At 39.1% G+C, this 108,054-nt stretch overlaps 5 protein-coding genes across 5 annotated transcripts; 2 read left to right on the top strand and 3 right to left on the bottom strand.

Moving 5' to 3' along the window:
* Positions 1-18,117: 18,117 nt before the first annotated feature.
* On the top strand, positions 18,118-71,172 carry esamb (endothelial cell adhesion molecule b). The gene is made up of 7 exons (XM_072392285.1): positions 18,118-18,422; positions 59,314-59,459; positions 60,793-60,994; positions 61,447-61,602; positions 68,667-68,789; positions 68,867-68,996; positions 69,635-71,172. The coding sequence occupies exons 1-7, from the start codon at positions 18,368-18,370 to the stop codon at positions 70,104-70,106; spliced, it is 1,284 nt and encodes a 427-aa protein (XP_072248386.1). The 5' UTR covers positions 18,118-18,367; the 3' UTR covers positions 70,107-71,172.
* On the bottom strand, positions 71,145-77,548 carry acad8 (acyl-CoA dehydrogenase family, member 8). Its single transcript, XM_072392282.1, has 11 exons — positions 77,384-77,548; positions 76,719-76,819; positions 75,988-76,157; positions 75,230-75,339; positions 74,991-75,067; positions 74,767-74,904; positions 74,533-74,668; positions 73,549-73,646; positions 73,291-73,443; positions 72,649-72,751; positions 71,145-72,517 (listed from the first exon to the last, which is right to left on the bottom strand). The coding sequence occupies exons 1-11, from the start codon at positions 77,499-77,501 to the stop codon at positions 72,462-72,464; spliced, it is 1,260 nt and encodes a 419-aa protein (XP_072248383.1). The 5' UTR covers positions 77,502-77,548; the 3' UTR covers positions 71,145-72,461.
* Positions 77,549-78,729: 1,181 nt separating this feature from the next.
* Positions 78,730-80,287, top strand: thyn1 (thymocyte nuclear protein 1). Its single transcript, XM_072392284.1, is given in 8 exon segments — positions 78,730-78,994; positions 79,064-79,233; positions 79,310-79,378; positions 79,525-79,548; positions 79,550-79,618; positions 79,690-79,785; positions 79,872-80,022; positions 80,095-80,287. Coding segments are annotated over 8 exon segments (675 nt in total). The 5' UTR covers positions 78,730-78,945; the 3' UTR covers positions 80,142-80,287.
* A 2,453-nt stretch (positions 80,288-82,740) lies between these two features.
* Positions 82,741-90,324, bottom strand: LOC140314185 (vacuolar protein sorting-associated protein 26B-like). Its single transcript, XM_072392283.1, has 6 exons — positions 89,559-90,324; positions 87,491-87,647; positions 87,142-87,306; positions 85,541-85,716; positions 85,277-85,419; positions 82,741-83,496 (listed from the first exon to the last, which is right to left on the bottom strand). Exons 1-6 carry the CDS (start codon positions 89,779-89,781, stop codon positions 83,359-83,361), a joined length of 1,002 nt encoding a protein of 333 aa, XP_072248384.1. The 5' UTR covers positions 89,782-90,324; the 3' UTR covers positions 82,741-83,358.
* Positions 90,325-91,196: 872 nt separating this feature from the next.
* Positions 91,197-102,413, bottom strand: jam3a (junctional adhesion molecule 3a). The gene is made up of 9 exons (XM_072391696.1): positions 102,262-102,413; positions 96,826-96,897; positions 96,605-96,718; positions 96,256-96,408; positions 94,944-95,146; positions 94,275-94,374; positions 92,969-93,095; positions 92,812-92,863; positions 91,197-92,291 (listed from the first exon to the last, which is right to left on the bottom strand). Exons 1-9 carry the CDS (start codon positions 102,323-102,325, stop codon positions 92,256-92,258), a joined length of 921 nt encoding a protein of 306 aa, XP_072247797.1. The 5' UTR covers positions 102,326-102,413; the 3' UTR covers positions 91,197-92,255.
* Between the last annotated feature and the right edge of the window lie 5,641 nt (positions 102,414-108,054).

Genomic DNA, 108,054 nt, shown 5'->3' with positions numbered 1-108,054 from the left:
TAAACAATCATTTGAACTTTCTCTTTTTTGTGTTCAGTTGCTGTTAACCTCCACTTCCAGTCAGTGTTTAGTTAGATTCAGTCAGTAAAGGCTATGTGTTTAGCTTTAGGCCTTTAAAAAATCATTGACTAAGTTTAGGTATTGAAAATTGCTTGAGGTTAGGAAAATGTGTTTAAACTGCATAAATAGGTGTCGATTCAAGCTTTCTTTCTTTTTTTCTACTCCCTCACTGGTTCACCTTTTCGTCATGGCTAGACCTAAGATACACATTATGTTAACGCCAAAATGAGTCAAAAAGATAAACACTGTGTGATGGCAAAAATTCCCTACAAAGATGCAGCTTGTTACAAGTTGTGGGTGAGAATGGGCTCACCGCAGAGAGATGTGTATTTAAAAAAAAAAACAACACTTAAAACCGTCAGGACTTCTGTTGTTCTCAGTCACGCATACAGCATACTGACAGCTCCTCGTGAGTATACTTGACACCAGAAGAGAAGACTGTACTTTCTTCCCAACTGGTGTGCTGGCATAATTTTATTCCCATGTCAGCACATAAGGTACACCAAAAAGTCACAGTGAGATTAAAAGCATACGTTTTACACCTTAAACACCAGATAATGTGTTGGCTTTATCCCCATTGTAGCACTCTTTACTAATGTCCAGCCATAACTGCTCAACTTTCTGCTCCCTTTTCTTAACTGATTATGAAATAACACTGATGTGAATATGACTCAATAACCTTGCCTGTGAGAGCTACTCTTTCTCTTCACATTTATTTACTTTTTTTTTCTCACGATAGAAGTTGTAGAATTTTCTGCTGCATAAATGAACTTGACAAGTTCCATTATTTGTTCATGATAACAGCAACACCTAAACACAACTGCAATCATTTTCACAGTTTCATCATCATTGCTGCTCAGGATGATGCTAATGGAGAGTGTCAACTGTGTGTGCTAACACATTCTCAGCTCTCTGCATTGTAGCAGTCTTGCAGTTTCGCATCAAACCTTAGATTCTGAGGTGATTTATCCAGCAGCTGTTGTTTTACACCCACTTCTTCACAAAGCTGGCCCTTCGGCATCTTCTGGTGACTGGAGTGGGCTTCCTCTCCGGGAGCTGTGGACACAAACAGCTCCCTGGGGGGCAAGAATTCCGTTTCACTTTCTCCCCCTTCTAAAACACTGACCAGATCGGTTCCTCTATGCAGTTGCTTCCTCTCCCTCCTCCTCATTGTGTTCATGTCAAGCTGCAGGGGTTCAACATGATGGAGAGTGACTTTTGGATGGTCAGACGCCTGCTCTTTGTCTCTTTGAATAGGACTAGAAATTGGGCAACAGAAGAGGAGTCCAGATGTCTCCCGCAAAGCGTGACGCAAAGCGATGTCCTGATGTCTTCAATCTCAGTCTCAGTGGAGTTGTAGACCTTATGAAAGGCCACAACAGCATAACAGGCATGAAATAGAAGCATCTCAACTGGAGAGTGGCTATCTTGGAGGTGTCAGATGTGATTTGTCCTTTTATTTTGAACCATTAACCTCAGAAATTAACCTTTGCTGTGCCTGGCTGCATCCTTCACTGTTGTTTTTTACACAGGTAGAGACAGTAATAAAGGTATTTAAACACACTGTATGTGGTGGTCATCATTTTGCTTTTATTTTCTTTGTTTTTGTATTGTGCCCGACTAGAAGCTGGAAATTGGCCATATTTGGTCAGTGTCTGAGTGCCTCTTATGCATGAAGGATTCTGGGTTCTTTTTTTATGTTTAGTTTTGTTTTAATTTTTTTTGAAGATAAGAAGATAAGACACTGTCCTTTCAGGGCCTTCATTTCTAGTCTTTCTTTTCCAAGTGAGTATTATAACTTGTATTAGTGGCTGGCAGTCGTGGTAACAGGTGCATGTGAAAAGTCCTGTTTGACATGTAACCAGGGAAACCCACAAAGTGGCGTCATGTAACGTGCCATATATTCCGAGGAAGAATGTCTTTTAGCTTAAACACTGATTCCTTCTTAATTCACAGAGTGGTTTTACCCAGAAGTCCAAACTAGACAAAGTTGCATCATGTGCAAACCTCACTCAGGAGAGGACACGTTTCATCCACATAAAAGCTTAAGTGAAAAACATCACATTGCATTTTATGAAGGAGTTTTGTGCAAAACTGTCAAACTTGCACAAATGTTTGGCCAGCAGGTTTCAGTTTGACAGTTGTATTGATTTTTAACTACTCTAACAAGCAAATAAGAAATTTCTCTAAAAAATGTAACAAATGTTTGATAAACAGGATGTCAAGTTGAACTTTTTTCTTAGCTCTACAATTAAAGCCTTTTTGGCACCAGAGCTTCAGAACTCATCTCTGTCTTCTTTTCCTCTCTGCTGTAGGTTGGTTAGTGTGTGTATGTTAGTGGGTGTTCGCAGTACAGGGAGGTACAGATGGTCGGATGTGGCAGTCTGTCTGACAGCAGTAAAGAATGTGAGATTCAGCTGTTGGCCTTTCACCCCCCAGTTCTGACCTCATGTGCCTCTGATCACCGTCTGGCTCCATCTCATTACAACAAACTTTATACTGTTTCACTCTCTTATTGCAGCCACAACAATCACTCAACCCCCCACCCCCACCCCACCCCGCCACACCACCAAAAAAAAAAACCTTCACCCAAGAGGGCTGACATTCCTCCCAGACATTTCGATCATGTTCTGCTGCCTCTAATTGAGCTCCTGTTTTTTTTCCTATTCCTGATTGAGGCTGTTTGTTTTTTGACCTCCCAAGAAATCTTGTCAGCAGATTTTGTTTGTCACAGGAGCAGAGCTGTTGTTTCCCTGCCGTGTGTATATGAGAAAGTGCAAAGGAGCTCCGGATAACCGGGATGACTCTGGAGTGTATTTATAGGTTTAGAGTCAAAGCAGCATGTGGCCAAGAGAGAAAGTAATTTACATTCAATGCACCAGAGTGCAAAGGTAAGCAGCTGCTGCTATTCAAAATGTATTTAGTGTTAAGGCTCATCAGAGGGAGCAACATGCAAACACAAACCCTCTTTTTCATCTTTTTAAACTGCAGTGTTACAAAGACTACACGTTGTTTGTGCTGAGCCATGCAGGTGAAAACTGGAAAACTTCTTATAAACATCAGCTCATCTGGAATTTGATGCCAGTACTTTGCACCACCTCTCTTTTCAATTAACTTGAAAGATTCGGGAAGTGAAGAAATCAGCTGTTCTGAGCCTCCTTTTTTTTCCTGACATGCCAGATGTTTTCAGTAGACAACAAGTCTGGACTGCAGTCAGGACAGTTTGTCATCTCTTACTTCAGAGCCATGCTGCTGTAATACACGCAGAATGTGGCTTTGCATAATGTTGTTGGCATAAATGAGACCTATGAAAGACTTTGTCTGGATGGCAGAATATGTTTACCCCAAACTCGATGCCTTATAAGCACAAGTTGTTCATTTCTCAAGAATTTTTACGCCCTCATACCTTCATGGATGCTAGATTTTTAACCTGTGCACTGATAACAAACAGGATGGTCCCTTACCATTTTAGCTCAGAGGACTCAGCATAAATGATTTCCAAACCTCTGAATTATCTGAATAGGAAATGTATGGTACTTATAGGGCAATTTGCATTTCAGAAGAGTCCCTGAGTCCACGCAATGATTTCAACAGCATCAGGCCTGTTGTTATAAGGACCATTCAGTGCTTGCATTCAGGTTTGTTCTATGTGTACAGAGATTTCTACCAATTCTCTGAATCCATTATTGATTTTATGTACCATAGATAACTTTAATCGATCTCCATGTTTACTTTGACTTAGACATCACATTCAATCCCCCTTTTAGCCAAAGCAAACACATATCCAGACTAGTCTGAATACATGATATGTGATATGTCCTGAGGTATTTAACGGTTTCTGACTTTGGTGAAAATAGTCAGCCTCCCCATAACTAATTAATTTGAGCTCTTCAACCACAAGTTTTTTTCTTTTACTAACTTATGTACTGTTTCATCTCCTCTATTCACTGAGCCTCCCCTAAAACTGTTTGGAGCCCTCTTGAGGAGACCTCTTCCACTTTGAAATCCTTTCCTTTTAGAAATGTACAAATCGCCACAATATACCTGTATTTACATTTTCCACAGCATCAGAGCCTCTCTTTTTAAACATTTATCCATCCAAGTGCTATGTCACACATTGCACTGCTGGGATTGGTTGTAACAACTTTTTTCTGTGTTTGTTAGTAGCACTTCTCGCAGCTTAATTCATCTTTGCGTGGAGATGCCAGGCAACAGTATTTCACTTCTGAGCAAAGAATTTTTATAATTGTATTATTTTTACAAATGTCAAATTGTTGATCACAGTTGTGTCCCATTTGCATTCTCATATTGCATACTATTAGTTTGTTACACCGATCGGCTTCTTGTTTGAAGTTAACAGGCTGTTTTAGCTTGATTAAAATAGTCTTCAATTTAAAACTCAGTCTGATTTATTTGATTTAAAGTTAATAATAAACTGAATTCATTTGTTGGTTGTTTGAACATTAACATTCAATTCAAGTAGATTTTTTTATATACTATAACTATCAATAAAACGTAGCCTTGGGAAAAGCTCAATTAAGAAGATCTGTAATCTCAACTGCTCTTATTAACTGGGGTTTGGGATTCCCACCTTTGTTTTTGTCACCTCCGCTTTCCCACAGTATCAGATTCACCTCATTCTTAATTTGATGTCGCTGCTTTGGCCCATTGATCTTCTTGCATGCTGTTTTTCTTTAATCAGTCAGAAAGCTAATTCCAGACAAACTTTCACGCAACCAACCTTCTCCCCATCTTCACCTCCCTTTGACACCAGGTGTCCTAATAAGAAGTCATTTTTTCCTTTTCTCAGGTCATCTACCACTAGCATCAAGACTAGAACAAATGCTGTTAGAATACGTGCTAAAGTTGCCTGTGAAATGTAGTGAAAGAATGACCAAACTCTTCTAATTGTCATGATACTTTGACGTTTTTTTCACTGAATTAATGAAAAGAAACCAAACTCTATCTACATTATCTTCAAACTGCACAAAGAAAAGTATCTGGAGTGCTTTAACTTTATAACAATGCTTGCTGAGACATATGCTGATGTGCTGGTTTTCTTCCTTTAGGAAAATGACTCAGAGAACTGCATGAATTCTCAACTGCTTGTTCAGTCAACTCACCATTTCAAGGCAAAAAAATGCTTCTCAAATGAAATATTACCTCTGAATACATGCTGGTAACATGGTAACAGCACACAATAATATCCTCATTCTGGCACATATGAGCTTGATTGATAAAAGTCCAAATTGTATGTTTTTGTCTTTTAATTAATCTGTCTTTTAGTTCAATGTATTTTTTATGCTGAAGCAGTAATATCAACCAAAATAAATCATGATTTTACTTATCTACTCATGCATCTATAGCCCCACCTTTAAATGACTGAAATGGTCATTAACTTCACATTTCCATGATGCATACAGTGTAATTAGTGTCACTAATTTGTTGCTTCAGACAGCAGTGTTTACTGGTTTTGAAGTGTTTGGAACTTTAGATTTTGTTTTGGGAAAATCACATTTTACTGAAAAGCAATTAAAGCATAGCTTGCCTTGTTGGACTGAGACACAGAGACTGCACGAGATGAGCTCCACTTAACAACATTATTCACTGATTCTGATATCTCCACAAAAAAATGTATTCTCCGTTTCCACATCTTCAGCTGCTGATTGCTCTGTACAAATAGATCTCTCGTGTAATTGCCACTTATGCTTAAGAGCTCATTTATCTGAACTGCCAGATTGCGTCACAGGCCTCAAGTCTTGCTTCTCCTCACTGTTTCAGTTATGAAAATATGTCAGAAATGCTCTTTATGAGCTAGGGCTTGCACACTGTTCATCTATTATCGGACCTAATGTTTGTTGTTTGTCTTGTTTATACTTGTGTATTCCCTTTTAGTCCAGCTGTTTCTTATGTGCAGCTTCATCGACACGTTGAACGCTTCAACAGCAAGTGAAAGCTTGTAATAACCTTGCTCAACACCACTTACAAAAGGAGCATTGAAAAGAGTGAATAACAAAGAGCGAAAAAAAGAATGATTTAACATTGAAAACTGGTCAAAGTGGCAGCTGATTCTGGCAGAAGCTCACTGGGGCCATCTGCTGGTGTTAAGACATAGCTGCATAACTGTATCATTATGGAGGTGCTGGCGATGAGGCTGGTTTTAAAATTAGCCGTAGCTCTTGGTTTGGCCACTGTAACAAAGTATATCAGCCTTCGTACATTTAAAATGTGCAGTAACTGAAATAGACAGTTTATTCACACTGAAGTTATGTGCAACAGATAGCAGCATGTGTACAGAAAACAACAGGGTACATTTCTGTTATTGATTCAATTTGAAATTTGAAACTTTACTTGAATTTCTGTTATAAATATTAGTTTTTAAAAAAAGAATACCAAACTAAAAGCGGCAAAATGTGTATAAATCCATATTCTTATGTGAAAAAAAATCACTTGGCAGAAAAGGCTAATTGATACTTTTATCAGCTTTATCAGTCTTTCATTTCACTTGATGTCGGTTTTATTTTATGTGTTTCACTATTTTTGGCTATTAAAAGTTGTTCTTTACCCCCACCCATTTTAAATCAGACCTCTTTTTATAAGGCTGAGCAGCACATTCAGTGAACAACACACCATCACTATGTAAAGAGAGTTAAACACTTTTGCTGGTGACTGTACATTTCTGCTGAACGTGTTTAAAAATGTTCTTAATTTTCACCCAACCCACAGAGTCAAAGTTAGTTCAGTTTGGTTTTACAGTTGAAGCGGACTCTGAAACTTTAAAAAGTGGCCATGGGCTGAGGAGGTTATCCTATTCTTTTCTTCTGCTCTTTTATTTTGTCATCATTTTGTGTAAATGATTATGCTTTTGTGTGTTTCTGCAATTCATCAGTAAAACATTAACATAATTTGGTTTGAAAATGTATCTGGGTAAAAACTACAGCTGAAGTGGAAAGCTGGAACAGTCCTAAACCCAGTATGGACAGTTGTATGAAAACGCTTGGTCAATGATGCAGGAAATATTACACATTTTGCTGATATGCAAAGCAACACTTGAGGATTTGAGTAATCTTTTTAGTCTTTGGCTCCCCCTATAGTTTTGGGATGTAACACCACTGTCATAAAAACAAATCTCCATGTGAGCCCATCACATACAAGGCCATACACATGAATTTTATGTCATGTTGAAGAAGCCCAAAATGTGCCATTAATAGCCATCAAAAATGTCAAGCAACCATACAGCAAAACCGTGCGAGGCTGGAAAGCAAAGTCATGGTGCTCTAGGGCAGTTAGGCACGGGAATGTATATAGTAAAAGTTAACATACTTCAAAATGAGTCCGAAGCACATCATTTTGAGGTTCACAAACTTCTAAAGGCAATCCTCATAAAGATAGTAAAAGATGAGCCTTTCTTCAAATGTTACACTGTTCTGTATTTTCTTCTGTTAACTTTCAAACACAAACAGCAGTCATCACATGTGAGTTAGTCTGAGAACTGGTTTGTTTGTGAAATAGGTGTAACGTCATTAGACTTTCACTAATTCACTCATTACAACTTGTAAGGGAGGTCAGGAATTGCTATAAGGACTCTGCTGATGACATTTCTACAACTTGAAAAATCTTTGACTCTTCAAAGCTTGTGGTAACACTCACCACTGCTGAGCAACTGACTGGGGATCTGAAAAGAAAACTAATTGATGCCAACAAATCAGTGAAGGATTTAAAAAGGCGTCAAAGTGCCTTCAACTTGCAGTTTCCACTGTCGGAGAGATGGTAAGAGATGGCAGGCAAGGGGAATTATAGAAGTCAAGATGAGGCCTGAAAGGTCGAGAGAATTTTAAGATGAAACTTCATGTCTGTTGAAAGGCAAATCAAAGGTGCCAAATAACTGCAAAGGAGCCATGGGAAGTGTTACCTGAAACATCAGAGGTGCAGCAATCTTCCACGGTGCAGCGCTGATACATACACAGAATCTACATGGACTAAACATGAGAAGTAAAACTTAACAGCAACTTCATCACATAATGTATTTATGGAAAGAAACATCTGGATGAGACAGACTACTTCTAGAGACAAGATGACAAATTAAGCTAAAATTGAACTTTTTGGTTGGAATCAACAACATTAAGTTTGGAGGGGGAAAAATTTAATTAGTGAAAAGGAAAATTCACTAACCGTTAAGGATGATTTAGGAAATGTTTAGCTTTGGGGCTCTTTTATTGCCATTGGGACATGAAAGTGAAAGTGCTTCAGAGTGGTGATTCCACTCATTATGTTATGCTTGCAGATGAGGTCAGTTGAGAATATGAAACTGAAAACCAGCTGCCTTCAAGGCTGGACAATGATCCAAACTGGATCTTAAGATCTGCTGAGAACACCTGAATATCTTTGTGTGAACAATCAAAAAGTTGTCACCTTGGAATCTGTATCTGGGGTGGACATTTTCCCCATTTCTCGACATTTTGCAATCCAAATAATTAATGGCATACTGGTTTAAATGGAATGACACACAATGAGTATTTTTTACTTGGTTATGGACACAGTCTATCAGTCGCACCACTGCGTTTTCATCAAGGGAAAATGTTATGATCTGGCTAGATTGCTGGAGCGGTGGTTGGGCTGCATCATTGCATCATATAGTTTATATGAATAGGATTATATGAAGACACACAACAAACATCTTTTTGAGCACACACAGTTAATCCTTCATTATCTCTCTCTGCTTGTTGTTAACTTCTTTCAAAAAAGAGTTCAATCTCCGGGTTGCTATTATTACAGAAGTCGCGTTTGGAAAGAAAAGTGATACTAATGAGGCTCATGTCTTTAACACTTTTTCATGCTTCTATTGCTGTGCATTGACCTTAATCCACTTAGACTATATATAAAAGAAAGTATTTGCTCCTACACAGACTTGGATTCAGTAATAGAAAAGTGAGTCTCATGTAAAAGGTTTGCTGTTTTCAGATCTATTTTTTATTGGCATGGCTCTCATATGCAGAATCATTCCAAGAGATGTGACAAACCGTGACACAAATGTTCACGTGAGGTTGTATTCATCCAGTTCTAAATCATGCTAAGGACCAGATAATTTCACACACACACACAAACACATTTTAGAGCAACATAATCTGTCATCCAGAATATGTTGCTCCAAAACATAATATGGATATGTATAAAAGATCTTTTTCAGAGAAAGACTTACTTATTCCAGTCCAAACTTCATTCTGTATGTATTTTAACAGTGTGTCCTTGTAGTAAAAGAGTCCAGGTATAAAACTGGCATGTCTGCTGCTCAGACCTGTCACCTGTTAAAAACATGAAACACAAGGTGAGCAGCTGTTAAAACTAACAGATCAGTGCTTTCTGTTTTACTGACATCTTAAATTATATTCAAACATTCCTGTAAAAAAGATTGTTTTTGTGATAAAAAAACAAAATAATGGGTAGATTCAAACTTACAGAGAAAGGATGCATGAAATAAATGGTATCATCTCCCCCTGAAAAATAATACAATCTTTGTCTCCAGCTTAGATGAGGTCATATTCACATTCTTTATTCTCATCCAAATCTAATATCCCCTGCAATGACAGCGGAGAGTTATAAATGACCAAAGACCAATTACACAGAGGGCTCCTACATCTTAATGTGGATGACATCCAACCGCTCTCTCGCAGACACACACACAGATAATTCATAGACTGTCACTGTGCTGTGTGTCCATCCTGCACAAATGAGCATGTCAGTGTGGCTTCTGAATTTTTAATGGAAATGTAAGAGGAAAGCAGTCAATGTCCAGAGAAAACTAATAGCTCCAATTTCACAGTAAGAATCCTTCAAAGTCCTGTCACCTTCAAACTCTGATGTTTCCAGCACATTGTGTGTGAGAAAAGACAGCTTCTGCGTACCAGAGAGAGGGCTTAAATTAATAGAATTTAGTGACACCAGAGAAAGATACCCAGGTAAAACTCAAAAATAATTCCAATTTCACTCAAGAGAGGAAAAGTGCTTTTATTTGCTTAGCCTTTTTGCAAATGAATATTTCCAATTTAAGTCTTTGGATGCGGCTCCTAACTTCACCAACTTGTATATTTTGATTTTGTGCTCCTGATGGTTTAATGTAAGTGGGTGTGAAAAGTGTTCAGGTGTAATAGAAATTCAAAATGTCATCACCATGATGACTGGTTGCTGTATATTCACAGCAGGATATGATTTACTGAAGAGGTCACTGAACTAAAAAAAGACGACATTTGTAGAAATTTGATGCAGATGGATTTTAAAGCCATTCACCAAAATGTCACCTCGCTTGACGAGCTATTTGATCAGTATCTTTTTCAAAATGACATGGCAGCGTGGTCAAGTGTAGTCGAAAGGCGATGTCCATTGAACCAGAATCATGATGACAGTATCAGAAATGAGGTGTGTTGGAGTTTTAGAAAACGTATGGGACTTAGAAAAATGCTATACACTTAATATGGCCAAGTCACATTAAGCCATTAAAGTGCCATTAAAAGCCATCAAAGTGACAACTTTGTTAATGTCCCACAGCAGTCCTAAAATGTGTCTTATATTGATGATTATAACAGTTAAATGTTATATGCATGCAAAAAGGTTTTTTGAGAAATGCAGTGTGATTTTTTTCTTGCGAGGGAAAAGAGAAAAACTGAGTTTGAAGAGTTTATTCCAGGACACCAAAGCAGAGTGGCCAAGCTATGACCTCCGAGAGATCAGTTAAAACCGGATGAAATTGGACATGCCATCTGCCTGAAACTGCTTACAGCAGGGAAATTTCCAGAGGGTGATACCAATAAACTCTTTGGGACTTTTCACGGTGCGTTTTTAAAATATTGAGATAGGCTCACTGAAGTCTGCGCGTATAAGATGAACAGAATATCTCACAATTCTTTCTTATTCATCCATCTATCCATTTTCTATACAAGCTTAATTGAGTTCAGGGTCGTAGGCATGAGCCTATCCCAGCTATGATTGGGTGAGTGACAGGGTACACCAGCCCATCACAGGACCACACAGAGACAAACAAACAGCTGGGATTCTTCCTGTGAGGTGACGGTGCTAACCACCATATCTTCATGTCACCCCAATTCAAGTCAATAATACATTGCTGCATGATCGGTTCTTATTAAAGATATACTATTGATATACCACTGATTTAAGATTTGAAGGGTCTGTATTTTTGAGCAATATCACCCACTGTGGACGAGTTTTTCTACATTGCACGTATTTAATGTGGCCTCATTAAAGAAGCAGCTTAAGACTTTTTTTTATCTTTCAGATAAGCTTTTAGTTGAAAAGGGCTTTCATGGCATTATGTTTAAATGTTCTTACGTCTCTTTAAAAGTCTTTTGCATCTTTTTGATGCTTTTATGATTGTTTCAAATTCTAGCAGTTTATCATGATTATCTACCACATAAATAAGCTCTCCTTACTGACATTACTTATCACAAATCAGTATTTAGAACTCATGCTCAGACAGAGTCCTAATGGGTTGAACTCTGATGATCTCTTTATCTCTAATCTTAAAGTGTCTAGCATCGACATATAAATGTCACGTGAGACCTTAGGGAGCTCCTCAGTCCCTGTGTTCTCTGTATTTTTAAGTCTGTCTCTGTTTTAACATGAACCAAGAAATGATGAAGAAGCATGAATCAGACTTTTGACTCACAGTTTTCACATGTCCATTTGTTATGTGCATTGAATAGTTAAAACATGCATATATGAGTTCACAAAATGTGTCTCTGCACTCCAGAAGTGCATTGTTCTGATTAGATACATTCTCTGTTTGGTTCTCGTTATAAAAACACACTGACATGGAAAAACACTGTACCTGTTAGCATTTATCTCACAGGCACTGTGGTAGAGTCATTACAGTATGTTTGGAAGAGTCAGACCTGACTATTGCTTTGTACCACAATGAGATGATCTAATGCTGAAATAAATGATAGTTTCCTTATTCATGTGTTCATATATGTAAGTCACACTCCAGAAAGTCTAAGAGAACTTTAAAAAGAACCATATATCAAAAAACAGAACCTGAAGACAAACATATTGTTCTGCACGTACATCTGGGTATAAAAAGCAACTGGCTTCTTTGTTCTTTATCTTTCATCTTTGCTATGCATGCTGTATGATCCTGTGTACAAAGTTTGAAAGAATATTCTCCACTAAAGATGATTGTCTTCAGTCTCAATGATTCCATCCTATGGTGTTATTTTCTTCTTGGTACTGAAGACATTAGAACATCTGCCCAAAGAAACCCTCCTAATAAGCTACTATCGAGAAAATAAAATTAAAAAAAAGATAACAACATCAATAATTAAGAATAAAATGATAGATAAGAGTGAGCTAAAAATAGACTAAAATAAATCTGCATGAAAACGCTGTTGTGAAATATACAAGAGTTTCTCTGTAGGATAGTTGCGGATTGAGTTAAGATCTCTTTTTTAAATAGTTTAATATGAAGTTTTGAGGGTTTCAGCACTGACTGGCTTCATCAGATTTCTTTGTGATAAAAGTACAATTAGATTGGCCAATTAGACATGAGAAAAGCAACTGTTAGGAAAAAGAATATTCTTTTAGTTTTAATTTAGTTTTAATTTACAGTTTTGAGGATGACGTCATTTTTGTTCTGTTGCTTCAGTCTACACACTCACCACCAGATGTCACTCCTTCCCTGTCACAGTGCCTTTAAAGGAGTCAATCAAGTGGCATTTTCACAATGATTTAAGTTAAGATGACAACTAAAGGCCTACAGATCTAGAATATAAAATATAATATCAGCAATTACATCCTGAACAGTTTTCCATAGAGGCCGAAGAAATTGTGAATTGATATGTGACATAAAAACTGTTTCACTATCATTTCTATAATTTTTCTATTTCACTTTTTTTTTTTTTTAATTGCTTTCTGAGGAAACCGCAGTGCGCGTCTTCAGCAGGATCATATGAGCTTTAGGGTGGGTGACACAGAGAGGTTAGGACGATCGGGGGCATAATGAGAGATGAATTCATGTTTGTCCTTTTCCTGGGATTTATTGGCAATGAACAGATTTTAAATGGGTGGCTGAAATAAAGCCATCAGTTTCTCTTAACAGTATTTCATTGGTAACGAAGGATCTGAAGGATTTGATTATTTGACATCCTTTGTTGTGGGTCACAAGTTAGAGAAGTTAGTTGTGGCCTTTTCTGGGCAGACATTACACGTTCCCACATGAATTTCCTTTGGATTTTTCCTCCGTCTTTCCAATGACGTGCAGGTCAGGAGGTAAGACTAATTACTGACAGGTGCCAGGTGCAATCATGAGCGTAAATGACTGTTTGTCAGTCTTATGAAACACCACTAGGTGGCATAAAAGAATCAACAATGCTTTGCTCTTTGCAGGGTGATGCATGATTCTGCTCTCTTCACTCTCTGTTAAATAGATGCAGACAGAGAGTAGGAAATGGTACAACAATGAAGTACTGTCAAGCTATCCAAGGGTTGACTGTCAAGGGTAGGTTACTTTTAACCATCTGGCATTGAGCTAATGTCTGTGCTTGCTTTAACAATAGATGTATTCAGGAAAACCTGAGGGAGAGTTCCTGCTCATAAAGATAGCCACTGAAAGTAACACAAATCAAAGAGATACTGAAGAAATCCACCTCAGAAACATTTCTAAATGTCATCTAAGATTAGATTCTGTTCTGTCAGTGTCTTTTCTTGCAGCAGTTTATCATGTGCACGCTGCATGGAAGTGCAGGTAGTGGAGTCGTCTGTAACATTGCTGCTGGATTAACCTCTAAAATGCACCTGACCTTGTGAAAATTTAGCTTTCTGAAGGATAACCTGGCTGGAAAGACCTGAATGTGCAAGCCGTGCAGTTTTAGATCAGTGCCTCTTTAAGATTTAGACAATCAGTTATTCACACCTGGCACTGAGATCCATACTTTTCATTCACATGCAGACATGAAAGTTAAAAAAAAGGATCAATTTTGATTTTACACTAAAAGGGGACCTGGAAATGAATAAAGCTACTCTGAATCCAGGACTTAGTATTCAGACTAACGTCTGCTCAAGATCACAACGCATCTTGCACACTGCAGCTATTTTTTCCTCAAAAACTGCTTCAAAAACATGCAAAATAGTTCATTTTTCATCTTTAATGCTACAGTGAGAAATATTCACATAGTTTTTGTGTCCTTTTGGAACATTTATTTTACACCTGGGGTTTCTTCAGAGCTCTGACTGTTAACTGGTTGCACTACCACCTCACAGAAAGCAAACATGTCTTTATTTTCAATATTTTAGTGCAGATAAATCTCCTGCTTTCCTTCACAACTAAAGTTCTCTCTTTATTAAAGTAAAGATGCTCAATCTTTGATGAAACTGGCTCACAGAGGTACAGAAACACATCTCAATGTAATGCAGTTTGGATAGACAACAGGCCAAAGTGAAGCCAAAGGACTCTCAAGGTGAATCAAGAACTTTTTTTAAACAGTGTCAGCAGACACATACTTCTCAGGGGCACTGATTTGTAAATATAGCCAAATCTTATTTTAGAAAAAGAGAGAATGGAATTATACTCTTGAATTTTTGCATACCTTCTGATCCAGTAACAACTGGGGAATTCTACTCAAACACATGTTATGTTTCCCCCCTATTCCCAAAAGTCTTGTCTTATTTCTTATTCTCTCATTTATTTTTCAATAAACCCCTGACTCATGAAGAGTAGAAAACACAATCACATACAAATTATATGTAATTTTATCCCTTTAGAAATGAGTTTTGACACATCTCTTCTCAGTTGTTACCATGTACAGTAGGAGCACTTAATATTGATCTAAATGCAGTAAATAAAGAATAGATCAACTTAATTGCAAGCTGCAGTAATACCAAACAGACAGTCTGCCCTAACATGTGTAGATATTCTGGTATGTCCCAGCTGCAGCATCATTTATACAAGGTGTCATGACTTATTTAGACTGAATAATGTTGGGTCATATTTGAGTTCTGTAAGGATGAGACAGAGCTCAGGCAATATTTTCTCCAAAAATGTCACCAACGTCAGCCTTCAAACCTGACAACAACAGAAGAAAAACAGACCGCACAGTATGGAAACACCATAAATAAATCAGAGAGAACTTCCTGTCTGGTAGCAACTCTGCGGAAGTACAGAAAAAACAGGCTGGGTGGCTTTGGGTGTGTTTAACTGTGAAACTCGGTGTGCGCCAAAATTCAGGGAATGTTCTCGGTAAAGATGCAATGCTTATGCAATATTATGACAGTAATACAACACATTGATCCACCTGCAAATAATATTTGATCGTTTTGTGATCTGTGCCACAATGTCAGATGTATCTTACATATATGATCCCACAGCAGCACCTGTTCTCTTGTATGAGCTGCGCAGTGTGTCACTGTTTGATGTGTGACGCTTTATTCTGCTACGAGTCAAGTCATGTGTGGTACCATTTTTGGGGTTGTTTTGAGGGGAACAGTTCAATGTTTCTGAATACAGTCAACATTTTTGTACTTATAATGCATCAAATAACAGAATCATGTGGAAGTTGTTTAAAATGGTTTAGTAATGATTTAATCCTAATAAGGATTTTATCTAATTAGGCGAGTTTTGTGACCTGTATTTTTACTGTTTTCACTCACTCTCATTGTGGCATCTGGCTATTTTCAGTGAAAAAGCTCTAAAAAAAAAAACCCCATACGCAAGAAAAAAACCTCCTCAGCATGAACAGCAGTCACAGTCAGGAGCTGGTGAAAACAGAGAAATTGTTTTCAGTTGAATAGACAAACATTGCTCCAGAACAAACTCAAAAGAATTGCTGATGCTGTTCCATATCTGTTGGAAGTCTAAACAAGCGACTGTTCTCCACCAAGTAAAGAGTAAAAGTTTAAGAGCCAATTAACTACAGCTGAAAATTATTTATTACAAGCATAAAGCATTTTATTAAAATGTCATGTGGCAATGTTCAGAAAACAGCAGCACTGAGAAAACAAAGAAGTCAAGTTCTTTTCGTGCTCATATGGAGTTTTCTGTGTGCTAATTTGTGAAACACTGAGCTAACATCTGGCTTTTGAGAGCAATGGTGTGTTTAATCTGCATTCAGTGCTGTGTCCAATGAATCTGCAGGAGTCACAGGTTTTTATCTGCTCCGGCTCACCAAAGTACTGATGGGAAAACAGTACACGGCAAGTTTCAGTGAAGATGCTGCAGTTTGAGCTACAGGAATGGGCACAATTCACAGTTTACAAGACATATTGTCTCACATGGAGGCTCTGAAGTTTATAACAACAAATCGCAGACAAAAAGAGATAAGACTGTTGATTTCCAGCCCTTTGGAAAATAGCTGGAAGCTTACTCTCTGTCCCTCTCTGTGGGGTTGACGTCCACAAAATAATAAACTAGCATTCTCATTTCAGAGTTGTACTTATCTGTGGTCTAACTGTGAAGCTGTGGTCCAACACAGCCCGCAGGATACAGGCAGGAGACAGTGTAATGGCATCCCTTCATGTTGTTGTGGGCTTGTCCCCTGGGAGATAATAATACTGGGCAAGGTCTAAATGAGTTGTGGCCCTCAGAGCCATGAAGATAAGCAGTAGTATCAGCAATGGAAAAGGAGTTCATTTCTAATTTTAGTGTTTATACCTGTACAAAAAGGAACTTTTGGTGTAAGAACATAGACTAGCAGAGCCTGGAACCTGAAACTGGAGTGCACCCATGTCAGTCCAATTAAATCAAAACAGTCTTAAAATAACTTAAAGTAAGTTAACTTAAAGTTAACTTTTCAGGGTTGGCAATGTTGAATCAGATTTGATCTAAAATTGGCATCTGGCAGGACAGTATTAGGACAGTCTTGTACTGTCAGAAGTCTCTTTATATCTGCACTCCCATGCATCCCAGTGTGAGGTTCTCTATGGGTGCTTTGCTCCTCTTATTCTGTTTTTTGTGAATTTGTTTGTTTTGTTTTTTTGATAAACTCCTCAGCTGGCAGTGGGTCCCACCTGATGGACCCCACCTTGGTATAAGCCTGCACCAGTGAGGAGAAGTGTGGCTAACTAGTATGTTTACAGGATACTACAGTAAATGGGGCAAAAGTGTGATGCTACAAATATTTAATTTGAAGGCATAAGAGATCATGGAAAGCAAGTGACGAGATACGTATTATTGATGAACAAATTTTAGAGACCATGTTATCGCAAAGCTGATGCACAATCTCACAGTTTTAAAGAAAGCCATTCACCCATCCACTTAATTTTATGAAATTCTGCTGGGGAGTTTTTGGCTTACATTTCAGACACACACAAAAAATCTGCAAGGCCATTACACTTCTTCATGTATGTACTCGTAAACTACTGATAAACACATTGTATATTTATGAATGTTAATTTACTTTTACTTCATATATCAACTGATATGCCACCAATTTAGCTGGCTTCCACAAATACTGATTTCAGAGTGTAAGAAGGAGCTATAACATATGCCTACCCAGCTACCAGAAAATTGACTTACTAGTTCTGATCAGTGGTATAGACGCACTTAAAGATTTGAATATGACAAAAGGTGTAGAACGGCTTCAGTCAGGTGTGCAATGGTTCTGGTCTGCTGTTGTGGCATATTTAAGTATCAGATGTAAAGTTTATTAAGAATGTCTTGAATAATGTTGTGGCTTTCCACACAGACAGTTTTAGTCTGTATTGTTTTGGGCAGCAGGGTGTTTGTATGGACCTCGCTGTGTTTGGGTGGATTAATGAATGTTTCCCACAGAAGCATGCAACAAGGGAGGAAACGTACAGAAATAACTTTGTTTCATTGTACTTTTTGGAGCCCTGATACTTTTTTCTTTCTTCGATGCACAGCACAATTACTGTTTGTTGCCAGGGGGCGACACCGAGCAGCTCAGATGGGTGAATAAGCTCCCACAGTTTACTGTAGATCAGAGCAGTGCAAAAGGCAACAGCACACACACCCGCTGAGGACCCGCAGCAGAAGTACAGGTGTGGGTACCTGAATTCAGAGCCTCGAGAAAGAAAGAAAAGAAAACTTGAACAGTGTGTTTGCCTCCTCCGGTTTGTGCTGTGAAGGAGCGGAACCGCGGGTGCGCACTGCCATGTCAGCCGCTGCTTGCCGGCGGGATGGCAACAGGAGCGGGAGCTTTACTTGCAGACGTCGCCTCGCTGCTTTCTTTAGCGGACAGTTAATTGTTACCTGAAGACAACTAGAAGCAGCAGTTTCAGGGAGTGCGGCGACTGTTTGGTGCCAGCTTTCAAAGAAGCTGCTGGAGCAGCCGGTGGATGTTGCGCCATGGAGATGAGGAGGGGATTTCGGGCCATACTGATGTTGATGTGGATTTTTCCAGGTAGGCTAATTAATCAATTAATTTGACGATCGAAATGCCGCGTGACTCTCCAGCAGCAGTTTGTTAGCACCTTGAAAAGTGTTTTGATTGGATTTATTTTTTAAAGAAAAAATTATGGTTTCTATTGAGTCAAGACTTTCCTTATAAAAGCTTTCTTCAAACTCCACATTTGAGTAGAAAGTGAAAAAAACCCCACCAACTCAGCTTCCCTTTTACCCACCTTATTCCCTACATAACACTAAGTTTTAATGTTTAATTGTGATGAATAAAGTTGATAACTTTACTCTGACCCCATGGCCTGTACACTTGTCTTCTCCAGATTTCGGTGCAAGTTATTTTAAACCCCAAAGGAGTGTAAATGGATTCAAATGCATCACTCACATTAATTCCCGCAAGGCTTTTAAGCATTTAGTTGCCAGCTCAGATCCCAAATAAGTGTCTTGGGGAGCCCCAAGCTCTTCCTCCTTCTTCTTCCTAGAACTTTTTTTGAATATAAATGCAGGAACAAGCTTGCAGACAATTCATGAAATAAGCCCTATGTAATTTTCATTGCCGTGAATTCCACTGTGGCTGTGCCTGCTTGTGCATGTGTATGTGTGTTTTAACAGGGCTCCCCTTTTAAGCTCACAGCAGAGTACTCTTCATCTTAACAGGGCATAATGTTGCTGCACGGTTGAATGCTCCAATGAATTTCAAGCAAGTCAAACATTGTTACTTTTCTGCTTTCTTTTGACTGTTATTGTCCCCTGTGAGGTTAGAAATAGCATAAAAGCATGAGTCCACCTGAAGGAGCAGAATGTCATTAAAAAAGTCCAGCTGAGAAATCCCAACTGTCAAATTAAGAAGGCTTACTTAATGGTATTGGTCATACAGGTTCAAAATCCTGCACAAAGCATTGGCTTTTAACTGGTGTGGCTTGTGGATAGCGACGGTACATAAGAAATTAACTTCATTTTGGAGAAGATCCCTTTTAAAAATGTTTGGCAAAAAGAAGCATTACAGTTTAGATGCTGAGTTTTAGTTACCATTGATTTTCCTCTCCCTTGTGACCACATGCTGTGCATCATCCTCTGCTCCAAAAAATTTCTCTGACTTGGCCATTCTTGTTCCTGTCAACTGTGCTGCCGCATAGTTTCTTAGTTTCTTTCTCGCCAGATGTTGGCGTCCCCTCAGTGTGGAAATCAGACGTTGTTTCAGCTTGTGTTTTTTATGTAAGGATTTGTTTGGTTCCAGCTGAAGATCTGACCTAAAGCAGCATCAGAAAACATAAAAAATCACAGCCCTCTTTGAGCCCTGAAAAATTTAGACATTATTTTCTCTCTTAGCAAAACAGAGGATACCTGGATTAGAATCTGTGGCTTGAATAAGAGGCTTCTGCACTGCAAATTGCTGTCGTGTGTTCATTACATCTGCCTCGGCTTGATTTGTGCTAAGTGGAATGAAACGAATGAACTCAGCTTGCAGCTCACTGAAGAGCAACTCCAGCCACTTCCTGTTATGATGATCAAATGGTTTTCTTAATTTGGACCATGGATTTCGTCTTTCAGTTTAGCAGCATGTCAGGCCGGTCCTTTGCCTCAGTAAAGTGTCTGTCCGAATTGAGTTAAGATGAGAAAAGGCAGCCCAGCATGTACTGATGAATCAACATAACTCATTGGCTTTACATGAAAAGAACCATGACTAATTGGTCTGTAAAATAATTCTGTTAATACTTGGCTGCCTTTGGGATCCTGTTTTGTACCAATTAACTGCAGTGAATCTGGTCCTAGCTGTACCATTATGTAGCTTATGTCTGTACTCAGACACAGACATACTGCTGTCCATCAGATAGCTCAGATTGACTTGAACATAGTGAAAAGGTGACTTGGTGTGCCAAACTCGCCTCCCCCTCTTGGGCCAGGCTGTTAAAATATTGTCGTGTCTTCAGCTGATGTGTTCACTGACTGCTGATTTATAATAAGACTGGAGCCACTTGGCTGTGTTGTAAGCTGATGTTTGTGAGCCAGCTATATCCCCTTTCAGAGAAGAACTCGCGGAGCTTAGGGTAATTCTGATTATGATTAACTAAACAAGAAATTAGTCGGTCATGGTCCTGAGTTGGAACAAACAGCATTCCCAGCAGGCTGCTGCACGAGAATTAACTATCAGTGCAAAGCTTTGGCAGGCCTCAGCAGCTTCCAGTGGATGGAAATAAAGAGCCTTAGTCCAGTTGGGCTGGATGATATTTACAGTTGAATTTATACTGATGCCAGTGCTGATAAATGGCATTTAATACCAGCCTCTATCAGTACCCTTGTCACGGCTTTACTCTCTATGTAATGGAGAAGAGTTTATTTATTGTAATGTGCTGAGGTTGGAGAGTAAAAAAGAGCTCAGAAAGAGCTCAGAGGATGATGTTTGTGTCCAAGTCTGTTCCTTTAATGTTTATGTGCTGCAAGTCACCACAACGAATTAATGTTAAGGAAAGACAGCATTGTCTTGACTGTGTTGGATTTCATCAGCCTGGTGTGTGTGTGTCAGCCAGAGTCATGCCTTTTCTGTCCTTACTTACACATACTCTACTCTGGTGCGAGACTTAAACCAAAGTGACAAACAGGAACTTAGCAGGCATAGTCTGGTACAGCCACAAGGCATATTTGGTGTTCTTAACCCTTGCTGCCTGATGCATTTCCCTGGTTGGTTCAAAGCTGGTGCCTAACATTAGTTTTGACAACCAAAGAGCAGTATTAGACCAACTTTTTGCAAATGTATAACCTGGACCTGCGTGCAAGATTGATGAAAATGCACATTTCTGCCCTGATGAAAGTCAGAAACCTTTTGCACAGAAAGACTGGATCGAAATTGGATTAAAAAAAAAAACTGTCTATGAAAAATCTTATTTCTTTCTTTTGCTACCTTAATTTGACACCATTTGGGCTGCTGCTTATGCTTGAGCTCATAAAGACACATAGGCCACAATATTGAGTGCAGCACAGAGCCCCCAAAGACATTTGGAAGGATTTGTTTTCTTTTTTTTCAGTATAAAATGGATTCTCTTTAGTCAGCCCATCATGTCTGTTTGATTGTAAGGGATATACTGCTAGTTAGTGGGTTTTATAAAATAGGTTTCAACCTCATTACATATTTCAAAATGCTCATGTTTTAGTGACAATTACACAAAACAAGTAAGATGATTTTCCCTGTCTGCATGTCAAGAGCTATAGTCCTTAGAGGCAAGACAAACATTGTGTTTGCCCTGAGTACAGAAACAAACAACTGATAATTTGTTGTTAATATTAGATGAACCTTGTTCTCAGTGGGCTAATTCTCTGATGTATTAATCTTTCAGGTGGTGTTTAATTATGTATCCATCTCTTTAAAATGTTCATTGTCACGCTGTAGGTCCATCGTGGAAATACTCAGCCATGGAGGAGGAGTCTGACAGCATGTAAATAAAAGAAACCTCAGGGCTTGTCAATGAGGTTGAAAACTGGATTTTCATAGGAGGTCCTTAATGATAGCAACAAAAAAAAAAAAGACGTCTTTTTTTTCTGTAAGGGCACCTCAAAAGAGGCTATTCTGTGAGACTATAGTGTGTGAGTATATCTTTATTTATTGATTTGGTGTTTCGTTTTGTTGATTGATTCTGGAATTACCCGTGTTTGTCAGTTTTGTGTCAGTGTTTAAAAAGAATAGACACAAAACTTAAAAGATTCCAAAGGTTTCTCGCTTGCTTTCACTAGCTTTTTTAATACAATACCCTAAAATATTCAGAGCACAGTGATCTCTGATAATAAAAGATATGAATCTAAACATTTAAAAGCCTTGAAGCAGGGAACATCTGGCATTTTATTTCTGCTTTTGTTTTAGAAATGACCTAATTCAATCCCAAAAATAGTTGCTGATTACCTTTCTGCTGACAAACTCGTGGATTTAATGCTGTTCGCCATTCAAAGTGCCTCAGCCTTCTCCCCTCCTGCAGGCTAATAAGCAGAAATAAAACATGTGAGCGTGTTAGTTATCGCTCGTCCTTGTCAGCTGCCAAGAACAAAAACCCTGGTGTTGTACATCTTCCGAGGCCCTTTATTGGGCTGAATTTATCTTTTCTGGTGTAAGTTGTTAAATTGCCACCAGTTTCATGCACTGTTACATCTGGGAGGCTGACACATACCTCAGTGTGGGTGTTTGATGAGGGAGCCTAATTGACCATAGTCCTCTCTGCATGTCATGAACTCACAGAAGACCCCTGCAGAGGGTACAGAAAGACAGGAGTCAGAAAGAGCCAAAGCTACAAAAAGGATTCTATCATGTAAAACTAGGTCAAATTAATTGGCTTACGCTCACCACACAATGAAGAGAACAGTGGCGAATAGAGATATGTTCCCACGCACAACAGCTGCTGTATGTTTGACTCCATATTGACATGGCTGTATGTGAACATCAAGTTAACGGTGTGGACAGTTGCAGCAGCAGAGGTTGACAGGCGTTGATTGAAGCTCTGCATGCCGGCTCACTGAGCTTGTATGTCTCTGAGGCAGACAGTCTGTGATGGAAGTAAAAATGATGTTAACTCTGATGTAGTACATGCAGGCACATACAGGCTAATCCAGTTGCAAAAAAAAGAACATACTTTATATATTTATATATGTGTATATATATTGCATTCTGCCATTGTTTGTTACGATTAACCATATGTGTTTGCTTCTATTATCATATCTGGTCATGCACATTTTAGCTGCACATTTTCTCCCAACAGTGGGAAGAAAAACATGGCACACAATGTGAACTGTTGCACTCACAAGCTATTGTGCATTTTCCTTGTTGAGTGGCTCACTTTGATGTTTGGTACACTGACTGCATTAGTGATTTTCTGTCCACTGCACACAGTCTAGTAACTCTCAACATTGTGCGGCTGTATTCTGTTTAAAAAGGGATCATTTAAAACAGTAACTCAACTACAGAGAAAGTGGCAAAGAGTGATTACTTTATCAGCTTGAGGGAAATTCATTTAAATGAGTTTAATCTTTAAAGGACAGTTCTGGAGTTTTTAAACCTTTGCCCTATGTTCCTGTCTTGTTTCTGTCTTGTCTTGAATGAGCAAAAATGAAGTGGAATTTCTATAACCAGGGGAACTCAAAGTAAATGCCCTGATGAAGTGTCTGTAGAATATATTTGCTGAGTCAGGTGGCAATTGGTTTTGTTCCATCAAAGACAACCGGACTTGATTTCTTGGTTCTTGAATTTGTCCACCTAAAATCAAAAGTGCTTCTTTTCAGGCTTATAAGCTGTAGTTGTTACATTAACACTTTTAACCCTGAAACTCCTCACCAGTCTGACTGAAGAATTAGCCATGTGCTTATTACTTTACATCCATGTTTGTATTGAGGTTCAGGTTGGGTGTTTAAATGCACCCTGACTGTGGGACGTAGCTTTGGTTTAGATGGACTCGTTTGGAAACATCTATTGAGCTTACATGTAAGGTAACCCCAGTGAAGTTACTCTACTGTTGACATCTGCCTGCTGCTTGCGGTGCTAACACGATCTGGTAAGTTCCATGTTTTATGTTTATACTATTTACTCGTCTGTCATCTAACCTGTATATGAAGCCTTGACCACTCACGTTGCCCTCGAACAGGCTTTCTTTCAGATGGTGCAGCGCTTTTCTTCATTTAACAATGAAGATCTGTGTTTTTAGTCACCACCGAAGGGACCATTATTCAGAATGAATATCGGCCTAAAATGATCAGAGCACCCTTAATGTAGCATAACCTTAGTGTCTGACCACATTATGAACCTGACAAATAACTGAAGAGAGGGCAGGGGGTGACTAGTTGCAGGAGGACATAAGTATAAATATATGGACAAAGCTTGCAAGATGGTTGAGTTTGCAATGGACTTTTCTTAAGTGGGATGATTACTGTCAGTCAAATAAGAACAGGAAAGGCACATTTTCATTAAAGTGATAATCGACAATCGTATAAAACCACTGCATGTCACACTTTAGCAGCTGCAAGTCCAAAGCAAACACAGCCAAAACCAAAAGTAAAGCCCAGCGTGCAACCTTTCAAACAGGTCATGCATCTCTCTATGAAGGAAAAAGCAGATGAATAGGGACTCGGATTGTATCCCCTCCTTTTTAAAAGTTTTAATTGGCTTAATTTACTGTGAATTTAATCTGAACAGTCTTGCCCTGCTGTTTTTCTACCTACTGTTTCATGTTTTATTTACTGCTTCCTATGCTTGGCAGTTTTTGTGTTTAATTCTTGAGAGTATATTAACATTGCTTGATTAATCAGTCATGCATTTGTTTTTATTGTGTTTGCACTTCGTAACACTGCTTTTTTGATAAGTGCTTTTCAAAGAAACTTTATTACAGTCATTTTTTACTTTAACAAGGATCGTCAATATATTGTTAAATCTTCACATGACTAGTTGTGCTTTTTTTGCCATATTAAAGTTTAAATTATAATACTTGATATTGTTCTTATTAAAGATAGTTTCAAAACCCAAAAGCTTACTTATCAAATGGCATGAAAATTATTTTAAGATACTAGTAATACAGCCCACCTGGAGGAAACTGACTGCTTGCTGGTATTTGTTGTTCAGACAATTTTCCCTGTAAGAGTCCAACAAAGATTTCAGTTTATTTTAGGAAAAAGGGAATCTGTTGTGTAAGAAACAGTTAAATTAGTGCAGTTGCAATCAAAGTCATGAAGAAGGCACAAAGCCAATCACTCAGACTTTTATCATCATACTATGCAGACGGTAAATATATGCAGGGAAACCATCTTGGTTTTAAATGTGTTGATTTGTCAGTATCATCAGATTCACATGAGAAAAGGGGGATCCTTCCAGCATGAATAATTAGAAAATGTACGCTTGGATACATGTAGCAACATCAACATTTTACCTCAATGACAGAATTTCACCTCATTAACTCCGACTGCTCACAGACATGAATCGATGTCAGGCACGCTTTGTGTCAGACTTTGTTAAAAAGTAATCGCTTTTGGCGCTTTATTTCATTTAGATTCTCCTGCCTACGGGTTGTGACTTTGTTAAATATGGGTTGTGTAAATTAAAGCATACATTTAAAGCAATGAGACACAAAGAAGCCTTGACAGACAGAGTGTGTGGGAAAGCCTAACAGTTGTGCATCGCCATCACACCGCTGTCTGTGGTCACTAATGATGTGGCCACCAGTGACCATTTTGCTTCATCCACCGGGAGAGGACAGAGTCTGCACACATTTTACCAATTACACTCATTTGGCTGTTCGATCTCACTTCAGATATTTTGCCCTCGCAGCTTCTGAATCGCAGCTGTGCGAAGGAAAAAGCATCCAAATGAGGCGAGCTGTGTTAGTACCACCGCTGGTGTCCTTGCTGATCATAGGCGATAAATTATGAATCTTAGCGGAGTGTGTCATTTGCACCCTGGGTGTGGGCGAGGGTCACGATGATACAGACCAGGTGCACTCTGGGAAAATGGCACACACTAATGAGATACGATCCCTCTGTAAATGAGACCTTTGCTCTGGCTAGAGTTGAGAGACCAGGCGTACACACACACACACGCATATGCACAACACAAGACTAGTAACTATCATCTGCAGCAGCAACTGATTTGCCAAAAAGCATTTTGGCAAAGGTTTCAGACAAAGAAGGTCTTTAATGCTGTGTTCATGGCTGTGAAAGCAGCTTTGAATGGAAATTGATTGTGTTTGCAGTTTTTCACAAATGCTTCAAACTGAAAATAGCATAGAAAATGTAATTAAAGAGGCTTTTTGTTTTTTTTTTGTTTTTTTTTTCAAAAATACATTTTAAAATGTTTTATTTTATCCAAAGAGGAAGATTATTTTTCAGGGGTAAAAGGCATGAAAATGCCTGACCTCTTACAGAAATGAAACACCCTTTTTTTTTTTTACTTTGAGGTGCAGGTTTGGAAATTGGTTGTCTGGTGGGCAAATGAGTTTTGCACTAAGACGCTGAAAGATTATAGCTCTGTGAGGCTGTTATAGGGAAGGAGATGGGTTTTTTCTTTGTGGCGTTGGATGGGTTTTCCGCTAAGCTGGATTGGTGATAGGTTAGTTTTACAATGCAAAATGATAGCCCTGTGAAACTGGTGATATTTTCTTGTGTCTTGTGTTTCAAGAAGTTACGGATGCGTTTGGTAGGTTTTAGTCCGAGCACAGATGAGAAATTAGTATTCATTGAGGAGTCAGAGGCATCGCTGTTTCTTTCTGCTGATGCTTGACTGTCTCGGCAGATGGATGGGAGGGTTGTTGTGGCCAGATTAATGCTGTCATTTGGCTGAGGCGTAACCTTTTCAGGCTACGGGTGCAATTGTGTGAAGCTAAATAAGGTTCCTCAGGTCAATCCCTCAGTGAACAGGCAACTTGGATACAGAAGCTGCAGTTTTTCGGTCTCAGATTAAAAAAAACTAAATTATAGTGTGCCTCTGCAGTGTCTTTCCCTTTCACGAAGTGCATTCTGCAGGAAAAGCCTTCCCTTTTTCACTTTACTAAAACTTTAATATTTGACTGGGGAATATGTGTTAGATCGCCTGACTTTACCAGGATTGTGATTCATTGTGAGTTAACCGAACATCTAATGGGTGGAATAAAATTTGCTGCTCTGCTGGATGAATGTTATTGACTTACATTTTCTGCCATCATGAATTTTGGCGTGAAATGAATTGTTAATTTCCCCATACTTTACATCTAGAGCCATTAGTTTGGTTTCCATCAGCTCTTTGGATGTGCACTTTGAAGCCGTGCCTTAGAAAAGGATGATGGAAATGACAATTTTGAAAAAGAAATCTCAGTTTTAACTGAGAAAGGCTTGCGTGAGGTGGTTTTTGCCTTTTCAAAAAAAATATTTCTGATGCATTAGGGTAAATTGAAATGTCAAATGCAGATGCAAATGCATGTTACTCAAATGACCGTCACATTAGCTTTTTTGCTTTGAGAGATAAAAACCTGGTCAGCACAGAACAGAATATGCCCAGTGTAAAAGAATTCTGAACAAACTTACAATTTTTCTCTTTGATATTGTCAAAGTAACTTGTGACTGCTTTTCTTTGCATTATAGCCATTTGCAACATAACCTTTACCATCACCTGATGGTGACAGTTTGTATATCCAAACTGGGTAATGGAAACATATTTTCCATGAAGCATCATTTCAGAGGTTAATCTCAACTTCACTTTGCTTCAAGATGGGAATTGCCTATTATCAAGATCTCAGATTGTGCTCATGGTAAACATTACACCTGCTAAGCATGGCTTTCCAGCTTCTCACTGCAATGTTAGCATGAAGAATGAGTTCTATTCTGCACTTTTAATCTATAACGTTTTATTTTGTAGAGATGCACCAAGAACAGTGATCAGCCACATCACTTAAACCCCTTACAGGTGAAATGAACAGGAATGATGGGGCAGCTATAGTTCAGGAGGAGCAGTCGCCTGTCAACCCCACATTGCTTACTGATGTCTCTATCTGTGTATGAATGTTTGTGATGGACAAAAAAGCACTGTGTAGCCTGTAAAGACTGTATAAACTAAGATATGCTGTATGATTGTTTGAGTGAATGTAGCATATAGTGTAAAAGCGCTTTAAATGGTCAGCTAGACTAGAAAAGCGCCATATGAGTACAGTCTATTTACCATCTGGACGATCATCTCATTGCAATTTTCTTCTTGCAAACCTCGGTTCTTTGTCTTTGTGCGGCTGAATCTCCTCACCTACACATTTCTCCAGCAACCTCCTCCAGCTTCTCCTGAGGGATCCAACGTTGCTTCCAGACCAGCTGGAAGATGTAATCCCTTCAGGAGTCCTGGGTCAACCCCAGAGCCCCAGCTGGCCGGGCCAGTTAAACCTCTAAGAAGGGGCGCCAGGAGGGATCCGCATCAGGTGCCTGAACCACCTCAAATGGATCCTCTTAATGTGGAGGAAGAGCAGCTGGTCTGCTCAGTGCCTGTGACAGATTTCCAGAACTTCTTAATATATCTTGGAAAGTGGAGCCACCATGGGGAGAGAACTCATTTCTGAATGTTCAGCAACATTTCATGATTTTTTTTTTTTTCCAATTTCACTCCAGTTAGAGTCCATCAAAGTGACATAGTTAAGAGGTGGAACTTGATTGCGTGTTTATCCTGCGCACTGATTTTGAATATATAGCAATTTATGCATAAAAGTGAAAAAGACATTGAATCTTTTTCAGAAGAAATCTGCCTTCTGAGTGACACATATTAACAAAAAACTGCCGGTGAAACCTTTTGATTGTAAAGGCACGGTGTCCGGTGGTTTACCTAATCTGCTCACTGTGTATGTCTCCCTGAAGGGGCCTTTGTTGTTCCATAAATCCCCCTTGCCTTTGGTACCTTTCTAGCCCTCAGGTGTTTATTGCAGTTGTAACATCAATTTAGCTTGTGAATCAAACTTCCGCTCCATATGGCCGCTTGGAGCTGGCGAGGCCATTGACATTAGAATTAACACCCCCGGGTGGTGATGGTGAAAATAGAAAGAACCTTGCAAGCAGAATACAAGGCGGTACCCTAGATTGTAATCTCAGTAGTATGTCAAACCGAGGCATATCTGGGTCTTTGGGATGATTGAGGATTGAACTCAGCCAGGGTTAATGACCTTACCATCACCTGAAGTGACACTGCTGTCCGTAAGCCTCTCCAGGTGCTGTTGATTTGAACAGAGACATCTAATGACACAAATTTCTCCTCAGCAACACGAAGAAGGACTGTGCGCATATTCAGAAGAGATTCATATAACTGGACATCAAAAGAAATCTGCCTCTCTGCAAACCAACAAATCCAGGAGAAAATTGCCGTTTTGCAGATTACATTACATTCAATTTCTTTTTGGAACCTGTTCCACACATAAATGAACATCAAAACATCAAAGTCATCTTTAGACTGCTGTGATGTTCCAACAAGAAGCATCTGAACCAAATGAAAAAGAATTGGCATGAAATGACCTTGCTTCAGTTTACGGATGATGTAGAAGGTCAGAAAGGTATTTTGGTACATTGTCACAGATCCTGAAATGTTACCATGTCTGGACTTCCATTCCACTTAGACTCCGTGTTGGTTGAGGAGTATTTTTAACTGAGACCATTTTTGAAATGTCAGTGCTCAGAACATCCATATCAGAGATTTTTTTTGTCCTCTTAATCACTGTTGATGTCGGTGAAGCACAACTGTAATTTCTGAGTCTATTACTTGCTGTTGTTTAGTGGAATTGCAGTGTAATTATCCTATAAGGCTTGTCCTGGGTGAGACACCGTTTCAGCTCATTTACGAATGAAAAGCTCTTTTGCTTCCTGACTGATAAAACACCGTAGGAGAGTCTTAATGAGGCTGCTGCTGGCTCTGTACATCCACACACATTTTGATTGACTAGACTGCCAACAAACAAATTCAACCTTTCAGTCTGTGAGTAAATACATCTTTAATCAGCCTGCATTTAGATATAAAAAATAACATAATATGTGTTGCATGTTTATCTGACGTGTGTTAAATTAAGCATTTTGTGACAACTAAATTCATTAATTTCACTTTTAGATATTGTCACAAATTGACTGAAGATAACTGTCATGTATTTTGTGTTGATATCTGTATAACAGGGGTGTAAAGGTGCACTGACTTCACATTATATTCCTGTTTTTGCTGTCGCACTTAACCAGGTTTTCTAGATCTTTGTGATAGAAACAGCACAAAGAGGAATGATAAAAACAGCCACGTGCCAGAACTCAGAACATGCTTCTAGAATCAGGAGATGAGCCATCAGCTTGGTGAGATTTTAGTACAAAATAAATAGATTCATTTAAGGTGTAGAGTTTTATTTGTAGATCGTATTCATTTGATAAAAATGTGCTTCATTTGCAACACTTCTAAAGAAGGCCAGTTTTAAGGGAAAAACACAACCCCTCGTTTTCATTATGGCAGGAAAAACAAAAAAGCAGAAAAACATTTTGGTAATTTATGATGAAGCGAACACACCTTCTGGAACCTTTGATTAGCCATATTTTATGAGATGATTCCAATTCCAGCATTCTTTCTCTCTGTAAACTTTAATTGTCAGTCAGTACAAGTAAGGGAGCTGTTTTTTGCCTTGAGGTGTTTATCTCACACCAATCCTTTAAACTCTTCCTCAGCACACAAACATTCTTAGTTTAAACTGTTTAACTTGCTGTAATGCTGTCAAGAACTGAAGAGGAAAAAGTGATCCGAGCTGTCACCGATGACCTGAGTTTGTGTTTAACAGGAGCGCTCTGAAAATGAGGTCATGGTGCATCTTGCTTTTGCTCACTCGCTGGGTTACAAAATGAAGAGTTCAGGGTAACGGGGCAGATATTTTAAAAAACAAAGTGGAAATAAAAGGAATTGATTTATCATCCATTTCAAAATGACGGATAGCAGAGTTTGTTTTGCCTTTTCGCCACAGTTAGTGTTGTCACTTTGCAGGTTGTCTCTCAATGTCTAACGCTTGATAAGTTTTACTAATTGACAGCTTTGTGTCTTCCTATCACTGAAGAATTTCTCTTCTGCAATGTGTGTATGGGTGAGGCTGTGATGTTTCTGTTTGTGTTGCTGTGTTGATGATAGGAATCATCCTGTGGTTCATATGTGCAGAAGTGACTGGCACAGAATCACCTGACACCAATCAAGCTCAGAAGAGGCTAATAAGTGTATCTGGGAATAATTAAGAAAATATTGGATGTGTCTTTGGACAGACTTAGTGATGGACTGATGCCGCATCCTGCCTGAGTTGTTTTTATGCTGCAGCTAAAAACAGTGGCTGGACTGTTGGAATATTTCTGATAGAATGAAATACAAAATGTACAGTACTCATGGATATTTAATATGCTTTGAGACCTTTTTCAATACAACCACAACAGTCCTACATGTGTGTGAATTATACTTAAGTCACAAGAAAGAAAAACAGTTATCCATAAAACCCTTTGATCTTTTTCTGGGAAATTCCTTTTTAAAAAAGTATGTGGTTTACGTTTTATAACAGATATTATTCTTAAAACATTTGTCTTTTTCAGGCTGTCTGTTTGGTGAGTTTAACTGAGATCTAAAATCCTAAGAGCAGGTTTAAAGATAAACATATCAGGATTTTAACAAACACAGCTCAGTGTTTCTCCTCTCTCTTTTGCATTCACGGCTGTGTGACTAATACACCTCAAATTGTGTGAACAAAAGTGCTTACACAAGAACAGAGTGGCAAAATCATCAGTTTTTGAAATAGTCAATATGCTTTATTTTCAATAGCCTGAAGTAAAACTAGAAGAACACGACCTGCTTTGTTAGGCTCTCCCCTGTATCACTGTCAGCAAAATGGCAGCAGGCAGTCAAGCATTAAATTACAAATGGTATGATCTATACAGTCTTACCTATATATTTTTTTTTCAGTGGGAAATTTGCTCATTTCCATTTCAAGCCCAGGGGTTGGTTGGTCCTCTAAATTGAACTGGTGAACAGCTGCCTCTCAAAAACCTGCTCAGACCTGATAAGCTCAGTAACCATGACACCCTTACCGGCAAAGCTCAGACATCAAATATGCTTCATTTCAAATGGAAAGGGGAAGTCATGAACTTTCCCAGGTAACAAATCTACCCCACCACCATCATCCGCCCACCAAAAAAATGTAGAAATTAATCTGACACATAGAAATGATTCAGCCTCGAGAACTTCACCTCAGTGTGGACAGTAGCTCCGGCTGTATTCAGTCTGTCACTGCTCTAAATCACACGTGTTGGCCATTATGCGACCCTCACATTTACATTTCCCTACCTGTATTTCCCTCGAACAGAAAACTATCCGACCATATTTGTTTTCGTTATTTACTTTAATACTTTTGACCTAAGCTCCAAACCCTTAAACATCTCCCATGACTAGAGTAATAGAAACTAGATGAAAAATATCTAATCCTAGCTTGATTCATTCTTTTAACATTTTACCTCAGCAGAATATTATCTTTACCTTATCCAATCATCTAGAGGTGCATCAGAAAACAGTTATTACCAAGTGAAATCTTTTGTATAAGAGGTCTCCGACAATTGCTGTCGATGTTTTCACACCAATAGGATTCATAGCAAATTGAGCCCGGAGGTGGACTGATTAATGCCAAATGTCAATGGGGCTCCTGCAGTCCAGGATGTTCTAGTTAGAAGGGCCTGACTTAAAGAAATGTAAAAGTATCTGCAAACAAATTTGTTTTATAATAGGTATGTGATTTAAACTGGAAGGTATATTTTTCAATCAATTTGAGCAAATCCAAGTGCTTGTATTTGTTAAAAAAAAGATTGTTGTGGACTAGTTTCTGGTTTTATTTGTCCCCTTGCTGTGGTGAATATTTGCTCAAAAGCACCCATTTAGCAGGATTTCCCCCATCCCTGGACAGTTTGACATGCTCGAGTAGTGGTTTCTTGGAGCAAATGGCACACAGCTTCATCTAAATTGACTTACGTTTATCATCTGACCTGAACCCAGAATGCTCCCACATAAGTAGTAAAGCAGTAACAAAAGTATAATTGATGTTCCTGTGTGTTGATAGTAGTTTAAACAGTATCTTGCTCAGTTATGATGCAAATAGAGTGTATTTAAACCCCTCTGTAATAGAATTGTGATACTTGATAAATATATATATTTTTTTATTACACTATTTTTTATATTTGACAGTATTTGACAGTCTCCTCTTCTGCATCAAAGTCAAAGTCAAATTTATTTGTATAGCACATTTCATGTACAAAACAATTCAAAGTGCTTTACATAAAATAAAAGCATTGCAGCGGGGAGGTGAAGAAGCATTAAAAATACGTAAAAGAATATAAAGAGAAAACAAATAAAATAATTAAAATGAATAAAAACAAGCAACAATTGATAAGTTAAAAGATAACATGCAGATTTCATGCATAGACACATGAGAAAAGAAATGTTTTTAACCTGGATTTAAAAATGTCTACATTTGGTGACAGTTTAATCTCCACTGGCAGTTTGTTCCACTTGTTTGCAGCATAACAGCTAAATGCTGCTTCTCCATGTTTAGTCTGGACTGTGGACTGGACCAGCTGACCTGAGTCCTTAGATCTAAGAGCTCTGCTGGGTTTATATTCTCTGAACATATCACAGATGTTGTTTGGGTCTAAACCAGTCTGGGATTTGCAAATCATCAGTAGGCTTTTAAAATTTATTCTGTGACTGATTGGAAACCAGAGTTAAGACTTTAAAACTGGTGTGATGTTTGTGTGATTGTTTTAAAAAGTTTGTCCATACTTGTTTTTGTGTTGTGCGCTTGAATATGTCATCATCTATTCGTATACAATTGAACCCTCATTCTTTGTTTTGTTTTTTTGCGTTGTAAATATACGTTTTTGTTGTTGTGCTTTCAGTTTATTAAAATGAAGCCCGCAGACTAAAGAAGATAAAAGTAAATAATTTCCTTCAGCTCCTGTTTTTAGGTCTTCTGCTTTGAGCAATTACAGAGGCGTCATCTTGAAATGTGCACCCTTTATGCGTCGCTTTTATTCTTAGTAACCGTGTTGACTGAAAACAAAGCGAGATTAAAAGCTGCTTAAAAAACGCTACAGATATTTTCATTAAAGGAAGCCTTTCTATTCTGGTGTTGCAACAAAAACTGCAGAGAGTCTCACCGTCTACATTGTTTGATGATAAATAATATTCTAAAAGATTCCTGGTTTTGTGACATTTAAAGGTTGTTTTTTTTTTTTCATCACTTGCCTGTTCTCCTTCACATCAACACTGACCAATCAGCCAAAACAAGAAGCTAGTCAGATTTTTTTTTTTGTCTGAAGTTTTCAGCGCTTCATGCATTTTGATCCTCTAATCAGAGCACTGTGTGTCCTCTCCCTCGAAATGAGAACATTACCGTAACTAATGCAGTCACAGAAACGGAGCTGCTTGTATTAAATGGCGTTTAATTTGAGAGCATTTTCATTTTGAAGTCAAAACCCAAGTTACCTTGAGTTAAATCTCAAAGGAAAAGTCATGGAGTAAAATGTTTAATAGTTATAGTTTAATTTATTTTATTATTTTAATTTATTTTGACATTGTCTGATAAGAACTTACTTTTTGCTCCACATAAGAGAAGCTGCAGACTCAGTCATTTGCTGTTTTTCCAACTCTACTGTATTGCAGATAAAGTCTTTCATTATAATAAGAAAAATGGTTTGTTTCATAGATGAATGTTATTTTCACACAATAGTCAGTAAATCTCAGTGTTTCTTTTTGCATTGGATTAGATTAATTGGCCGACACTAATGAACATTATTGGTGACTCTGATGTGACGTTTGAACTAAAGGAGTTAGGATAAATTCACACAGCCTAAGTTCTTGTATTCTTCTTCTGCTGACACACACATGTGCAACATGTCATGTTTTACATATGTTTGACAATGTAGTCAGCTAAGTCCTCTTATCTTGCATTCTGGTCAGATTTTGGACTGTAGGGGCTCAGGATCGCCTGAATGAGCCTTTCATTTAAAAAAGTACCAATTTTTTAAATGGACAAAAGAAAAAGAGTGTGAGTGACGGACTCACTAAATGGACACAGAGGTGGTTTGGCAGTTAGCCTGCAGTATTGTACTAAAAGATGTTTTTTTTTTTTTTTTTTATAAAATGTATTTAAACTACAGTCATAGGAAAAAAAGCAGAACGAGAGATGAACAGTTTGATTTAGAGGATTGTGTGTGGCATTCCTCTGGCAGATTCAGGACGTCCAACATGTAGTTCTGGATATTTTTTTCTTTAAGATTAACGTGACAGGATAGCCCCAATAAGAAATCATTTTACAATTTTCTTACATATATTCTATTGTGTTATTCCATTTAAATTCTTCCCATTCTAAGATATAAACATTTTTATAATAAAAATATATGTATTTTGCTGTATTCTAAAAGCTGTATTAAAGGTGCAACCTTTGTTTTTTACATTTGGTATGTTAACATGTGCATGTGTCATGTGTAAACAACTATATCAGTGTGTGTCCAGTGACTGCTGCCCTCTCTGTGACATTTGACTGCCAGTCATGTGCAAGCACACGAGTGCTTTGTATGGAGGCTCCTTACATTAAGTCAAGGTGATGCTTTAGTACTGAATAATAAGATTATCATTAACCCTAAATCAGTGTCAGCTGAAACTCATTCATTTGAAGAGAGCTGAGTGAATGTTGCAGTAATGGCTGTTCAAAACAGATTTGAGATCTTTATTGTTAGCTTGTTTCCCTTCCCTTCAAACAAACAACATGGCTATTAAAACATAAAGAGGATAGTGTTGGTTTATACATTTTAAATTGTTCTATACTCAGTGTTCCTTATAAGTTAGCTACTTCCTGCTGCCAAATGCACACTTACCTGGTGGGTCATGGATACAGAATGTCTGTAGAGTCTATTAGTGGTACTGGGACATTGGAAGGGAAATTTATGGGCTGTGCAAGTTGTGGCATCAGGCATGTTCAGGTGAGTCTGCTGATGCTTGATCAGACTGAGATCTGGGGAGTGCCCCAGCTGCTCCTGAACAACTGCAGTTTGGTGTTGCACATTGTCCTGCTGAGGGAGGCCGGTGTCCTCAGGAAGAGCCTTTGCTGTGTGGAGTAAGCTTGCATTGTAACATAATTACAAGTGTTTTTTTTTTAACTCTAATGGTTTTAATGTTGTGGTTGATCAGCTTAGACTGTCTTCCTGACAGTTTAAAGAAACAGCTATTTACAGTTCCAGGTGTATTTATACTTTCTTTGCAATGACTTGATGGGATGAGAGGTCAGCAGCCATTGTCCAACATCTAATTGGTTTAGCTTAAGGACAGAACAATGGTTTGTGCCCTTGGGAGAAGTCTTGCACAAGTCTCTACCTGGTAGGCTGTTATCTTTGAATGGCATGAAAACCAAGTGTACAGCTCCAGTTGTCCTGTACCTGGTTAGTGAGATGACATAAGACAGCACAACGGCAGAAGCTGAATGTCTGATCTAGATCTCATTTCCAGATGTAACGGCTTGTGTTTTCATATTGTGCTAAAGGTGGAGAATTGGATTTTTACTTTAGAAAGACGCAATGACTCAATTCCAGCGTAGACTATCAGAGTCTTTTTGACAGATAAAAGATTAAACCATTGGATGCAGCACTCAGTAATATCATGCATCTCTAAAATATGCTGTTTTCAAAGTCTTAAAGTACAAACAACCTCAACTTTGAAACTGCATACCAGCATAATTTGTATATTTTCAAGTACTATGATATTGCAGTAAGTATTTATTTCATGTTGACTATTTGACTTTTGTCTTTATATCCAGCTTTCTGTAGATTGGACACTTTTAAAGTGAGCATTTTATAGGTTAAACAACACCATCAACTCTGCTTCCTGCTGTAAGGCGATTGTCTCATGACTGAAGTGACAGTGGTCATATTATGATGTCGTCATGTGTGCGACTTTTGTGCATCCCTTCTCCCTCCCTGCTAAAGCCAGCTTGGGCTGATAATAAGATTAGAGCGTGGAGAGGCAGCTTAGTGACCTGGCTGAAGAAACAGTGATCGTTTATCTGCAAAGCTGTGGCAGATAGACATGAGTGAGGTAGGAAGTCTGAGAGCAGACAGTGAGGCTGCAGGGGTGAAAGGGCAACAGGCGCCGCGCTCTCGCAGCACAATACATCTACGAAATCACTTTCAGTTTGTCTCTAACAGTTGAAACGTAACAGTTCTAAGAATAAACATGAGACTGGTACTTATCCTAGATAAAACCTCTCTGCAGCACCTGCATACATGCAGCACTGAGGTTGTACAAAAACAGTACAAATAAACAAAAAAGTTCAAGTTCTTCCCACGACAAATCCTGCTCTTTTTTTTTTTACTCCATTAATGGCCTCATTCATGCAGACTAATCAATGCTCTGTTGAACTTTGGCAGCATTAGAAGCTTACTTTACCCATTTGCTGCCAATGTCCATAAAGAGCTACAGAAGCTATTGCATGTATTAAGCTACCTTTGGCATCTTTAAGATACTACTATTCCAAGGTTTAGACCATTCATTAGTCATGCTCTGGTTTGTTTTGATTTTTAAAAGCCTCTCAGCTGCAGAGGTTTTGTTTACATGTTTCTATTTGGCAGCAGAGAGAATGCTAGGAAAGTCTCTTATCTGCTAATCGCATTAAAACATATCACCCACAGTCAGGTATCATATTGAGATTTAGAGCTAGATAAAACACCCAGAATAGCCTCCAGATGTTGCTGCACTTTGTTAGTTTGTGTATTAACTGCAGATTAAACAAACCAAAAAAAAAAAAAAGCTAAAGAAAAGCTTTGGTGCAATTATTACTGTGACTCTAAAGTCGATGTGCCACAGGAGAGCAGAGAAGGACACTTTCAAAGTCACTTTTCACAACAACAACAGCACAAATGGACATCTGCAGCTGTCATTTATCCCCACATCTGCTCTTAATGTCTTGGGACATTGTTTTTGTCTTCTGTCTTTTAATGTAATCAATTTGCACATGTAAAGAAATATTAGCATCTGTATATCATTTGCAGGCTAAAATATGCCAAATACTTTTCCTACTATATAACACTCCCTGTCTCTTATGTATTGATATATTTACTACATATATCACGAGGGGTTGTCATGTTTTGCTTAAAATTTGAACAATCAAATACATTTAAAAAAATCATGGTATGAAGTGGTGTGGAGAATATATAAAAGTTTAAAAAATGCTTGCAAGTAAAGTATATTATACAGCAACCACAGAAAAAAAACAAAACACTGGCATTAAACATGAGTAACACTTTGATGTTCCTCTGACACTTAATAAGTAAGCCTCTTAACTAATCATTTTTTAAGGTTGGATACCAAAATACTAGTCTGAGGGCATCTACATTCTAATCAATTAGCACAAGCATTTATCCAGAGATACGTACAAGTTAGGAATGAATTGGGGTCAGTGTGGACTTTGGCGTAGTTTCATGTCTCAGTCTGAGAATCAAAGTTAGATGAACTGCTACATCCAGTGGAAACTTTTGGATGGATTTTGTGCAGTGCCACAACGAGCTGAGGATCACTATTTTTCACATGGTAGATTCACAGACTTCCACCATCGCTGCATCGCAGTCGGACAAACCCTATAAGTTGAGACAAACCCTATAAGACTATTAGTTGAACAATTGAATGTTACTAACAGAATCTACATCTTTCTGCTGTGTGCTTTGGTGATTTCACATCCATCCATTTGTTTTCTCTTTACTCCAGTTCATTTGAGCTGATCTGAGAACTGACAGTTAACACCTTTAGTAGCCATGTGTCTAAGCACAAAGCACTGCCTATTTTTCCATAAGTTTGAGACTGATTTGACACATTTGGTAGTTGTTTTAGACATTCATGTTCGACTTGGAGGTTAATAACATTCTTCAGAGTGCATACGTATTTCTGTTTCACTCAGACTTGAAAGACTATTTAAAAGGTGTAAAGATAAAAAATGCAAAAATGCTTTTCTGTCTAAGACTCAGTGTTGGTGGAACATTTTTTTATACTTTTATACTCGACACAAATTCTTATGGCAGTTGCATTTTCAGCGGCACATTTGTGATGAGAAGCCCTTTAAATTGAAGCCTACACTAATTTCACACACTTCACCCATTTCCTCTTGGCTCACTTAGTGGTGTAAATGTCACTTGGCAAACCTGCTACCAATTAAGGAAGCACCTTTTTAGCTGTCAACTTTGCAGACAACATTAAAGTAGCTCAAGTGGATTACACATAAATCTCTTTTATATGTGTTTGACCGTTACACGGAGACACCACACAATCCATCTCATGGGAACAACTGTTCTCCATCTAATCCCAGCACTGGGTAGAGTCCTTTTTACAAAAGCACAGAAAAGCAGTGGACCCTCAAGAGGCCTTAAAAGCCTCTTCTGCTTAATCTGCCCTGTCAGGGTGCAGGGGGGTATCGAATCCTTTCCGCTTTGATATAAACTGTGTTGATTACAGGCCACTCACCTCTACTAGATTACTGCTTCTCTAAATTGTGTTGAGTGTAAGCAGAGATAAACATTGCTCCTTAAGTGTGTCCCATCTTTCTGTCTCTATCTCCCTCTGTGTATTGGAAACTGTTATATTTGATTGTCCTGGAAATAGGAAGGGTGAGTTTATAGCTGCATTATATGTTTCATCATGTTACAACCGCTTTGCTTTGTTGTGTCTTTGTAGATCTATTTGTTACTTAAAGGGAGTCTAACAGTGGTTGGGAGAAAAAAGCCATTTTCATCTCCTTTAACTTAACCACTCAGTCTAGCCTGCCCTCACTCACTAATAATCATCCTGTGTGTGCAGTGTGCACTCTGACTTGCTGGCAATTTAAAGGAAATGTACAAATTTACAGCCTTGAGGAAGGAACCACCTCCAGTCAGCAGCTTATTTGCCTCCTGACAAAGACTCCAGAGCTTTAATTAATGACTATTTTTATTGATATCTAAGCTGTGTTTTTCTTCCCTGAGAAAAAATGTGATGGAAAATGTCCTTCACAATTTTTATTAGACATAAGTAAAGGTTGTTTTTTCTGTGCTTTTCCTCTCTTCCTAACACATTTCTCTGTGCACAAGCAGAGCCTGCACGTCACTCATTAGCTACAAACTCTGAATTGTGCTTCACCAGACAAACTTCTCATGTAAAATCTGAATCTTTTGAGTTTCATTTTGTAAAAGTTGTAGTTTTAGGTGTTTGAGGTCATTTGCCCTGCAATGTGACTTTAGTACAGCCAAACATCACAGCGTCAGTGCTGAAGCAACATGTCACGAGCCCGACTCTAGATTAATCAAGAAATTATTAATGAGAAATTTTAGCCAGTTTTCAGTAAATAGTTGTCTATAATTTAGTTTTTATTTGTCTGTGCTTCATGTTTTCTCACTACTAAAGTAAAGAACATCATCTATCGAACAAGTAAATTAAAACCTACTTAATCTGTCAGTTAGCTTGTGTTGTGTTCTTTTTGCTGTTGAAGCTTCTTGGCTGAACATAAGCATACCAGTCATCATTTATGACTAAACTATGGTAAGTAGAGAGGATCAAAATTCTACCAGGAATCATTTTGAAAAAATGTAATATGTTAGCAGTGGACAAATTTTTATTTGTATTACAGATGACCTGGTTAGATCTACTTGATTTATTTGACTTTTATGGTGTGGTTTATTGTGTCGTTTATGGAAAAAAATTGAATCAATGGAAATTATAGTTTCGATTTAGAAAAAAAGGGTATTAGATAATATAGTTTTATGTCTTATACTTTATTGCATGCAAATGTACTTACTTAATGTGGTAAAAAGAGCTGTATTAGGAAAGTCAAATTATATTAGCTCTACTTTTCCTAACTGGGAAATGTGGTTCAATTGTAACACCGGGCAGATCTTGGCAGCACATTGAGTTTGGTGACTGTCCTTCAACTACTGGGCGACATGTTGGACAGCATCCTTCAACACGACATGAACGTTTACCAGAGGCAGGGCAGTTCTCCTATTACCGACCTTCCACTTAGACCTGACTGCGAGGAGAACATTTCCCTACAGGGATCAATAAAGTGTCACATTAGCACAGTAATGCACAGCAGGGAAGTAAAGCAAGGCGAAAATTACCTACACAAATCACTGTGCCACATCACTCATGCTGTGATTTGCGAGCATGTCAGACAGGTGACTATGAGCCACTTCACTGAGCAGAAGAGCGTTATGTGTGAACTGCAGACTGCAACAGAGAGAAATGCTACTGAGACACAGAGCTGCAGTATACAGTGTGGAGTAAAGCTGTTTTTATGCAGTGAAACAGAATCCTCTGAAAATGTTAAGGCTCATGGGGGGGGGGTGGTAAAGAAGTTCACAATTTGACATATTTCATTGGGTTATAGATACAATGATTGACTGACAGAGTCTGGTTATAACCGTCTGTCAGTCTTAGATATTATTTTCATTTTACTACTGCTTTCCTCATCTTTCTCAGCTGGGAAGGTGTTGGTCGACCAGTAAATCAAGTTTAGCCTGGATTGATAGAGAAGAAAGAGAAAAATAAAAGTATGTATTTTTGATAAGTATAAATAAAGATGTTTGATTGAAATTTGTATTTAAAAAATCGTTTACATCCTGCTCTGTTGCTGGATTGTTTAATTTCCTCATCACCACTATTGAGCTGGACGCGGGTAATTTCCTGTGCTCTCAGCTGCATCGCTCACCTTTGCCGATGCCCCGCTGCTGGATTGTAGGTGGACATGTGGGTGGGTGGGCCAGAGGGTCAGTGTGGTTCATCTGCATCAATCAGACAGCTGGATATAATGAACAGTAGGATGAGAGCCAGCAGAGCCATCGCTGCTGACCATCTGAGCCTGCATCAGAGTCTTCCACATCAGGCTCAGAAGAAAGAAGTTTGAGGATTTGAAAGCTTGCTTTGATGAAATGTATTACTGGCTTTGAAAAGGTAATTTGTTCTCTACAAACATAACACTTCCTGTTTAAAGATGTATTTCTAAATAATAGTAAATAATCCAATTTACCAATACCTACTTTGTTTGGATAAGTGAAGTGATTACCATCTGCTATATTCTGACTACATGTTAATATGACTTACTATTATTAGCATTTCTGTAAAATATTGATTTAGCCTATGTAATGACCAGTGCCCCAGGTGATGTTAATTATTAATCACCTAATTTCTCTTCTTAAGGTAAAGACAGACATTGAGATGTTGGGTGTGATGAGCGCAGACCTCTCTTTAATTTAAATTAAACCTGGGCCAGTTATATTGCAGAGGAACTTGGGTTATAAAATCCTGTACATTGCTTTTGAGTCATGTTACATCAAAAAATGGCTTCTTTGTTAAATCTTATATATTTGTTTTAAAGTAAAAAAAAAAAAAATACAAAATCCACAAATTTGGTATTAGATGCTTTTCAAATTGGTCTGGCTTTCAGAGTGATGAGGACCTAAATGCCTGGAGAACATATACTGAAGGAGATGATCACAAAATAAATGGTGGATGTGGGGCTCAGCAACGGAAACCAGGTGTGACACTGAAGCTGTAAAACGAATGGAAGTGAACAAAAGAAGGGATCCACCAAGATGAAACAGGAAGTAACTGGACATGAAAAGGAAAACACAAAAACCCATGGATCATGACAGGATCTGATGAAGTCATCAGTTTTGAGTTAAATTCTTCTGTCTTAAGTTTTTTATTGTTTTCCTGCTCATTGTTTTGACAAGTAGTCTGGGCATTTGAAAAGGTGAGTTAATCAAAAGGCTGATCACAGAATGAATCACTACACAATCTATAGGTTTTCATTTATTGACAAAAGGCACCTAGAGGTTAAATATTTTACCAAGAACCTGAATGAGTATCTCAGCCCTGGAACATTTCCATTTTCACTGAGGTCTATGGTACATGGTCTTACCCAAATTAAGGCTGCTGATAAGGTGAACATCTCTCCGCCGACGCAGAGTTTAACGAGTAACGCGAGTCAACATTACATGTGTCTGCAAGTTTGTGGGTGATATTATTTGTACCATAGAGCGAACAACTGTAAAACAATCAGAGATTAACATTTTATTTGTCTGATTCACTGCTTTCTGGTCCAGTTGACTGAAGTGGGCATGGATAGCTGGGTCTGAATATTTTGTTCATAGAATAGAAAATACCATTACTGTGGTGCAACGTTAACTTAATGGATTTCAGGATCTGTTGTGGATATTAAAAGGGACATAACTGACACAGAAAGGTGGAATACTTGGCAAATCAAAAATGTTCAGCTCTGTCAGCCCCACCCTGAAAGTTCTGGGTAATCTAAAAGATAAGTCATTCAAAGAACATATTTGGCTCTGTTTAGTCTCTGTTACCTGTATTGGAAATAGAGGGGTTGAGAAGAGGAGCCTCCGAAAGCCCCTAGTCCTGAGAAAAGGTCCCTCCTGTCAAAATGCATTGGGCGGCTTGGTAAAGGTGGGGTGTGGTTATACATAGCTGTGGTGATTGTAGATGGAATGCAGCTGGAGTCCAACACCCACACACCAGGACAACAGCTATAATCAAACACAGGGGCGGTGGAAGGAAATCAGAGTGGACCAGCTTAGAGGAAGCTGAGGCAGGAGATATAACAGCAGGTGAACCATGTTTAAGAGTCAGATAGTTCCTCTAATTAATGTTACTCTGTATGTCCTTCTACTGCCGGCAAATTGTCACTAAATTGGAGAGATTAAATTGTCTTTAGTACATTTTTCTGAAGCAATATAACATCTCTTTGGGGTTTGATGTGATGCGTCTTCTCCACAGAACAAAAGACTCAGTCCATAAAAAGAACCATTTAAATTATATTGATTAGTAACTAAATGGTCACTTATATTGACTGCACCAAAAACATATTTTACTATTTATCATTCTCTCTTCATACTTTTATACAGAAATACTTCTGATGCTAAAGTCTAATGCTCAAGGAATCTACACTATCCTCTTTTGGTAGCTGACACTATAGGAGAATATTTTGTCCAAAACAAAGGTGACTTGGCCCCAAGTGCATTGACTGGCACTGCAAACCTTGAGAGGATCCAGTTGCCTGTCAAGGCAATTATCCACCATGCAACAAGAAATGTTTAAAGACATTGTTTGCCTTTGAATTGGAGACAGGCTAAATCAACCAGGCTGGCATACTGACATCCTAATAAATGATGTGACTTTTTACAGGCCCCAGAATTCAGTCATGATTAGAAGTGTAAAAATGAACCAATACAAACTGGATTTTTATATAGATATAACTGAATGGCATAGTATGAAATGTACCATAAACAAGTCAATGGCCCAAACAAAGTCAGACAAGAAGAAAATCTGTGCAAACCTCTTTTTTTAGCTCCATCACTCCATCATAGCTAAGTATTTCTGGTTTGTATAGAGATATAGGAATCTAAACATTTCCACTCCTCAAATATGTATCAGAATAAAACTGTAAAAAAATCTTAATGAGATTTGATGTCAGGTAGAAGTGGCGTCTCAATACCAAAAAGTTCTGCCTAAGTTATCCCTATAACAGTAAAAAAGTCCTCTTAAAAGTTAAAGATAAGCTGTAAATCTCAGATCTTGATTTTTACCTGACAGTGAAATCAAATTGAAAGAGTTAGCGAATGCACATGTTAAGATAATGCTTATGAAATGTTGGTGTTTCATCGGTCACATTAAATCATAACACTGTGTTGATTCAGTGACACTTCTCATCTGCCAAGGTCAGCAGTTCCTTTTCCTGACCACATGTAAAAGAGTCCTTGGGCAACACATTGAACCCCTCATTGCCTTTGAAGTGTTCATTGGTGTGTGAATGTGTGTAATAGAGAAAAAAATCACTGCATAGCCTGTAATAGTGTGTAGTCTAAAACGTGTTGTATGAGTGTGTTTGAATGTGGGAATGAGGCTTGTAGCATTAAAACAGTTTGAGTGGTCAACAGCACTTTAAAAATGCTGTGTTTACCTTTTAAGCTAGGTTGCTGCTTAATTTACTGCACATAAGAGAGCACTGCCAAAATCTTAACCTATTGTATTAAAAACACACAGAAAAACAACTGTTTTACTCTACAGAAGTCAAAACATGCATCCAAAGGACATTCTCATCCTGCACCTATCATGATGAACTTGGGAGGCATCCGATGTTGTGTACAGATTATGAGCCTCATCCTTTAATTCCTCTCTAGCGAAAGCTTGGTGGAAGTCTGAAATCAGATCACTCAACTTCTTAATTACGGTCTCACAGCATTAAGCCCTCCCCTCGTCCCAGAGGCAGTAAAGTGGCGAGGCAGTCGGGGGCCACATCATTCGACTTGAGCAGGAGCAGCTCCATCAGCCCTCACTCTGTCACTCTTGTCAGCACAGCTTGCCTCGTGCTCAGTAACACATGACAGATCTGGGAGATAAAACGGCCAACCCTCGCCCCGTTGCCACACTAATGGTTTATAAATATCTTCTTCAAAGACCCGAGATGGGCTGAGGGGTGGCATGGTGGTTATGGGCTCTGTTGTGGTGCAACATTGCAGACCCATTTAAGTTCTGAGTTTTCCTTTCATTCCAAGCCAATAAGACTCAAGAGCTGGCTGGAAGAGGGGTTAGAAAGGGCACTGTGGGACTTGTGAAGGACAGCTGGAATGAAAAAGGCTCCTGGCATTCATGAGTTAGAGTCAGACTGACCAACTCATCAGAACTACCAAAAGAGAGCAGCTACTGTGGCCATGTCCCGCTGTTTGTCCAGTTTAGAACTTAAGAAGTTTGGCATTAGCATGTGAATAAAACCTTAAACACAGCACACACTCTTTCTCTGTGTTCCATTTGTGTTGTGCTGCATTCAGCTCAAGCACTTTGGTTTAACATGTCTGATGTCAATGACAGGACGAATAAGTCAATTCTATTTTATTTTTATCACACCAAATCACAACAAATGCCATCTCAAGGCACTTCAAAGATTCAGTATAATTTGAGCTATTCGTTATAATACAATCATAATCCAACCAAATCCAACCTTTCCTCGATTCAATTTCTGGTTCTGAGCGTGCACGAGGCGACAGTGGAAAGAAAAAAAACTCTCTTTTAACAGGAAGTAACCTCTGGCAGAGGGCGGTCATCTGCCTGGACCGGTTGAGGTTTAAGAGGACAGGAAAGAGAGGTAAACACCTCTAAGAAAGAGAGACACAAGTTAATGACAACAATAATGTCACATGGAGAGTAAATAGAGGGGGAGTAAGGAAAGGTGCATAATGGGAGGTCCTCCAGCATTCTAGGCCTAAAGCAGCATAATGAAGGTTCACCTGAGCCATCCCTAACTATAAGCTTTATCAAGAAGGAAAGTTCCTCGAGGTAGAGAGGGTGTCTTAAGGAAAGCTCTTTAATCTCCAACGTAGAGAGGGTGTCTACTTCCCAAACCCAAACGGGCAGCTGGTTCCACAGAGAGGTGCCTGATAACTGAAGGCTCTGCCTCCCATTCTACTTTTAGAAACTCTTGGAACCTCAAGTAGGCCTGCAGTATGAGAGCGAAGGGCTCTGTTTGGAAAATATCACACTGTGAGATCTTTAAGATATGATGGAACTTGGGGCTTTATATATGTGTGGAGAAGAATTTTAAATTCTATTAAATCCAACATTCAGTGATATGAGGTATTCATCATGTAAACACGTCCGCCTCTGTTGCTATAAGTGCATGAACATGCATGTGCTAAAATGTAAGGAGAGTCCAAAGTACAAATGAGTGGCGTGTAAAAAGGCTCAGAAGGTTTCTGATCTCCGGTAAGCTCCTCTAGAGAGGAGGGGAAAGACTGGAAGTACACAAGTCACACATGAACACATTATGCAATAGATTCATGTATGGTCAGAGATGTGACACTTCCTGATGACTATCAGGTTGTATTGTATTGACTATCAGGTTGTATGTGATGTATTTATATAGATAGTTTCAACAGTGAGTAAGTACAGAGATAGTTGTCTATAAATCTGGTAGAATCTCACCTTACATCATGTAGCATTCATCTTAGTCTTTATTATCAGCCGAGCCACATCCCTCTACCGTTGTTCAGGCAGACAACAGCAATGACAGTAGGTGATTTATATTTTTTGTTTGGTGGCTTTTCATTTCCAAAGTGGTTTTGTTATTTCTAATATACTTCTCCTTAGTAAAAGTAAATTAAAGTGTGATAAGTGTTTGTGTATTAAAAAATAAAATGTGAATAATCTTTTACAAAAGCTGTAAGTCAGGGACGAACTGAAAGAAATTGTTGGGATGTGCAGCTACAAACCATTTTTATGAGGTTTAAAAAGAAGACCGATACTGCTTTTGTGACTGTAAAACTCTGTCTGGAGATTAGCTTAGCTCAGCTTAATAACAGGAAGCACTTAGACTGGCTTTGTTTGAAGTTCACATATCTCAAAAGCTTTGTTTCATCCACTTAAAAACAGGAATCTGAAAAGGTCAGTTTGTGGTCTGAGGGCATGTTTTGATATGTTCTTGGCAAACAACAGCTTGTTGAAGTGAATGTTGCCAAGCAACCAATCCTATCGTCAGTTATGGACAGTACTGGGCAGGTGGAAAGTGTTTACTTCCCACAAGTATCCCCATTAAAACCAGAAATTGCTTTGATTTTCCCTGATTTAACACAGAATAAATGAGCATGTTACACATAGCAGTTTATACATCATAAGTCCATAGACTATGTCAGCAGAATATAAAAAAATGTGACGTCTTACGATACTGTTTCAGTCAGAGGCAGTAAATCTCATTCACATGTTACTGAACTACAGCAGAGGAAATCCATTAAGTCATTAAAAAGCTGTAAACAAGTCAATAAAGATACCTATGATAGTTTCACAAAATGATGGTGATTGTGATTCAACGATTAAGTCAATTCGGTTTCATTTTTACAGCGGCAAGTTACCGAAAAAATCATATTGAGGCACTTTAAAGGGACAGTTCAATTCAATTCAATCGACTGCAATTCAATTATAATCTAATGTAATTAGATTAGGCCAATTCTGAGCTAAGGAAAACAACATATCGTATTGAATCTTTTCTTTAATTCAATCCCTGTTGAGCATGCACAAGGCGATATGAATTACAATCGATTTTATATTTATAACAGACCGAACCGCTAACAGTAAAATGCTCACACTAACATTTACAAGCCCATGAATCAGAGCTGGGTAAGGTCATTACCCAGCTCATTAAGATGACCATAAATGAGCAATCAGCCTCACAGTTTCTGTTGGCTGATAAAAAGATGTGTCTTTGTGTGCTATAAAGCAAGACTTTCATCTGTAAACTGGGTGAAAAATACATTCATATTTATTGAGTGAAAACATGATCTCATATTGTTCAGGTGTGGTGCAATTATTGTTCCCACGGTTACCAATTAATTTTTGACGCTGTCCCTGGTGCTGAAGTGGAAGACACACTGGGTTTTGGTTGATTGGCATTTTTCTTGTCTTTGATTGATCTCCATCAAACCAAAACACAAATTAATTGTAAATATGCAAAATGTAAACGAATCTGGACTGGCAGCTTGACACTTAAACTTCAAACAAGCCTGTTAACTACGCAAATTGGTCAATGGTTTGATTTATTCTGCTGCGTCATTTTCTCCTCCGGACCCCTTTTTTAATGTCAAACAGGGTGAAGCCTATATATGCATGTAATAGTTACTGAAATTATCATCTTTCTAGTTTTCTAATATGACGTAATTTATGACTTTATCCAACTAATTTGTCTGCCACTTAATTTAATATCTGATATCTAGCTCATTTAATATTTGAAAAAAACTGCTCCTGTAAGCGTAAAATCATGCGACTTGACAGCAAGAACCAGGGGGAGATGACTGTAGTTCGGATCCATGTGTGCAAGGAAAATCAATTTGAACATAATCTAAAGTTAAGAGAGATTAAAGCCACTGTGATGAGATAGCACTCTCAAAATGGTTTAAAATAGCTACAGCGATTCCACAAATGTAATCCAATTTAAAGGAGCCTCCCCCAAATATTTATTATTGAAGCACCATCTGCTTGACGCCTTCAGGACCAGCCTAATATACAGTCTTACACCAACAAGGCTGTTTTGTTGTCCTACATTCCTGCCTATCCTGTCTGTCAAAAATTCAGGGAGTAAACAAGTCTTTCTCACTCAGTTATAGTCTTTTTTCACATTTGTAATCATGTGACTTCAACAGATCTGAAAGATCATTTAGATAAGTTTGTAACTTAAATTCTTTATTATCAGTAGGTCTTCCAGATTTCACAACCAGCCACACTAATGAAAGATTATAATGAGTTGAAGGAATTTGCTGCTTAAATAATTTATGATCATGTTTTTCTTCCTTGCTAGCCTAGACATTTATGAGGTCACTTTAAGACTTTGTTAACTCCAGACTGAAACACATTTTAGCTCAGCGAACATAAAACCAGCTGTGGAGCCCCAAAAAGTGTTTCATCCATGATCTCAAATATGATAACAGACTATTTTTAATTTTTTTAAATCTGCTTGCTGTGACGAAAGTGTTAATACTGATTGTATTGAGGTACTTGGATCTGTTGAATACTCAGTGGATTTTCTTTAAAAAAAAAGTTTTTTTTCTTTTATAACAGATTTCTCAAGTCATTTTCCGCAAATGTACTTTATCACAAATAAAAATGACGTGTTACGTTAAATGAAAAAAATTCTATTTATTTTCTACCTTTATGCAGCGTCAACTATGAGATCGCAATATGTGCTCCACGATCCAGATGCTCAGTGATGTTTTTTATACCAGGAGAACTTGAGCCGATGGACATAGCCACGTCACAGCTGAGCGCTGTTCTTGGTGGCTTGAGAATCAGGCTGTTTTTTTTCCTTTAAGTTAAAAAATCTGTTCAAACTTTGTACCCCATTTGATTTGAAAAGAATTACGGTCTCGTATCATCTCTGCCTTATTCATGTACTGGTAGTCAAAGAAGCTAATGTCACTAATGTTATGTTGCTACGTTGCTAAGAATATGGAAAAACTTGTCAGCAACACCATCCTTGGATGAAAATCACAACACCAAATAACCTGAGAAATGGTCTTTGAATATTTGGAATATTTCATTGTAGATCGTTTGGTGAAGATAAATACGTAAATGAGTCTATTCAAAGATATGCATGTTTTTTTCAAATTAGATTTTTCTTAGTTTTGGCATCAACATGAACCAAAGTCATGTCCTTGTGACATCTCTGGTTTTATTTTCTATCTAAAGTTTGTACATCTGTTTGAAATGTTGGGAAACTTTGAACCACAGTTTGCCTTTATTTTCCCCTAAGCTGCACCAGAACATGTCACGTTTTAAGTTTTCTTTTGTCATGTTTTCAGGTTTTTGTCATGTTTCCAGGTTAATTTCTTGTCATGTTTTTTCTCCTGTCACTTAGCTTCACTCAAGTCACCTGTTTCTGTTTCACAGCTGCACCTCGTTACCAATCACCTTCCCAGTATTTAGTTTTCAGGTTCACCCACAGTCACTGCTAAATCCTCACTTTACCTTCATGTTCATGCCATGTTTAGTCAGTCTAGTCAGGTCAGGTTTTTGCCCCATAGTCTTGTCTTGTCTTGTCTTGTTTGTTTAATTAATTCATAGTCTTGTTTATTTATCCATGGTCTCGTTTTGTCTGGTCTTGTATAGTTTTTTTTTCACAGTTAAGTTTTGATATCCGGCTCAGCCGGTTCTTGCCTTGTGTCTTTTTTGTGTGTAAATAAATCTGGTCTTTTTTAAGTCCACATCTGGGTCCTCCCTTCTCACACCAAGAACTGTGACAGAACATTTAAAGTAGTTTGCCTTGTGGTCCAGCAGAGAAAACTCTAAAATCAGCTTGACCTTGCCGTGTTGACTTTTTTTGTAAAGTAAGCTTATAGTGTTGCGTGTTGCTATGAAAGCGTATGAAAAGAGTGAAGAATATCCCAATTTTGTTTTTCTAGGTGCAGTTGACTAAAGTGAGTAGTAAGCCAGTAAAATACTTGCTTTTAACGATGTGCATTTTTTTAATGGCTGCCTCGTGTATCCTGTGTTTGTTTGACATGTTGTTTGTACATGTCCTGCAATCTGCAATATTTAGGTGACTTGTAGGGACAGTGTAGGACCAAATTTCACTGGATGTCGGGTCAGAGGGTTTGCAGGGGAAAAAAATATGCAAAGTTTTGAAGACAAGCTTGTGGAGGAGACTGCCATTACTCACATCTTTACGATATATCTTTGCCACTGCACAGTGAAATAAAACTTGTCAAAATAGCTGGTGAGAGATTGTACCACTTTGGAAACATTCGTGCACGGAGACAATGACTTGGAATGGTGCTGATGTTTGTTTTTTTTCCTGTCTGTGTCATCTGGTGAACCCGCTAGTGCATAGATGTCAAACTCAGACCCGCAGGACAAGTCTGGCCCGCAGTGTAGTTATATTTGGCCTGCGAGATAATACCAAATGTCTACTAGAGTTGGACCGCCGATAAACAGTACATGTACATACTACAAATGCCAGAATGCTCTGCTGGTGCCTTGGTCAATCAGGACGCACCTCATGCGACCAGTCGTAGCGGAGCTTTCTCAACAGGTGGGAAGCAGAATATCTGTTTACAAAAAAAATATCATTATTATTATTGTTAGCCTGTGAAAAAAGGTTGCCATTGAAATTTAACTCAGAAGGCTACAAATAGAGAAAGAGGTTTATAGTATTAAGCTAGGCTTGTTCCAGATTCAATGTTTAAGCAGTTTGTTTCCATATGAAAAGGTTCATCGTTATATCTGAAGAGAAGGAAAAACTTCCTCAATTGTAGACATTTTTTCAGTAAATATCAAGTCCAAGTTTGTCCAAGTTTTTTTTATGCCCTCCATGCTTTTGAGTTTGACACCCCTGCCCTAGTGGAATCCTCCAATAACAGGTGTAGTTAGCAGGCAAGTATGTGAACATTTACAGCCACGACAGAGCAAATTGCTTACGCGAACATGTGATTAAAAAGCAAGAGTATTCCTGGCCTGAGTGTCTTACCTGCAGACGACAGGAATCAGTGAGATCTCAGTTTGAGGGATTAGCTGGCGTTCCTGACAAGCACACCAAGCTAACTCCTGGAGAACAGAAAAGTTCATTCATTTAAAACAACACAAATCAAAGAAATATCACAGTGGTTTGAGAAAATGCTATATTGTGGATTTTTAATTCCACTTCTATTGAATTAAATGGTTATAGCGACAGGGAAATTCTTCTTGTCTATTGCGGTGAAGGACTAGTCACAACACAAATCAGAAACTCGTGCATGCATACTTTGATGCTCACAAATACACTCAGTAAGATATTCTAATGCACATGATATCACTAGTAAAGGTTATGTAATGTATAACCCATTCTCCAGTAGAAAATGTGATTTTAATCTTATCCTCATGACCATCTGATGACCCAACAAAATGATCTTGCAACCCCCAGCTGAGAATCACTGATTTAAGTAATCAGTTTATTTCTAAGGAGACAGGACCATTGCATTGTATCAGTGGGGAAAAGAAGGGGAACAGGTGTAAATGGAGAGTAAATCTGAGCCTCAGCTAAAGCTTTAGCTCCAGAGAGAGACTCACATGAGAGAAAGACATGGGTGGAAGCAGAGATTACTCTGGGAGATAGAGTGCGGCTGGTTAAAGAGGATCAGTTTATCTTCACACAGGCCTGCGTATCTCCCTGAGGGCTTTGAGAGAGGGACTGACTTTTTATCTTTTACTTGATCATAACACAGCAGCTTTAGATTTTGATGCCTTGTTACTCATGCAGATTTTATGCATGTTTTGCAAGTAATGAGACACATTTGTTCATTTTTTGGCTCATGCATAGCTTGTTCTTTAAATTGTCACACTTCTATTCATTTGTGGAGTCTTAAATTCTGAGGTTTTACGTCTTGAATATGTGATGAGTTCCACTGTGGTTTTATCTCATAATCAGATGATATGTTTTTCATAGGAAGGTGCTTCCCCCTATGGTCGACACATGATACTACAGAAAACTCGCATTTGGTCTAAAATGTGCCCCAGCTCAAATATGCATGGCTTACTCTGTATAAGTTTTTTCTCCCTGCCATCTTAGATTTTTTTTTGCAACCGACACTTGTGCAAGATGCCCTGCAGGAAAACATAAACCACTGTTTATTCTAAAGAAAACATTCCAAGTAGCAGATGTAAATTGTGGCTAGACTGAGTTATAGCCTGTGGTGAAATGTAATTAGGGCAGAGTTTAATAAGGACATGTAGTGTCATATCAGTATCTTCTATATAGGCATCTCCAGATTTTTTTTTTTTAAAACCTCTGAAGGATTTAAGTTGACTTAAATTCCATATCCACTTCTTGAACTGCTGTTTCTTCACACACACACACACACACTCACGCACCCCAGATGGAGAGGACAATGGATTAGTGAAGATTTTGCTTCATTTAATAAACAATTGAATGACACAGTTCTGAGGATAAACCTGCTCGAAGAAACACAAGAATAGTCTGGATTCTGGAGTGAGGACACTCCAGGGCATTATCCTACTTCATCAGTGGGTATCTTTGATGTATTTAGAATTGCTATCTGGACGCGTCCATCAGGTTGCCAGCAGCAGATTTTCATTCACTTCAAGAGGCAGAATAGTCTCGTCAGCATACAGAAAAACCTGATCCTTTCCAATTGTATCTCTTCTAATCCACGCAAATGTATATCACTCAACATGCAACGCCTGTGAGGCGCTTTAAACAATGTGTTCTTCGCATCCACAGTTATATTGTACGTCGGTGCGGTCATATTAAAATGTGACCGTTCAATCAGTCAGCAGTTGTTCCCGGCTCATTGTTTGGTGTGACAGCGAAGACAATAGTGGATGGAAATTAAATCAGAGCACTAACAGGATTTGGAGGCAAAAAAAGCGGTGCTTTTAAATTGGAAAATAAACATTTCATCTGCAATCTGGGCTGCTCTGCATTATCAATCAAAAAAAACACGGCAACATGACAGGGATAATGATAAAGATATTAATCTCATGCATACATATCCCGTAGGTGACTTTGTTGTTCAACACCACTGACATGGGCAGACAGGGAATATGAAGCCTTATGATTACAGGCCGGAGGATTTTTGCACAATCCACATCACGGGTCTCGTAATCTTTTCACTTGTTGATTATTATTTATTATCCTACACTTCTGTGTTTAGATACTCCAGCCCTGTTTTTTTCTCAACACCTCCAGCATTTTTATGTTTGTAGTTCTGAGTTCTGTTTGATAACATATGGTCCTCCCAGAATATTGATTAACAACTTTGGTCACTTTTCATCTGGTGCCATCATCAGGTTTTGAATTTAACATTTCCATTAACAGGACCATGCCCCTCACAGTTTCCTGTGGGACGTGCTTCAAGAATATGGGGTATTGAGTCTCGCTACAGGCCATTCAGTCCCATACAACCAGAATAAAAGTTTGGTTTCCATTAGGGAAGCACAATATTAGGATAGTATGCACTATGAAATATCATGGTTAAAGGTTATGATGGCGATGTGACTTGCAATATATAACCAAGTATCTGTACTTCACTATACGGTGTGAAGCTTAGGTTGTGTATTTATGAGGGCTTCATCCTGGATCTCATCTGTGCATGCTGATTAGTTGAAAAATGTGCACAAAAGCACAACTTCCTCCAAAGTTTAATGTAGCCTATATTAATACAACTTTGCTTGTCTTACTATTTTAACTGTTAGCTGTTTCCGTAAGTGTTGGACCTACAGAGATGCCTTTTGTCACAGATTCTGTCACAGATTCCAGGCACAGCCAAGGAGCAGAAGGTTTCCTGTTCAGTTGGTGTAGGATTACATTTGATTTTAGAAGGTACTGTCTGCTTCATCGAGCAGAGACCTCCAGCAGATACTGGGGTAGTTTGTAGCCAAGTGTGAAGCAGTGAAGACGAGAGTTAGCACCTCATCACTCAGAGAAGAAATAAGTTTTTAACTCAAATGAAGGAGTTGAAGTATTTTGGAGTCTTGTTCAACAGCAAGGGTAGAATGAAGCAGGAGATTAACAGGTGAATTGGAGAAGCATCTGCAGTGATGTGAACATTGTACCAGCCTGCTGTGGTAAAGAGAACACTAAGCCTCAAGGCAAAGCTTTCAGTTTACCTGTCGATCCACACTTCAGTCCTCAGCTAGGGTTATGAGTTTTGGGTAGAGACAGAAAAAACATAAAAACAGCTAAAAGCTTGAATTGGCTCTATATGAATGAATTGGATTATTTTGAAATTAATTAATTGGATTTAATTGGATTATGATTACAATGAATTGAATTCCAGTTGGCTTGAATTGGACTATATTATTTAAGTGCACATCACCCATGTAGTTTATTGTTAGCTTTATATAGCTTGTTAAATCTTCATTTGTAAGTCACTTTGGATAAAAGCGTCTGCTAAATACATAAACATAAACATAAGTGCCTTGAGATGACTATTGATGTAATTTGGCGCTATATAAATAAAACTGAATTGAATTTAATTAAAATCAAGTTCCTTCAAAGTGCATATTGGCTTACCCTTTGGGATGTGTTGAAGAGCTTGATTATCCGGAAGGTCTCAGAGTAGAGTTGTTGCTCCTCCACATTGAAAGGAGCAAAATGAAGTGGTTCAAGGATTTGGCACGGATGCCTTCTCAAGGTGTCTCACCAGGAGGAGGCCTTTGCGCAGACCCAGGATCCATTGGAGAGATTATGGGGGCTTTCACATCAGAGCTGTGCGGTCTGCTTCAAACCAGAGTTTGTTTCCTCAGATAGTCCGCTTCGTTTGGGCAGATGCTAAAGCTCTAACGACCTCTGGTGCAGACCAAACAAGAAAACTGTGGTCCGCCTGAAAATGCGGGTCTCAGTTCGCCTGCAAGTGAACCCTGGTGCGGTTCGCCTACAGTGGCAAATGCAAACAGACTATCCAGCGAACTAAGGAGAGGATGTGAATGAAGGATAGGAAGTAGGATACTCACTGCCTCGCCTGCTACTCATACTCGGCAGCTACTTGTGAAAAAGCAATTAGGTTTGAACACCAAAGTAAAAACAGAAACCCCAAGACTGCAAACATTTAGGAGTTGCTCCATTGTTTGTTTTTGTTGTGAACAAGCTGGCTAAAGGAGATGAATTTACATTTTTGGTCCTGGCCAATCAATGAGCCAGGTTTTCTTCTTCCTCATGCTTTTTTCCTTCCTGGTCAGTACTTGTTCCAGGCAAAACTGCCTCAAACACGCAGCTGTGAGAGTCAAACCGAATCCCCCACACTATCCTGATGTGAAAGCGCCCTGTATCTCTTGTGTGGGTTGGGAACATTTTGGTGTCCTCGCAGCAGGGCAGGAGAATGTGACTGGGGATCTCTGCTCAGACTGTTGTCCCTCCAACTCAGATAAGCAGATGAGATGGATGATGGAAATCTCCATTAAATGATCTAATGGAAGGACAACTAATTATATTCCCATCCACCCAAATTTGTGAATGAATTTGCAAATCTAATTAAGCTAGTAAACATATCAAACATCACATCTGCTAAAACAAGAAGTTGATTGTCAGCATGTTTTCAAGTACTCAGAAATATGTTTTCTGTTTCAGCCCTCTAAGGTCAGTCTCCTTCATTTTGTTTTGTCATTTAGATTTCAGCCAAATGAAACAGTGCTGCAATATGTTTGTTATGTAATATCATTAGAAAAATTACTTCTTTCCTCACAAACTCTTGAACGATTGTGTTCACTCCTTTCAATTAGATTTGAGTGCATGGCAATTTTTGCACTGATTTATCTACTTTGAAAAGACATGCATTGATCTTGAACAAAAAGTTGAATTTTATTTCTAATTTTATCTGAATTTTTGAAGCCTAAGTGACCAAAGGCTCTCTTTCCATCATATTGCTTTCAGCTGACCTTAATTTGTTGAGCAAAGAGGGAGATTGGGATTTTTGACGGGCCGAAAGCGCACAACTTTTAAAGTGAAGGATTTAACGGCACAGTGCTTATTAGAAACATTTTGACTGTATAAATCATTGCTTAAGATCCTTGAAAAGTTGCTTTTTGTACCATCAAAGCATTATTAATACATTTGCCTCACTTTAAACTCTTGGACCATATGGAAGCCACATCCAGGCTTAGCAGAGATCACGTGGCATAAATGATTAAATATGAAGCAGAGTGATCTGCTAATTGTAATGCAGAGAGCATACATGCTGTTCTGATTATGATGGCGGCAACAGAAGCAGTGTGGCAAGTGACCATTTGTTACATAATATCTATGTCCAGCGTATGCTCACGTGAGGTGAGAGGACTGAGCCTGGGATTGTTTGGGGATTACTCAGCAGGATTTACCAGACTCAGAGATTCAGAAATGAAGGTACCCTGATGACGGGATCATACTGTCCCAGGAGGAATAAAGAAGCTACTGCCGCAAAAATACATGTAAAAAAAAACAGGTTCTGCGTCTCTGTTTTCTTGTACTTTCTGCCTCTCACTGAAAACACAATCTGTTTCACATACACGTGTACATTTTCCTGCTTTTCATCTATGCACACCCCACCCCATCGCTCCAGTACCACCCACCGCCTAATTCTCCTGCCTCAACCAGATTTTAGTCTGGAAAAGAAGGAAGGCGTGCCAGGCTGAACAGATGTGGAGATTTCAGCTGTCTATGGATCATATCACTCCCTCTCTTTCATCTCTACCTACTCGTGATCCCTGTCCAACTAAGCACATGAGACACACTTTTCCCAGTTTTCTTCTCTGCAGCTGAAGTGGCAGCAGTAGCTCTTTTTTTTTCATTTCTTGCTTTAGTTTTTGAACCAAGCTTCACACTGGAGATACAGATGGACCCCGGCTGCTGGGATCAGCTGATCCAGCTTCAGCTGTCCGGTTCGGGTGACTGGGCTCCCTGTGAGTTAGATCTCCTCCTTGTTTAGTTTTTTTTCTAACCTCATCAAATTCTTCCTCTTTTATCATCAGCTATTATAAGCTTGACCACATCCTGGTAGTTGAAGTCATCTTGCTTTATCTATGACATCTTTCTTTTGCTCAGTTGAAAATGTTTTGGATTCTTTCCTCAACAGGTTGTACCAGGTTGACTTGGATGAATTTTCTTTTTTTATATGCATTCTTTGGCCAGTGAATGTGACTCTTGTTTGAAACTTTGGCGTTTCTGAAACCAAATTTTGATTTAAATCAACGTGGAAACCAGATTTGTGATAAAAAATTAGAGACGAGGCAGTAATGGTGTAAAAGTTTTTGTCTGTTTCAATTGCTTGATCAATAAAGTTTAGCTAACATATTTTACTTTTCCAACAAAACAATTCAGTGATTCATTTGAAAGTTTTTTTTATAAACCTGCAGTTCAAAGGTCAATAAGCTAACTACTGTAATTAACTGAATAAATCTGAAATTGATTTGAATATTTTCATTCACTTTTTTTTCTTTGATGCACTTTAATCTTCTTTGCATTGAATTAGTGAAGAATTAAGTCAATTTTAAGCGTATTTGACATGTAGAATAGTATAATGCAATGCAGGAGCTATAACATGAATATTGATAATCCTGGAATGAAGTCTTAAATTTCTTATATTTGGTCTTAGATTTCTTTTCTGGAATTAATGAGATCTCAACTCAGTGTTAGCAACAGCTTCTTGCAGTATGTGATGGTCATTTTACTTAGATGAAGTAGCTTTATTTAACAAGACAGAAAGTAAAGTTCATCTCCTCTCTATATTTGCTTTTGTCATACTCCTGCTGGTATGTGATCTGTTTAATTTGCATGATTACCTAGCTTTAGAGATGGAACCCCAAAGTGTAAAGAAACCAGATGGACAGAGAGAGGCTTTTTAAAAACAGCTGTCAACACTGGATCCATTGAAAATATGTTCCTTCACAGTTTTACTCAATTTTTATATTCTACTGTGTTCTTTGCAGCACGTTTGTTATTGTAGATAAGAATAATTCTAATAGATTTAAAATCTAGCAAGGAAAGACAGAAAGCATGAAAGAACCAAAAAAAAAGGAAACTGTAAAACTGGAAACTGGAGCTATAGCAAATTAACTCAGCCAACTAATTGATCGTCACCTCACAGTAAAAGTATTTTCACTTCTAAAAGAGAGGATTTGCTGCAACTTAAAAAACTGGTAGTTGGTTAGCTGACTAATTGATATGTTTATGATTATTAGTTAAGAAACAGACTATAACTCAAAAGTAACACTAAAAAGGTGTTGTTCATAAACCTGAGAAAATGTAACTTCTGTCCTTGACGATTCCTCAGAACATCCATCAATGCAGCTGTGCAGCTTCTATTTAACATACTTTGTACTCTTTTTAAAGCCAGATGGGCTTGTGTTGTTATTGTTCCAGGTGACACCCAGAAAGTGGAGATGCCCAGCAAAGAGATGGAAGTGGTGAAGGGCCAAATGGTGGTGTTACAGGCCTGGTACAGCCCCAGTTCAGACATTTCCCAAAACACTGTAATTTGGCATTTCACAGGAAATGATTCCAAGCAGGTAAGAAGCTCAAATCCAAAACAGTAGAATGTTCATGTGCATGCTCAACCCATTATTGGTTATTAAAGACGTACATTCACACTGAATAAATAAGTTAAAAAGTGAGTCGTCTGATGTTGAAATACTACGTTTTCAGGATATAGACTAAATTTTATGAGAAATAACTGAATAACATATGCTTTGTAAACATGTTCATTCTTGTGTGGGGGGAAAACTTCACAAAAAAAGTGGCTACATTCCTTTACTTTGCAACAAGTTGGACAGATGTAGTACCCTTGCCAAATAAAAAAGAAAAAATGAACAGTTTTCTCATACATTTGTAACTTAAATCTCTACAAATATTGTCATTTTTTTAGTTAGTTAACTGCTTTTATCCAATGTGTAGTGCAACGCTGTAGAGTTTTTCTCAGAACATCATCCTACTTCAGCCGCTCCAGAATTCTATTTTGACCCCTCCAATAACCCTAAGATGTCGTTGTACATATGACCCTTTTCTAACCTCACTCACGGTATAAAAAGTACAGCTTCTTTAGGGATTACAAATTACAATAATGTACAGAATTTGCTGATCCTCAGACCACTTTAGAAGAGATCATCAAACTCAAAAATACTTGGCTGAAAGCACAAACTGAACAGCTTTACGAAGATGCATTTCGTCATGCAGTGTAGTATATTGAAAAATAATAATGTTCACACCTTTTTCTACATATTGTTCCTCACCTTTGAATAAAAAAAACAGAACATTATTGCATGATGCTGTTTATACGCATACATATATCATGATTTCTATGTGTAAAAGGATGATCTGTAGAGTTCAGGAGTATTGCAAAGATCACTGTTCATGTCTAATTAACAGTAGAAGAAAATAAGGGAGGAAGGATGGGCATCATAAAGGAGAGAATGCCCTTAATGACATTGTATCTCTACTTTTATCAGAGCTGCTTTTATGTAGCACGAGCTGCTTGTGAAACTGCACATGCAGTGTTGTGTGTGTGTGTTTACGTGATTAACATAATCTAAACAATCTCAGTGTGCGATGCCTGTGAGCTTATCTCAATCAGAAAATCAACCTGAATTTCAACATCCACCATCTGTACATGTCAGGATTATCGTCATGAAGGACGTTTATTCTGGTCGTTAATCTGCACATCTTGACATGGCCGTGACAAATAGAATTAAAACTATTTAATAGGAATGAAAACACGCTTTCATTTTTTGCAAGACATTTTGTGAAAACACTCCTGTCAGTAGCAAAAATGTTTTTCACTAACTGGCAGTGCAATGAACCTGTACAGCTTTAAGGTGTTTCCATTAACTTGTTGTCTTTGTGCAGGTGATAAACTTTAGCTCAGGTAAAGTCGGGCACGGACAAAATGAGTTCACCAAAAGAGTGGGCTTCAGTGTGGCCATGCCTTCGGCCAACCTCTCCATCTACATCAACAACACCCAGGAAACTGACTCTGGTCTCTACTTCTGCCATGTCATCGTTCCTGGAGGTCATGGCATTTCTGGAGAGATGCGGCTTAATGTCAAAGGTAACGGTCCACGGCATCAGAAGAATTTCAAAGGTTAGAAGTCTGTAGTGCGGCTCAGTCTTGTCTTTGGATTTGAAAGTACCGGACAAGTAAATGCTGAGCACATTTTGAGGGAGTTTTGATTGGAGTAGTCTGTTGAAAATAATATATATATATATTATATATATACATGTGAGAAAGCTCTGTCCAATTGAAATCCATCTGCTGTTAAGGGATCCAATAGGCTCTGCAGTCATTATGTCATCCCCCAGAAACAGATGGAAACTGTTGCCGGGTGGAGGTCAAAACATCTACTTATTTTTATGCAATCTGGCTACTGCCCAGAGAAATCACCAAACTGAAAGCAGTGGATTAAAGCTATTGCATACATGTTCAGGAAGCGGTCAGCGATGTATATTCTTATCTTACATGTGTTAGCATACAGTAATAACCCGGACTGTCTGTCTGTCCAGTCCCTCCCTCTCCCCCAGTGTGCAGCATGACAGGAAACCCAGTGGTGAAGGGCAACGTGACTCTGAGCTGCAAGTCTAGTTATGGTAAACCCATACCTCATTACAAATGGACCAAGGCTGCACCCATGTCTGAGGTGTTTTTCTCACCAATGCAGAGTGAGTATGTTTTAATAGATGGTTACTTTAGCACAAAAGGACACACACAGTTACTTTCTCATTATAATATCTTTCTTTTAGATAATGTTTTTATTTTATTGGCCCATATTTTGCATCACCTTTTGTTGTCAGTGTAATGTTGAATTCTTTAATTGTTTTAATGCCATAAGTATAGTAAATTAAATCATATTCGCTATGTTTCTATTTACTTTAAGTGTGTAACAATAAACAAGGCTGCGGTAGATTTAGACAAGCTAGTTCCAGTGCCCAGTGGTTGCAGATGGTGTTTGGCCGTCATGCCTTTATGTAGCAGCTAATGAAATGGGCAGGTTTTAATACAATGTGCACCACAAAATGATATAGTATGAGCACAAGATGTACTTTGTTCCCCCAGTTCATCACATTTTAATTATTTGTGTACATATTTTAATCAGTTTTTTGTAGGTTTTGCAAATTTATTCAATTGAGAGAAGTATTCATACAATGGCAACACCAACAGACCAGCTTAAAACTTAGATGCGTCACTGTGCAATACAGGAAGCTGCCATGAATAAAATATGAGCTTCCCATGAAACATGATTTCTGGAATTCTGGGAGGTCTCTAAAATATTGACAATGTGTTGTTTGGGCCAGGCATTTCTATATTTCATAAATCATATGTAAAATCAGAACGTGATTGTTCTACTAAAAATAGAATGTAGAGCTATTGTCTCTGCACAGCAGATCTGCACATCTGATGGAGTACATGGCAGTAATTTAATCTCTTTACTTGTTCTAATAGTTACATACTATTCTTAATCAGTGCAAGTACAAGAAAACAGAAAGTTTGCCGTTCAGGTACGTCAACACAATAAACATCTCACTGTAATGTAAACATAGCTATAGTTTGCACTGTGATTATGTCCAATGTGTTCCAGGAAATGGATCATCCCGACCCACCAGCTCACAAGAGCTTCACCCTCTCTTTGTTCCAACACTAATTTACTCATTATGCACTGAGCATCAATGATGAAACAGACTAATAGCCTAGATAGTCTATGAAAAGGAATGATAAAGATCAAAGATCAAAAGTTGGAAGAGTGTCAAGGAGTGAAAAGGTCTTTATTTTCAGAACTCAATTTAGGTTTGATTTTATACATTATCCATAACAGAATCTCTTTATTTTTCAATGATTTAGAAACTCCCCAAATTTACACAAATTATATTTTCTGGGGAATTCATGTCATAAGTTTAAAGCTTTATTTAACCAGATAAGTCAACTGAGAACAAATTCTCATTTACAATGATGACCTGGCATGAGGAGACGAGCTCAACTCTTGTCAACCAATCAAGTGTGCACAATTGAACTAAAATGAACAAATTGTGTTTCGTGTGCTTGTCGCTGTCTCAGGCTCCTTTACTGCTGTGAGTCTAAAAGGCTGCGTTGGGTCAAAATGTACTTATTCATTTGTTTGTTTACAGATTCTGGTCTGCAAATCTTTCTGAATGTTATTGTTATTAGATGGACTTTTCAAAATCCAGATATAACCCCAATCCCCTAAAAAGCTGGGGCACTGTGTAAATTGTAAAAAAAAAAAAAGCCAAATGCAATTATTTTCAAATGTTATAAACCAATAGTTTGTTCACAATAAAACATACAAAACATGTAAAATATTGAAAGTGATACATTTTACTACCTAATGAGAAACATGATCTCATCTTGGAACATTTGATGGCAGCAGTATGTTGAAATCTTGAGCCTGGAGGACACAGTGTCCATGTTTTCACAAAAAGAATTTCAGATTTCAAATAATCTGACTTAAAAGCAAGTTTTCATTTCTGGCCTCTTTAAAAGAGTTTTGGCCTAGAGAAGATGGCAGCATTTTTGGATCACTTTCACATTCTTTGCGTAATAGAGCTTTAACCTGCATTTGTGGGTTACATGGAGATTAATGATTATGGACAATGATCTCTAGAATTGTTCCTGAGTCTATACAGTTATTTACATGACAGAATTATGCCTTATTTTAATGCATTGCCGTTTTAGGGCCAAAAGATCACAGACATCCAATACTTGTTTTCAGCCATTTCACTTGCGTGGGGCATTGATATGTGTCCAGATTTTGTCTTTGGATGAGATGAGTTTTCAAAATTTCATATTAAGGAGTATTAGTCTTAAATCGCTTAACAAATTGTAGACACAGTTTTTGCAGTTTTTTGACCCTCTGCCCATCTTTACCTCTGGAGACTCTGCCCCTCTAAGGTTTTCTTTTTAATGCCCAATCATGTTACTGATCTATTGCTAATTAACTTAATTAGTTAACGCATGTTTCTACTGCTGTTTACGTTAAGTTTCATATACTTTTCCAGCCTTTTGTTGCTCTGTCAAACCTGCTGCCATTAGATTCAAGATGAGCTAATATATTTTGGAAATAGTAAAATGTCTCACTTTGAACATTTGATTTATTTTTTTATGTTCCATTGTGAATAAAACATTGGTTTGTGATATTCAGATCATGGCATTCTCATTTATTTACATTTTGCACAGCATCCCATCCTTTCTACGAATTGAGGTTTTAGAGGGAAGAGAAAAGCATTGGCTTTGTTTTTCTGAATTATGTCTCTCCAGCTAAATCCACAAACCCCTATCTCACTGATGGAGGCTTTTTGAAATATATGCAGCTTGAGAGGAAGATGATAGCAAGTAATGCTAAAATAAATGCCCTCATGATGCATGTGTCCACTCTGCTAAGTTACAGAGTGTAATGAACTGGCACTCCTGTGTTATGCCAGGCATGGTTTTGCCCTGTTTGCAAGGCAAAGAGAAATCTAAAGATTTTTTTCTGTTGGAATGCCGTCAGTTTTTTGTGGTGGGATTCAAAGAAGGCAAAGGAAGGACAGAAAACTCAGAATATTAGTGGCTTTACACTTCAGGGAAAGACAAAATTTCCAAAAGAGTAGTATCTTAAGCTTTTCTGGCAGTACTAGAACGAATTTGGAGGCCATGAATGCAAATTGTGATTGAATATTACTTTGGGAATCTGATCAGTTTACATTTACATTTATGAATTTAGTAGACGCTCTTATCCAAAGCGACATGCAAGGAAGAAGACTGTTAATTAGAATTGCTACTCAATACAAAACCAAAAATTAACCATCAAACTCTCTGACTGTTTACCAATGCTTTAGCTGCTACGGTATATTTATTTTTTTATATATATATTTTCATCACATTATTTTCAGAACCTAGAATAAACATCTGCAGGATGAGTGGGTTGAATAATTTTGCCTACTGCTGAGGATACTCCAAATCTACCTTAGAGAAAGATTCTTTATTTTCCATAACATGCAGCGTAAAATCTTCTTTACTGACAGAGACACGCAGCATCCTGCTCTTAAAGTGCTGCACATGCAAAAGAGGCAAAAGGCATGTCATGCGTTATTTTATATATTCGTATTTTGAAATTATGTTGCAGAGAAAACACCATCTGTTTCTGTACAACAGGACTTAAGTTGATTGATTGCGTATTGACTTAACTGCTTTGATCCCCAGCCCTCATCTCTTTATAGCAGAAAAGTCCCCAGAATCATAAGATGAAAACTACTCCCTTTGATTGTGCATTAATGCAGGATTTTGCCGTATTGCATATAAACTCATGCCCCCATCACGTGTGTGTATGCATTGTCTCGCATGCATTGACACTCACACTCAAACCCAGCGCATTTATATGCACTTTTGAATTTTACTCTACCATCACTGCTGATCTCTTCCACAATCTTTTTCCTAATTTCCTGTTCATCTTTTCAAACAAACCCCATGTCATTTCTTGGTCAACCCCTCCAAGAAATATAAGTTCAATTTGTGACTAAGAATACAGTACTTCTTACTCTTCCACCCTCTTTCCATCAGTTTGCACCACTCCTTCCCTACCTCTCATTCATGCTTGCTGTCTTTCTGTCATCTTTCCTTCTCACAAAATCCCAGAATGGAGAGTCTGTCCCCAGCCCATACTTGTCCTTGGGTTCATGGGTAAGGGTTTTCATTTTCCAGTTACTTACCCTAGTCCATCCCTCCCTCATCTGCAGTCCTTGACATTCAAATTAACCATATTTTCTAGAGTCAACATTATATTTGTTGAATTGTAGAAAAGCTTTAAAGGAAAAATATCAACCCAACTTCGAGAATGCTTATGTTTCCAAAATGATTACCTCAAAAAAGGCTTAGTCGTCAAGTCTCAAACAAAACTCCTTCTTCATGTCTTGTTTAATCTTTATTTTAACCTTTAAAAATAATGAACAGATGTTTAACATTGTAATTTTTTCCTGAAAACATACCCATAACTAGAACGTAGATTTTCAGCAATGCATAAAGTGAGATTACAATGGATAGATAGAGGGGTTGAATTTGTCCTTTAATTCTTTACACAGTGTATGTTGTGTTAGAATTAGCTGTAAATCTATTTATTCAGTCACTGTATGATGTATTTTGACACACAGTTAACTATATATGTGTATATATGTATACATATATAGCCTATTACCCATGTCTTAGTACTTGTAAAAATTAGCTTTTTTCTTTCACTTTTGCAACAAATTGGTTTTAGTCACTATAGCCTATAATAAAGACGTGTTTACTCTTAAAACATAACTGAGCCTGTGAAATTAGTTTTCTTTTTAATTTGCAGTGGATAGTAAATATGTTTAGTGTGTGGTTATGAACAGTTGATAGGAACTAAGATATGATTTTAGAAGCACATGTTTTAGAGCAGAAACACTATCCTGAAATTAGAATTCAGAGTCTGTGCATACAAAAGACATCCTCAGAGAAAGCAAGTAGTGTCTAAACAAACCAATTTCCCATTCTCTACACTGTGTATTTTATCATCTATGTAAAAGTCATCTTTATCCTCATCTACAATCATTGAAACATGTTTTTTTTTTATTAATTATCAATAAGCAAAGCAAAGATTACTGCCAGTAACTTTAGCCTTGATGTGTCCAAAGATAATAAACTCACTAAGACCTCACACATTAACAATTGTATATCTTTTAAATTAACAAGCTGAAGTTAACCATGTTTCAATTACCTAGCTAAATAGCTGTTTTACCAGTAGACCTGCTTGTGTCAACTTTCACTGCCTGATGTTCTGATAAAGCTAGGCTAAGCTAACGTTAGCAAGTATGTTTCTAATTAAAACTGTTTTTTTTTTTCAAATAAGTGTTAGTTGTTAGTTGGTTTGTGACCAATATTAACAATTAGAGAGAGCTAGCTTCCTAGTTTAGCAATGCTCTGTTTAGCTAATTAGTTGCTTGACTGTAGCTTCTTTGTTACATATGCATATAGATAGTTTTCAGTTATCTCATTTAATTCTAAGCAAATGAACAAGCATGTTTTTCAGAATTTCAGAAGAATATGATTGTATAAAATTCTGTTTGTGTTTTGCGCCATTTGAACATTTTTAAGACAACTTTGGGTGTAGCCTGTTTGTTGTAATTGGGGCCCTACTGCTTACTAAGGTCTTACTTTGTAAAACTGATAATACCATATGAATATAGGGAAATAATTAATATGTAATTTGTGTCTTACATGGTCTTGTTTTATTTAAGTCAGTAACTACTCATTGTTCCTCTTAGTTTTAGGATGTGCTTTTCTCACTGTGACTGGAAATATTTATGTGGTTGTTTACAATTATGAAAATCAATTTCAGTTTGATGATCATTTCATGTTTCATGTATACTATAAATTGCATACAAAATGAGCTGATTTGTGCAAACCAGCTAATTTTCTATGAAAAATCCCTCTAATTTACCTTGCAGTGATGGCAGCGTAACATGAGCAATGCTCCTATCTTGAATTGAAGCATATAGTGTGTTCGTATCCCATGCAGTTCTGATGCTGTTGGGATCTAATCAGGCTTAAACTAGATCCAAGCTCAAAGTTAGCTGAAATTCTGGGTTTGGTTCTTCACAGCTGGCTTTCAAACCAGGGAATTAAATAATCAGAGAGGGACAGGTGCACACCCCGCTACTCTCATGCACTCATTTGAGTTGGTGCTCGCTTGTATTTTTATCCTTGTGACATGATTTGACCTTAGCAGTAAAGCATAGGTACAATTGTATTGTAAACTTCTTAACTGCAGGTTAGATAATTTTCTTTTGGTTTAATTGGTCAAATTAAGGTTTTTAACATGTAAATAAATTTGCGTTTTACATCATGAGGAATGTGTTAGTTCTTCTACTTTCAACATATTTTGCAAGCTCAGGATCTTTCATCCACCATAATTTTGGTATCACAGCTGTTTGGACACAATGATTATTAAGGATTTTCTACTCTCCTGCATTAATTTGTTGCATGGCAGCATCGTATGAACCTTGATGTTTCATCTAGGATGATTTAGAGTCCCTTGGTTGCATTACTTTTCTCGCTTTGGGGATTGACTTTTTGCAGAGGGTAACAGACATGCATTGCACTCGCCCATCTGATCAACACATTTACAGCAGAGTGCAATTTCACGAAGCACACATGCACACACACACACATCATTTACTTATGTTGCCACAAAAGCAAAAATGCATCAGATGAAGACATGCTGCAATGTGACGTCTAAGATTGGATTTCAGAGGATTTGTTGTGATAAGTCCCTCATGAAGCTTGTTTATTTTTCTACAGCCTGTGTTTATAGCACAGCATTTTAGAGCCAGATGTGCTAAGCAGAAGAGATTGTGTGAAAGACTCAATGAAGTGTCATTACTATACAGTGAGAACATTTAACAAAGATGACTGACCAACATGCATAATTACTGTTTTGCTGTAATTGTTTTGACAAATACACCAACATACAAAAGTACAACCAATTCAAATGTTAAACAGTCACCTGCTGCTGAAAAACATGTGAATGTCACTGCAATAATGATTTGATTTAAAGACAAAATATATAGTCAGGGTTAATACTTTGTGGGATAAATTTGTGTTCCTTTGGCAAAGTAGTGTCAACCCATGTTGTTCCCTCGACTTGCTAACTTTCATTATAAAAAACAAAGAAAAGATGCTGGTGAGGAGTTTAACAGTGCGATTGTTTTTGCAGATGAGAGACACGGCACCCTCAGGCTCAGCAACTTGACCAAAAGCATGTCAGGGAAATACATCTGCCGAGCCAGCAACACAGCCGGCTCAGACACCTGCTCCATTAACCTGGAGGTTATCACCTGTAGGTACCCCTCAGAAACTGTTGATACTCTGTTCCACACACCACAGCTGTGACACTAACAGTGTTGTGCCTTCCAGCTTCCAATGCAGGCATGATTGCAGCAACTACTCTGGGGTCAGTCGTGGGACTGGTGGCCATGGTGCTCTTCCTCATATTCATACTGAAAAGGAGACGAGACTCCGAAGAGGAGATTGCCAATGACATCAAGTGAGAGTTTAACTGTACACACAGTTGTCAGTATCAGGCAAAGATATTTGTGTAATCCAAGTCCATATTTTACATTCATGAAGCTCATCTTTCACGGTCTGTAAATTCAAGAATCTTTTTTTATTCCTGTGACATGATTAACAGTGATTTTGTTCATTATGTTAATATTTATACTCATCTACACACATCAGCTGGGAGGACCCTTTTGAAACCCCTCAGAATATAAAGCTAAATCATACAATACAGTTCTCTGCCAGTGTCAAAAAAAGACTTTATACACATCAGATGACATTAAATGACATTCTCAGAGGTGTACCTGATAATCTGAACCCAGAACATGACAGCCATCACAGGTTATTCACTGTGCAGTGGTGAAAAGAAGGCACTGACCTAAAGTGGTGTAACTACATTTTGAAGTACAGTATTTGTACTTGAAATGGATGTTATGTTAGTGTTTCTTTACACACAATTAAGAAAGGAGCTCATTGGTTTTATCAGTTTGTAAATCACTCACATTTCTGCAATGCACAGGTGCTTCACTGTCAAAACTTAGAGTGAAAAATACTAATACTATGTTTTGCTTGAGGTGTTAATTTTTTAATCAGTTTTCATTCTTTTTCTTTCTCTTCCAACCACAGGGAGGATGCTCAGGCACCAAAGCGAGTGTCATGGGCAAAGAGCAACACCGGCTCTGACATTGTGTCCAAAAATGGCACGCTGTCCTCCATAGCAACCAGCCCTCGATCACGAGACCCCCATCAACCCAACTTTCCGTACCCATACTCCCCCATGTCGGCGTCAGACACAGGCTCAGTGATCAACGCCTTCCAGCTGCGACCTGGAGAGGCCAACTCCTTACAGGGGCTTCCTGGATACAATATGGGAGGCACTCCGATACGGAAATACAAGCGGCCTCTCAGTGCAAACGGAGGCCCTCCGCAGCTTCACAGAAGTCCCTTGGTCAGCATCGCCAAAAGGACTGAGGGGGCTCAGCCTCAAGTGCCACCTCCACTCACCGTGTCCCCACAAATCAGCTCCTCCACTCTGACACGCTCGGGAGCCGTTACTGTCATGGTGCCTGCTCAGAGCCAAGCCGGCTCACTGGTGTAGCAGCTCTGATGGGACAGAACAGGACAGACGGAGAGAACACCTTGAGCTGGAGAGCACGTTCTCCACGAAGACCTGAGAGGTTGTCTGAGAAGAAAACATCGTGTAGTGGGTTTGTGCTTCATTTGCACAAACCGTCCCTTCGGTTTGTTCACGATATCGACTCCGTGCAGTGTTTCGTTGTCTTTTTGGTTTCCTTTTGGTATGCTGCATTCAGACTCACTAAAGAGAAAAGCATTTTTGTTTAAACGCTCACAAACAAATCATCAAAATAGACTGTTCAGATTCTCAGGCAGCATTTTGTCTTTATATTGTACGCCATAACGAACGATCCTGTTTACTACAAGTTTTGCAGTTCTTGCAAAATATTTTTGGCTACATTTGTAAGGTTTGTACGATAACCTGGACAAAGTTTTTTTCCCAAGCATTTCACTTTACCTGTGTGGACCGTACTTCAGTCACTTTTCTGCACTAGTTCTGAACAAAACCCACAATTCAGGTACTCTTTCAAAATACTTTACTTTCTTTGACCCACATTTACATCCTGTTCGCTTAAGGGTTGTTTATTTAACCTGTTATTACAAAGTTGGTCTGACTTCATGAAGTGTACTGAGAGTTCATTCTTCATTGAGTATTTTGCCTGTTATGGTAGCTGGAATGTAGCCAGAGCAGTGAATATTATGTTGTTAAAGTTGATGGATTTATATATTTTCTAAAGTACTTGGTTAGAGTTAATCACTGCAAACACAGGAGGCCATTAAAGGAGTATGAACAACAGAACAAAGCAGCAGATTCTCCCCGATGACCGACGAGCACACCTGCTGAACTCTGGAATAACGTGGCAGTGATTTGTAGATGTTGGAAGGCTACTTGTGTCGCTTTTAATGCAGTTCTGATTGTTGGTGGATTTTTTTTTTTTTTTTTTTTTTAAATAAAGTGTTTGGGAGTGTTTGACTGCGTTACAACCATCTCACTTACAAACAGTTATTGTGAATGTAAAGAGCAACAGAAATGAGAGTGCCAAACAGCAGATGGATTATTTTTTTTAGCAAAGTTGAGATCTTTATTTTTTTGGAGTGTGATCGCAAACACAAAAGAAAAAAACACAACCCATGAATTTCTATTATTTTGCTGACTACAGACAAGAAAACGGGGTAAATTACAGTCATAATGCAGTAACCATGATAAATAAGATGTGCAAGGCCACTTAGGAACAGAGATGCTGACACTGAGGTTGAATCACTTAAAAGTATGAGGTAAAAAAAAATCTTAATCTCTCCTCATAAACCTGTTGTTGAACTACTGAACCTAGATTATGTTTATGCATTTTGGCAGACGCTTTTAAACAAAGCAACTTACAGGTAGGCTAAGGGGGTCTTGCCTCAGGAGCCCTACTGGAGGTAGTACCTTTCATGCAGGGGATTTGATCCCAGGTCTCACGAAAGGTGGCAATCATACCACTACACTATCACATAGGTGTAGCCAGAGATAGAAGCTTTTATCAGTAACAAAATGAAAGTTTTCTTTCTTTCTATCGCACAGCAGACATAGTTTGACATTTTACACGCGGCTCAGCTTTATGGAGTTGGTTTTCACATCTTACACGCACCTCAGCTTTATGGAGTTGGTTTTCTCCTGTTGCAATCTCTACTCACAGAAAATCTGCTTCGTCTTGTTTCGTTGTACTTACAAGCTGAACGGTAGTGATGGTGTGACTGTGTATAATTTTGATGCTATTGTAGGATTAAAGTGTCTCTAGAAAGTCTTTCTTTACTTTTAAGAGTGCTCAACAAATGGACATTTGGGGGTGTGGGAGTTGGCAGTGTTTAATCTCTATAGGCAAATATCTGAGTATGAATATGCAGAATCGGTGGCCGGATTTTGGTACGAGCCAGCCTTCGTGTTTCTGTCTGGAGTCTGAATCCCCCCCCCACAAACGTGACCTTTGCTCTCAGAAGCTGAGGCATGAAACAATAGCAGATGAGCTCCAGAGCTTTCCATTCTCACTGAGGTATGAATGAATTTGTATTTTAGCCTTGAAAAATCTGTGCAGCTGTTATTGAGATTTTTTTCACTTTGCACCAAGGGTTAAACACCAAGTTTATTATTATATTCCATCTGAAAAACCTTGTCTAAACTGCAACTAAAAACGCAACAGGTGATCTGATATTATGCTAAAAAAAAAGAAAAATACTATGTTTATTTCACTGGTTAACCATCTGTCTTACAGCGACTTTAACCCCATTTGGAAAAACTGCTGCACAAGGCAGTTAAGGACCAGCCACACGGTAACAAACCGGATATGAAAACCACAACTATGTGCTTAACTAAAGGGGAAGATCCGGAAGAAGAGGTTTATCACGACTCTGTCAGCAGATTTCGGGAAATAATCATCCTCATCACCTCATTGGTTCCTTTCAGGGAGACAAAAAAAAGTCACACAGACTGAATATTGAATTGGCTCTAGCCTTCTTAAATGTAAACGGAGGGAAAATAGTCTGATCCTCTAATCTTCACATACACAGAAAAGAGAATAAAAGCTTACCCTCCAGGATCTGATGGACTCTGATGTCCCGCACGAACTGCTGCACCGCGTAGTCTTTCAGATAGCCGTACCCACCGTGCATCTGGAGAGCCTGGTTGCAGATCTGTTGAGCAAGAACAGGGAAAAACTGTTGACACAAACTCCTCATTTGGTCTGAAATATATAAGAATCATAAAAAAAGCCTTAGAAAATGCATCATTGAAAGGTTTGCTGGGGAGTGAGCAGAGGCAGGCTCACTACAGAATAAGGATGCAGGTGAGGGCGCTGCTGAGGCAGATTTATCAAGCCATTAGCATTTCAGACGTAGACCAATCAAATAATCCTGCATGGAAGTGATGACCAATCAGTAATATTACATCCCTATAGGAGAAAGAGTAAGAGGTTTAAAGTATATCAGAAGAGAAACCTTTGTTTTGGATTCTGAGTCCACGTGTCAGATTTGTGTTTTGTACTCTTTGTTGTTTCACAAATAAAAGCTGAGTAACACACGAGTGGAGTTTCTGATCTTCTGACATTTTGTTTTAACTTACAAGTGGATACTTTACAAAAGTCAAGAAGAAATCAGGCACATCCACTGCACAACAAAGAGTTTATTTCAAGATTTTTGTGAAAATAAACAGACTGCTACATGGCACCACTCACATTAAAGCACTCATCCGTGACAAAGAGCTTGGCCATGGAGCAGAGAGAAACCGCATCCGGCCGGCCCTCCTGTAACGCCGTCGCGGCTTCACGCACCAGAAGCCGAGATGCCACCAACTTGGTGGCCATTTCTGCCAGTTTGAACTGGAGAAACTACACACACAGAGGCAGAAGACATGCTCAAAACAACGATTCATAAGTGCTAATTTCTTAACATTTCTGAAATCTTGCACAGGTACAAAAATGCGAGAGGCTCACCTGGTTGTTGGCCAGAGTTTCTCCGAACTGCTTGCGCACCTGCATGTGGTCCCTCGCTAGCAGCACACTGGCATGTGCTGCCCCCAGAGAGCAGGAAGCTGAAGACAGAACGAGGGGTGCATTTCACTGCTTCTGGATTCAACTTTTTATTCAAGAATAAGAACAAGCGCCTGCTAATCCAGTCGTACTAAAACCATTCGTCATGCATTCACAACCTCAAGACATCCCTGCAATATGCACTTGATTTATGCAAAATATACCCCACGGAGCTCATTCAAAGCTGATTAGAAGACTGATTATCCATAAAAGCTATAATTGCATTGAAATGTGAGGATTAAATATTTCAACCCTTAAATATTTTCTTAATCAATCTGAAAATATCAAAGTTAACTGGTTAAAGTTTTTTAAAAGAAATAACTGGACAGGGGCTTGTTTACTATTGTGCTGCTGAAAGCTAAATGTTTCTCTCATTCTTTACTTCAATATTTCAGCTGCTCTTTTGTCATATCTATCGTTTCATAATCATCCAAATATTCTCAGTGGGTAACGTCTCAAACTCGGACGACGGCGCGGCCAGTTGGGCTCTTTTTCAGAGCCACGCTGTTGTAATGCCTGCAGAATGTGGCTTAGAACAGTTTAATCTCTGTAAACCGATAGATATCCGTACGTGAATATGTCAAATCTGTAAGCAAGAGACGAGATTGTTGGTACGGCTTCTATTGATCGTCTGCTTGTAGTCAAAGTAGCTACGTCCGAGGCAGCTTCGGTTTCATACTGAGAGCAAAGGGTGCAAAATGCATTTTCTGAAATACAATCTCAGATATTGGCTATCAATTGACAGTACTATTTAACTATTTTTTTCTATTAAATATATGGTTTCAGTGGTCTGTGAATCACTGTATCTCACACAGTGTCCAAGCTTTTTTTTAAAAAAAGGGGTTATACAATAAACTACTGTGACTAGGGAATTATTTTCCTTCTCACCAATATTAATCCTTCCTCCGTTCAGGCCTTTCATGGCGATGCTGAAGCCCTGTCCTTCCTCACCCAGCCGGTTGGTCAGTGGAACCACACAGTCTTCGAATGTCACTGCTCTGGTAGGCTGGGAGTTCCAGCCAACCTGGAGGGCAGAGAGGTAAACAGCTCAGTGACTGTGGCTCAACTCTGCCATCTAGTGGTTTCCTGAAAACACTTCAGAGAAGCGCAACTGAGCTTTACCTTCTTTTCCTTTTTCCCAAAACTTAGGCCAGGGGTTCCCCTCTCCACTACCAAACATGAGATACCTTTTGGTCCTTTACCACCTGTTCTGCACATCACAACATAGACATCTGTGTCTCCACCTCCACTGATGAAGGCCTAACAAGTCAGGAAGACAGGATTCTGGCTGTCATTTTAGTTCTACAGACCAGAAACTACATGAGAACAGAGACCGGTTAATGTACCTTGGAGCCGTTTAAGATGTAATGGTCACCTTCTCTCTTTGCAGATGTCAGGAGCGAAGCAGCATCACTACCACTGCCTAAAACAAACATCTCCCGTTTAATATTTTGACAAAACTTCCAACTGAAGTTGTCAAATATCAACAACAACAAAATATTTTACAGAAAAAGAAAATGTCAACTTCTGTAAAGTCATATTTGCACATTTTTTTTCTATATTTACTTTGCACACATAGACTGACCTGGTTCAGTGAGACAATAAGATGCAAACTTTTCCATCGAGCACAGATCAGGACAGAACTTCTCCCTCTGCTCATTATTGCCAAAGGTGTCAATCATCCAGGCACACATGCTGCAAAAGAAGGAGAGCACAGCAGATTGGTTGTTTGCTTAACTTAAGATAAAGTATGCATGTTCTAACAACTTAACAAAATCCCTAAAATTTTGAATAAAGATTATTATATTTTCTTAATTTTCTCTATGTTGTTTAGTCTATTTAATCAAAAAATATCTAATCTAAACCACCTCTCCTCAACATAGAGGTGGGGCTTCACTAACTGCATTCTCAACCACCATTAAAAACAGTAAAACGTATATAAAAGATGAACGTAACCCCCAAATCTGAAAGGTGAAGCAGATGCAAAGTGCCATTAAACTGCAATCTCTACTATGGCCAGCAGGGGGTGATGCATCTTAAATAAGGCAGACCGTAAGAGAAAAAGCCTTTACTTCACTTGAAAATGTGGTCTTTGTCACTAATTTAAGTGTTTTTCAGCTTAAGCTTTAAGGTTAGGCTAACTTGTGAAGAGTCTTAGTAACTCAAAACCGCTCAAATAGCCAAAGAGCTGGACTAAGTGATCCAAAATGGCTGAAAAACCAAGAGTTGCCATCGTGCATTTTTAAAACCATTTTCATATATAATCTCTATAAAAAGTATTGTGCTTCTTTAATCGATACATTGTACCCTGCATGCCATCGTTGCTATATGAGAGGTCCGTACTTGTGGATGCTGATGTAGGCCGTGGTGCTCACGCATCCCGTGGACAAAGCCTCAAAGATGACCGATGTGTCCAGCCGAGAAAGGCCTGAGCCTCCAACGTCTGGCTGTACGTAAATCCCACCAAACCCCAACTGGGCGGCTTTCCTCATTGTCTCCACTGGGAAGATTTCCTTAAAGAAAAACGGAAAAAGCATCGGTTATCACAGCGTGTCCAGTGATTACGTGATCAAACGTCACCAAACGTCACAACGTTTTCTTGTACATGTCGACATCTGGAATAAACTCATTTTACTTTATTACTTTGTTGAAGACACTTTATTATTTTATTAAAAGGCACCTGCGAGTCAATAGCGATTAACATGAACAAAAGAAAAGAAAAAAACAGAGAAAAAGGGTGAAAAAAATAAAGAAAATTATGTTGATGCCAGTGGTTCCACACGAGTAGAATCTGACTGACAATTGACATTTGTCAGTGTTGAAATTATGCTGTTTGCAGAATCACTGCAAACTGTGACAGAGTCCAACAAGATATATATACTGTGACTTAATATATGATGATTCACAAATAACATCAAGCACACACTTCCCCCCCAACAGACCTGCAACCTAATATAGAACAAAAAAGGGTTTTCGTCAACTAGCTTTTTGATTAATCAACAGGAATACATCTTAATGAAGACCTTTCAACGTCTTATACCAGTTATACCAGTATAGAAATAGCTGCCACATACCTTTTGGTCCCACTCCGCCATGTGTGGAGCCATTTCATTGGCTGCAAAGTCAAAGGCCACTTTTTGAAACTCCTTCTGTTCATCTGTGAGCCCATAAGCAGCTGTCAGCAGAGAACAGAGGACAGTCAGTACATACAGAGGGTGGAGTCGGCAGGCATAGTGTTTTTAAACATTTTCTTAGTTATAGATGCTGCAGACCTTTATAGTGATTTTACGTGCACGACATAAGTGAGACATTTGCCCTGCAACGGCGTTGTCACAGTGTGGATCAAGAAAACAAACCACAGCTGCAGAGCCTACCTCTAATATAGCTTGCGTAATTGAAAACATGACAGCAGATTACGTTTTTAAATCAGGCGAGAGACTAAGGAAGGTATAAACTCACTTAACCTCTAATTTGAGAGGAGGGGCGGTGTTAAGGAGGGGCGTGTAGCCTCTTCTGATTCCCGACTGGAGGACCAGAGAGCCTAAACTAGCCAATTACAGCCAGCTGAGAGATGAATGCGTGTGAAATGCAGTTATTTCCACCAAAACTCCTACTGTTGTTTTGGGTGCAGCAGGACAATGTATGACATTAGCTTGTTGGCTAATAAAGTTAAAGCATCCATTCAGAAGTTCTCTTTAAACACAGCTGCCATACAAGCGAACCCTTTTCCTGAACTTACGGTCGATACATGAAGCTATTCCTCGTCTCTGTGAGCTTCTGCTCAACATCAAACGATGGTTCCGGCAGATGTTTGAGCCCAATCTGGCGATTCTTGATAGAGATCCCACCACAGCCATCTTTACCTCCACAGTGGATAGTTATGTCAGCGAACCGCTGGGGCTGCTGGGTAATGCAGTTTTATTCAATACGGAAGCAAGAGGCGGGGATTGTTTGATGTCCATTGCCCAGCACTACTGGATCGTCTTTCGTTGCTTATTCTCCAGTGGGATAAACATCACAACCAAGCCATATTTTTACAGATGAAAATTAGTAATAGAATATCTTTCGGTACTTCTGTACAAACATATTTAATGTAAATATTTTGCAACGTCATTGTAACTGGTACAGATACTGTTACTTGCTGCAAAATATTAAGCTGCTAGTTTCCTGTGAATACATATATTTAATTTATAATAAAACTAACACCTTGTTGGATATGCTTCAGCGGGTCAGTGTGACCGGGGCAGTTACGTACGCGGCCAATGGTGTTAGCTAACCAGTTAACGGCGGAAGCCGGTAACAGAATTAAGTGCACCGATAAACTTGTTGACGTCACGTGTGGTGGGCTTTTCGCGGGAGTTGATGGTCTGATGCACTGTCTCGTTGAAGGTATGGCTGTGAGCTTTAGCTACACACCAGAGTTGTTTTTTAACGGGTAACTGTAACGTTACGTGCGTTAAGTTTACGCTGACTACCTTATGCCACGCGATGTCTGCTTTACTTTGCTTCATGTTGCTTCAGTCTGTGATGATCATTATGAACTGGCTACAAGAGAGTTATTAAGAAAAGCCATTTCCTCTCGCTTTACAAAACGTTTCAAACATCTAGTTCGTTTTGGTATAATTTGGTGCAAGAAGTAAAGCAAAACCGACAGAACTGATTGAGTTTTCTATCATTGAATCTGTTATTACTGATTAAAAAGATCTGAACGAAAAACACTGTATGCACAAATTAAAGTCTTCAAAATGTTAATGAAGTTGAATAGACTTCTCAAGAAAAACCGAAGCTACTCCTCTTCATATAGATTCATATTGATTCATTTAGATTTATTAGTTTGAAATTGATGTAACTATCATGGAGACAATTAGTTGTCGTCTGTCATTTCTGTAACAAGGAAAGCAAGCTTATCATGCTTTTCATCATTTTTTAATTTAATACATACAATTATTGATTGAATAGGAAAATATTAGCCGCAAAGAGAACAAGAGGCCCTGCAACAGAAGGCATGCTGAAGCCCTGAGTCATTCTTTGATAACATAAAGAGACTACAACAGAACTGACAAGATGCTTGAAACTGCACTTTGTTTGAATTAGTTTTTGGAGGTAGCTTCACTTCACATTGTGTTCCTAAAACTGTTGCACAAGAGTGTGCAGTGTGATTTAAAAAAAAAAAATCCTCTTTGAAATAATGATTGCAAATGTCCCACCAGAAATATATACGAGGTAGAGGTAGAGCAAAGGTATTTGGCTTAATTTGATATTACAGCACTCAAATCTGTGGATCTTTACAGACGGAGAGTGATGTCACCCAAGAAAAAGGCCAGAGTGAGTAAAACAACTGCAAGTTCAGGTAAGAAGATAAAATCCTTGTCAAACGTCTTGTCTGGTGGTTTTTCTGATGACTGCTGGGACCTTGCAGGCGAAATTGACTTTGGAGAAACAGTTTCTGTGACTGGCAAGAAGAGAAAAGCTGTAGCTTCTGTCGGGAAAAATGAGGAGGGCTCCAAGTCGGCAGGCTCTGCAGACCACAGCCACTGGCTGATGAAGTCTGAGCCCGAGAGCCGCATTGAGAACGGCATCGATGTGAAGGTACAAAGCGGCGCGGCCTCTTCTCTTACGGTAAAAATTGATGGCTCTTGTGTGACTATCACGCTTCATTCTGCAGTTTGGCATAGAAGATCTGAAGGCTCTGCCTGATCAGACTGGCTGCTGGGACGGCGTCCGCAACTATCAGGTACAGCCACAAAACGTTCATCAGAATACAGGGGACCAGCTCAGCACTACACTAAAAAAAAAAAGCTTGTCTTGGCTTAACGCCACCACCATTTTGTCATGAATCTGTCTAGAGTAGAACTGATTTGCTCAGCCTGTCACCTGCAGGCTCGCAACTTCATGAGGCAGATGAAAGGGAGGGCAGCTGGCTTTCTTTTACCACAGCAACTGCAAGAACCCAGGGATTGCAGGACTCATGAAGGTGAGTCGCTCTTCCTTCGTTAAAATAAACCTCCTAACAGGCTTGATATTCAGCCATATTTCCTTGTCCAGATTGTGAAGGAAGCATATGTGGACCACACTCAGTTTGACAAGAAAGATGTCCATTATGACGCATCCAGCAAACCAGACAAGCCCAAGTGGAGCATGGTAAACCAAGCACATGTTCATTCAGCAGAGTAACTGGTAATGACGACAAGGCTTCACAGGCTGCACTCGCCGCTTCCTCCTCTCAGGTAGATGTTCGGTATCAGAGAATGATGAGGCGTTTTCTCCCTCTGGCGGAGCTGAAGAAGTACCACCTGCAGCATCGGGCCAGCGGGGGGCCTCTGAAGGACATGGCGCTTTTTACGAGGGCCAGGCTCTCTGTCCAGCCCCTCGCCTCTGGTATGTAAGAACCGGCGGCGCCGCTTTGTCCTGCTGTACAGCTGTGATCGGGTTTTTCTTTTCTGTCCGCAGAGGAGTTCGACTTCATCCTGAGCCTGGAGGACAAAGAGCCTTTGTGAAGATTTTCTTCATGCTGCAGTGAAATCACTGGAGAGAGACATCTACCATCAAACTAGTGGTTATGTGGACTGTAACTGTTGTATTCTTTTATGCTAATAATATAAAATATAAATGTGTTTATTACAGCCAAAGTTGAATTTGTCAGCTTCCTTTTCTTGGCAAAAAAATAACATTTAAACTGTAGGAAGCGAATGCATCGCAGTGGTGTGACATCATCTGTAATCTGACTGGTCTTGTTTTACTGACACTAATCATCGTTTAAAACACAACTAATCACAGCATCACACAGCTGGTTAAAACATCAGAAAGCATTCAGCGCTCTGTGAAGTTCCACAGTAAGCTTCATTTGTGCGAAGTGGGAACACAAAAGGTGTCTGACATCCTGCCAAACTCAGTACTGTCAGCTTTTAACTCAGGGAATCATCATAACCCTGCTGTGCTCACTCTCCGGTGAAGATCTGTTAAAGTGAACAGAAAGATGTCTCAGATGGTGTTCCTGCACAGATTTCATGTGCTGGAAGCTGACGGCTGCCTCGATGCTGAAAGATGCAGTGATGACTGCACTGTTTAAAGTGAAATCTGCTTTTTACAGTCATAGAAGTGATGAAGTCCGGCGCAGCTGGGGAACCTCTCATCTGTCCTGTTAAAGGTGTCGGGCCTTAAGTACTGATTGTTACAACCAGATAATAAAGTTTAACTGCAAATCACTTTGGTTAAAAGTGACTAAACTTGTGTGATGAAGTCTTTTTTTTTTTATACGTGAGCTCTTTAAGCTCTAAACAGGCTGTCTGCTGTCACCAGCTGTAACATCACTGTAACAACACTGCAACTAATTAGACTTGTTTCTGTGATATTACGATCATTGTGTTAGTCATAACTTCAGGGTATGAAAATGTATAGTCAGTGAATGTTGGGTAATCCTATCGATCTATTTAAATATTGTCTTACCAGAACTGATTTGATATGAGCTATGAATCATTTCTTTACTTTACTTGGGTCCACCAGCACCAGTGTGAGGCATGACAGGCTCCTCCTCTGACAGGAGTGGCTGTCCATGCCTCTGTCAGAGCCGTGAGGAGCTGCCGTTGCATTTTCTGACGTGTGGATGCTGTCAAAGTTTCTTCCAAGATATTCCCTGCGGCTCTGAACCAAGTGTTTGGGGGGGCATTTCTGTGCTGGATCTCTTTGTCAAGAACTGATGACAGTGTCTTTTTATCGTGGTGTCAGCAGTAATACCGACGTGGCATCAAAGAGCTTTTTATTTCATCTGAAGTACGTATGGACAATACAGCCTGAGACGCTTTTAAAAAATCCATGTGAACACATTGGTTAGACCAAAAATCCTACAAAAAATAAAGCTTTTCCAAACTAACACGCCCAGATAATGTGGCTGTAGCTTTTACTCCTGCATTTATACATTAAACTAGAGTAAAAAGAGCTTACTGGCTCTTTACATGCTCAAAGTCTTTATGTAAACATAAATAGTGCAGCAGAATTGCCTTGAAAGCCGCTCTCATTCACATATTTTCTTGATTCTTTTGTCAGAGGCCAAAATCTTCCCAGAAAATCAGCTCATTTCGACGAGGTATCCAAGCACCTCCAGACTGTCGCTCTGCTCTAATAAAACCTTAACTTTAAAACCGCAGCATCGTCTGACAAAAATCAGCATTCAAGTAAAGAAGACCGTGTCTGAGCAGTGAATTCAGCTCTTCTTACAAGTATAATGATCTCCCACGGAGGACACTGTGGAATGTCTTCTCACATAATCCACAGTGATATACACAAGTCAACAACCGGATTCTGCTGCCATGCGTGTAAACTGTTAAATGGTCCAGTTGAGCTGTAATTGTGACTGCACTGACAGGCTCTTTCTTATTTGAAGTTACCGTAGTAACCACTGCTGAAGGGCTCAGCATCAGTGTTGCACCACTGAAGTTTATCCACCTGCGATGGACTGTGCAGGACCCGGATACGAACAACCCCTCACTAGCTTTGCTTTTCTTGGATTTTTCTCGGTGAAAAATGTTAACGGATATTTCTTTAATTAAAATATCAGCGTGTTGCATCGTTAAACTCTGTGAGCACTTTAAGAATATGTTGAACTATACTTTCATTGCACGCACGCACCCCCCCCTCTCAAAACATTTGTGCTCAGGCTCATAGCGACACATGGCAACAAACTCCCTCATTTTTGCAACACAACAACAGCGGAGGTTTTTCCATTTGGCATCAATTTATTGGACTTCATGGAACAAGGAGTTATCGATTAGCATTTTGCAAAAGATAGATAGTTCTACTGTCATTTTTCTCTGGTTAAAAGGCTAAAATCATGTTAGAGGCAGGAAGATTTAATTTGCTTATTACACAACATAGGCACAACTTTTCAAGTCTCTAATAACGAGGATAGAGAAGACTCTGTAGGATCAGACCTTGATAAAAACACTTTGACACCGTCCCCCAACACCACTGGAATGCTGAGGTAAAGCACATGGACATTATAAGTCATTTTGTAGCACTGCGTACTGGATATTCATTGTATACAAGCTGGAACAGGATAACAGGTTTAACTGGTCTTATTTACATGCTTTTGAAAAAAAAGAAAAAAAAAAAGAAGGTGGGATAATACTTTAGGCGTCCTACTCAAAATATTCCATTTTCTACCTCCAACATTTTGTTCAAACACCACAGAGAGAAAGCGTGTTCAGCAAGATAAACCAGTGCAAAGTTACCTCTTTTTTAGACCCTACATCAATGTTAGGAATGCATTCATTAAATGAGGAATGTCAGATTGGCCTGTTGGAAATCTCATGATAAATCATTTGTAATAATAAAGAGACCAGAAATGAATTAATCCCAAAAAAGCGTTAGAATGTAACAAACAAGGCTTGAAAATGGTTGAAAGAAATTTCATATGATCTTACTCAGCAGACGTGGCGACAGGTGATTAGTTTGATTCTCGTACAGAAACACAAAACGCGTGAATGAAGAAGGACGTGACCAGCAGCCTGAAGCTGCTCTGAACGCCCCATGCAAACGCTTTCATAGTTCACACACAGTGTTAGTGTGTGCGTGTGTGTGTTGGTCTCCCTTCTTCCTCCCTTCACCAGCAGCAGCTACAGCTAAAACAGCTGCCCCGCCAGATGTTGCACAGTTGACGGGTGTCGCCGCCACTGCGGCGCGGACGCCGACGAGTCTTGTGAGAGGAGGGCGGCGGCTCTAGCCGCTCTCCTCCTTTGCAGCCTGTTCCAGCGCGCTCTCCGAAGCAGCCGAGCCCTCGAACCTCTGGGAGGCGATGGCGGCCTGGTGAGACATGCTCTTCCTCACCACATCCCCTTTCCTCCACAGTGTGATTTCCTGCAAGGGTGGAGGTAATAAAAGGATTGGAGGTTTAAATCTGTGTGCGTTGATGATATTTGTGTCTCCTTATATCCGTGAAAGCTTAGTGAGAGATGATAATTAACGGCTCAAGAAGAAACAGTTGTCTTGTCCTAGATTTACCAGCCGTACGTAAACATCACATCAAACAATTTCTGAGTAATAATGAAAATTTTTATACTTGATGCTCGCAATGCTTTCAGTTATTTTAGCAAAGAAGCACCCAAGAGACACCAAGGGAAGCTGTGCGATGGAGATGACTACTTCATCTCACCAGGTCAGTAATGGCTACGAAAAAAGAGCATTTCAGAGAACACTGGGATGAGTTCACTCTTCTTTCTTCTTTGCTATTCAGCGCATAATTGGAGATCTCATCATACGTTATGAGGTAAAATTAGACGACTCAGTGAATCCAGACAAAACTCTAAACATCCTTGTAGAAAAAAAAAAAAAGAGGTGAAAACATTAGCTCACTGCAATCTTCAGGCCTTCAGGTGGCAATGTGTTAAAAATAAACACGATTTTCTCGTGGAAGAAAACAGCCATTCCCACAGCGTACATCTGCTTCATGTCCTGCCGCCTGCGCGTCACAGACCAACGCTTCCGCCAGCGCCCTCTCATTTCACGCTGTGAGAGCGCATCTCCAGCTGGAAATGTCCCGCCGTGATGCACATTAGCGAGGAGCAACTGCAGAGAAGGCCGAGACCAAACTTCCGTAACATCTCCAGTGTTCATGAGAGAAAACAGCTCGAGTGCTGTTAAAATAGGAGGTGACGCAACACCGTGGTGGGTTTTTTTTTCTTCAAACACTTTTAATATAGGGTTTAAATGGTTGCCGATCATTGCCTTCTACCGCACAACAACACATCACCTGACCCACAGAGAAAGGCTAACCTCCATTATGATGCAGTTTCATCTATTATGCAGCAGACTGCCACTGGTTGTGACTACGGTGGGAGTCAAAGCATCCTCCATCAGGGTGCACCACTGCATAGCGAGAGAGAACCAGAGTGTAGCAGTGATGACACAGATGTGGCTGCTCCAGCACAGACAACATGCAGCTACTATATAATAATATCAATATTATAATAATATCATTGTGATGAAAATATGTTTTCAACACATTTGTCACAGCAGCTTGGAATTTATCTGCGAGACGAGTCTTTAAAAAAACAAACGAGTAGCACTAAATGCAGCATGTAAAGTGTGACATCATCTCTTTTTATTAGCATCGGCGGGGTGTGTCTCTTTAACATTAGAACTGCACCAACACACCAGCCGTTCATATTGATCAGATGTACTGGGAGACTCATTTTTAGTTGACATGAGTTCAAAAAAATTCAATGGGCTCCAGAGGATCGATTTTATAAATCGATCCACCTCCATGTGGTGGAACAAATATGTTTTTTGAGGTTAATGACTAATCAGTTTAGGCCAACAGGAAACAGTGTGTGTGCGCCAGCAGGCGTTCGATTCAATTTGACTAGAACCACTTGCTACTCACTGTAAGTCATTCAGTCTTTCTACAATGCTCGATTCCACCTTAAATCGTCTTAGGTCTACCCAGTCTACCCTAAGAACAGGCCTTAGACATTCTCTAAGGCCTGAATGTCATCAGGTCTCTTAATAGTATTGGAAAAACAAGGTCTCACATCCATGGGAATGTTTTTAAGCAGGTAGAAGCAGGACAGGATAATGCTCTCAGGATACATACAAACAATGGCTGACTTGACTTTCTGCTTGGAGCGCCATCTCTCACCTGCTGTTTGAAGTAGCGTCTCTCCTCCTCATCAATCAGCACCAGGTTCAGGTAGTAGCGCACAGAGAACTTCTTGTTGATGTCTCGCATGGTGGGAGTCAGATCATATCCAGCCAGAAATAATCGAATGGGAATGGACTCCCCTAATAGATTTAAAAAAAAAAAACATTGCACAAGGTTGGACCATATCTACGGCTGAAGAAGGACTGCCGGTAGTTTTATGTTTGACATTTTTTAACATGATGAAGAATAAGTGGCGTTTACCCCTGACTGGTGCTCCATCCATGATCTCGTACTTGGCAATAGTGTCGTTTTCGTGGTACACGCTGGGGCCGGTGCCCGTTGTCTCACGTTTGATGATGTCAATCTCCATGTGCTTTATCTTAATCCTCACCAACAGGAAATAGATTTTTCCCACTATAACATCTTTCAGATGGTACCTGTCAGAAAAGACAGGAGCATATGGTTTCTCCACTGTCAGGATGCCTAACATCCTCCCAGTGAGTAGCATCTAGAACAATGATCAGCCTCACACTGCGTTGGTGTCATCATGTACTGCAACTCACAGAGGATGCATCCTTCTTTTAATCTATACAGGAACACTACATCCCTATACATGAACATATCTGAGGATTAAAGGGGTTCCTTGTCCTCTCGGTTTTATAAAACTTTCTTAAATTCCTTACAGATTTTGTCCACAGCTGCAACAACTGCTGCATTCAGGTCTTACCGAATGTCCGAGGTGAGAGTTACATGATCACACGTACCCAATCTTACAAGTCAAAGGTCAAAAGGTATATTTTGTATTGGTGGAATTCATTATCAACAGAGTAATGCCCACAGAAATAAGATTTACGACAACAACAAAAACAAACAGTACGTTTGAAGTTTTTGAGTTTCAGCTGCTTCAGCGGTTCCATTCAGTCGTTGGGCATCCCTTTTTCAGCTCAGCCTGAACTTTTTCCATGAAAAATAGTTTAAGAACAAGGTAGAACTGTCATACTGGACCGCTTGGAAATCAGATAAATCTAAGAGCACATGTTTAATTTGCACCTACAGAAAGCATCTGGCATCCCCTCCAATTCAGACAGATTTCCACTCGCCAATCAGATCCAAGTGGAGCAGGTTTGATACAGTCAGACCAAACTGGCCTATTAGGCTGTACTCAGAGGTTCACATTTACACTTTGCTTTGGTGACGCCAGGGTTCGTGTTTGGTGAGAAGGCCAACAGATCTGCGGCGGATGCTCACGGATAGCGCGCCCACAGTTTGCCTCAACAGATTAAGCCAGTTACAAAGACTAAAATTTCCTTTATTCTAGATGGATGAAAATCAACCATACTTTCCATACTTTAGACATAAAGTTTAGCCATCGCACATTTTCTGATTTCACAACAAATTTAAGGAGTTGACATTATTCTTCAAGCGTTCAGTCATGAAGGTTCAGAAGCTACCGTCGCTTTAATTTGGAATCAAAGTTTCAGGCGTTTCTGTAAAATGGGGTGTGTGAAAGAGATCAATTAATTCAGTGGAGTGTATATATACTGATTGATTGTTTTTTCATTCTTCAAAAACATTTTATTACCTCAGTTTTGAAAAGTGCCCTGAAGGCAGGATTTACTTCATGGAACGGTTAACTGGGGAACTGAATAATCAATGTATTGTTGATCTATTGATAAAACAGCTATAGCTATACAATCAATATCATTTAAATATATATCGCTGAAATGTTTTTTAAGACTCATCAACTCAAACCAACAAACTGGAGATCCCACTTCATTTGGCTCTGAGACTGTCAGATGAACCTTTTCTGCTAAGAAGGCTACGTGGAAAATAACGATTTGTTGCATTCTCGCCAGTCTTACTTGGATTTGTTATACTCAAACTCAATGTGGAGGCAGTCCTCGATTCCAACTTCCATCTTGATGGAGGAGTTGAGCTCGGGGTAGGTGCTCAGCGTGTGGACCACAATGTCCATCTCTTTACTGATGTCATTTAGTCTTCTGACCACCGTGGCACGCAGAAAATATCTGAAAGTCGAACAAACACACACTTGGCATCTAGCTCAAGAAAAGTTCATGTTGCAGGTGAAATGTAGCTCACATCAGGGGTCAAACATGCAGTTTAAATGTAACTCACATGACAGGCCGGTTAAAAAGTGACTCTTACAGTCCCTCTTCTCACCTATAAAGCAGAGTCAATAATCAAACTTGCCTTAGCTTGACATTCTGGCCTGTGTAGGACTCGTAGGGTTTCTCAACATGAGTGAACTCAAAGTCGAAAGTCTGTGACTGAGTTATTTCTCCAGGTCTCGCAAGATCTTTCACCAGGGAAACGAACTCGTGATGGTTTCCTCTGTCGTAATACAACTCTAGAAAACAGAGATGAGAAAGAGTTAAATTGGAAGAACTCCACAGTAAGATTTAGCTTTAAATGTACCCCGTAGTGAAGAAACATCCAGTTTTATTTCATCTAACATTCAAAGAAAGTGTGTGAAACATGAAAATGTATTTACAATAAAACATCATGTTGAAATGGAGAAGAAAATCGAACATTAATACATTAAAACAGATCATTGATTCTTTGTGTTTACGGAAACTGTTAAATCCTCAAGAGAAAGCTTCACTTCACAGAACAACGTTTTTCCTTATGGGACAGTGAATGTTGTTGGATGGAAGGACCTGGATCCTCTCCTCCTTGTTTTCTTTACTTGTAGGTTATCATAATCAACAGAAAATGAATCCACCAGCAATGATGTTGAAGTACTTTGAGATCTTGTAAAATGATGTCACTATTCTCCTCTAAGTTAATGTGAAAAGGCTCAAAATAAAAAGTGAGTGCCTCCGATGAGTTACCTTTACAAACGTCCTATTTTTAAGATATTCATAAAACTCTACCTCAAAGACAAGCTCTCAAATAAATGCTGTGTTTGAGTAATGAAAGGAAAAGATTCTCTAGCCTGCTTCCTAAAACTGGTGACTGGGTGACTTGGGCCAAATTCAACAAATTTAGATGACTTTTTTTCTTTTTCAATATCGATGCTCTCATAATGACTTTTAAATGTGGATGCAGCTCAAGCACAGCTGCAGTTAAACAATCAGAAAATAACTGTTCATGTCTCCTGTTTTTTGCTCTTACATTTATTTGCCGCCCCCTCTTTTCATTCATTCTCCAGCCCATTCCATCGCTGCAGTTGGCATTGTGTCTCTTCCCCCAAATGACTGAAACGGGCACGATTGGCTGGGTTTGTTCACGTGTGAAAACGCAACTTCAGCTAAAAAGACGGCATAAACGCTGTGGTGGAAACTGACTGTGAGATGGCTAAGAGTGTCCATGATGCGTCACGAATGCTCAGTCCCACCCAGAAAGTGCCAGTTACAATCTCCCAAACAAGGCAATTCTAAGGAGAAAAACCTCTTGCTGGTACTTTATTTAGTCTGATTCCTAAAGAGGGGCAGGGACTAGAACCCCCTAAAAGCCCAGAGTCTCCTTGTGAAAGTTCTTGAAGTCAAAAAACAGCTATCGAAGTCTTAAGAAAAAACGATTGACTTTTTGGATATTTGTTATCTTTTGTTATTTGTAATCATTATCAAGAAGGTACAATTGTAAAAGGCTTGTGTACTTTTAGGAACAATCCAACATTAAGCCTCATGAGTCAACTATAATGGGGGAAAAAAGCAGTGCAACCCTCCTAAGCGTTTTAGGGGTTTCTTACGATTGCTCTTGTCAAAGAGGAAACTGAACCATCTTCTCCTATTAACGAGAAGCACCATAACACACCAGCCTGGCACATCAAATGTGACCTCTTATAACTAAAGACACAGATATCTACACCTAATTCAGAACAAAGGAGCGTGGAAAACATTATTTGAGCTTCTCTGTTTATCAAAAGTTTGATTACAATCCATCTCATCCCACCAAACTGTATGCACAATGAAGCACTCTTTATTTGTTAGGCCTCATGTGTCGGACAGACCTGTTGACACCTCTTCTCTTCTTCTGTCCCCCTGTTAAACCACTGTCTTGATCTAACTCAATCTGGAGCAATTCAGTTTTATTTTGCACTGTACTTTTCTTGTTTCCTTTGCCTCTAATCTGAATGCCTTGCATGCCTTCTGCAAATAAAATAAACTTGCCTTCATGTACCAGAAATGTCCCATAGACGGCTATGTGTCTGCAATCTACACGCTGAATCCTCGGAACTCCTGTTCAGTAGAGTAAACTGACTAGTTAAAACGTGTCTGTGTGGTGTATTCAATGGGGTGTTACTTCTTCTACCCACCTATTTGGCCGACAAACTCAATTTTGATGCCGAGATGCTCCAGCCTCTTCCCGGGGTTCTTCAGAGTAACATTCACCTTCCCACTGACAGTCTCACCATCGTAGAAAAGAAAGTATTTGTCTTTCTTCCCATCCTCGGTCTTGTGTTCTGCCTTCTTCCTCGTTTCAGCGTCATTGAGGACTACATCGATCTCGGCACTTTGTCCAAAACCAAAGAAACTCATTATAACGCTCCGTCTGCGCTCTCTCTTATCGCATGCAAGTTAGTCTTATCGCAGCGTTTCTCCGACTTGTTTAAAAAACTAGTGCAAAGACCCTGCCGATGTTTCTAATGAGAAAACAAACACACACCAAGGCCTGCGGGGTGTGAACTGAGAACTGCTCAGTTCTCTCTTGGAGCATACAATTACACGGCCAGGCATAGATAAAGTCCCCTGATATTTAACAAACAAAAACTCTTGAACTTTAACTACATGTCCATACTCACGGCAAACTAGCAACACGACGGCAAAACGAAAACGTTCGTTAACATGTCCATCAGCCAATTAGCCGTTTCCTTTTCTCTTTTTTTTCACCTCTGCTGAACTTACTGTCACCATTAAACTGTCTCTGACCAAATAAACCTGCAGCCGACACAATCCACTCAACGTTAAATGTATTTTACATGTTTGTGCTCTGACAGAGAAGACAGCGATTGTTGTCAAACGATCAAGATGCGACGTTAGCTTACGCTACCTGGTCTGGCTAAAATACTTCCGGGTAGAATTTTCCAAAATAAAGCCGGAAGTGAGAGATTTGGAACTGTACAAACGACTGAATAAATGTTCCCAAACGGGCTACTTAAGGGCAAACGGTTAAATGCCTTTTAACACGAGCGCTATAATGTAAAAGTAGTCCATTGCAATAACATATTGGAGCATTGTAATTTTTAGTAATCTGAGTTGATTACTCATCAGTTCATTTCTAACCTCCTTGCACAATAGTTCCCTCTTAAATGTAGTGTATATATTAAGTTTATCACAGCAAGAATAATAGATATAATAGTTAACCCCTTTCACACCGTTATTTATCTGAAAACTAAAATCACTCCTTACCTCTCTTTTTAAAGGTCAAAACAGAAAACAACACACATAACATGATTATGACATACAATTAAGTTGTACATCTAATTATACGGCAATATATAGTTGCTACTTCCTGTGCATTTCAACCAGCAACATTTAAATACTGCTTGTATTTCATACATACAAGTACATTTTGCTGTTATGTCGATAGCTTTTGTGCGCTTTTGTAATTGTACCTTTTATTTGATAGTGATAGAAAATGTTAGGATGTGGATCCCTGCTTTAAAATGATAAAACCATCTGAATTCATCAGAATGAGACAAAAAAAAATATGTCAACCAGCAACTGTGGCCTCGCTGGCAGTTGTGCTTGTTAAAAAACAACAAATAAATCCATAATTTTCAGTGCGATAGCGTTTGAACATTTTTCCTTCATTGCCCAGATGCCTCATTATATTTTCATAAATAACTTATTTTCACAATGGCCTCCCTCTGTACAGTTGATCCGTTATGAAAATTATTTTCCGCCAATGAAATCTGACCAAAACATTCACACAACAAACCATCTGAAGCATGTACAGTTCAAACGGATTTAATAGTAACAAAATAACAGTAACGTACAGCATTAATATCAAATGAACAGCAGATATTTTACGACAGTTCCTGAGTTGTTACACAAAACATTGACACAAACGTCTGAAAGGACATACTGTTGTTACCGACGGCTGCAACACTGCAAAAACACACTCAACAGTAAATACTGTGAATTTATTTCCAACAAACAGGTTATTTCAGTATTTACAACAAGGTATGGAGTGCAATGCATTAAATTAAACGGTAAAAAAAAAAGTATGCATGTATGTGCATATAATTCAAACTGGACAATATGTCCAATACTCTAAAATAACTAGTAAAGCACAAAAGGTCACTTATACACAGAAACAGCACTCCAAAAACTCATACTTCACCATTTTCATAGTAATTATTGACTTTGCAGCATAGCGGGATATAGGATATTCAAATTTATAATTTAATCTGTACTTGTACGTATTATCCCATTAGCGAATATATTAAAAAGGCTGATAAATTGTGCCTCATGACTTTAAACTGACCAACCTTTTACAGTCTGCTACTTACTGCCTCTATATCTACAGTATATACAAAGACAAGGTTTGACTCATCTGCATGTGAAACAATTACGGACATGTTCATCAGGTGACGAGTTCCCCCAAAACAGTAAAAAATTTCAAAGTTATCAAAAAGGACGTATCCAAAAAATGGTGAGGGAATGTAGTTTACAGTAACCTGTGATAACACCGACAGCCAAATATCAAATTTCACAGCTTTGAAATGCTTATATTGTAAGTTACAATTATGTTGGAAAATGAATAATGAATAATTTTTTTTTTAAATTTAAAAAAAGGAGCAAGGAACCCAAATACTTTAAAGGAAATCAATACAAGGAGAGGAAAATTTAATTAATAATACTTTGGCAAGTCAGTTGATATTGATGTGCATCAGAGAGTAATGTGCCATGTTAAACCTTGAACTTCATCAGCTCGAGCATCATTGTTGCATGTTAACCAGAACAGCTTTTGTTTTTGTCTTGTTAGATTTTATTCTCTGCGCCAGCTGTCAAATGATGAAGGAAGACTTGTGACGGAAATGACCCTGTGAAAAACAGAAAGCACAGAGTTAGTAAAAAAAATACCCTCAGGACAATAACGTGTTCCTGGTGAAGCAAGCTAGCGAGCTAATGGCAGCTACAACAGTGGTTATGATCGTTCTCTGTTAACCCAGGCTTTCCTGTTCAGGCTCACATAAAAAATAAGTGGGGTTTGACCCCCTCATTGAACACATCTTTGACACTAAATACAGCGTTGTGTGAATGGAGTGAAGAATGTAAAAGTCATTACTTTAAAAAAAGGCTGCAAATTAGGACAAGAAGAAACTGCAATTAAATGTAGTTTTTGATTTTGCTGTCTGGGGTATCGTGAGGCAAAGAATCAGTGAAAGGATGGTGCTGTTTACAAGCAATCTAATCCGAGCAAGTTACCATGGTGATCTAGCCGAGTTAAAAGAAAGCCATTGGTGTGACACTGAAAACTCTGACTTTAGGTTAAACTTCACTAAGCCATTAATCCCACTTCAAAGCACACCCCCGTGCAGCCAGTGCTGTGGTTTTGTTTACCTCATCTGCATCGCCGTAGTCAACGGCATCGTTCTGTGCCGGCCAATTGTAGCTGAAAAAGATGAGCAGAAAACCAGATAAAATGCTATATCCATAACACACACTTAAGGATTTCATACCATTCTGTCTGGCCTTCATAACTGCACGTTTTACTCACTTATTCTCATTGTGACCTTTATTCTGAACGCACACACGTCTAAGAGAATACAAGCAAAGGACCAAACAGATGAATACAGCCAGTCCACCAGCTGACTTGAGGAAAATGCCAAGGATGTCAACATCATCTGCAACGGCACACAGAAAGAATAGCTTGAAGTCCACATGTAATCAAACATGCTTTGCTCCATAGGTCACCTACGCGCTAGTATGAGGCCAAACGATAAGAAAGACACTTTAAATTTCCCGTTGAGGTTTTTAATTTCCTGGAAAGTGATTGAATAACTGTTGATGATTCATTTTGAGCACAGACTCATTTTGCGTCCAATGAAAAGCTTTCTTGGACAGGGGTTTTGTTCTGTTTTGTAATTGTTTATTCATCTTGTCATTCTCTTCCTGTTTAATGTTTAAACTTATTTTGTCTTATTCTTCGTGAGAGGTCCAATAAGTGTATGACCTTTCTGCCTTCTGCTTTTTCCCCATAGTCACTGTTTGCTATTGGATTTTCAACCCTTCCTTGGTAGCTGGATTCCCTGTTTGCCTCTTTTCTGTGAAGTTTGCTTTATGACTCCTGTTTAGTTAATAAATCTGCCTGTTGGATTTTACCTGTCAAGTTGCGCTGCATGAACCTACTTTAAAGCTGACCTGACCAGAGGAGGTTATTATGCGTTCACTTTTTCAACACCAAAATGTTGCCTCTGCTCAGACAACGGATGTTTTAAACTCTTTGAGGCTAATTTGTAAATTGTGACACTGAGCTACGTAAGTATGCCAAAAATACTCTGAGGTACAACCAACTTTCATTACCAACATATATATATATGTATATACTATATATTACATCAGTGGGACTGGCGACCTGTCCAGGGTGACCCTGCGTCTCTCCCAATAACAGCTGAGCTAAATTGGATTAAGCGGATATAGAAAATGGATGGCTGGATGGATTACGGTACATCAGTGGGATGTTTGTATGAGTTCTTCTCAGTGTAACCTTGCGAACACAACTGGACTTTAATACACTGCTGACCCTGTGACACACTGATAGCTTGACAGCATGTAAGTATAAGCTCTGGCTCTCCAGGACCGATAACAAAAAAAAAGACATGTGTAAAGTGGATCGAATGAAGGTGGATGTTGGTTTTTAACACGTTATGCATGTTGTTTTAGTGTTTGACCTTCATTCTCACTTTGTCCACCTCCCTTTTACCTTTAACTACCCCTTTCAGCATCTCTCTTATTCAAACACATTGTCTGATTCTGCTTTAAGGTTGAAAGCCAAACTGTGTGTCTGTGTGCATGTCACTCACAGACTTCCATAATTTGTGGGGGGCACTGTGCATGCCCCGCATCATTCTTTGCTTGGCAGTAGTACTCCCCAGCATCTTCTTTCCTCACCCGTCGAAATTTCTGAGGAGACATTTTTAGAAAAGTGTCAGTGCTCTGACACACGGCGGAATTGTCAACACAATGCTATGAGATGTCTGGCAGTGGGATGACTTCATGACGGTCTAAATACTGTGCGGTGACAATTCACCATATGGACGAGACAATAAGCTTGGTATTATGGTCCCTAGATTTCTGACAACTGCCATATGTTAAACTTTTATGGGGATCTGATGTTGTTAAAGTAAATTATGAACATGCCAGCTTGGCTTTGAATGCAGCACTATCCTGCTTTCATATGCCAGTGTTTGGGTAAGCCTCCTCACTGGCTATCTTTACACACAGGGATTAAATTGCTCTTACTCATTCCATGGTTAAGGTTTTATTCTGGTTAAGCTGTTTACTTTATATGAGCTGTAATTGACTATATCCTTAAAAAAAGAGTCCCATCCAAAAACTTCCAATTTACAATATTATAGTAATAATAAATAATTCTTACCATGCTGCCAGTGATCGTTTGTACAGACTAAAATAAAATAAACAAGCACTTAATGTTGTAGTAGCAGGCAAGCTTGTGCCCCTGTCTCTCGTACCAGGCCTCCAGTGTCGGGGTTGATGCTGTAGGAGAAGTTGACAAATCTCAGGCTGCTTTTGGGGTCCTGTGGAAGCTCCTCGTTGTTGTGGAACCAGCGGTACTGGGAAGCAGGGAAGCCCTCGTTCTCCAGACATCGCAGCTCGGTGGACGTTCCTACTGTGACAGCCTCCGGCACGCTGCACCGCGGTACAACAGGCTTCACTGCACACAAGCCAGAACTCACATCAGTCTACGACAGCTTGTTCAATCTTTACGCTGCGCACTACTGATACCACAGCGTAAGGCATAAAGAGCCAGCAGTAAATTAAGTTTATCCAGGAAGTTTGGATTCTTCCATTATGCGTGAATATAATTTAACACATGGTGCATAAAATGTGAATAGTGATAAGGCAGACATCACAAGACGTACAAATTCACTTCCTTGCTTGGCGTTAAATGAGAAGGTGAATACAACTGTAACAGAATAGCTGTGGATCATCAACAATGACACCGACTGCGGGTGGTTGTGCATGTACAAGTTGGAGGGATTTCACGTTTGCTGTCCCAGTGACTCACTGAATTGATACAGCTCAAAAGCGTCTGAGTGTGCCTTCAGTCCATTGTATATTTATGCCTCATGCAGCAAACACTGCTGACACTCTTCCTTTTGAGTGCCAGACCGTGTGCGTGCAACGGTCTGCTCCAGGAGCCGTGTCTAATGTCAAGGATGTAGTGAGTAGCCAGCCATCGGGTGATCAAGCAAAGTTTCCCACTGACTGCAGCAAACAAATGCAGCAAACAGACCCTAACCCCAAGGCCTTTTCTTCTGCTCGCAGTAACTCTGACTGTTCTCCTGCTTTCAAACAGTTACTGTACATTTACAATATCTTTAGAAGCAACACATATTCCACTCAGTTTGTGTGCTTATTATACAGCTACAAGCAATATTAACACCTCTTGTGTAACGTTGTCTTTTGTCTTCTCCTGGGTCTGGTTGGTAAGCGGTGAAGCTTACAGGCCCGCTGCGTGTCACTGCAGATTTCTGTCCCAGCAGCTCATTAGTTTAAGCTACAAGCAACTCTTGAAGCAACAACTGGTTGCCAAGCAACCCCACAGTTACAACGGTTGAATACTTTTAAAAAAAGGGAGCTATTGATCTCTTGATCTAACCCTGGATATGAAAGCGAGGAAGTGTACATTTCCCAAAACGTCAATGTAGAATGTCAATGTATAGAAACAAAAACTATAAATCTGCAGTAAATCTCTTGGTGGTATACACGTTTTAGTCAGTCATGAACAGGTCAGGGATGTGGTGTATCTGCTCTCAATACCTCTAACGGCAAGGCTAATAAGTATTTCATCAAAGTCCCTTTGATCGTCGATGGCGGCCACCTCGCAGCGGTACTCTGCAGTGTCTGATCGAGTGGTGTTGAAGATCAGAATGTTGGCTGGCTCTCTGAGTTGAGCTCTGTTCTCCAAGTCCCCTTTTTTTTTAAAGAGAGAGAGAAAAAAGAGAACACTTTACAATTGCTCATTCAAATACACAGTGTGACTCCACAGTTCAAAAGCAGAGTTTGGTGCCAAGTTGTTTAAAGGTACCATTCATTCAGCTGAGCTTTGAGTTCTGAGGCATTGCCTTGAAATTGCTGTGGTCTAGTGGTTGATGGGCAAGAGATTTACCTGCTACCCTGTTCTGAAAGTACACATAACTGGGGACACCATTCTTTATCTTTTTCCATTCGATCCTTGGGTTGTTGGTTGAGATGGACTCTATCAAACAGGTCAGTTCGATGGCTGTGGAGAAAAAGCAGGATGCGTGAGAGAAGGCGAAAGGGAGTCGAAATCGTCAAAATAAAAAAAGGAACATTGTCTAAATGGGCTAGAGTGATCCTTCAACTTACGCTCAAACTCATTTGCCCACACAATCTTGTCTGTGGTTCGGAGGATTACCCCAAGCGATGATGGAATGTGACCTGTTGGAAAATATAGAAAAAAAAAGAAGTGACAAACTAAACACTGAGTGACCCTGGTTGCACCCAAGCATTTTCATCAGCACACATTATCAGCTGGGAAAGTTGCCTAATAACCAGTGGATTAGTCCGATAAATAAGAGGAGCCTGAGAGCCTTGGGATCTGACTTTGTGTAAAAACGTCTCATTAATTACTTCTCATTTCTATTTAAGGAGACATACGCCTGGGGCCGAAACGACTAAGTTCTACAGTTTGTTGAAAATGTGGATCACACAGAATATATCGTCAAATTAAACTCACTGAAATATTCTGTCGAAATATTTCATTTGATTCCTCTCTGGTGGTTTATGGCATAATTGTCTCCATGGTGACGAATCATTAAAAAGAGGGACGGCGAAATATTAAACTGTTGCAATGACAAGATTAATTCAGAGGTGCCTGTAAATATCTGGACAGTGACCCAATTTCTTTATTGTTTTGGCTTTAATCCAACACACTGTATCTGAAATGAAACGCCAACTGAGAGCGTTGAATTTCAGCCTTTTTTAAAAAAAGATTCTTTTAGAGGAAGTTTTAAGACGATGAACTTGAAACAAGTCACGTGTCAAGACATGACAATAGTCTTCTTTCTGTATTAATACAGAAAACTAAATGTCACAATGACTTCGAGGGATTTGCTTGTTATTGAATCATACGTTAGATCAAATTGATTTTGCATGACCTCATAAGAGAAGAACAAATGAAAAGGAATTTGTTTTATCAACTTAAAAATGATCTATTCCAGCAATGCTTAATATCTGCCAAATCACAGTTGTTAAAATGTGATCATCTGCATCACTAGTTCCTTTCGCCTCACTAGCGTTTGGATGACGATATGCCTTTGAGGAACAGCTGGAATTGATCAATGATGTGCCACCCATTAAAGCAGACAGCTTCAGTTTCTTTTTCATCAAATGTTACCTCAACGTATGAATAAACCAGCAACAAAGCCCACAGTCACAGGAAAAAGTGATTGCTTGGGTGAAAGAGTGTGTTGTTTATCGACTTGGCTGTGATAAAAATGTTTATACGCTGTAAAAGATCGTGAGATCCAATTAATTTAATCTATAAAACGTCCGAGACTTTAATCGCTAAATGTTCCACTAATGCATCCTGAGGTTTATAAAATAAAGAATTCATCCAAGTCCCAACACAAATCAACGAGTAGAGAAATAAAATAGCTAACAGTGGGATTGTGCTCATATTTGAACCATACTTAAATCCCCCATCTAGTTTTCCCTCTGGCCCGAACACACGTGATGCTGTACTTTATTTCAACTTCAGTGCTTAAGTGAACCGCTTAAAGCAATCAATGTTACTTTACAAATGCCAGACTTTAATGGCAAGTGGTATAATTCACAAATTCTGTCAAAACTGGGGCAGCAGATTTAAGGTGGAAAATGTGTACATTTGGGGGAGAGGAGTGTACAGTGTCACAGCAAATGAAGAAAATCTGAAAATTGCTGTTCATTGTGTCTGCTTAAAACTGGCAAGTATAAATAAGTATTATTCTGCCTTCCACTGGTACCCTACACTCAACCTTTTTTGTCTGAGCCACATCCAAATGCAGTAATTGCTGGGTACACATGCAAATAACAGCACCCGTGCTCAGTAATGAAAGCATTCCTGCTCCCTGTGGGGGGAGCACAAAGGGCTTCAAATGAGGGCAGAAATAAGACAATAATAGTCAACCGAGCAGCTCCTGAATACAACGAGACAAGCCTGCGTGCCCCAGGCAATGTGCACTCAGAGGTATTTATTCAAAGGAGCCTTGTTAGCAGGCGACTGACCCTGAGATGTGCTGCACAGAATGACAAAGGGAGCTAGCTGATGCTCAGCCGGAAAATGAAGAAAACATGGGTCCTGCCACAGCGTCCGGTCATAGAAGCACAGCCGAGGACACTGATGGGATTTGACTCCCAGGTCTCAGCTTCCGTCTCTGTTGCTGACTTTCCCACTCTGTACATCAAGATCTATTTTTACCACCGCTGTGACTGGACATCCTGTGAGACATGAGGAGAGCTCCCTCGGCATATGCACGTACTGGGCCTTGAGGTCGCTTTCTAGCCTGTTTCTTGCACAGCTCAGACACTGCAGAGCTAAATCAGGACTCATTTTTAGGTAGGAAAGAAGAAAAAAAAAACTGTGGCACCCTCACAGATTAAAACATTTAATCAAATGTTACGACAAGAACAAAAAATCAACGGCTTTCAGGTTGCAACATAACTGTGTGTCATCTGTTATTCTAAGTTATGAGGAAACACTTTAGATTTGTTAGAGAACATCTGTTTTGATAAGCACTGAAACAAAAGGTCATTACCCCCATGTCCATTTAGACAAAAAAAATAGACAAGATTTTAGTCCTTCTCATTTGTATTACACAATTTTTGGATTGTGGTTGTAGGATACATTGGGCCATGGGTCAAATGCAACAATATTAACATATAAGAGGTTTCTTTTCATCTGTTACCAAAAAAACAACAAATGGAGGCCGTGGGAAAGACTAACCACAGTCAATTAACAAGACAATGTGTAACTAATTATTAATGCAAACCTAGAATAAAAGCCTTCAGACAACAATGCTTTGTTGTCCCCGCGTGACACAATGTAGGCTAAAGAGAAGAAAGTACTTTCTGATTTATGAAAATAATCTCAGTGCTCGCTGGAAAGCAAACAAAGCCTCATTTTAATCCCTCTCTTATTGTAAAGCACACACGAAATGGGTCTATAGCCCGGTCTAAGAGAACCCTGCTATTAAATAGCCAAATTCTGCAATCCTCTTATGTGCGTAGCAGGAAAACAACCACCCATCCCGATCCAAGCAGCAAAAGTTGTTGAAGCAGTGCATCTAAAAAAAGCTTATTCCCAGACATTCCAGTGCAGTCGCTGCACATACGTGCTGAAGGCTGACGATGGGGGCAAGGACCACTGGGATTCACAGCATTCTGGGGTGACAGCGTAAAAATCCTTCCGCTAAATTAAACTAAAACAGTCATATTGGGATTAGTTCTTAAGGGAAATGTAAGAAAGAGACATGTGAACTCTGGTCCCCCCCCACCCCAATCATCGGAGGCTACAAATATGACACGGGTGAAGAAAGCATCACGGCGGGAGCCAAGAGCAACAAGATGTAGCTCCAGTATGTTTTACCCCTGCAGCTCAAACATCCTGGTGAGGCAACGGAAAGCAAACTCATGATGATCTTAAGCGGAGATACAAAGTTTTTCCAAAATACCAATTGCTCTCATATTCATCATGTGGGGGTGTGTCCTTGTTGATTTGTTTACATTTTTTTCCACTTCAGCATGTAGTTATTCCCATGGGCTTACGTTTGTTAACATAACCGCATTCAAGATTGTTTTGTCTAAAGTCACCAGGACGACCTTTGTAGAAAGCAATCAGCTGGACACTTACAGCCAGTTCCTACTCAAGATGGCTTCTGACTGATAAAACGTGTTTGACGAGGTAGATTCAAGAAATTCACCAGGTGGGGATTCTTGTGCTGAGAGTCAGAATCAAAGGGGATGAATACGTAAATGAGATAAAGGTCTTTGACGGTATGCAGGAGTCTGTTCTGCTGTCTTGGAAAATGTGAACAAAACCTCAACAATGTTGTGATTTGGCAGAGTTCGTGGCACATGATTTCAGCGAGTTAGCCAAAAGGAAATTAATCTCTCATGACAATAGTTTAATAGTCTCTAAAACAAAACAAAAAAGCCAAATACTCCAGTGGTTCCAGTCTCAAACGTGAGGATTAGGTTTGGTTATGTTTGATTTTAAATGGCATGTCACTGGCTTTCAGAGGGACCTGGATATATGTCCGTTCTGTGTTCTCTGGATCTCATATTTCCTCTGCGAACGGTGTAAGCTAGAGTGGAATGGCAGGATTTTTGCCATCAAACTCAAAAGAAAGATGTAGAGATACAGTTAAGATGAACACTATGTTACTCCAAAGTCAGAACAAGAACAAGGTACCAGCATTATTTTCAGCTTACTTAACCCAAACATTTCAGCCTTTTCTGCATGAATTAAACAATACCGGTTCTCTTCCTTATTCATTATTCAAACATAACCGCAGTTTAAAATTTGAGGTCAAAACTTAGACTGTTAATACTGGTCTAAAAGCATGAATTTGTATGATTTCTCCTGTTACTGTGGTGGGGAACTGCATTAACCCACTTGCACAGTCCAATTCCTGGGTTTTGGGACCAGAAGAGCTGTTATGTCAGTAGGGATGCACAATATTCCATTTTTTGCAGATCTTAAATATGCTGCTACACTCCATAGCATTTTGGCCAATGCTGATACCAATGGAGGCACCTGTTTTTTCTTCCTAATTGCAGACAGCTTTGAGCATTTTCAACCAAAACAGATGATGCTCGACCCTAGACAATATCAGAGCAAATCTGACCGTCAGAGAATCAGCTTTGATTTTGGATCAGATGATGGTGCATCATCCTAAAAGCCAATACCAGTGAAATGCTGATCATCATTGTGCATCCCTACTCAAAAGCTTAACAAATGAGGCTCTGCCCATCAGTCATGCAGTCATTGGGGCCAAAATTTAAACTCTAAGACACGAGCCACCGCTGGTGTCTTTGAGGGCAGATAAAATCAATCACCAGCTGTTGCCGCATATCATCTTCATCATGCCCTTAACCTGCCTCACTACTTACTCCCAACTCAGCGTCACATACGCCACATAATCAAGAAAGGTCAGTCAAAACTTAAACAGGATCCAAGCAAATCATTTGCATTACTCTATAAAGTCGCTGTGTCTAAAATATAGGATGCGGCACACTGTAGCTTAAATATAAGCATGCAGCAGATGTATTGATGCTCTTGCGGGCCTGGGATTTCTGAAACCCAGGGGTCACCACCATGTGGCTGTCCCTTTGCATTTAACAAAACATTGCTTTTCAGTCTGGAAATTTCCCAAGACACAGTCGCCTGAGACAAGCAAACACATCTGCTTCAATGTTTCTGCAGCAAATGAAAGAAATACAGAAATTTCTTCTTTTTTTTTTGTCCTTTTGCTGTAACGTTAGCAAACGGTTCGATTCAAAATGCCCTCACGTCCTTTTCAGCTTAAATTTAACGTTTGTTTTAGTGAGAAGACGTCTGGCTGACAGTGAAACTGCCCATTAAAACAATGCACTACCAAACAACGAAGCTTTTTTGGTATCTCTAAGCCTCTTCGTTTCAAGCTAACGTCTGGTCTACCGTTAGCACTGACAGTTCCGTCATGGTTCTGATTTAACTGAAGGTAGCCTTCCCTTGTTAAGCGCGCCTTGATAACAGCCATGTGAAAGGGGAGAATAACTTACCAAGAGTGGTGTAAAGAACAAAACAAGCTACGAGTCTCGCAATCGCCATCTTGCCGTGTATCATTTATCGGTTACAGCTGCACACACTGAGCACCTCTGAGAGGTATGAGGATGGGGCCAGAAAAGACTGGTGGATGTTGCCATCGACGAGTTTCCATAGCTACAATGCCTCTTCTGTAAAGGTACCCTGAACGCTGTCTGGGAGGCTGGAGGCGGTGCCAAAGATGTTCTCCTCCTCCTCCTCCTCCTCCTCACACACACACACAACGCTCTCTGAGAGGTATCGTGGGAAACAAGTGACCTGCGCCATCTAGTGGTCGTGTTTTTTGAACGTAAAAATTAGAAGAACAATGCCAGTGATTTAATTTTCACTATTCATCTTTTATCTTTCATATCTTGTCGTGTTCAAAATCAGGTTTAAGAACAGATTACGAAACAGCAGTGCACCCTGGGCACAAAGTGTAGAAAGTTCGCACTTCTACCGAGGACAACACCCAGAAGACTCAGAAATCAAAAGGAAAAACAAACAGACTCTGGAAGTCTTTCTTTTGTTGTTGTTGTGTTTTTCTCTCTTTGAGTGCGTGTCATTTTGACAATTTCTTGTCATTTTGTGTCTCTTTGTGGTAACCCTCACTGAGATCAGTTGCTGTCACAATCAGGTTATTTCATCTCATTTCTGTCATTGTTAGTTCGCAGGAATTAATACTTTTTGTTGTTTCACCTGTTAATGAAAACAAGTTTAAGTTGAAGGATATGAAATTCCTTTAAGGGATTAGAGGAGGCCACTCCAGTCTGTCGCAATGACTCAACAGAATAACTTCTTTTACATTGACTAACAGTTATTATTCATTAATCTGTTATTGATCTTTATGCTGCAAAAAACACTTCCGTCTTTGGTATTATAGTTATCATTATTATTATAATCAGTAGTAGTAGTAATCGTAGTACGGTGTGACCATTTTTTCAGTATTTTCATGTCCTGGGATTTTTGGTATTAACAAACTTTGGGATATACAGTATTTACCCTTTAAATGTTAATATGAAGACATATCTCGAGCACATATGTATAGGAAGCTTCCACTTCAGAGGAAAGAAATCCTGTAAACACCTGAAAATATACAGCTATAAATAAAAAGCTAGTCTTTACTGTTGTCACATTGTTGGTTTTGAACTCAAATTTTAAATGCCAAAAACGTGTTTTTGGAGGATTCTATCCATGTATCTATGGTTATTGCCTGTAAGACCACAACGAGGGGCGTCAACTGCATTGATTACACTACTTTAAAAATCACTACAAGGGCATCAGAGCGGAAGATGCACCCTCCACGGACCGGAAATGCCGTTGAATCCTGGTGCCAAGGCTCTTTTTGGTCATAATGTCAACACCTGTCCCGTTTCCTCCAGATCAACTCTCATCAGCAGAAAGAAGAAGAACAAATATATACATATATATTCATGACTAAGCAAGGCAAAAGGAAATTTTTGATTATGAAACATTTAAAGAAGACTAAACCAGGATATGTTTGATTGCAATGTTTGATTTTATTCAAACACTGTAATATCACCTATGAGCATATTTATAAAGCTGACAATGAAGCAAAATTCCTATATACTATGAAAAAAAAATTGATTGAACTCCTGAGAGGAAAAAAAACAGTAGGTGGCAGTGTATAACCAGAAATTACAATATCAGTGAGCCCATAAAACAAAAATATCATCTAATGGAAATGTATGGACAGCATGGTGATGTCATAGTATCTGTGGTATTTTTTTGCTCTTCATCAAAAACATCTGCAGTTTCTTATAATCACAATAAACAGAAACTCATCTGACTTCAAACGCAATGTTACAGTCCGCTGAACATCCAGATTAACCTTTGCATTCAACAATCTTGTCCAAACGCTCAAGTGAAAATGAACCAGTTGGCCTCTTTGAGCACTCCTGCGACATCACAACATCCTGTCCTGTTGTAATAAACGTTGCTAGGCAATCACTCCTAGGCTGCAAAGCCCCTTTGTGGTAACTCTTTGTTGAAGCCCCGAAGAAAAATGTGTTTTTAAATTAAGTCACACAACAATTAAACATGCAGATTTGTAATGTTTCCTTCAGAATGACTGACTCCAGGAGCTCCGCAAGCTTTTCTTTTTTTAGTAATAAATGCAAGGACATCGAGGGAAAAGAATCGTGTGCAGAGAAAACTGTGATATTCAAACATTTAGAGATTCATTTTAAACAGTGGCAACCTCTCAGCATGACAGTGAGTCAGGTTTGCAGCAGTATATGACTGTTGTAAGAGGTGTTTGTGCCACAACGGATTATTTGAGTATGTAGCTCTGTGCAGATATTATTAATGCAGTATAGTTAGTTTGGGATTTGATATCAAGCGTGTATCCAGTCGCACAGCCATAAGCGCCCTTCCTGCAAGCTTGACAGACAGGTCTAACACCAGCCGAGGTCGAGTTAAGGTGATGAATAAGCACAGGATATTAAAACATATCAGCCAGCAACATTTTTCCTAACCACAGAAAGAGTGCACTGAAAGGGTTTGTGTCTGCTCCATAAATTAAGAGTATATTGCTCAGGTGCTACTGGCTGAATATATGTACACACTTTATACATTCTTAGTTTTAGCATTCGCGGTACACCTATTTGAGAACACAGACAAGACAGTTTTGCCCTTCAGTGAAAACCTCATAAGAAAAAAAACAAGAAATTGATCAAAAATGACCATTTCTTGCAGAGTTTCACTTCGTGTATCTATCTGCCTGCATGCTGCATTAAACAGTAGTGGTTTGTCTTATTCTTTTTTTCATGACAGTTGTGTGATTCCCTTTAAATGTAAACGCTCTGAAGGTTCTTCAAAAGACTGATCGTACATGATCAAATGCATCTTCTACTTCAGGCGAAAGCTTTAGTCAGTAAATCAAAGTCAGAAAAATTAAATATTTTGTCATTGTTTGAACTGCGAAATCTTTAGATGTTTGTTTTTTTTGACACTGCAGCAATCAATCCTTGAAATGTTTCCTACATTCAAAATCATTGTTCTCCTCAGCTTCTTTGTTGACACGGACTGCTTATATCATTACACAAAGCTATGACTTTTGTCCAGACTGATGTTGCCGTGCCACACAGAGCTATCCAGATTCCACTTTTATCAGCTGGAAAAGGTTTACTGGGAAAAGTCAGTCCTGTACACCAGTGAACAGATAGAAAGTGTGTTTTATGCATTTCAAACCTCAGTACTCAACAGACAAAGCTCTCGTTATCTCTGTGAACATCCTACTGGTCAGCCCAGAGACTTTGGTCAACATCTTATCTGCTGTTTTTCTACTTCTTTGTGATGCACCGGGAAAAAAATCTCGCTCTGCAGGTGCAAGCATCCCTCTACAATAAGCACCTGTGATGTCCTGCAATGTTCATGGCGTCTAACAAAAACATTAGATCTTATAGCTCATAAACCTTTCTTCTCCACACTGAGAAGAACTGTCCAGTCAGAGTCAGTGGCAAATCTGGTCCAACCAAAGGTGGCACAGCGGTGTGGTGGTTAGCAGGTTCCCCCTGAGATTATGGGCTTTTTCTAGGTACACCAGCATCTTCTCGCAGGTCAAAAACAAGCTCATTATAGCTCTGTGATGGACTGTGCAGTGTGTATTCCAATTCTTGCCCAATAACAGCTTGGATAATCTGTAACAAGCCTGAACAGGGTGAAGTAGGCATGGAAAATGGATGGATGCCCAACTGAATCTCTTTTGTTTACAGTGTTACGCTAATAACAATATTTGGAAAAGCTGGGAAAAGTTAGATGTTTTAGTGCCGGAATATGTGTTCACACTACTACACACTACTACTACAGCAGCTCACAAAAACAAGAATGTTGCTGCGTCTTTCAGGTCAAGAAATTCCTGTGAAAGTAGTGTCACCTGGAAGGTAATTTGATCATTTATCCAACATAACATTCCACATTGTGGATATATCAGGAGCATACATTTATGTCTAATAGAGTTAGATCACAAAATGGCATATTTTGAATGCAATTCTTCAAACAACTTCAGAATCTGTGAGGAATGACTGAGGATCAGAACGCTGGTTTTGATAAGCTAGCTGTGCAGTGGTCACTCTGCACACATTTTCCAAAACACATGTAATTTGCTTGTATGATAAGACATTCAGTAACTTCTGAGCTACTAGTTACACAACACAGAGAGAGGAGTTTGAAGAAGCTAAATTATTATTGTAGAGACTTCTGCTGTGCACCCTTTAAAAAAATACTTTTTTCTCAGTTCAAACAGGAAGGAACATATACAGCAGCTATGCTGCAGCATTTCGATAACACACTGTCACACAGGTCTGCTTCAGACATTCACAGACTAATAGACAAACTAATTGTACGCTCTATACAAAGTAGACGTGTATTTTTTTTCACTTGAGGAAGCCTGGAAGTATGACACATATTAGGGTGCTTCACAAAGTTCACTCTCAAGATAAATGACATGCAGGTTGGATAGATTAGGGTATATCATGTCTTCAGAGATTCAAATAAATGCTAATGTTTGCTATCTGGATCTGTACTGGTCATGACTGTCACTTTTTCTTTGATAAATTTTTACATCTCTAAGTAACCCTCTGTGAGAATCAGAAGGCTGCTCCTCCAAGATTCCCATAAAGCCCCCCCACCCCCTCTTTGCAGCTATTATTAGTGCGCTCATGAAGCGAGACGTCTCCCTCTCCTCGCAATATTTCTGCCGCTTATTGTTCTTCTTAATGTGAGTGTATCTAAGCTGCAGTCTGCACTTGGAACTTTGGAGATTCCCAGGGCTATGTAGTGTTTGAGTTTTTATTCTGCATATTGTAGACTGCAACTGACACACATTTGGCTTCAGCTTTAAAAAGCTGCAGGGCTCCTGAGAACAGGAGAGAGACTTAAAGAAGCAGCTTGAGGTTCAGATAAGGAGGCGGCTCAAATTCCCAGACCTGACAGTCAGATGGTAGAGGCAAGCAAATGAACAAAGCAGGGGAGGTTAAAGTTTCACACCATGGTTGACTCATGGGACTCTTTCCATCATCTTATTCACATCACAAGTGCAGGATGTTGTACCAGTATGACAGGGTGTTTTAAGCCTAAAACTTTTATCTCTCAGTTTGTTTGGCATGTTTGGTCTGAAACATCTGTGGGTTGTCAAGTTACCTCCTCATATATACCAGAACCTACATTTTCCCAGTAGAACATTACATTGAAACTCAATGATGCATTGTCCTTTTACTTAGAATTAAAATTAGCTGTCATCGTGTACTTCAACTCCATGGATTTCAGTACTAGGCATAGACATATATGCAGTTCCAAGTTACCTTTCAGTCAATAAAGCATGGACTCAAAAGATGAGGCCTGTATCCACCCAGTCTTTTGACCCCAGATACTCAGATGTTTCCAGTGTCTTAAAGATAATTCTGTTGTCTGTGATCAGCCATGGTGACATGAACTCTTGAGCCTAAGTCAAATGAATTGTAGAACTGCAGCATGGAGAGAGAGGGGGGGGGGGGGTTAGATGCTATCAGAATGCTATTCCTACTTCTATTTTACTCCAACATAAACTGTCCTCCATCAGTGTTGTTCTACCCAGTCTTGTTGGAGTGTGATAATAACTGTGAAAAATCTTTTGTCAAATTTATTTCAGCTTTTCTAGCCACAGCCTGTCAACATATTCAGTCATTCCTCTACATCAAAGATTGTTGTGGGGTCTCGATAAGACAATAACAAATTATACAGCTAGACAATTATAATGATGCATAGTTTAG

Source organism: Leuresthes tenuis, unplaced genomic scaffold (assembly GCF_036924035.1).
Source record: "Leuresthes tenuis unplaced genomic scaffold, fLeuTen1.0.hap1 SCAF_9, whole genome shotgun sequence".
Classification (NCBI taxonomy): Eukaryota; Metazoa; Chordata; class Actinopteri; order Atheriniformes; family Atherinopsidae; genus Leuresthes; species Leuresthes tenuis.
This window is presented reverse-complemented; position numbering and strand designations above follow the sequence as displayed.

Coding starts and splice junctions, on each gene's coding strand:
- esamb (XM_072392285.1), top strand. CDS start 18,368: ATGGAGATGAGGAGGGGATTTCGGGCCATACTGATGTTGATGTGGATT. Junction 59,460..60,792: donor CAGGAAATGATTCCAAGCAG/GTAAGAAGCTCA, acceptor GTCTTTGTGCAG/GTGATAAACTTTAGCTCAGG. Junction 60,995..61,446: donor GATGCGGCTTAATGTCAAAG/GTAACGGTCCAC, acceptor CTGTCTGTCCAG/TCCCTCCCTCTCCCCCAGTG.
- acad8 (XM_072392282.1), bottom strand. CDS start 77,501: ATGGCTGTGGTGGGATCTCTATCAAGAATCGCCAGATTGGGCTCAAAC. Junction 75,068..75,229: donor TTATTGTCTCACTGAACCAG/GTCAGTCTATGT, acceptor TGTTTGTTTTAG/GCAGTGGTAGTGATGCTGCT. Junction 72,752..73,290: donor TCACGGATGAGTGCTTTAAT/GTGAGTGGTGCC, acceptor CTTGCTCAACAG/ATCTGCAACCAGGCTCTCCA.
- LOC140314185 (XM_072392283.1), bottom strand. CDS start 89,781: ATGAGTTTCTTTGGTTTTGGACAAAGTGCCGAGATCGATGTAGTCCTC. Junction 87,307..87,490: donor GGCCAGAATGTCAAGCTAAG/GCAAGTTTGATT, acceptor TTCGACTTTCAG/ATATTTTCTGCGTGCCACGG. Junction 83,497..85,276: donor GACGCTACTTCAAACAGCAG/GTGAGAGATGGC, acceptor CCACCCTTGCAG/GAAATCACACTGTGGAGGAA.
- jam3a (XM_072391696.1), bottom strand. CDS start 102,325: ATGATACACGGCAAGATGGCGATTGCGAGACTCGTAGCTTGTTTTGTT. Junction 96,898..102,261: donor TGTTCTTTACACCACTCTTG/GTAAGTTATTCT, acceptor ATTTTCCAACAG/GTCACATTCCATCATCGCTT. Junction 94,375..94,943: donor ACCCCGACACTGGAGGCCTG/GTACGAGAGACA, acceptor ATGTCTCCTCAG/AAATTTCGACGGGTGAGGAA.